At 46.0% G+C, this 120,000-nt stretch overlaps 5 protein-coding genes across 8 annotated transcripts in view; 3 read left to right on the top strand and 2 right to left on the bottom strand.

Moving 5' to 3' along the window:
• Positions 1-12,443: 12,443 nt before the first annotated feature.
• Positions 12,444-63,879, bottom strand: zgc:91944 (uncharacterized protein LOC436941 homolog). The gene is made up of 11 exons (XM_064979514.1): positions 63,641-63,879; positions 63,054-63,194; positions 60,369-60,807; positions 45,925-46,010; positions 44,903-45,013; positions 43,186-43,434; positions 42,472-42,628; positions 17,830-17,912; positions 17,549-17,644; positions 16,940-17,058; positions 12,444-16,819 (listed from the first exon to the last, which is right to left on the bottom strand). Exons 2-11 carry the CDS (start codon positions 63,130-63,132, stop codon positions 16,673-16,675), a joined length of 1,566 nt encoding a protein of 521 aa, XP_064835586.1. The 5' UTR covers positions 63,133-63,194; positions 63,641-63,879; the 3' UTR covers positions 12,444-16,672.
• Positions 63,880-74,526: 10,647 nt separating this feature from the next.
• Positions 74,527-75,716, top strand: LOC135549024 (gap junction beta-4 protein-like). The gene is made up of 2 exons (XM_064979094.1): positions 74,527-75,101; positions 75,357-75,716. Exons 1-2 carry the CDS (start codon positions 74,566-74,568, stop codon positions 75,658-75,660), a joined length of 840 nt encoding a protein of 279 aa, XP_064835166.1. The 5' UTR covers positions 74,527-74,565; the 3' UTR covers positions 75,661-75,716.
• A 3,152-nt stretch (positions 75,717-78,868) lies between these two features.
• Positions 78,869-79,808, top strand: LOC135549023 (gap junction beta-3 protein-like). The gene has a single exon (XM_064979093.1). It carries the CDS (start codon positions 78,900-78,902, stop codon positions 79,680-79,682), a length of 783 nt encoding a protein of 260 aa, XP_064835165.1. The 5' UTR covers positions 78,869-78,899; the 3' UTR covers positions 79,683-79,808.
• A 5,011-nt stretch (positions 79,809-84,819) lies between these two features.
• Positions 84,820-104,996, top strand: LOC135549499 (uncharacterized). 4 transcript variants are annotated; one of them, XM_064979511.1, is made up of 6 exons: positions 84,820-84,979; positions 90,382-90,578; positions 100,381-100,440; positions 102,122-102,313; positions 103,300-103,446; positions 103,613-104,983. In XM_064979511.1, the coding sequence occupies exons 1-6, from the start codon at positions 84,967-84,969 to the stop codon at positions 104,441-104,443; spliced, it is 1,440 nt and encodes a 479-aa protein (XP_064835583.1). In that variant the 5' UTR covers positions 84,820-84,966; the 3' UTR covers positions 104,444-104,983. The 4 variants fall into 4 exon arrangements, with proteins under 4 accessions (XP_064835583.1, XP_064835582.1, XP_064835584.1 ...); XM_064979510.1 differs by lacking the exon at positions 84,820-84,979 and adding an exon at positions 90,036-90,135 and having other exon boundaries at positions 103,613-104,985; XM_064979512.1 differs by lacking the exons at positions 84,820-84,979; positions 103,300-103,446 and adding an exon at positions 90,036-90,135 and having other exon boundaries at positions 103,613-104,996.
• A 12,366-nt stretch (positions 104,997-117,362) lies between these two features.
• Positions 117,363-120,000, bottom strand: part of LOC135549498 (hippocalcin-like protein 1) — a 98,240-nt gene continuing 95,602 nt past the window's right edge. The window contains exon 5 of the mRNA XM_064979509.1: positions 117,363-120,000. This exon is cut by the window's right edge and continues 1,649 nt beyond it. The gene's annotated coding sequence lies outside the window, so the exon portion shown is untranslated.

The raw sequence follows: 120,000 nt of genomic DNA, 5'->3' as shown, positions 1-120,000 counted from the left end.
ACAATGGAATGGTTCAAAAATAAACATATCCAGGTGTTAGAATGGCCAAGTCAAAGTCCAGACCTGAATCCAATCGAGAATCTGTGGAAAGAACTGAAAACTGCTGTTCACAAATGCTCTCCATCCAACCTAACTGAGGTCGAGCTGTTTTGCAAGGAGGAATGGGAAAACATTTCAGTCTCTCGATTTGCAAACTGATAGAGACATACCCCAAGCGACTTACAGCTGTAATCGCAGCAAAAGGTGGCGCTACAAAGTATTAACTTAAGGGGGCTGAATAATTTTGCACGCCCAATTTTTCAGTTTTTGATTTGTTAAAAAAGTTTGAAATATCCAATAAATGTCGTTCCACTTCATGATTGTGTCCCACTTGTTGTTGATTCTTCACAAAAAAATACAGTTTTATATCTTTATGTTTGAAGCCTGAAATGTGGCAAAAGGTCGCAAAGTTCTAGGGGGCCGAATACTTTCGTAAGGCACTGTATGTGTATATGTATATATGAATATGTATATATATGTGTATATATACATACATATGTATGTATGCGTGTATATATGTATGCAGGCCTGTATGTATGTATGTATGTATGTATGTATGTATGTATGTATGTATGTGTATATATATATATATATATATATATATATATATATATACACACACATACAGGCCTGCATACATATATATATACATACATACATACATACATACATACATACATACATATGTATGTGTATATATGTCTATGTATATATGAATGTATATGAATATGTATATATGTACATGTATATGTGTATATATATATGTGTGTATGTATATATGTACATGTATTTAAATGTGTATATGTGTATATGTATATATGTATACATGTATATTAGGGATGCACAATAGAACAGTGAACATATCGGAATCGGCCAATATTAGCTAAAGATGCAAGCATCGGAATCGGCCCGATGTCTAGTTATACGCCTATGTGCAAAACCGTTATCAAAGCTGACGTGCATACCTATATAACGTAGGTACATGACTTAGTGACGCAGCGGGAAACTTTGTTCTCGACGTGCAACACAGCATTCCTAACTTACCCCACGATGTCTGCTGTGTGGATCGAGCAAGTCAACAAGTCGAGTAGTCATTTGAAAGAGTAAGAACATTTCAGCGAGACGACTCAAAAGGTGATCCATTTACCCCAAGATAATGGAATTCATTGTTCTTGATAATTAACTGTTCTCTGTCGTGGGTGATGTTGGCGATCGCGACATGGTCAATGCAGCGGTACACGCTACCAAGTGCTCTATTTTTCAGAGGTTGCCCTACCAGAGTTACACATGTCATGACGGGGCCCTTTCAAGGTGTAGATCGTGGCTTCCCTCCGCCTCTCTCTCTCACTCTCTCAATATCTGAGTGGTCCGTTGAGTGTCCTCATAAAGGACAGGAAACACACATAAATAGATCTCTGAACGTGTACATTTCTCAATTATGGGGTTTGCATCTAATTATTGTATAAAATGAATGAGTAAAGATGAAACTATTTGTGAACTGACGTAATGTGATGTTAAACTTTAGGTGGCTCCACAATGTCTGTGTGCCAGTCACTGTCTCTCTGTGATCTTGTCCAGGGGGGTGTATTTGATATATGCCATTGGAAGAGGTAGTGTTTTTGGTTCTGAGTGGTACCAAGAGCGAGATAAGAACATGGTTTAGGAGACCAAAGCTGAACGATAATTTATAGCCAATGCTGTCTGGCTATGTGTGTCTTTGCTATAAAGGATCTCAGTTGCAATGTGTAAGCACTCTCAGAGAATTCATTTATAGACACTGAATTGATCTGAGAGTCACAGGGTTGTGATGGAGCTCATCATTAATTAATTAAAGATGGACTTTATATGATAACTCTGTCTTGTGCGTGGTTTTCTCTCTTGTTGTTTGGTAATACAGGAAATTTCCACTACACCAGCTACTTAACCCTGTTGCCCAAAGCTAACATTATAAGCAGCCAGCTAGCTTCATCTGGCTAGTGAGGGTCAACCGGACATGGTCATGTGTTGTGAAGCTAGCCACAATAAGGATTAGGCACAATAGTGGAATTTGCGGTTTGCCTTCAAAATAAAAGTACCTCTTTGAACGTGATGCAGAAGGTTAAAATTTGTGGAATAAACAAGGTTGGAATGTGAGTCAATGAAATGGGGTATTAGTCTACTTGGTGACACCCACAGAACACAACTGTAAAGCGTTTACGCAAATATTAGCGTTGTAGCTCTTATCACGAGACTGTGACTGAGTGAAATCACCTCCCCAGTCAGCCTACTGTGTGTATTGACATGCATATTGAACTGTAGAGCTTTACCTAATGATTGGGGATCAATGAAATGGAGTATCATTCTACTCAATACCCAATATATTTTTTCCTCAGAGTTAACAAGATGGTGCTGATAGAGATGGCAGTTTCGCTTCTCGTCCTTAGGAAACTGTGCAGTATTTTGTTTTTTAAATGTATTATTTCTTACATTGTTAGACCAGAAAACTTTAAGTGTTGCTACATACAGCCGGGAAGAACTTTGGATATCAGAGAGACGACAATTTACCAGCACTGCGACCAGGAATACGGCTTTTCCAAAGCGGATCCTATGTCTGCCTCTCCCAGGGCATTTGAAATGATTCCAGATGCCCACCAAAAACAACGCCGCCGGAGGAGAGGGAGCCTGAGCGGTCTTCTAGTGACGCTTTGGAGGCGTGCACACCACCAACCGCTTCCGAGTATATTACTCGCTAATGTCCTGTTTCTAGTTAAAACCTCTTGATACTCCCCATCCCGGATCCGGGATCGTGAATAAAGCCTCAGGCTCATTAGCATAACGCAACGTTAACGATTTCTGAAAATCGCAAATAAAATGAAAATAATGCGCCTGCTCTCAAGCTTAGCCTTTTCTTAACAACACTGTCATGTCAGATTTTCAAAATATGCTTTTGAACCATAGCAAATCACTAATTTGTGTAAGAGTATGCTAAGCTAGCTTAGCATTTTGAGTAGCATTTAGCACGCAACATTTTCACAAAAACCAGATAACCAAATAAATAAAATCATTTACCTTTGAAGAGCTTTGGATGTTTTCAATGAGGAGACTCTCAGTTACATAGCAAATGTTCAGTTTTTCCTGAAAGAATCTTTGTGTAGGAGAAATCGCTCCGTTTTGTACATCACATTTGGCTACCGAAACTAACCGAGAATTCAGTCACCAAAACGTCAAACTTTTTCAGAATTAACTCCATAATATCGACCGAAACATGGCAAACGTTGTTTGGAATCAATCCTCAAGGTGTTTTTTCACATATCTCTTCATTGATATGCAGTTCATGGAAGCCTGCTTTCCCCTCAGAATTGCATGGAAAAATACCAGCAGCTGAAAAAGACGCACCAATATCGACGTAGGACACCGGGCGGACACCTGGAAAATGTAGTCTCTTATGGTCAATCTTCCAATGATATGCCTACAAATACGTCACAATGCTGCAGACACCTTGGGGAAACGACAGAAAGGGCAGGCTCATTCCTCTCGCATTCACAGCCATATAAGGAGACAATGGAAAATGGAGCCTCAAAAATCCTGCTGGTTTCCTGGTTGCCGTTTCATCTTGGTTTTGCCTGTAGCTCCCGTTCTAGGGCACCCACAGACAAGATCTTTGCAGTTCTGGAAAATTCAGAGTGTTTTCTTTCCAAAGCTATCAATTATATGCATAGTCGAGCATCTTTTTGTGACAAAATATCTTGTTTAAAACGGGAACGTTTTTCATCCAAAAATGAAATTGCGCCCCTAGAGTTTCAAGAGGTTAACAAAGTCAACGAATTCAGGGCTAGAGTTGCTTTCCAAAGAGATATCCGGGATCGTAACATACTCTGTTTCACGGAAACATGGCTAGCTTGGGATATGCTGTTGGAGTCGGGACAGCCCACGGGATTTTCAGTGCATCACGCCGACAGGAATAAACATCTCTCCGGTAAGAAGAAGGGCGGGGTGTATTTTTCATGATTAACAACTCATGGTGTAATCGTAACAACATACAGGAACTCAAGACCTTTTGTTCACCCTGACCTAGAATTCCTCACAATCAAATGCCGAACGTATTATCTACCAAAAGAACTCTCCTCGTTATCGTCACAGCCGTGTACATCCCCCCTCAAGCCGATACCACGACGGCCCTCAAGGAACTTCACTGGACTTTATGCAAACTGGAAAGCATATATCCTGGTGCTGCATTTATTATAGCTGGAGATTTTAACAAAGCTAATTTGAGAACAAGGCTACCTAAATTCTATTCACTCGTGTACTGCATATCGAATGCAGTACACGGGCGAGTGACACGCTCGACCATTGCTACTCTAACTTCCGCAATGCATACAAGGCCCTTCCGCAATGCATACAAGGCCCTCCCCTGCCCTCTTTTTGGCAAATCTGACCATGACTCCATCTTGTTGCTCCCTTCCTGTAGGCAGAAACTAAAACAGGAAGCGCACGTCCTTAGGTCTATCCAACGCTGGTTTGACCAATCGGATTCCACGCTTCAAGATTGTTTCAATCACGTGAACTGACATATACGCTGACCCGTTGAGGACGTTTGTAAGGAAGTGTATGAGATTGTTGTACCCGCTGTTACTATTAAAACCTTCCCTAAGCAGAAACTGTGAATGGATGGCAGCATTCGCTCTAAACTGAAACCACGTTCCACCGCATTTAATCATGGTAAGGCGACTGGGAATATGGCCAAATACAAACAGTGTAGTTATTCCCTCCGTAAGGCAATCCAACAGGCAAAACGTCAGTATAGAGACAAAGTGGACTTGATATTCAATGGCTCAAACACGAGACTTATGTGGCAGGGTCTACAGACAATCACGGATTACAAACAGAAAACCAGCCCCTTCGTGGACATCAACGTCTTGGTTCCAGACAAACTAAACACCTTCTTCTTCCTGCTTTGAGGATAATATAGTGCCACCGACACGGCCTGCTACTAAAGACTGTGGGCTCTCCTTCTCTGTGGCCGATGTGAGTAAAATATTTGAAAGTGTTAACCTTCGTAAGGCTGCCAACCCAGACGGCCCCTCAGGGTCGGGATTACCACTATGAATATGTCCGTAAACACCTGAAATAAATGACTATCGCCCCGCCCCGTGGCACTCACTTCTGTCATCATAAAGTGCTTTGAGAGACTAGTCAAGGACCATATCACCTACACCCTACCTGTCACCCTAGACCCACTTCAATTTGCTTACCGGCCCAATAGGTCCACAGACGATGCAATCGCCATCACACTGCCCTATCCCATCTTGACAAGAGGAATACCTATGTAAGAATGCTGTTCATTGACTACAGCTCAGCATTCAACACCATAGTACCCTCCAGACTCATCATTAAGCTTGAGACCCTGGGTCTCGACCCTGCCCTGTGCAATTGGGTCATGGACTTCAAGACGGGTCGCCCCCAGGTGGTGAAGGTAGGAAACTATCTATTAAATTATGGCTATTTGTATTCATTTGCAACACTGTCAATGACATACTTTTATTTTGAGGGCTAGCCGCAAAGTCCACTATTGTGGCTAATCGTTATTGTGGCTAGCTTCACATAGATGGGTCGACCACCATTAATCAAATAACAACTGTCGTTTAAATTATTATTAATAATTATTTTAGATGATGACACCTAGCTTTATAGTTAGCTAGTTAACGATAGCTACTGAAACAGATGTAATTTTTCTATGTTTTTGGGGAAGAACATTGTTTGCATCCATGCGCTAGCTTTAAAATAAAAATGACCAGCACTGTAGGTGCGAGAGACAACTTTACCAGCATCATAGCATACAGCATCATAGCATATGTATCGATGAATCGTTGTGACATATGAAATACGAGTGATAGTGTAATCAATGTATTAAAACTACAAAAAACATTTATGAACGTGTTCAATTATTATGTGAGGTGCAGTCATATTCAGGTCCTGATTGGTCAACAAGCTTAATTGACACGTCAAATAGTATTAAATAGAATATCTTTTGACACGCAAAGACCCATACGTGGTTCCATAGCAACGACTCAAACGGCGTTCCATAGTAACAACCCAAACGGCGTTCCATAGTAACGATCCAAACGGCGTTCCATAGCAATGACCCAAACAGCGTTCCATAGCAACGACCCAAACGGCGTTCCATAGCAACAACCCAAACGGCGTTCCATAGTAACGATCCAAACGGCGTTCCATAGCATTGACCCAAACAGCGTTCCGTAGCAACAACCCAAACAGCGTTCCATAGAAATTCTGGTTGAGAATGAAACGACTGAACAAATGAACAAAGAAACATCACAGTAAGTAAGTGAAGGAAACCGGTTTTGATGTTTTAGTGGTAATGGGGACATAAGGCCAACACAATAACTGTTTAGTCAGTGTGGTGTGGTGGGTGTAACCTTTATTTAAATAGACATGTCAGTTAACATATTTCTTATTTATAATGACGGCCTACCCCGGCCACACCCGGGCGACGCTGGACCAATTGTGCGCCGCCCTATGGGACTCCCAATCACGGCCGGATGTGATACAGCCTGGAACGATTTAACTTTTACTAGAATGCTTAAAAGGCAGCTAAAATGTAAAATGCGTTTATCGGTATTGTTTTTTTTTGGGGGGGGGGGACAAGGAAAATATTGGATATCGGTATCGACCAGAAACATCATATCGGAACATCCCTGGTTAAAACATTTAATAACAGTCCTCTGAGTATATTAAGAAAAGGTTTAGTATACCTCCACTGTACCGCCATCCAGCCCTGGAGATTTCCCGGACTTAAAGGCTTTAATTGCATCCAGAAGTTCCTCCTATGTAGGTTGGCTTTCACTTGGGTCTTTATATACCACTGTTCATTTAACACAGTTCTCTTTGGTTAGAGGAGATGGAGGAGACTGAAACAAAAACATATCCTTAAAGCACTTTGCTTCCTCTTTTCAAAATATAATTTTGTGAATAATGGGTGACTCCGTCCTTTGTAAAAAAAAAGTTTCAGGAAATTAGTTTTGGTAGCATTTCTTACGTTGAAGAATAAAAAATAATTGAATGCATTTTTCTGTTAATTTTTTAACATGCTGTCCTTCTAGGCAGAGTTCCTCTGTCCAGTGTCTGTGTTCTTTTGCCCATCTTAATCTTTTCTTTTTCTGGGCCAGTCTGAGATATGGCTTTTTCTTTGCAACTCTGCCTAGAAGGTCAGCATCCATCTACAATTTGGCCTTCACGTGAGTCTATCTGTACGGCTGTTATTTTTCACCATATTCCATCCAGATTGCTTCATTTTTTTATAATATTTTACACCTGATCTTTCTTGAATAAATTCCTCCATTTCTTTCTGTTTTTCCTCCAACTTTCTCTGAGTCTTTATGGTAAAGTTTTTATTACCATCTATCTGTTCTGTTAGACCTTCTATTTCCTTTGTTAGAATGGACTCTTTTGTTAGTATGGACTCTTTTGTTAGTATGGATGGACTCTTTTGTTAATATGGACTCTTTTGTTAGTATGGACTTTTTTGTTAGTATGGACTCTTGTGTTAGTATGGATGGACTCTTTTGTTAGTATGGATGGACTCTTTTGTTAGTATGGACTCTTGTTAGTATGGACTCTTGTTAGTATGGACTCTTGTTAGCATGGACTTTTTTGTTAGTATGGACTCTTTTGTTAGTACGGACTCTTTTGTTAGTATGGACTCTTTTGTTAGTACGGACTCTTTTGTTAGTACGGACTCTTTTGTTAGTACGGACTCTTTTGACCTAAAGTGCTTTTGTTGTAGAGTTGAGTACAGAACTGCATGGCCTCTAAAGGCACATTTAAAAGCGTCCTATACAATAAGGGGATTTGCTGTACCCATGTTATTCCCCCCCAAAATGCAGTTGTAAATTCCTCTATCCCAGTTAAAAACAAGTTATCATCCAATAGGCTTTAGATTCAATTTCCAATATCCTCACCCATGTCAGGATTCAGTAGGAGTAATATATAAATATCTTATGGTCCGACTGCATTCTAACCCCTATCAACACTTTGTAAACGTTTGGTGCCAACAAGAATGACAAAAGAAAGTTGTCTAGACTAAACTCAGCAAAAAAATAAACATCCCTTTTTCAGAAGCCCGTCTTTCAAAGATAATTCGGCCTTTCCGCAATAGGCTGAGAGAGGCTGGTCTGAGGACTTGTAGGCCTGTTGTAAGTCAGGTCCTCACCAGACATCACCGGCAACAGCACAAACCAACTATGGGCACAAACCAACCGTCGCGGGACTGGCAAAAAGTGCTCATCACTGACAGTTTTGCCTCACCAGGGGTGATGGTCGGATTCGTGTTTATCGTCGAAGGAATGAGCGTTACACCGAGGCCTGTACTCTGGAGCGGGATCGATTTGGAGGTGGAGGGCCCATCATGGTCTGGGGCAGTGTGTCACAGCATCATCGGACTGAGATTGTTGTCATTGCAGGCAATCTCAATGCTGTGCGTTACAGGGAAGACATCCTCCTCCCTCATGTGGTACCCTGCCTGCAGGCTCATCATGACATGACCCTCCAGCATGACAATACCACCAGCCATACTGCTCAATACCACCAGCCATACTGCTCAATACCACCAGCCATACTGCTCAATACCACCAGCCATACTGCTCAATACCACCAGCCATACTGCTCAATACCACCAGCCATACTGCTCAAACCACCAGCCATACTGCTCAATACCACCAGCCATACTGCTCAATACCACCAGCCATACTGCTCAATGCCACCAGCCATACTGCTCAATACCACCAGCCATACTGCTCATTGCCTTAGATCTGGAGATGTCAGAATAACAAGGTAACTTTTAATGTCAGCCTACAATGGCCAACAATGAATGACTACACGTTACCCCCTTGTGGTGACAATGAGGAATCACAGGCTTGATGCGGTTTCATGAGTTATTACTGGCAGATAGATATACGAGAACTATGTAAACCTACAGTGGAATTGCACTGTACTGCATACATACTTTTGAAACGACTTTACGTGGTCAGACTGATGGAACCAAAACACTAAAGTTTGTTTACATGTTGTTTTCTTTTTATTTATTTATTTGTTGACAGGTAAAAAGCAGACAGAAAAGAAGAGCTTTAAGGGTCCGTCCATACAGAGAGCCCCTTAATACAGATCTATACTTAACTAGAATATAAACGCAACATGTGAAGTGTTGGTCCCATGTTTGAAGAGCTGAAATAAAATATCCCAGAAATGTTCCAGATGCTCAAAAAGCTTATTTCTCTCAGGTTTTCTGCACAAATTTGTTTACATCCCTGTTAGTGAGCATTTCTCCTTTGCCAAGATAATCGATCCATCTGACAGGTGTGACATATCAAGAAACGGATTAAACAGCATGATTATTACACAGGTACACCTTGTGCTGGGGACAATAAAAGGCCAATCTAAAATGTGTCATTTGGTCACAACACAATGCCACAGATGTCTCAAGTTTGAGGGAGCGTGGAATTGGCATGCTGACTGCAGGAATGTCCACCAGAGCTGTTGTCAGAGAATTGAAAGTTAATTTCTCTACCATAAGCTGCCTCCAACGTTGTTGTAGAGAATTTGGCAGTACGTCCAACCGGCCTCACAACCGCAGACCACATGTAACCATGTCAGGGGGGGGGGGGTACTCAGGAGTATTTCTGTAAAGCTCTTTTGTGGGAAAAAAAAACAAAAACAAATTCTGATTGGCTGACCCTCCCAGGCCCACCAGTGGCTGCTCCCCTGCCGAAATCCATAGATTAGGGCCTATTGAGAGATTTCCTTCTATAAACTGTATCTCAGTAAAAACATTTACAAATTGTTGCAAGTTGCGTTTATATTTTTAGTTCAGTATAGGATCAGACTACCTTCCATTGAACATTATGGCGGAGGGACACATAACTGACAGTGTCAGTGGGTAACTTGATCTAGGATCATCTTATTCTCCATTTAATCCTGGTCCTATAGCGGGGCCTTAGAATGTGTGTAGCGGCAACTCAACCCCCCTCGAACTGGGTCTGTAGTAGGTTAACAGTACCTTTTCAAACATTCCCTGGTTTTACAGAAAGGCCTGGTTGCAGAATTCTCGGATTTACAGCTTATGCTCTCCTACACTTTCAGAAATGTTCCCAAACCAGGATTACTGGAAAAACCTGAGGAGTCTGGGGGAAAGTTACCGTAGCAACCCTAATCTGTTGTTATTGCACTACTATAAACAACAGGATAACACTACTTTAAGCTCCTCTTATCATTCGGTCTACATAACGCTGTCGTAGCAATAACACATGAGGTGTCATAAAACAGTCATAACCACTAATGTTATGTACACGACCGCTGACGTTATAACCTCCCTAACCCAGAGGTCAGGCTACTTGGCTAAAGTTACTGGAGATATTGCAGTGACTTTAACCCGACACAGAACAACCTCATCAAGGGGTCATCGGGCTGTTTGGTTGACAGTCCCTGGACCCAATATCGAGTCCTGGTCGAGGCTACTCCCAAATCCCATACAATATACGAAATCAAGCTAATGAGGTAACCTACGCAGTGGTCTGTGTTATAACAGGGATAAGTCAGGGGACATAAAGTGCATTCAGAAAGTATTCAGACTCCCTTGACTTTTTCCACATTCTAAAATAAAATTTAAAAAAATGTAAAAAGTGTTTTATCATCTATCTATACACAATACCCCATGATAACAAAACAGGTTTAAACATTGTTTTTTGCTAATTTATTGCAAACAAACAAAACAGAAATACCTTATTTACATAAGTATTCAGACCTTTTGCTATGAGACTCAAAATGGAGCTCAGGTGCATCCTGTTTCCATTGATCATCCTTGAGATGTTTCTACAACTTGATTGGAGTCCACCTGTGGTAAAATCAATTGAATGGACATGATTTGGAAAGGCACACACCTGTCTACATAAGGTCCCACAGTTGACGGTGCGTGTCAGAGCAAACACCAAGCCATGAAGTTGAAGGTAATTGTCCTTAGAGCGTCGAGAAAGGATTGTGTCGAGGCACAGATCTGAGGAAAGGTAACAAAACATTTCTGCAGCATTGAAGGTCCCCAAGAAGAGTGGCCTCCATCATTCTTAAATGGAAGAAGTTTGGAACGACCAAGGCTTTTCCTAGAGCTGGCTGCAATCGGGAAGAAGGTCACTCTGACAGAAATCCAGAGTTCCTCTGTGGAGATGGGAGAAACTTCCAGAAGGACAACCAAAAATGACTTAAATGTAATGTAAATGTATCTCTGCAGCACTCCACCAAGCTGGCCTTAATGGTAGAGTGGCCAGACGGAAGACACTCCTAAATAAAAAGGCCCGCTTGGAGTTAAGGACTCTCAGAGCATTAGAAACTAGATGCTCTGGTCTGATGAAACCAAGATTGAACTCTTTGGCCTGAATGACAAGCGTCATGTCTGGAGAAAACCTGGCACCATCCCTGCTCCAGAGCGTTCAGGACCTCAGACTAGGGTGAAGGTTCACCTTTCAACAGGACAATGACCCTAAGCACATAGCCAAGACAATGCAAGGGTGGCTTTCTCTGAATGTCCTGAATGTCCTTCAGCCAGAGCCCGGACTTGAACCCTATCGAACATCTCTGGAGAGGCCTGAAAAAATAGCTGTGCATCAACCTCCCCGTCCCAGAGCTTGAGAGGATCTGCAGAGAAGAATGGGAGAAACTCCACAAATACAGGTGAATCAAGCTTGTAACGTCATATCCAAGAGGAATCGATGCTATAATCGCTGCCAAAGGTGCTTCAACAAAGGACTGAGTAAAGATACTTTCGTAAATGTGACATTTCATTATTTTCTTTAAATAAAATGTGTAAAAAAATGATGTGGTATTATGTGTAGATTAATGAGGGGATTTAAAAAAAAATCAATTTTAGAATAAGGCTGTAATGTAACAAAATGTGGAAAAAAAGTCAAGCGGTCTGAATACTTTCCAAATGTACATGTAGACTCATTTAGGAACCAGTAGACCTCACCACTCGTCTGTACCTGCATAGCTCTGGCAGCAGGAGATCAAATGTTAGCGGGCTTGTATAGGAGTGTGGGGGGGGGGGGTCTGAGCTTAAACTGCCTTTCAGGCTTATCTTTCCTATTCACTTAAATGTATAATTTATGGGGGGGGGTCACAGAGTGAAGGGTATGTCAGTAAAGTTAGGATTCAGGCCCTGTGATAACAGAAATGTCTTGGTGACCAATAGAGAATAACAACTATTAAGGCCTTGGGCCAGTGGCTAAGGGGGGAGAACTGCTAAATCCATATTGGAAACAAAGTGTTTCCTTAAACACTGTCTATATCGTTTTTGAAGAAGGGAAAACACATGCAGAGAATTAATGTTTCATATGCATAAATGCCATTTAGTTTCACCCCCCCCCCCCCCGAAAAAAAAAACCAAGCTCTCGACCAAGAGCAAAGAATTGACAGAAAATGAACTCGAAAGCACATTACTATAGTTGTTCCACTTCTTGGAAAATACGTGAAATAAAAGGAAGTGACCAGGAAGTGCAGCTTTCAGTCATACACACCACATGTAAAGAGTATGTATGTAAAGAGTAGCTTATACTACAATGAGCAGAGGTACTTATAGCACAGCAGACATTACAAGTCATGATTAACAAACACATTGTCGCCAAGAACACTTTTTTTTTTTTTGAAATCAAACCTGTAGACTACAGACTAGCTTATCTGGGTTTTCAGAGAATAGTAGACTTGAGTGGTTAATGTATGTTGAACAGAGAGGAAAAAAAAGGGACATAATTAACTAATTATAATTAGTTACTAATACATAATGTTCCTTTGATTAATAGAGACATTCATTGACAAAGAAAGACGAGTAGACGGAAGTATATAGAAGGGAACCCTGGGCTACCTTGGCTTACTGACATTAAAAATAAGACCTACAGTTGAAGTCGGAAGTTTACATCCACTTAGGTTGGAGTCATTAACTCGTTTTTTTCAACCACTCCACACATTTCTTGTTAACAAACTAGTTTTGGCAAGTCGGTTAGGACATCTACTTTGTGCATGACACAAGTAATCTTTCAAACAACTGTTTACAGACAGATTATTTCACTTAAAATTCACTGTATTCACAATTCCAGTGGGTCAGAAGTTTACATGCACTAAGTTGACAGCTTTAAACAGCTTGGAAAATTCCAGAAAATGATGTCATGGCTTTATAAGCTTCTGATAGGATGATTGACATCATTTGAGTCAATTGGAGGTGTACCTGTGGATGTATTTCAAGGCCTACCTTCAAACTCAGTGCTTTTGCTTGACATCATGGGAAAATCAAATGAAATCAGCCAAGACCTCCGAAAAACAATTGTAGACCTCCACAAGTCTGGTTCATTCTTGGGAGCAATTTCCAAATGCCTGAAGGTACCACTTTCATCTGTACAAACAATAGTACACAAGTATAAACACCATGGGACCACGTAGCCGTCATACCGCTCAGGAAGGAGACGCTTTCTGTCTCCTAGAGATGAATGTACTTTGGTGAGAAAAGTGCAAATCAAGCCCAGAACAACAGCAAAGGACCTTGTGAAGATGCTGGAGGAAACAGGTACAAAAGTATCTATATCCACAGTAAAATGAGGGAGGCTTGCATGGGAGGCATACATGCCGAAGAACACCATCCCAACCGTGAAGCACGGGGGTGGCAGTATCATGTTGTGGGGGAGCTTTGCTGCAGGAGGGACTGGTGCACTTCACAAAATAGATGGCATCATGTGGAAAGAAAATGAGATGTTGCTTCAATATATCCACAAGACATCAGTCAGGAAGTTAAAGCTTGGTCGCAAATGGGTCTTCCAAATGGACATTGACCCCAAGCATTCTTCCAAAGTTGTGGCAAAATGGCTTAAGGACAACAAAGTCAAGGTATTGGAGTGGCCATCACAAAGCCCTGACCTCAATCCTATAGAAAATGTGTGGGCAGAACTAAAAAAGCATGTGCGAGCAAGGAGGCCTACAAACCTGACTCAGTTACACCAGCTCTGTCAGGAGGAATGGGCCAAAATTCACCCAACTTATTGTGGGAACCTTGTGGAAGGCTACCCAAAACGTTTGACCCAAGTTAAACAATTTAAAGGCAATGCTACCAAATACTAATTGAGTATATGTAAACTTCTGACCCACTGGGAATGTGATGAAATAAATCATTCTCTCTACTATTATTCTGACATTTCACATTCTTAAAATAAAGTGGTGATCCTAACTGACCTAAAACAGGGAATTTTTATTAGGATTAAATGTCAGGAATTGTAAAAAAAAAAACAGAGTTTAAATGTATTTGGCTAAAGGCGTATGTAAACTTCCCACTTCAACTGTACATAATACATAGTAAATGCAGCGAGGAAAACAAGTTAAAAAAAGACGTCCTTTCAACCCATTTTTGCTCACTGGGTGTTCATGTTTTGGCAGAAAACAGTCAATATTATTATATGATATGAAACATTCCTTTGAACTTTACTACAGAGAAATATTGGACGATTCATCAGCCTCATCCACCATGTTTGGGTTTACCTGAGATTCCGTTTGTCCCTCAGGGTTGGACTCTTAACACTGACCAGACTCCTTGATCGATCACTTGACGGATCGACAGATTGAGCCCAAAGTCTAACAAAGGTTACTAAGATCAGGTCTGACATTCAAGCGAGCAGAGAAGGCGGATATTATCATGCTGATATTAACTTAAAACACTATCGTCACAACAAAAGATCAACCAAACTCAGCTTCGCTTGCTTCAACCAAACACACCGGACTCACCTTATCATCAAACACACCTGACCTGCAGGTTGAAAACGTTCCTTACTCCCTCCACTTAGCTCCAGTTCCATTTTACACAACCACTCGTCAATACCTTTTAAAAAGAAAAATCGCAAATACATTTTTTAAAGAAAGGCTTTTAGCTTATAGAAGGGACGATAGATCCGCTTACCGGTACAACCCTCTTCCTTCGAAGGAGTTGGTTTTTTTCCGTTTAAGACAGTCTTGGAATGCACTATATATATATACATATATATATATATATATATAGAGAGAGAGAGATAAATATTGCCATTACTATAAAGCATGATTACTGTATACATACAGTGGCCTCCCTACCACTAGAGGCACCAGAGCGACCTGTAGCACCCTTTCCACTATTAACTCTGACTGTCATAACCCCTGAAGACCTCTAGGAGGACAGACACTCAGAGCAGTCATAACCCCTGAAGACCTCTAGGAGGACAAACACTCAGAGCAGTCATAACCCCTGAAGACCTCTAGGAGGACAGACACTCAGAGCAGTCATAGCCCCTGAAGACCTCTAGGAGGACAGACTCAGAGCAGTCATAACCCCTGAAGACCTCTAGGAGGACAGACACTCAGAGCAGTCATAGCCCCTGAAGACCTCTGGGAGGACAGACACTCAGAGCAGTCATAACCCCTGAAGACCTCTAGGAGGACAAACACTCAGAGCAGTCATAACCCCGGAAGACCTCTGGGAGGACAGACGCTCAGAGCAGTCATAGCCCCTGAAGACCTCTAGGAGGACAGACACTCAGAGCAGTCATAACTCCTGAAGACCTCCAGGAGGACAAACACTCAGAGCAGTCATAGCCCCTGAAGACCTCTAGGAGGACAAACACTCAGAGCAGTCATAACCCCTGAAGACCTCTAGGAGGACAGACACTCAGAGCAGTCATAACCCCTGAAGACCTCTAGGAGGACAAACACTCAGAGCAGTCATAACCCCTGAAGACCTCTAGGACGACAGACGCTCAGAGCAGTCATAACCCCTGAAGACCTCTGGGAGGACAGACACTCAGAGCAGTCATAACCCCTGAAGACCTCTAGGAGGACAAACACTCAGAGCAGTCATAACCCCTGAAGACCTCTAGGACGACAGACGCTCAGAGCAGTCATAACCCCTGAAGACCTCTGGGAGGACAGACACTCAGAGCAGTCATAACCCCTGAAGACCTCTAGGAGGACAAACACTCAGAGCAGTCATAACCCCTGAAGACCTCTAGGACGACAGACGCTCAGAGCAGTCATAACCCCTGAAGACCTCTGGGAGGACAGACGCTCAGAGCAGTCATAGCCCCTGAAGACCTCTAGGAGGACAAACACTCAGAGCAGTCATAGCCCCTGAAGACCTCTAGGAGGACAAACACTCAGAGCAGTCATAACCCCTGAAGACCTCTGGGAGGACAGACACTCAGAGCAGTCATAGCCCCTGAAGACCTCTAGGAGGACAAACACTCAGAGCAGTCATAACCCCTGAAGACCTCTAGGAGGACAAACACTCAGAGCAGTCATAGCCCCTGAAGACCTCTAGGAGGACAAACACTCAGAGCAGTCATAACCCCTGAAGACCTCTGGGAGGACAGACACTCAGAGCAGTCATAGCCCCTGAAGACCTCTAGGAGGACAGACACTCAGAGCAGTCATAACCCCTGAAGACCTCTGGGAGGACAAACACTCAGAGCAGTCATAACCCCTGAAGACCTCTAGGAGGACAGACACTCAGAGCAGTCATTTTTCTTTTCTTTAAAAAAAATCCCTTATATATGTAAAAATCCACACTTTAGTGACGTTCTTCACCCATAGGTCACTCCTCATCCACAGTCTCCCTTTTCGATTCGTCAGCTTTGTGTTCCAGGACCTGAGGGGCGGGGCTAGGAGGGGGAAGGACATTGACGGCAGCCAATGAGGAGGGGTCTTGTTGATCAAGGTCCTTCCTGGATGAAATCTCTTCCTGTGAAGGAAATAGGTATAAATTTATTAAAACAGTTGACTCTCGATACATGCAATTCAGTTCATTGTTTCAGGGATAGTTTAACAAATCGCTGACTGAATCGTTGATTCACTGACTCACCTGCTCTGAGAATCGTTGATTCACTTGCTCTGCGTAGTCATGTGGCTCCAGCTCCTCCCCGTTGGAGTGACAGCTTGGGCTGCGAACCTCGATACCATGACTCTCCAAGATGGCCGCCTCTGAGGGAGCGAGGGAGGGGAGGAAGGAGTAAGGAAGGTAAATAACGAATGAGAGTTGGGGAAACTTCTTGCCATCTATTTCCCGTCTACAAATGATTTGCAATTATGTTCTGGTCCCCCAAACCATCCGCTTTCGAAAAAAAAACATACCGCGGCAGAATCTAATTGATGGTCCCTGATGCACGACTCGGTGTGGCGTGCGGGACTCGGTGTGGCGTGCGGGACTCGGTGTGGCGTGCGGGACTCGGTGTGGCGTGCGGTGTGGCGTGCGGGACTCGGTGTGGCGTGCGGTGTGGCGTGCGGGACTCGGTGTGGCGTGCGGTGTGGCGTGCGGGACTCGGTGTGGTGTGCGGGACTCGGTGTGGCGTGCGGGACTCGGTGTGGCGTGCGGCGTGGCGTGCGGGACTCGGCGTGGCGTGCGGGACTCGGCGTGGCGTGCGGGACTCGGCGTGGCGTGCGGGACTCGGTGTTGAGCATCAGAGATTCTCACCTATATTAGCCCGCCTCTTCATCTCCTTCCGGCGGTTGGCGAACCAATTGTACACCTTCAGAGCCGTGACACGCTCAAACTCAGACAGCTTGCCTCCTGGGTAATGACAACAGAAAAAAAAAAGAAGATGAACAAGTGAATATATTTAATTGGGTGAGCTGCTCTCTCTTCATGATAAAATGAGAGCCTTTTTAAACATGGGATTCGATTGACAAAGCAGACATTTGAGAGACCTAACAGATTGATTACAGGTGTGTTCTTGCCAAACAAACCAAACTGACCGGGTTTCTGGATGACTGAGTTGCAGGCGTTAGCGATCTCCTCTCTCTTTGCCTCGTCAGGGTACTGGTTCTCCATGAAGAAACTGATAGCCAATAAGAAAACAGAAAGATGAGTCCTTCCTGCCCATGACCATAACCAAATCTCAAACTCATCATAGTGTAGGCGGGAGAAAGACACCATCCAGCCAATGAGAGTGCAGCTACATCAGCCTAAATCAGGGCCATTAACCAGAGCAAACTAGACACTCATTGAAGGGGGACAGTAGATTAATGGACACATGAGGTGGTTTACTACCCGGTTCCGGGTTGGAGCGAGCGGTCGCATCTACACTTCGGTCCGCAGGTAGTATAACTTTTTATAACTTTTCATTACATTTCATTATAGTACAACGGTTTGATTTGTCTAATCTTAGCAATTTCTTCTTAGCTAGCTACATAGCCGTCTTTGTATCAAAGATAATTGCGTAATTATCGTATTTCGTCGTCCTAACGTATCTGCCCAGCAGCTAGCTAAGCAGCTAGCTAACATCCACTGTCCACCAGCACTGTAGAAACTATTACACTCAACTGAACGACTCGATTAGCGTAGTGTCAGCTAGCTACATAGTTGTCTTCGCTGTCTTCGTATCCAAGATAATTGTGTAGTTTAGAGTGTGTAGACTTAGAGTGATTATCTTAATTTACCGAGGTTAGCTAGCCAGCTATTTGTCGTCCTTAACGTAGGAGATGCTGCTAGCTAGCTAGCCAACAGCTAGCCAACCTCTACCGAATTGAACTTCAACTACCCGGTCAACATTCCGCGTCGCTCCACAGGTAGTATCACATTTTCATTTCACTTCATTACAGTACAACGGTTTGATTTGTTTGATCGTAGCTAGCCAGCTACATAGCCGTCTTTGTATCTAAGACAATTGTGTAGTCTAGAGCGATTTTCTAGGTTAGCTGGCCAGCTATTGTCGTTCTTTTAACGTAGCTAGCCAGCTAGCCCCCGAATAGCAGCACTGTAGAAACTATTACAGTACAACGGTTTGATTTGTTTGATCGTAGCTAGCTAGCTACATAGCCGTCTTTGTATCTAAGACAATTGTGTAGCCTAGAGCGATTTTCTAGGTTAGCTAGCCAGCTATTGTCGTTCTTTTAAGGTAACGTAACGCAATCAACCTGCTAGCTAGCCAGCTAGCCCCCGAATAGCAGCACTGTAGAAACTATTACACTCGACGGAACGACTTGATTAGTGTAGTGTCAACATCGCAGCCACTACCAGCTAGCCTACTCCAGCAGTACTGTATCATTTCAATCATTTTAGTCATAAGATTCTTGCTACGTAAGCTTAACTTTCTGAACATTCGAGACGTGTAGTCCACTTGTCATTCCAATCTCCTTTGCATTAGCGCAGCCTCTTCTGTAGCCTGTCAACTATGTGTCTATCTATCCCTGTTCTCTCCTCTCTGCACAGACCATACAAACGCTCCACACCGCGTGGCCGCGGCCACCCTAATCTGGTGGTCCCAGCGCGCACGACCCACGTGGAGTTCCAGGTCTCCGGTAGCCTCTGGAACTGCCGATCTGCGGCCAACAAGGCAGAGTTCATCTCAGCCTATGCCTCCCTCCAGTCCCTCGACTTCTTGGCACTGACGGAAACATGGATCACCACAGATAACACTGCTACTCCTACTGCTCTCTCTTCGTCCGCCCACGTGTTCTCGCACACCCCGAGAGCTTCTGGTCAGCGGGGTGGTGGCACCGGGATCCTCATCTCTCCCAAGTGGTCATTCTCTCTCTCTCCCCTTACCCATCTGTCTATCGCCTCCTTTGAATTCCATGCTGTCACAGTTACCAGCCCTTTCAAGCTTAACATCCTTATCATTTATCGCCCTCCAGGTTCCCTCGGAGAGTTCATCAATGAGCTTGATGCCTTGATAAGCTCCTTTCCTGAGGACGGCTCACCGCTCACAGTCCTGGGCGACTTTAACCTCCCCACGTCTACCTTTGACTCATTCCTCTCTGCCTCCTTCTTTCCACTCCTCTCCTCTTTTGACCTCACCCTCTCACCTTCCCCCCCTACTCACAAGGCAGGCAACACGCTCGACCTCATCTTTACTAGATGCTGTTCTTCCACTAACCTCATTGCAACTCCCCTCCAAGTCTCCGACCACTACCTTGTATCCTTTTCCCTCTCGCTCTCATCCAACACTTCCCACACGGCCCCTACTCGGATGGTATCGCGCCGTCCCAACCTTCGCTCTCTCTCCCCCGCTACTCTCTCCTCTTCCATCCTATCATCTCTTCCCTCTGCTCATACCTTCTCCAACCTATCTCCTGATTCCGCCTCCTCAACCCTCCTCTCTTCCCTTTCTGCATCCTTTGACTCTCTATGTCCCCTATCCTCCAGGCCGGCTCGGTCCTCCCCTCCCACTCCGTGGCTCGATGACTCATTGCGAGCTCACAGAACAGAGCTCCGGGCAGCCGAGCGGAAATGGAGGAAAACTCGCCTCCCTGCGGACCTGGCATCCTTTCACTCCCTCCTCTCTACATTTTCCTCCTCTGTCTCTGCTGCTAAAGCCACTTTCTACCACTCTAAATTCCAAGCATCTGCCTCTAACCCTAGGAAGCTCTTTGCCACCTTCTCCTCCCTCCTGAATCCTCCTCCCCCTCCCCCCCCTCCTCCCTCTCTGCAGATGACTTCGTCAACCATTTTGACTGCCCTACCCTGTGCTCTGACCTCTTTCTCCCCTCTCTCTCCAGATGAAATCTCGCTTCTTGTGATGGCCGGCCGCCCAACAACCTGCCCGCTTGACCCTATCCCCTCCTCTCTTCTCCAGACCATTTCCGGAGACCTTCTCCCTTACCTCACCTCGCTCATCAACTCATCCCTGACCGCTGGCTACGTCCCTTCCGTCTTCAAGAGAGCGAGAGTTGCACCCCTTCTGAAAAAACCTACACTCGATCCCTCCGATGTCAACAACTACAGACCAGTATCCCTTCTTTCTTTTCTCTCCAAAACTCTTGAACGTGCCGTCCTTGGCCAGCTCTCCCGCTATCTCTCTCAGAATGACCTTCTTGATCCAAATCAGTCAGGTTTCAAGACTAGTCATTCAACTGAGACTGCTCTTCTCTGTATCACGGAGGCGCTCCGCACTGCTAAAGCTAACTCTCTCTCCTCTGCTCTCATCCTTCTAGACCTATCGGCTGCCTTCGATACTGTGAACCATCAGATCCTCCTCTCCACCCTCTCCGAGTTGGGCATCTCCGGCGCGGCCCACGCTTGGATTGCGTCCTACCTGACAGGTCGCTCCTACCAGGTGGCGTGGCGAGAATCTGTCTCCTCGCCACGCGCTCTCACCACTGGTGTCCCCCAGGGCTCTGTTCTAGGCCCTCTCCTATTCTCGCTATACACCAAGTCACTTGGCTCTGTCATAACCTCACATGGTCTCTCCTATCATTGCTATGCAGACGTATCTGGAGTACTTCTCCTGTCCAATTCGGTGTCCTGTGTGAATCTAAGTGTGCGTTCTCTAATTCTCTCCTTCTCTCTCTCGGAGGACCTGAGCCCTAGGACCATGCCCCAGGACTACCTGACATGATGACTCCTTGCTGTCCCCAGTCCACCTGGCCGTGCTGCTGCTCCAGTTTCAACTGACCTGAGCCCTAGGACCATGCCCCAGGACTACTTGACATGATGACTCCTTGCTGTCCCCAGTCCACCTGGCCGTGCTGCTGCTCCAGTTTCAACTGTTCTGCCTTATTATTATTCGACCATGCTGGTCATTTATGAACATTTGAACATCTTGGCCATGTTCTGTTATAATCTCTACCCGGCACAGCCAGAAGAGGACTGGCCACCCCACATAGCCTGGTTCCTCTCTAGGTTTCTTCCTAGGTTTTGGCTTTTCTAGGGAGTTTTTCCTAGCCACCGTGCTTCTACACCTGCATTGCTTGCTGTTTGGGGTTTTAGGCTGGGTTTCTGTACAGCACTTTGAGATATCAGCTGATGTACGAAGGGCTATATAAATAAATTTGATTTGATTTGATTTGATTTGACACACAATTAATCTTCTCCTTTCCCCCTTCTGATGACCAGGTGGCGAATCGCATCTCTGCATGTCTGGCAGACATATCAGTGTGGATGACGGATCACCACCTCAAGCTGAACCTCGGCAAGACGGAGCGGCTCTTCCTCCCGGGGAAGGACTGCCCGTTCCATGATCTCGCCATCACGGTTGACAACTCCATTGTGTCCTCCTCCCAGAGCGCTAAGAACCTTGGCGTGATCCTGGACAACACCCTGTCGTTCTCAACCAACATCATGGCGGTGGCCCGTTCCTGTAGGTTCATGCTCTACAACATCCGCAGAGTACGACCCTGCCTCACACAGGAAGCGGCGCAGGTCCTAATCCAGGCACTTGTCATCTCCCGTCTGGATTACTGCAACTCGCTGTTGGCTGGGCTCCCTGCCTGTGCCATTAAACCCCTACAACTCATCCAGAACGCCGCAGCCTGTCTGGTGTTCAACCTTCCCAAGTTCTCTCACGTCACCCCGCTCCTCCGCTCTCTCCACTGGCTTCCAGTTGAAGCTCGCATCCGCTACAAGACCATGGTGCTTGCCTACGGAGCTGTGAGGGGAACGGCACCGCAGTACCTCCAGGCTCTGATCAGGCCCTACACCCAAACAAGGGCACTGCGTTCATCCACCTCTGGCCTGCTCGCCTCCCTACCACTGAGGAAGTACAGTTCCCGCTCAGCCCAGTCAAAACTGTTCGCTGCTCTGGCCCCCCAATGGTGGAACAAACTCCCTCACGACGCCAGGACAGCGGAGTCAATCACCACCTTCCGGAGACACCTGAAACCCCACCTCTTTAAGGAATACCTAGGATAGGATAAAGTAATCCTTCTCACCCCCCCTTAAATGATTTAGATTCACTATTGTAAAGTGGCTGTTCCACTGGATGTCATAAGGTGAATTCACCAATTTGTAAGTCGCTCTGGATAAGAGCGTCTGCCAAATGACTTAAATGTAAATGTAAGGTCAGCAGTGTGGTTTAGGTTAGATTCCAGAGTGGCAAAGCGGTCAAAAGGCCCTGCATCTCAGTGCTTGAGGCATTACAACAGGCACCCTGGTTTGAATCTAGGCTGTATCACAACCGGCCGTGATTGGGAGTCCCATAGGGAGGCACACAATTGGCCCAGCTTCGTCAGATTCTCTCCACGCCCCTCTCCTCTCCACGCCCCTATCCTCCTCTCCACGCCCCTCTCCTCTCCGCGCCCCTCTCCTCTCCACGCCCCTCTCCTCTCCACGCCCCTCTCCTCTCCACGCCCCTCTCCTCTCCTCTCCTCTCTCCTTTTCTCCCCCTCTCTCCTTTTCTCTCCATGCCCCTCCCTCCTTCACTCTCCATGCACCTCCCCTATCTCCTTTTCTCTTCCTGCCCCTCCACTCTCCCCTTTTCTCTCCATGCCCCTCCCCTCTCCATGCCCCTCCCCTATCTCCTTTTCTCTTCCTGCCCCTCCCCTCCTTTTCTCTCCTCTCCTCGCCCCTCTCCTCTCCACGCTCCTCTCCACGCCCCTCTCCTCTCCACGCCCCTCTCCTCTCCTCTCCACGCCCCTCTCCTCCCCACACCCCTCTCCACGCCCATCTCCTCTCCACGCCCCTATCCTCTCCACGCCCCTCTCCTCTCCACGCCCCTCTCCTCGCCCCTCTCCTCTCCAATCTCCTGTTCTCTTCCTGCCCCTCCACGCCCCTCTCCTCTCCACGCCCCTCTCCTCTCCACGCCCCTCTCCTCTCCACGCCCCTCTCCTCTCCACGCCCCTATCTCCTTTTCTCTCCATGCCCCTCCCCTTTTCTCTCCATGCCCCTCCCCTTTTCTCTCCATGGCCCTCCCCTATCTCCTTTTCTCTCCACGCCCCTCTCCTCTCCTCTCCACGCCCCTCCCCTATCTCCTGTTCTCTTCCTGCCCCTCCCCTCTCTCTCCTCTCCACGCCCCTCTCCTCTCCAATCTCCTGTTCTCTTCCTGCCTCTCCCCTTTTCTCTCCATGCCCCTCCCCTCTCCTCTCCATGCCCCTCCCCTTTTCTCTCCATGCCCCTCCCCTTTTCTCTCCATGCCCCTCCCCTTTTCTCTCCATGCCCCTCCCCTATCTCCTTTTCTCTCCACGCCCCTCTCCTCTCCACGCCCCTCCCCTATCTCCTGTTCTCTTCCTGCCCCTCCCCTCTCTCTCCTCTCCACGCCCCTCTCCTCCCCACACCCCTCTCCACGCCCCTATCCCCTTTTCTCTCCATGCCCCTCCCCTTTTCTCTCCATGCCCCTCCCCTTTTCTCTCCATGCCCCTCCCCTATCTCCTTTTCTCTCCATGCCCCTCCCCTATCTCCTTTTCTCTCCATGCCCCTCCCTCTCCTCTTTCTGCCCCTCCCCTTCTCTATTCCTGTCCTTCCCCTCTCTCCTTTTCTCTCCATGCCCCTCCCCTCTCCATGCCCCTTTTCTCTCCATGCCCCTCCCCTCTCCTCTTTCTGCCCCTCCCCTTCTCTATTCCTGTCCTTCCCCTCTCTCCTTTTCTCTCCATGCCCCTCCCTCTCCTTTTCTCTCCATGCCCCTCCCCTCTCCATGCCCCTCCCCCTCTCTCCTTTTCTCTCCATGCCCCTCCCCCTCTCTCCTTTTCTCTCCATGCCCCTCCCCTCTCCTTTTCTCTCCATGCCCCTCCCCTCTCCATGCCCCTCCCCCTCTCTCCTTTTCTCTCCATGCCCCTCCCCCTCTCTCCTTTTCTCTCCATGCCCCTCCCCCTCTCTCCTTTTCTCTCCATGCCCCTCCCCCTCTCTCCTTTTCTCTCCATGGATCTCCCCCTCTCTCCTTTTCTCTCCATGCCCCTCCCCCTCTCTCCTTTTCTCTCCATGCCCCTCCCCTATCTCCTTTTCTCTCCATGCCCCTCCCCTCTCCTCTTTCTGCCCCTCTCCTTTTCTCTCCATGCCCCTCCCCCTCTCTCCTTTTCTCTCCATGCCCCTCCCCCTCTCTCCTTTTCTCTCCATGCCCCTCCCCCTCTCTCCTTTTCTCTCCATGCCCCTCCCCCTCTCTCCTTTTCTCTCCATGCCCCTCCCCCTCTCTCCTTTTCTCTCCATGCCCCTCCCCCTCTCTCCTTTTCTCTCCATGCCCCTCCCCCTCTCTCCTTTTCTCTCCATGCCCCTCCCCCTCTCTCCTTTTCTCTCCATGCCCCTCCCCCTCTCTCCTTTTCTCTCCATGCCCCTCCCCCTCTCTCCTTTTCTCTCCATGCCCCTCCCCCTCTCTCCTTTTCTCTCCATGCCCCTCCCCCTCTCTCCTTTTCTCTCCATGCCCCTCCCCCTCTCTCCTTTTCTCTCCATGCCCCTCCCCCTATCTCCTTTTCTCTCCATGCCCCTCCCCTATCTCCTTTTCTCTCCATGCCCCTCCCCTATCTCCTTTTCTCTCCATGCCCCTCCCCTATCTCCTTTTCTCTCCATGCCCCTCCCCTATCTCCTTTTCTCTCCATGCCCCTCCCCTATCTCCTTTTCTCTCCATGCCCCTCCCCTCTCCTCTTTCTGCCCCTCCCCTCTCCCCTTCTCTATTCCTGTCCTTCCCCTCTCTCCTTTTCTCTCCATGCCCCTCCCCTCTCCATGCCCCTCCGCTCTCCTTTTCTCTCCATGCCCCTCCCCTCTCCTTTTCTCTCCATGCCCCTCCCCTCGCCTTTTCTCTCCATGCCCCTCCCCCTCTCTCCTTTTCTCTCCATGCCCCTCCCCCTCTCTCCTTTTCTCTCCATGCCCCTCCCCCTCTCTCCTTTTCTCTCCATGCCCCTCCCCCTCTCTCCTTTTCTCTCCATGCCCCTCCCCCTCTCTCCTTTTCTCTCCATGCCCCTCCCCCTCTCTCCTTTTCTCTCCATGCCCCCCCCTCTCTCCTTTTCTCTCCATGCCCCTCCCCCTCTCTCCTTTTCTCTCCATGCCCCTCCCCCTCTCTCCTTTTCTCTCCATGCCCCTCCCCCTCTCTCCTTTTCTCTCCATGCCCCTCCCCCTCTCTCCTTTTCTCTCCATGCCCCTCCCCCTCTCTCCTTTTCTCTCCATGCCCCTCCCCCTCTCTCCTTTTCTCTCCATGCCCCTCCCCCTCTCTCCTTTTCTCTCCATGCCCCTCCCCCTCTCTCCTTTTCTCTCCATGCCCCTCCCCCTCTCTCCTTTTCTCTCCATGCCCCTCCCCTATCTCCTTTTCTCTCCATGCCCCTCCCCTATCTCCTTTTCTCTCCATGCCCCTCCCCTCTCCTCTTTCTGCCCCTCCCCTCTCCCCTTCTCTATTCCTGTCCTCCCCCTCTCTCCTTTTCTCTCCATGCCCCTCCCCCTCTCTCCTTTTCTCTCCATGCCCCTCCCCCTCTCTCCTTTTCTCTCCATGCCCCTCCCCCTCTCTCCTTTTCTCTCCATGCCCCTCCCCCTCTCTCCTTTTCTCTCCATGCCCCTCCCCCTCTCTCCTTTTCTCTCCATGCCCCTCCCCCTCTCTCCTTTTCTCTCCATGCCCCTCCCCCTCTCTCCTTTTCTCTCCATGCCCCTCCCCCTCTCTCCTTTTCTCTCCATGCCCCTCCCCCTCTCTCCTTTTCTCTCCATGCCCCTCCCCCTCTCTCCTTTTCTCTCCATGCCCCTCCCCCTCTCTCCTTTTCTCTCCATGCCCCTCCCCCTCTCTCCTTTTCTCTCCATGCCCCTCCCCCTCTCTCCTTTTCTCTCCATGCCCCTCCCCCTCTCTCCTTTTCTCTCCATGCCCCTCCCCCTCTCTCCTTTTCTCTCCATGCCCCTCCCCCTATCTCCTTTTCTCTCCATGCCCCTCCCCCTATCTCCTTTTCTCTCCATGCCCCTCCCCTATCTCCTTTTCTCTCCATGCCCCTCCCCTATCTCCTTTTCTCTCCATGCCCCTCCCCTCTCCTTTTCTCTCCATGCCCCTCCCCTCTCCATGCCCCTCCCCCTCTCTCCTTTTCTCTCCATGCCCCTCCCCCTCTCTCCTTTTCTCTCCATGCCCCTCCCCCTCTCTCCTTTTCTCTCCATGCCCCTCCCCCTCTCTCCTTTTCTCTCCATGCCCCTCCCCCTCTCTCCTTTTCTCTCCATGCCCCTCCCCCTCTCTCCTTTTCTCTCCATGCCCCTCCCCCTCTCTCCTTTTCTCTCCATGCCCCTCCCCCTCTCTCCTTTTCTCTCCATGCCCCTCCCCCTCTCTCCTTTTCTCTCCATGCCCCTCCCCCTCTCTCCTTTTCTCTCCATGCCCCTCCCCCTCTCTCCTTTTCTCTCCATGCCCCTCCCCCTCTCTCCTTTTCTCTCCATGCCCCTCCCCTATCTCCTTTTCTCTCCATGCCCCTCCCCTATCTCCTTTTCTCTCCATGCCCCTCCCCTATCTCCTTTTCTCTCCATGCCCCTCCCCTATCTCCTTTTCTCTCCATGCCCCTCCCCTATCTCCTTTTCTCTCCATGCCCCTCCCCTATCTCCTTTTCTCTCCATGCCCCTCCCCTCTCCTCTTTCTGCCCCTCCCCTCTCCCCTTCTCTATTCCTGTCCTTCCCCTCTCTCCTTTTCTCTCCATGCCCCTCCGCTCTCCTTTTCTCTCCATGCCCCTCCCCTCTCATTTTCTCTCCATGCCCCTCCCCTCTCCTTTTCTCTCCATGCCCCTCCCCTCTCCTCTTTCTGCCCCTCCCCTCTCCCCTTCTCTATTCCTGTCCTTCCCCTCTCTCCTTTTCTCTCCATGCCCCTCCGCTCTCCTTTTCTCTCCATGCCCCTCCCCTCTCCTTTTCTCTCCATGCCCCTCCCCTCTCCTTTTCTCTCCATGCCCCTCCCCTCTCCTTTTCTCTCCATGCCCCCTCCCTCTCCTTTTCTCTCCATGCCCCTCCCCTCTCCTTTTCTCTCCATGCCCCTCCCCTCTCCTTTTCTCTCCATGCCCCTCCCCTCTCCTTTTCTCTCCATGCCCCTCCCCTCTCTCCTTTTCTCTCCATGCCCCTCCCCCTCTCTCCTTTTCTCTCCATGCCCCTCCCCCTCTCTCCTTTTCTCTCCATGCCCCTCCCCCTCTCTCCATGCCCCTCCCCCCTCTCTCCTTTTCTCTCCATGCCCCTCCCCCTCTCTCCTTTTCTCTCCATGCCCCTCCCTCTCTCCTTTTCTCTCCATGCCCCTCCCTCTCTCCTTTTCTCTCCATGCCCCTCCCCTCTCTCCTTTTCTCTCCATGCCCCTCCCCTCTCTCCTTTTCTCTCCATGCCCCTCCCCTCTCCTTTTCTCTCCATGCCCCTCCCCTCTCCATGCCCCTCCCCTCTCTCCTTTTCTCTCCATGCCCCTCCCCCTCTCTCCTTTTCTCTCCATGCCCCTCCCCTCTCCTTTTCTCTCCATGCCCCTCCCCTCTCCTTTTCTCTCCATGCCCCTCCTCTCCTTTTCTCTCCATGCCCCTCCCCTCCTTTTCTCTCCATGCCCCTCCCCTCTCCATGCCCCTCCCCTCTCCATGCCCCTCCCCCTCTCTCCTTTTCTCTCCATGCCCCTCCCCCTCTCTCCTTTTCTCTCCATGCCCCTCCCCCTCTCCTTTTCTCTCCATGCCCCTCCCCCTCTCTCCTTTTCTCTCCATGCCCCTCCCCCCTCTCTCTCCATGCCCCTCCCCCTCTCTCCATGCCCCTCCCCCTCTCTCCATGCCCCTCCCTCTCTCCTTTTCTCTCCATGCCCCTCCCCTCTCTCCTTTTCTCTCCAAGCCCCTCCTCTCTCTCTCTCTCTCACCCTCCAAGCCCCTCTCTCTCTCTCTCTCACCCTCCAAGCCCCTCTCTCTCTCACCCTCCAAGCCCCTCTCTCTCTCTCACCCTCCAAGCCCCTCTCTCTCTCTCACCCTCCAAGCCCCTCTCTCTCTCTCACCCTCCAAGCCCCCTCTCTCTCTCACCCTCCAAGCCCCTCTCTCTCTCTCTCTCACCCTCCAAGCCCCTCTCTCTCTCTCTCTCTCACCCTCCAAGCCCCTCTCTCTCTCTCTCTCTCACCCTCCAAGCCCCCCTCTCTCACCCTCCAAGCCCCTCCTCTCTCTCTCACCCTCCAAGCCCCTCCTCTCTCTCTCTCTCTCTCACCCTCCAAGCCCCCCCTCTCTCTCTCTCTCACCCTCCCAGCCCCTCCTCTCTCTCTCTCTCTCTCTCTCTCTCACCCTCCAAGCCCCTCCTCTCTCTCTCTCTCTCACCCTCCAAGCCCCTCCTCTCTCTCTCTCTCTCACCCTCCAAGCCCCTCCTCTCTCTCTCTCTCACCCTCCAAGCCCCTCCTCTCTCTCTCTCTCTCACCCTCCAAGCCCCTCCCCTCTCTCTCTCTCTCTCTCACCCTCCAAGCCCCTCCTCTCTCTCTCTCTCTCACCCTCCAAGCCCCTCCTCTCTCTCTCTCTCTCTGTCACCCTCCAAGCCCCTCCTCTCTCTCTCTCTCTCTGTCACCCTCCAAGCCCCTCCTCTCTCTCTCTCTCTCTCACCCACCAAGCCCCTCCTCTCTCTCTCTCTCACCCTCCAAGCCCCTCCTCTCTCTCTCTCTCACCCTCCAAGCCCCTCCTCTCTCTCTCTCTCACCCTCCAAGCCCCTCCTCTCTCTCTCTCTCACCCTCCAAGCCCCTCCTCCTCTCTCTCTCACCCTCCAAGCCCCTCCTCTCTCTCTCTCACCCTCCAAGCCCCTCCTCTCTCTCTCACACCCTCCAAGCCCCTCCTCTCTCTCTCTCACCCTCCAAGCCCCTCCTCTCTCTCTCTCACCCTCCAAGCCCCTCCTCTCTCTCTCTCACCCTCCAAGCCCCTCTCTCTCACCCTCCAAGCCCCTCCTCTCTCTCTCTCACCCTCCAAGCCCCTCCTCTCTCTCTCTCTCTCACCCTCCAAGCCCCTCCTCTCTCTCTCTCTCACCCTCCAAGCCCCTCCTCTCTCTCACCCTCCAAGCCCCTCCTCTCTCTCACCCTCCAAGCCCCTCATCTCTCTCTCTCTCTCTCTCTCTCTCACCCTCCAAGCCCCCCCTCTCTCTCTCTCTCTCTCTCTCTCACCCTCCAAGCCCCTCCTCTCTCTCTCTCTCTCTCTCTCTCTCACCCTCCAAGCCCCTCCTCTCTCGCTCTCTCTCTCACCCTCCAAGCCCCTCCTCTCTCTCTCTCTCTCACCCTCCAAGCCCCTCCTCTCTCTCTCTCACCCTCCAAGCCCCTCGTGTGTCTCTCTCTCTCTCTCTCACCCTCCTTTTCTCTCCATGCCCCTCCCCTCTCTCAATTCAATGGGCTTTATTGGCATGGGAAACATGTTAAACATTGCCAAAGCAAGTGAGGTAGATAATATACAAAAGTGAAATAAACAAAAATGAACAGTAAACGTTACATATACAGAAGTTTCAAAACAAAGACATTACAAATGTCATATTATATATATATATATACAGTGTTTTTGCAATGTACAAATGGTTAAAGTACACAAGGGGAAAATAAGCATAAATAAGGATTCTATTTACAATGGTGTTTGTTCCTCACTGGTTGCTCTTTTCTCGTGGCAACAGGTCACAAATGTTTCTGCTGTGATGTCACACTGTGGTATTTCACCCAGTAGATATGGGAGTTTATCAAAATTGGGTTTGTTTTCAAATTCTTTGTGGATCTGTGTAATCTGAGGGAAATATGTGTCTCTAATATGGTCATACATTGGGCAGGAGGTTAGGAAGTGCAGCTCAGTTTCCACCTCATTTTGTGGGCAGTGAGCACATAGCCTGTCTTCTCTTGAGAGCCATGTCTGCCTACGGCGGCCTTTCTCAATAGTAAGGCTATGCTCGCTGAGTCTGTACATAGTCAAAGCTTTCCTTAATTTTGGGTCAGTCACAGTGGTCAGATATTCTGACGCTGTGTACTCTCTGTGTAGGGCCAAATAGCATTCTAGTTTGCTCTGTTTTTTTGTTAATTACTTGACACAATGGAAAGAATTATCTTTTTGTTTTCTTATGATTTGGTTGGGTCTAATTGTGTTGCTGTCCTGGGGCTCTGTAGGGTGTGTTTGTGTTTGTGAACAGAGCCCCAGGACCAGCTTGCTTAGGGGACTCTTCTCCAGGTTCATCTCTCTGTAGGTGATGGCTTTGTTGTGGAAGGTTTGGGAATCGCCTCCTTTTAGGTGGTTGTAGAATTTAACGGCTCTTTTCTGGATTTTGATAATTAGTGGGTATCGACCTAATTCTGCTCTGCATGTATTATTTGGTGTTCTACGTTGTACACGGAGGATATTTTTGTAGAATTCTGCATGCAGAGTTTTAATTTGGTGTTTGTCCCATTTGTGAAATCTTGGTTGGTGAGCGACCCCAGACCTCACAACCATAAAGGGTAATGGGCTCTATGACTGATTCAAGTATTTTTAGCCAAATCCTAATTGGTATGTTGAAATTTATGTTCCTTTTGATGGTGTTGAAGGCCCTTCTTGCCTGGTCTCTCAGATCGTTCACAGCTTTGTGGAAGTTATCTGTGGCGCTGATGTTAAGGCCGAGGTATGTACAGTTTTTTGTGTGCTCTAGAGCAATGGTGTCCAGATGGAATTGGTATTTGTGGTCATGGCAACTGGACCTTTTTTGGAACACCATTATTTGTCTGAGATTTACTGTCAGGGCCCAGGTCTGGTCTCTCTCTCTCTCTCTCTCTCTCTCTCTCTCTCTCTCTCTCTCTCTCTCTCTCTCTCTCTCTCTCTCTCTCTCTCTCTCTCTCTCTCTCTCTCTCTCTCTCTCTCTCTCTCTCTCTCTCTCTCTCTCTCTCTCTCTCTCTCTCTCTCTCTCTCTCTCTCTCTCTCTCTCTCTCTCTCTCTCTCTCTCTCTCTCTCTCTCTCTCTCTCTCTCTCTCTCTCTCTCTCTCTCTCTCTCCTCCCCCTTTTCTCTCTCTCTCCCCCTTTTCTCTCTATGCCCCCCCTTTTCTCTCTATGCCCCCCCTTTTCTCTCTATGCCCCCCTTTTCTCTCTATGCCCCCCCTTTTCTCTCTATGCCCCCCCTTTTCTCTCTATGCCCCCCTTTTCTCTCTATGCCCCTGTCTGAAAAAGAATAACTTCACAAAATGTAGGAGCAGCATTTTTCTCCGTCTCCCTCCTTCTCCATGCCTCCCACCTCTCTCTCCTTCTCCATGCCTCCCACCTCTCTCTCCTTCTCCATGCCTCCCACCTCTCTCTCTCCTTCTCCATGCCTCCCACCTCTCTCTCCTTCTCCATGCCTCCCACCTCTCTCTCCTTCTCCATGCCTCCCACCTCTCTCTCCTTCTCCATGCCTCCCACCTCTCTCTCCTTCTCCATGCCTCCCACCTCTCTCTCCTTCTCCATGCCTCCCACCTCTCTCTCCTTCTCCATGCCTCCCACCTCTCTCTCTCCTTCTCCATGCCTCCCACCTCTCTCTCCTTCTCCATGCCTCCCACCTCTCTCTCCTTCTCCATGCCTCCCACCTCTCTCTCCTTCTCCATGCCTCCCACCTCTCTCTCCTTCTCCATGCCTCCCACCTCTCTCTCCTTCTCCATGCCTCCCACCTCTCTCTCCTTCTCCATGCCTCCCACCTCTCTCTCCTTCTCCATGCCTCCCACCTCTCTCTCCTTCTCCATGCCTCCCACCTCTCTCTCCTTCTCCATGCCTCCCACCTCTCTCTCCTTCTCCATGCCTCCCACCTCTCTCTCCTTCTCCATGCCTCCCCCTCTCTCTCCTTCTCCATGCCTCCCACCTCTCTCCTTCTCCATGCCTCCCACCTCTCTCCTTCTCCATGCCTCCCACCTCTCTCCTTCTCCATGCCTCCCACCTCTCTCCTTCTCCATGCCTCCCACCCTCTCTCTCCTTCTCCATGCCTCCCACCTCTCTCTCCTTCTCCATGCCTCCCACCTCCCTCTCCTTCTCCATGCCTCCCACCTCCCTCTCCATGCCTCCCACCTCTCTCTCCTTCTCCATGCCTCCCACCTCTCTCTCCTTCTCCATGCCTCCCACCTCTCTCTCCTTCTCCATGCCTCCCACCTCTCTCCTTCTCCATGCCTCCCACCTCTCTCCTTCTCCATGCCTCCCACCTCTCTCTCCTTCTCCATGCCTCCCACCTCTCTCTCCTTCTCCATGCCTCCCACCTCCCTCTCCTTCTCCATGCCTCCCACCTCCCTCTCCATGCCTCCCACCTCCCTCTCCATGCCTCCCACCTCCCTCTCCATGCCTCCCACCTCCCTCTCCATGCCTCCCACCTCCCTCTCCATGCCTCCCACCTCCCTCTCCATGCCTCCCACCTCCCTCTCCTTCTCCATGCCTCCCACCTCCCTCTCCTTCTCCATGCCTCCCACCTCCCTCTCCTTCTCCATGCCTCCCACCTCCCTCTCCTTCTCCATGTCTCCCACCTCCCTCTCCTTGCCTCCCACCTCCCTCTCCTTGCCTCCCACCTCCCTCTCCTTCTCCATGCCTCCCACCTCCCTCTCCTTGCCTCCCACCTCTCTCCCCTTCTCCATGCCTCCCACCTCTCTCTCCTTCTCCATGCCTCCCACCTCTCTCTCCTTCTCCATGCCTCCCACCTCCCTCTCCTTCTCCATGCCTCCCACCTCCCTCTCCATGCCTCCCACCTCCCTCTCCATGCCTCCCACCTCCCTCTCCTTCTCCATGCCTCCCACCTCCCTCTCCATGCCTCCCACCTTCCTCTCCATGCCTCCCACCTCCCTCTCCTTCTCCATGCCTCCCACCTCCCTCTCCTTCTCCATGCCTCCCACCTCCCTCTCCATGCCTCCCACCTCCCTCTCCTTCTCCCTGCCTCCCACCTCCCTCCTCCCTCTCCATGCCTCCCACCTCCCTCTCCTTCTCCATGCCTCCCACCTCCCTCTCCTTCTCCATGCCTCCCACCTCCCTCTCCTTGCCTCCCACCTCCCTCTCCTTCTCCATGCCTCCCACCTCCCTCTCCTTGCCTCCCACCTCCCTCTCCTTCTCCATGCCTCCCACCTCCCTCTCCATGCCTCCCACCCTCTCTCCTTCTCCATGCCTCCCACCTCCCTCTCCATGCCTCCCACCTCCCTCTCCTTCTCCATGCCTCCCACCTCCCTCTCCTTCTCCATGCCTCCCACCTCCCTCTCCTTCTCCATGCCTCCCACCTCTCCATGCCTCCCACCTCTCCCTCCTTCTCCATGCCTCCCACCTCCCTCTCCTTCTCCATGCCTCCCACCTCTCTCTCCTTCTCCATGCCTCCCACCTCTCTCTCCTTCTCCATGCCTCCCACCTCCCTCTCCTTCTCCATGCCTCCCACCTCCCTCTCCTTCTCCATGCCTCCCACCTCCCTCTCCTTCTCCATGCCTCCCACCTCCCTCTCCTTCTCCATGCCTCCCACCTCCCTCGCCTTCTCCATGCCTCCCACCTCCCTCTCCTTCTCCATGCCTCCCACCTCTCTCTCCTTCTCCATGCCTCCCACCTCCCTCTCCTTCTCCATGCCTCCCACCTCCCTCTCCTTCTCCATGCCTCCCACCTCCCTCTCCTTCTCCATGCCTCCCACCTCCCTCGCCTTCTCCATGCCTCCCACCTCCCTCTCCTTCTCCATGCCTCCCACCTCCCTCTCCTTCTCCATGCCTCCCACCTCCCTCTCCTTCTCCATGCCTCCCTCTCCTTCTCCATGCCTCCCGCCTCCCTCTCCTTCTCCATGCCTCCCGCCTCCCTCTCCTTCTCCATGCCTCCCGCCTCTCTCTCCTTCTCCATGCCTCCCACCTCCCTCTCCTTCTCCATGCCTCCCACCTCCCTCGCCTTCTCCATGCCTCCCACCTCCCTCGCCTTCTCCATGCCTCCCACCTCCCTCTCCTTCTCCATGCCTCCCACCTCCCTCTCCTTCTCCATGCCTCCCACCTCCCTCTCCTTCTCCATGCCTCCCACCTCCCTCTCCTTCTCCATGCCTCCCACCTCCCTCTCCTTCTCCATGCCTCCCACCTCTCTCTCCTTCTCCATGCCTCCCACCTCTCTCTCCTTCTCCATGCCTCCCACCTCTCTCTCCTTCTCCATGCCTCCCACCTCCCTCTCCTTCTCCATGCCTCCCACCTCCCTCTCCTTCTCCATGCCTCCCACCTCCCTCTCCTTCTCCATGCCTCCCACCTCCCTCTCCTTCTCCATGCCTCCCACCTCTCTCTCCTTCTCCATGCCTCCCACCTCTCTCTCCTTCTCCATGCCTCCCACCTCTCTCCTTCTCCATGCCTCCCACCTCTCTCCTTCTCCATGCCTCCCACCTCTCTCCTTCTCCATGCCTCCCACCTCTCTCCTTCTCCATGCCTCCCACCTCTCTCTCCTTCTCCATGCCTCCCACCTCTCTCTCCTTCTCCATGCCTCCCACCTCTCTCTCCTTCTCCATGCCTCCCACCTCTCCTCTCCATGCCTCCCACCTCTCTCTCCATGCCTCCCACCTCTCTCTCCTTCTCCATGCCTCCCACCTCTCTCTCCTTCTCCATGCCTCCCACCTCTCTCTCCTTCTCCATGCCTCCCACCTCTCTCTCCTTCTCCATGACACCCACCTCTCCCTCCTTCTCCATGACACCCACCTCTCCCTCCTTCTCCATGCCTCCCACCTCTCCCTCCTTCTCCATGCCTCCCACCTCTCCCTCCTTCTCCATGCCTCCCACCTCTCCCTCCTTCTCCATGCCTCCCACCTCTCTCTCCTTCTCCATGCCTCCCTACTCTCTCTCCTTCTCCATGCCTCCCACCTCTCTCTCCTTCTCCATGCCTCCCACCTCTCTCTCCTTCTCCATGCCTCCCACCTCTCTCTCCTTCTCCATGCCTCCCACCTCTCTCTCCTTCTCCATGCCTCCCACCTCTCTCTCCTTCTCCATGCCTCCCACCTCTCTCTCCTTCTCCATGCCTCCCACCTCTCTCTCCTTCTCCATGCCTCCCACCTCTCTCCATGCCTCCCACCCTCTCTCCTTCTCCATGCCTCCCACCTCTCTCTCCTTCTCCATGCCTCCCACCTCTCTCTCCTTCTCCATGCCTCCCACCTCTCTCTCCTTCTCCATGCCTCCCACCTCTCTCTCCTTCTCCATGCCTCCCACCTCTCTCTCCTTCTCCATGCCTCCCACCTCTCTCTCCTTCTCCATGCCTCCCACCTCTCTCTCCTTCTCCATGCCTCCCACCTCTCTCTCCTTCTCCATGCCTCCCACCTCTCTCTCCTTCTCCATGCCTCCCACCTCTCTCTCCTTCTCCATGCCTCCCACCTCTCTCTCCTTCTCCATGCCTCCCACCTCTCTCTCCTTCTCCATGCCTCCCACCTCTCTCCTTCTCCATGCCTCCCACCTCTCTCCTTCTCCATGCCTCCCACCTCTCTCCTTCTCCATGCCTCCCACCTCTCTCCTTCTCCATGCCTCCCACCTCTCTCTCCTTCTCCATGCCTCCCACCTCTCTCTCCTTCTCCATGCCTCCCACCTCCCTCTCCTTCTCCATGCCTCCCACCTCCCTCTCCATGCCTCCCACCTCTCTCTCCTTCTCCATGCCTCCCACCTCTCTCTCCTTCTCCATGCCTCCCACCTCTCTCTCCTTCTCCATGCCTCCCACCTCTCTCCTTCTCCATGCCTCCCACCTCTCTCCTTCTCCATGCCTCCCACCTCTCTCTCCTTCTCCATGCCTCCCACCTCCCTCTCCTTCTCCATGCCTCCCACCTCCCTCTCCATGCCTCCCACCTCCCTCTCCATGCCTCCCACCTCCCTCTCCATGCCTCCCACCTCCCTCTCCATGCCTCCCACCTCCCTCTCCATGCCTCCCACCTCCCTCTCCATGCCTCCCACCTCCCTCTCCTTCTCCATGCCTCCCTCCCTCCCTCTCCTTCTCCATGCCTCCCACCTCCCTCTCCTTCTCCATGCCTCCCACCTCCCTCTCCTTCTCCATGCCTCCCACCTCCCTCTCCTTCTCCATGTCTCCCACCTCCCTCTCCTTGCCTCCCACCTCCCTCTCCTTGCCTCCCACCTCCCTCTCCTTCTCCATGCCTCCCACCTCCCTCTCCTTGCCTCCCACCTCTCTCCCCTTCTCCATGCCTCCCACCTCTCTCTCCTTCTCCATGCCTCCCACCTCTCTCTCCTTCTCCATGCCTCCCACCTCCCTCTCCTTCTCCATGCCTCCCACCTCCCTCTCCATGCCTCCCACCTCCCTCTCCATGCCTCCCACCTCCCTCTCCTTCTCCATGCCTCCCACCTCCCTCTCCATGCCTCCCACCTCCCTCTCCATGCCTCCCACCTCCCTCTCCTTCTCCATGCCTCCCACCTCCCTCTCCTTCTCCATGCCTCCCACCTCCCTCTCCATGCCTCCCACCTCCCTCTCCTTCTCCATGCCTCCCACCTCCCTCCTCCCTCTCCATGCCTCCCACCTCCCTCTCCTTCTCCATGCCTCCCACCTCCCTCTCCTTCTCCATGCCTCCCACCTCCCTCTCCTTGCCTCCCACCTCCCTCTCCTTCTCCATGCCTCCCACCTCCCTCTCCTTGCCTCCCACCTCCCTCTCCTTCTCCATGCCTCCCACCTCCCTCTCCATGCCTCCCACCTCTCTCTCCTTCTCCATGCCTCCCACCTCCCTCTCCATGCCTCCCACCTCCCTCTCCTTCTCCATGCCTCCCACCTCCCTCTCCTTCTCCATGCCTCCCACCTCCCTCTCCTTCTCCATGCCTCCCACCTCTCCCTCCTTCTCCATGCCTCCCACCTCTCCCTCCTTCTCCATGCCTCCCACCTCCCTCTCCTTCTCCATGCCTCCCACCTCTCTCTCCTTCTCCATGCCTCCCACCTCTCTCTCCTTCTCCATGCCTCCCACCTCCCTCTCCTTCTCCATGCCTCCCACCTCCCTCTCCTTCTCCATGCCTCCCACCTCCCTCTCCTTCTCCATGCCTCCCACCTCCCTCTCCTTCTCCATGCCTCCCACCTCCCTCTCCTTCTCCATGCCTCCCACCTCCCTCGCCTTCTCCATGCCTCCCACCTCCCTCTCCTTCTCCATGCCTCCCACCTCTCTCTCCTTCTCCATGCCTCCCACCTCCCTCTCCTTCTCCATGCCTCCCACCTCCCTCTCCTTCTCCATGCCTCCCACCTCCCTCTCCTTCTCCATGCCTCCCACCTCCCTCGCCTTCTCCATGCCTCCCACCTCCCTCTCCTTCTCCATGCCTCCCACCTCCTTCTCCATGCCTCCCACCTCCCTCTCCTTCTCCATGCCTCCCTCTCCTTCTCCATGCCTCCCGCCTCCCTCTCCTTCTCCATGCCTCCCACCTCCCTCTCCTTCTCCATGCCTCCCACCTCTCTCTCCTTCTCCATGCCTCCCACCTCCCTCTCCTTCTCCATGCCTCCCACCTCCCTCGCCTTCTCCATGCCTCCCACCTCCCTCGCCTTCTCCATGCCTCCCACCTCCCTCTCCTTCTCCATGCCTCCCACCTCCCTCTCCTTCTCCATGCCTCCCACCTCCTCCCTCTCCTTCTCCATGCCTCCCACCTCCCTCTCCTTCTCCATGCCTCCCACCTCCCTCTCCTTCTCCATGCCTCCCACCTCTCTCCTTCTCCATGCCTCCCACCTCTCTCTCCTTCTCCATGCCTCCCACCTTCTCCATGCCTCCCACCTCCCTCTCCTTCTCCATGCCTCCCACCTCCCTCTCCTTCTCCATGCCTCCCACCTCCCTCTCCTTCTCCATGCCTCCCACCTCCCTCTCCTTCTCCATGCCTCCCACCTCTCTCCTTCTCCATGCCTCCCACCTCTCTCTCCTTCTCCATGCCTCCCACCTCTCTCCTTCTCCATGCCTCCCACCTCTCTCCTTCTCCATGCCTCCCACCTCTCTCCTTCTCCATGCCTCCCACCTCTCTCCTTCTCCATGCCTCCCACCTCTCTCTCCTTCTCCATGCCTCCCACCTCTCTCTCCTTCTCCATGCCTCCCACCTCTCTCTCCATGCCTCCCACCTCTCTCTCCATGCCTCCCACCTCTCTCTCCTTCTCCATGCCTCCCACCTCTCTCTCCTTCTCCATGCCTCCCACCTCTCTCTCCTTCTCCATGCCTCCCACCTCTCTCTCCTTCTCCATGACACCCACCTCTCCCTCCTTCTCCATGACACCCACCTCTCCCTCCTTCTCCATGCCTCCCACCTCTCCCTCCTTCTCCATGCCTCCCACCTCTCCCTCCTTCTCCATGCCTCCCACCTCTCCCTCCTTCTCCATGCCTCCCACCTCTCTCTCCTTCTCCATGCCTCCCACCTCTCTCTCCTTCTCCATGCCTCCCACCTCTCTCTCCTTCTCCATGCCTCCCACCTCTCTCTCCTTCTCCATGCCTCCCCCTCTCTCTCCTTCTCCATGCCTCCCACCTCTCCCTCCTTCTCCATGCCTCCCACCTCTCTCTCTCCTTCTCCATGCCTCCCACCTCTCTCTCTCCTTCTCCATGCCTCCCACCTCTCTCTCCTTCTCCATGCCTCCCACCTTCTCAATCACAATAACCTCTACAGTACCGTCCTTCAGTGACTCTAAACTAGCCCATAAAGGTGTTGCAGCACTGCAGTGGTATTGCGTAATCCATAGAGCTGTGGGATGGTGTGGCTTGTCTAAGTGCCTGTGTATTTCTCATTACTGAGAGTGCCCTCTGCTAAGAAATATCACAGAGGAGTTGATCGCTTATATTAGGATATGCCTTGTTTTTTTTTTAAACACAAAAAAAACAGAAAACCATAGACTGGTTATAAAGAATCTGTTAAGATACATAATGAGCTCTGAATTAAAACATTTAATTCACTTAAAAAAAAGTTAAGAGGAGCATCATAAAATTTAGGAGAAAATATATATATTTTTTTTACAATTTATTGAGATACTAACTATATGAATTCTAGCTACTGTCAAAGGACATGTTGTAACCTAGAAACGAAATACATTAGTCTATTACGAAAGCTAAAATGTTTATACAAAACACCAGTCGGTGAAATTACAGGAGTAGGTTTCAGTCTAAAAGCACTATTTTCCTATTGAGACGCAACACCTTGAAAATTGTACACTGTCTCTTTAAAAAAAAAATGGCGGGTTTGTGATGACAACGTGCAATGACAAGAGATCTGTCATACATTCATTGCTATCAAAGAAAGTGTGTTGCTATGATCATTGATCCCCTTTCTTTCCCGCGACCCCTCAGCTCGCCAACCGATGAGTTCACCATCCGTTTACATTTTGTTCAGTCACGTCAACGCGCGAGTCGTTTAAAAAAAAAACGGTGCACAACATGGTTTATGAACGGAAAATGCGATCCCGCTATAGGACGAGACAAAATGTCGCGCCGGTAATACACAGAGCATTCGGAAAGTATTCAGACCCCTTCCCCACATTTTGTTATGTTACAGCGTTATTCTAAAATGGATTAAATATAGATTTTTCCTCGTCAATCTACACACAATACCCAATAATGACACTGCAAAAACATCCACATGAACCTTAACCTGTTGAAACTCCCCATCCCGGATCCGGGATCGTGACTAAAGCCTCAGGCTCATTAGCATAACGCAACGTTAACGATTTCTGAAAATCGCAAATAAAATGAAAATAATGCGCCTACTCTCAAGCTTAGCCTTTTCTTAACAACACTGTCATCTCAGATTTTCAAAATATGCTTTTGAACCATAGCAATTCACTAATTTGTGTAAGAGTATGCTAAGCTAGCTTAGCATTTTGAGTAGCATTTAGCACGCAACATTTTCACAAAAACCAGTAACAAAATAAATAAAATCATTTACCTTTGAAGAGCTTCGGATGTTTTCAATGAGGAGACTCTCAGTTACATACCAAATGCGCAGTTTTTCCTGAAAGCGTCTGTGTGTAGGAGAAAAATCGCATTTGGCTACCGAAACGAACCGAAAATTCAGTCACCTACAACGTCAAACTTTTTCCGAATTAACTCCATAATATCGACCGAAACATGGCAAACGTTGTTTGGAATCAATCCTCAAGGTGTTTTTTCACATATCTCTTCATTGATATATCGTTCGTGGAAGCCTGTATTCTTCTCTAAATTCCATGGAAAAATACTTGCAGCTGACTTTTGCGCACCAATTTCAGCGCAGGACACCGGGCGGACACCTGGTAAATGTGGTCTCTTATGGTCAATCTTCCAATGATATGCCTACAAATACGTCACAATGCTGCAGACACCTTGGGGAAACGACAGAAAGGGCAGACTTACTCCTCTCGCATTCACAGCCATATAAGGACACAATGGAAAACAGAGCCTCAAAAATCCTACTCATTTCCTGGGTGCCGTCTCATCTTGGTTTTGCCTGAAGCTCACGTTCTAGGGCACGCACAGAAAATATCTTTGCAGTTCTGGACACGTCAGAGTGTTTTCTTTCGAAAGCTATCAATTATATGCATAGTCGAGCATCTTTTTGTGACAAAATATCTTGTTTAAAACGGGAACGTTTTTCATCCAAAAATGAAATTGCGCCCCTAGAGTTCCAAGAGGTTAATGTAACAAAGTTAATTCCACGTGGCCATGCTGCAAACAAACACCTGATGAGATCAAAGTGGTTGTTTGTTTTTGCAGTGAAAGAAACCCACAAAATGACTCACCTTGATAATGAAATGAATTAAATAGCAGTTTATTCTTCAGGTTGGCAGTAGTAGGTTGGGAGTGGTCAGTAAGCAGGGGTGAAAGTACAGTTTATCCACATTAAAATGACCCCTCCTAAATTATCTGATCACAGTCACGTCCGGCATGACTAAAAGCTCCATCAGCCTCAGCAGCAGGACTCGCAGCCGTCTAGTCTGGAGTGTCGGCTAAATGACTCAGATATACATGTACTGTAGGTCAGATCCTTTTTTGGACCTGGTTGAGCTAGATAAATGGTGCAACCGTGATGCTATCGATATTTTGTCGTATATGCGACCCAATTGTTTGGACTTCAGAGCCTTAACAGGCCCAGTGTGTCCTGGTTAGGGGAGGGTTTGGTCGGGGGGGGAAGGCTGTCATTGTAAAATGAGAATTTTTTCTTAACTGACTTGCCTAGTTAAATAAAGGTTCAATTTACAATAAAAAAAAGTCGACATGATTCAATTCTTGACTGTTTTATTTAACTAGGCAAGTCACCAAACCCTCCCCTAACCAGGACGACGCTGGGCCAATTGCGTGCCGCCCTATGGGACACCTGATCATGGACGGTTGTGATACAGCCCGGGGATCAAACCAGGCCTCTGGCACTGAGATGCAGTGTCTTAGACCGCTGTGCCACTCGGGAGTTAAATTAGAAGCCTTATCACACACTTCAATAGACTCAACCACTTTTATTGTTTAGTGCTGAGCTTGGACAAAGGCCTGGACAACCCATAGCTCTCCAGCCCAGACCAGGGCTGGGCACCACTGGCCCAAGTAGAGGAAAGCACTCATCAGAATCCAAAAACATGTCCACACAGCAGTGTTCTGGATTATTGGACAGTTGGCTTTCGTACTTTTTAGAATTCTCAGTGCGGCTCAAGCAATTTAAAATGGTCACACCCGTATTGATCAAGCCACACCTCATCAATCACAAAAAAGGGAGTAAACATACCTTAAATAGTGTATTTTTTTGGGGAAACGTTGTCATTCAATACAAACCGCCGCGCAACGTAGCAAACGTTGAAGCGAAATGAACGCACCCCTAAAAATGTTTTAGTGACAGAATCACTAACATGAATAGACTCAACCACCATTGGTTAGTGCTGGGTGGAGAATCTGTTTTGGATCTGTTGTCATGGAAACCTGACCCAAATCAGGGTCCGTGGTTGGCTCACCTCTCCATGATTGACTGGCACTCCTTCCTCCAGGTGAACCTGCTTCCCCTCCGCAGCCTCAGAGGACCGCCAACCATCCCGCCCCTCTCCCCGGGGCTGACCCCCGTCCTCCAATCAGGCTCCTCCTTCACCAGGGAGCGCATCGACAGGGTAGCACCTATAGCGGGTGCCAGGGAGGGAGGGATGACATTAAAAACCCACACATCAGGAGGGCATACAGCGCATTAGGAAAGTATTCAGACCCCTTGACTTTTTCAACATTTTGTTACGTTACAAAACCCTCCCCTAACCAGGACGACGCTGGCTGTGAGGAGCCTGGTTACCTGGCTGTGAGGAGCCTGGTTACCTGGCTGTGAGGAGCCTGGTTAACTGGCTGTGAGGAGCCTGGTTACCTGGCTGTGTGGAGGCTGGTTACCTGGCTGTGAGGAGGCTGGTTACCTGGCTGTGAGGAGGCTGGTTACCTGGCTGTGAGGAGGCTGGTTACCTGGCTGTGAGGAGGCTGGTTACCTGGCTGTGTGGAGGCTGGTTACCTGGCTGTGTGGAGGCTGGTTACCTGGCTGTGAGGAGGCTGGTTACCTGGCTGTGAGGAGGCTGGTTACCTGGCTGTGAGGAGGCTGGTTACCTGGCTGTGAGGAGGCTGGTTACCTGGCTGTGAGGAGGCTGGTTACCTGGCTGTGAGGAGCCTGGTTACCTGGCTGTGAGGAGGCTGGTTACCTGGCTGTGAGGAGGCTGCAGTGTACCATGGCAGCAGGTGCATCAGCAGCTCTCTCTGTCTGCCCCAGGTGGTGGAGGCGGTCGCGGCTGTAGTGCCCGTGGCGGCGTTGCCCGTCCCCGTGACGTCTCTGTCCCCTCCCCTGGCTGCCCTGGGTCCAGAGCCCAGGTTCTGGCCCAGCCCCTGGCCGAGACCACTGAGCCCCAGGCCCAGACCCGCCGGGCCATGCTGGCTTTCACTCCACCTCAGCCCTTCAGTCAGGACAAAACCAAACCAGTGGTCAGGCCAACGCCAGACATACGGAGACGTTCTGAGAGTTTTAGCAGAAGCCAAGTTGATACTTGCAGTCAATCAAAAATTACCTGTTTATATGGCTATCAACAGGAATATAGTTGATTAAAATGGCAGGCCAGACATAACTTGTTTTATCGCTGAATCATACTGAACGTTTGAGTTCTGTTCTGAACAGGTATTTAGCGCCAAAGCAGCAAATAATTGTAGAACTATTAAAGTGCCTAGAGAAATGCCAGGCAACACGTTAGCATTAGTATGCAGAATTAGCATCTCTGTTAGCGTTGCGATAAGAATTCTCATTGTTAGCCACGTCGGAATGAAAACCAGCACGTCCAGAAACACGACTGAGTAGCACAGAAAGATAGCAGCAGTGACACAGGAGAGGAGATGGTGTGAGGAGGCGTTTATTACATGCATGTGACTGACACAGGAGTAAAAATGACTTGTCTGGTGGGACGTTGCTTAAACAATCCATTATTTAGGCTACATCGTTTGCTGACGTAGAATTGAGCAAAACGTTTAGTGTCGTTTAGAAAACCCTCCTGGTGCATGTCTGTGGTCACGATGCTACTCTAGCTTGTCTTAAAAGGGATAGTTCAAGATTTTGGCAATTAACTACTTTTTTCTACTTTACCAGAGTCATATTATTATTTTATTTAACTAACAATTTGTTCTTAACTGATTTGGTTATTTACAATGACGGCCAAACGCGGACGACGCTGGTCCAAATTGTGTGCCGCCCTCTGGGACTCCAAATCAAGGCCAGTTGTGATACAGCCTGGATTCGAACCAGGGTCTGTAGTGATGCCTCAAGCACTGAGATGCAGTGCCTTAGACCGCACGCCACTCGGGAGCCCCACTCATAGATATCATTTGTATGTCTCTGTGTGTAGTTTGAAGGAAGTCCAAGGTAGTTTCTGGAGCCATTGCTAACTAGCGTTAGCGCAAAGACAGGAAGTCAACAGGAACAGCTAGTGTAATTGCCCGCCCCCCCCCCCAAAAAATAGGACATAAATTGCCAAAATCTAGAACTCTCTATTTAAGACACAGCTAGACAGAAACCACATTCATTCAAGCCAGATGACTTTGACATTATTGATTAGTATCTACAGTAACAGATCCATCTTTATCCTGTGTCTTTTCTTGTCATAAATATCTCTGTCTCCTGATTTCTGTCCTTCACTGAACTCTAGCCAGCCCTCCAGGACTCTGTGTGTGTGTGTGTGTGTGTGTGTGTGTGTGTGTGTGTGTGCGCGCTAGTCCGTCCGCGTCACAATCCTTGGTCACAGGGACGGGACATAAACTAAATGGACAAACAGCTCCTAAAAGAGCCCATAAACGTGTCATAGAGTCAACATGAACCCTTTCCTCCCTCCACGACAGACCAAGCAAACAGTAGCCTCCACCTCCTACCGTGGCTCTTACCTGGGTTGTTTTTCTCTAGCAGGTACCAGCGGTAGAAAGATCTGCGTTTTGAGTCGCTCATCTCCAAGCCCTGCTGCAGCAACCACTGGGAGATGTAACTCTGACTGATACCTAGAGAGGAGAAGAGAAAGAGGGGAGGAAGGGAGAAAGAGTGGAGGAGGAGAGGAGAGGAGGAGAGGAAAAAGAGGAGAGGAGAAAGAGTGGAGGAGAAGAGGGGAGGAGGAGAAGAGGGGAGGAGGAGAAGAGGGGAGGAGGAGAAGAGGGGAGGAGGAGAAGAGGGAGGAGGAGAAGAGGGAGGAGGAGAAGAGGGAGGAGGAGAAGAGGGAGGAGGAGAAGAGGGGAGGAGGAGAAGAGGGGAGGAGGAGAAGAGGAGGGAGGAGGAGGAGGAGAGAGGGCGGCGGAGGAGAGGAGGAGGAGGAGAGGAGGAGGAGGAGAGGAGGAGAGGAGAAGAGGGGAGGAGAGGAGAAGAGGGGAGGAGGAGAAGAGGGGAGGAGGGAGAAGAGGGGAGGAGGAGAAGAGGGGGGAGGAGGAGAAGAGGGGAGGAGGAGAAGAGGGGAGGAGGGAGAAGAGGGGTGGAGGAGAAGAGGGGAGGAGGAGAAGAGGGGAGGAGGAGAAGAGGAGGAGAGGAAGAGGGGCGGAGGAGAGGAGGAGGAGGAGAGGAGGAGGAGAGGAGAGGAGGAGAGGAGAGGAGGAGAGGAGGAGAGGGGAGGAGGAGAGGAGGAGAGGGGAGGAGAGGAGAAGAGGAGAGGAGGAGAAGAGGGGAGGAGGAGAAGAGGGGAGGAGGAGAAGAGGGGAGGAGGAGAAGAGGGGAGGAGGAGAAGAGGGGAGGAGGAGAAGAGGGGAGGAGGAGAAGAGGGGAGGAGAGGGGAGGAGAGGGGAGGAGAGGGGAGGAGAGGAAAAGAGAGCCAGGGTGAAAACATTAGAAAATATCCTAGACAGAAAGACAGTAATATCCAAGCAAAAATGATGTAAACCCCCCTACAGGTACACTGAAAGCTGTCTGAGCAGAAGAAAGGTATCACCTGTCACCTGTCCCACGATGGCCTGGGAGATCCTGCGGTTGTTGAGGAAGGTTTTAATCTCCTCCTTCACCAGGTTACTGTCCCTCCTAGAAGAACAGGCACCACAGAGTTAACAGACGACACCCATAGTAGGACTGATTACCAACAACGACCAGACGGCCTACAGGGAGGAGGTGAGGGCCCTGACGAAGTGGCACCTGACGAAATAACCTCTCCCTCAACAGATGCACCACTAAGAGCATCCTGTCGGGCTGTATCACCGCCTGGTACGGCAACTCCACCGCCCTGCAACTGTAAGGCTCTTCAGAGGGTGGTGGGGTCTGCACAACGCATCACCAGGTGCAAACTACCTGACCTCCAGGACACCTACAGCACACGACATCACAGGAAGGCCATAAAGATCATCAAGGACAACAACCACCCGAGCCACTGCCTGTTCACCCCACTACCATCCAGAGAGTGAAAAACAGCTTCTATCTCAGGGCCATCAGACTGTTAAATATCCATCACTAGCTGACTACCACCCGATTACTCAACCCTGCACCTTAGAGGCTGCTGCCCCAAATACAGAGACATGGAATCACTGGTCACTTTAATAATGTTTACATACTGCTTTACTCATCTCATATGTATATACTGTATTCTATTCTACTGTATTTACTAACTAGTCACCTTAATGTTTACATACTGCTTTACTCATCTCATATGTATATACTGTATTCTATTCTACTGTATTTACTAACTAGTCACCTTAATGTTTACATACTGCTGTACTCATCTCATATGTATATACTGTATTCTATTCTACTGTATTTACTAACTAGTCACCTTAATGTTTACATACTGCTTTACTCATCTCATATGTATATACTGTATTCTATTCTACTGTATTTACTAACTGGTCACTTTAATAATGTTTACATACTGCTGTACTCATCTCATATGTATATACTGTATTATATTCTACTGTAGTTTAGTCTATGCTTTACTCATCTCATATGTATATACCGTATTCTATTCTACTGTATTTACTAACTAGTCACCTTAATGTTTACATACTGCTGTACTCATCTCATATGTATATACTGTATTCTATTCTACTGTATTTACTAACTAGTCACTTTAATAATGTTTACATACTGCTGTACTCATCTCATATGTATATACTGTATTCTATTCTACTGTATTTACTAACTAGTCACTTTAATAATGTTTACATACTGCTGTACTCATCTCATATGTATATACTGTATTCTATTCTACTGTATTTACTAACTAGTCACTTTAATAATGTTTACATACTGCTGTACTCATCTCATATGTACATACTGTATTCTATTCTACTGTAGTTTAGTCTATGCCACTCTGACATTGCTCAATCTAATATTTATATATTTCTTAATTCCATTCTTGTACTTTTAGATGTGTGTATCGTTAGATAGTACTGCACTGTTGGAGTTAGGAACAGAAGCATTTAGCGACACCCGCGATAACATCTGATAAATATGTGTATGTGAACAATAACCTTTGATTTGAAGAACAAAACAGACCACACACACACATCCTGCCTCCTCACATCTACACTAATGTGAATCTACTAATGCCGTCAAATAAAAACGTGACTCACATTTTCAAACGGTCCATTTAGACTTTCCAAAGGGACATTTCGGTGAGGTTTCTCTCTCACCTGAATAGCTTCGTTTCACTGCCAAAAATAAAATTAAACCATTTTTAGGTGTTCAGCGAAATAACAACACAATGTCAAAATACAGGAAGCCTAGTCAAATAATTAACATCCAATCACATTAACTGATACTCTCTCGTGGGAATTCCACTAACAGTCCGTATGTATCCAAACATATAGATGTGCGTTGGTTACCAAGGGGCAAAGTACTGACAGGTTGTTGTGGGTTTTTTTTAATTGAGAGACCAGCTTAAAAAGTTCTTTACTGAACATAATGTTCACTTGTCTGACCGCTTGCATGATGACGAGTCTCTCACACGACTGGCTAATCTGGGTGGTGTTTTGTCTCGCCTGAATGGTCTGAATCTAGGATTACAGGGACTCTCAACTATATTCAATGAATTGAATCAGAAGCCACTGCCAGATTTCTGGATTGGGCTGCACTCAGAGTATCCTGACTTGGCAAATCACTCTGTTAAGACACTGATGCCCTTTGTAACCATGTACCTATGTGAGAGTGGATTCTCAAACCTCACTAGCATGACAACTAAATACAGGCACAGACTGTGTGTGGAAAATGTTTAAGACTGAGACTCTCTCCAATACAACATGTCAGACTGAGACTCTCTCCAATACAACCCAACATGTCAGACTGAGACTCTCTCCAATACAACATGTCAGACTGAGACTCTCTCCAACCCAACATGTCAGACTGAGACTCTCTCCAATACAACCCAACATGTCAGACTGAGACTCTCTCCAATACAACATGTCAGACTGAGACTCTCTCCAACCCAACATGTCAGACTGAGACTCTCTCCAATACAACATGTCAGACTGAGACTCTCTCCAATACAACCCAACATGTCAGACTGAGACTCTCTCCAATCCAACATGTCAGACTGAGACTCTCTCCAATACAACCCAACATGTCAGACTGAGACTCTCTCCACTACAACCCAACATGTCAGACTGAGACTCTCTCCAATACAACATGTCAGACTGAGACTCTCTCCAATACAACCCAACATGTCAGACTGAGACTCTCTCCAATACAACCCAACATGTCAGACTGAGACTCTCTCCAATACAACATGTCAGACTGAGACTCTCTCCAACCCAACATGTCAGACTGAGACTCTCTCCAATACAACATGTCAGACTGAGACTCTCTCCAATACAACCCAACATGTCAGACTGAGACTCTCTCCAATACAACATGTCAGACTGAGACTCTCTCCAATACAACCCAACATGTCAGACTGAGACTCTCTCCAATACAACATGTCAGACTGAGACTCTCTCCAATACAACATGTCAGACTGAGACTCTCTCCAATACAACATGTCAGACTGAGACTCTCTCCAATACAACCCAACATGTCAGACTGAGACTCTCTCCAATACAACCCAACATGTCAGACTGAGACTCTCTCCAATACAACATGTCAGACTGAGACTCTCTCCAATACAACATGTCAGACTGAGACTCTCTCCAATACAACATGTCAGACTGAGACTCTCTCCACTACAACCCAACATGTCAGACACTCTCTCCAATACAACATGTCAGACTGAGACTCTCTCCAATACAACATGTCAGACTGAGACTCTCCCCAATACAACGTGTCAGACTGAGACTCTCTCCAATACAACATGTCAGACTGAGACTCTCTCCAATACAACATGTCAGACTGAGACTCTCTCCAATACAACCCAACATGTCAGACTGAGACTCTCTCCAATACAACATGTCAGACTGAGACTCTCTCCAATACAACATGTCAGACTGAGACTCTCTCCAATACAACATGTCAGACTGAGACTCTCTCCAATACAACGTGTCAGACTGAGACTCTCTCCAATACAACATGTCAGACTGAGACTCTCTCCAATACAACGTGTCAGACTGAGACTCTCTCCAATACAACATGTCAGACTGAGACTCTCTCCAATACAACATGTCAGACTGAGACTCTCTCCAATACAACATGTCAGACTGAGACTCTCTCCAATACAACCCAACATGTCAGACTGAGACTCTCTCCAATACAACCCAACATGTCAGACTGAGACTCTCTCCAACCCAACATGTCAGACTGAGACTCTCTCCAATACAACATGTCAGACTGAGACTCTCTCCAACCCAACATGTCAGACTGAGACTCTCTCCAATACAACATGTCAGACTGAGACTCTCTCCAACCCAACGTGTCAGACTGAGACTCTCTCCAATACAACATGTCAGACTGAGACTCTCTCCAATACAACATGTCAGACTGAGACTCTCTCCAATACAACCCAACATGTCAGACTGAGACTCTCTCCAATACAACATGTCAGACTGAGACTCTCTCCAATACAACATGTCAGACTGAGACTCTCTCCAATACAACATGTCAGACTGAGACTCTCTCCAATACAACCCAACATGTCAGACTGAGACTCTCTCCAATACAACCCAACATGTCAGACTGAGACTCTCTCCAACCCAACATGTCAGACTGAGACTCTCTCCAATACAACATGTCAGACTGAGACTCTCTCCAATACAACCCAACATGTCAGAATGAGACTCTCTCCAATACAACCCAACATGTCAGACAGAGACTCTCTCCAATACAACCCAACATGTCAGACAGAGACTCTCTCCAATACAACCCAACATGTCAGACTGAGACTCTCTCCAATACAACATGTCAGACTGAGACTCTCTCCAATACAACCCAACATGTCAGACTGAGACTCTCTCCAATACAACATGTCAGACTGAGACTCTCCCCAATACAACATGTCAGACTGAGACTCTCTCCAATACAACCCAACATGTCAGACTGAGACTCTCTCCAACACAACATGTCAGACTGAGACTCTCTCCAACCCAACATGTCAGACTGAGACTCTCTCCAACCCAACATGTCAGACTGAGACTCTCTCCAATACAACCCAACATGTCAGACTGAGACTCTCTCCAACCCAACATGTCAGACTGAGACTCTCTCCAATAACACATGTCAGACTGAGACTCTCTCCAATACAACATGTCAGACTGAGACTCTCTCCAATACAACATGTCAGACTGAGACTCTCTCCAATAACACATGTCAGACTGAGACTCTCCCCAATACAACATGTCAGACTGAGACTCTCTCCAATACAACCCAACATGTCAGACTGAGACTCTCTCCAATACAACATGTCAGACTGAGACTCTCTCCAATACAACATGTCAGACTGAGACTCTCTCCAATACAACATGTCAGACTGAGACTCTCTCCAATACAACATGTCAGACTGAGACTCTCTCCAATACAACATGTCAGACTGAGACTCTCTCCAACCCAACATGTCAGACTGAGACTCTCTCCAACCCAACATGTCAGACTGAGACTCTCTCCAACCCAACATGTCAGACTGAGACTCTCTCCAACCCAACATGTCAGACTGAGACTCTCTCCAACCCAACATGTCAGACTGAGACTCTCTCCAACCCAACATGTCAGACTGAGACTCTCTCCAATACAACATGTCAGACTGAGACTCTCTCCAATACAACCCAACATGTCAGACTGAGACTCTCTCCAATACAACCCAACATGTCAGACTGAGACTCTCTCCAATACAACATGTCAGACTGAGACTCTCTCCAACCCAACATGTCAGACTGAGACTCTCTCCAATACAACATGTCAGACTGAGACTCTCTCCAATACAACATGTCAGACTGAGACTCTCTCCAACCCAACATGTCAGACTGAGACTCTCCCCAATACAACCCAACATGTCAGACTGAGACTCTCTCCAATACAACATGTCAGACTGAGACTCTCTCCAATACAACATGTCAGACTGAGACTCTCCAATACAACATGTCAGACTGAGACTCTCCCCAATACAACCCAACATGTCAGACTGAGACTCTCTCCAATACAACATGTCAGACTGAGACTCTCTCCAATACAACATGTCAGACTGAGACTCTCCCCAATACAACCCAACATGTCAGACTGAGACTCTCTCCAATACAACCCAACATGTCAGACTGAGACTCTCCCCAATACAACCCAACATGTCAGACTGAGACTCTCTCCAACCCAACATGTCAGACTGAGACTCTCCCCAATACAACATGTCAGACTGAGACTCTCTCCAATACAACATGTCAGACTGAGACTCTCCCCAATACAACATGTCAGACTGAGACTCTCTCCAACCCAACATGTCAGACTGAGACTCTCCCCAACCCAACATGTCAGACTGAGACTCTCCCCAATACAACCCAACATGTCAGACTGAGACTCTCTCCAATACAACCCAACATGTCAGACTGAGACTCTCTCCAATACAACCCAACATGTCAGACTGAGACTCTCTCCAATACAACATGTCAGACTGAGACTCTCTCCAATACAACCCAACATGTCAGACTGAGACTCTCTCCAATACAACCCAACATGTCAGACTGAGACTCTCTCCAATACAACCCAACATGTCAGACTGAGACTCTCTCCAATACAACCCAACATGTCAGACTGAGACATGTCTCTCCAATACAACCCAACATGTCAGACTGAGACTCTCAATACAACCCAACATGTCAGACTGAGACAATACAACATGTCAGACTGAGACTCTCTCCAACCCAACATGTCAGACTGAGACTCTCTCCAATACAACCCAACATGTCAGACTGAGACTCTCTCCAATACAACCCAACATGTCAGACTGAGACTCTCTCCAATACAACCCAACATGTCAGACTGAGACTCTCTCCAATACAACCCAACATGTCAGACTGAGACTCTCTCCAATACAACCCAACATGTCAGACTGAGACTCTCTCCAATACAATACAACATGTCAGACTGAGACTCTCCCCAATACAATACAACATGTCAGACTGAGACTCTCCCCAATACAATACAACATGTCAGACTGAGACTCTCTCCAATACAATACAACATGTCAGACTGAGACTCTCTCCAATACAATACAACATGTCAGACTGAGACTCTCTCCAATACAACCCAACATGTCAGACTGAGACTCTCTCCAACCCAACATGTCAGACTGAGACTCTCCCCAATACAACATGTCAGACTGAGACTCTCTCCAATACAACATGTCAGACTGAGACTCTCTCCAATAACACATGTCAGACTGAGACTCTCTCCAATACAACCCAACATGTCAGACTGAGACTCTCTCCAACCCAACATGTCAGACTGAGACTCTCTCCAACCCAACATGTCAGACTGAGACTCTCTCCAACCCAACATGTCAGACTGAGACTCTCTCCAATACAACATGTCAGACTGAGACTCTCTCCAATACAACATGTCAGACTGAGACTCTCTCCAATACAATACAACATGTCAGACTGAGACTCTCCCCAATACAACCCAACATGTCAGACTGAGACTCTCTCCAATACAACATGTCAGACTGAGACTCTCTCCAATACAACCCAACATGTCAGACTGAGACTCTCTCCAATACAACCCAACATGTCAGACTGAGACTCTCTCCAATACAACCCAACATGTCAGACTGAGACTCTCTCCAACCCAACATGTCAGACTGAGACTCTCTCCAATACAACATGTCAGACTGAGACTCTCTCCAATACAACCCAACATGTCAGACTGAGACTCTCTCCAATACAACATGTCAGACTGAGACTCTCTCCAATACAACCCAACATGTCAGACTGAGACTCTCTCCAATACAACATGTCAGACTGAGACTCTCTCCAACCCAACATGTCAGACTGAGACTCTCTCCAATACAACCCAACATGTCAGACTGAGACTCTCTCCAATACAACATGTCAGACTGAGACTCTCTCCAATACAACATGTCAGACTGAGACTCTCTCCAATACAACATGTCAGACTGAGACTCTCTCCAATACAACATGTCAGACTGAGACTCTCTCCAATACAACATGTCAGACTGAGACTCTCTCCAATACAACATGTCAGACTGAGACTCTCTCCAATACAACCCAACATGTCAGACTGAGACTCTCTCCAACCCAACATGTCAGACTGAGACTCTCTCCAATACAACATGTCAGACTGAGACTCTCTCCAATACAACCCAACATGTCAGACTGAGACTCTCCCCAATACAACCCAACATGTCAGACTGAGACTCTCTCCAATACAACATGTCAGACTGAGACTCTCTCCAATACAACCCAACATGTCAGACTGAGACTCTCTCCAATACAACCCAACATGTCAGACTGAGACTCTCTCCAATACAACATGTCAGACTGAGACTCTCTCCAATACAACCCAACATGTCAGACTGAGACTCTCTCCAACACAACATGTCAGACTGAGACTCTCTCCAACCCAACATGTCAGACTGAGACTCTCTCCAATACAACCCAACATGTCAGACTGAGACTCTCTCCAATACAACATGTCAGACTGAGACTCTCTCCAACCCAACATGTCAGACTGAGACTCTCTCCAACACAACCCAACATGTCAGACTGAGACTCTCTCCAATACAACCCAACATGTCAGACTGAGACTCTCTCCAATACAACCCAACATGTCAGACTGAGACTCTCTCCAATACAACATGTCAGACTGAGACTCTCTCCAATACAACATGTCAGACTGAGACTCTCTCCAATACAACATGTCAGACTGAGACTCTCTCCAATACAACATGTCAGACTGAGACTCTCTCCAATACAACATGTCAGACTGAGACTCTCTCCAATACAACATGTCAGACTGAGACTCTCTCCAACCCAACATGTCAGACTGAGACTCTCTCCAATACAACATGTCAGACAGACTCTCTCCAATACAACTCAACATTGCAGAGTTATGTGCAGCCTTCCAAACACACCCTTCTCATTAACCTGTGGCGAGTTATTCATCATTTTTGATGAACAAATAAGATTTGATATGTAAGATGGTTAAATAAAGAGCAAAGTGACTGATAATTATTATATTATTATTTGTGTCCTGGTCCTATAAGAGCTTTGTCACCTCCCACTTGCCGGGTTGGGACAGAAACTCACACTCATTCTTATGTTTAATAAATGTATCATATAGTGTGTGTGTGTGGCAGGCTTACAATGATGGCAAAAAAAACAACATTTGAGAGTGTGATGACCCTGGTGCTAGATGGGGTACAGCTGGAGGTTGAATGTTTGAGAAACACTGTAATGGTGGAAGTGAATACATTCTTCACCATTTGGGTTTTACCTCCCTGTATTTTTCACATAAACAAGATGCTGACTCAAGATTCAACATGTCTGGAAATCTACAATGTACACAAAATCAGAGCGACTCTGGTTTCTGGAATGTCTAAAACCTTGAGGGGGGGGGGAATAGAGAAAAAACACAGGGCTTAGATTGTTGACAAGATGTGAACTATATTTAGAATATTTATATTCTCCAATGTTCATTGAAAACATCAATACATTTTCACAAGGGGAGGACTTGTCTCTCTCAGAATACAGTGTTAATAGTTGTTGGTTAGTCAGCTAGCTGGCAAATGTTTAGCCATATTTACAGTGCCTTGCGAAAGTGTTCGGCCCCCTTGAACTTTGCGACCTTTTGCCACATTTCAGGCTTCAAACATAAAGATATAAAACTGTATTTGTTTGTGAAAAATCAACAACAAGTGGGACACAATCATGAAGTGGAACGACATTTATTGGATATTTCAAACTTTTTTAACAAATCAAAAACTGAAAAATTGGGCGTGCAAAATTATTCAGCCCCCTTAAGTTAATACTTTGTAGCGCCACCTTTTGCTGCGATTACAGCTGTAAGTCGCTTGGGGTATGTCTATCAGTTTTGCACATCGAGAGACTGAAATTTTTTCCCATTCCTCCTTGCAAAACAGCTCGAGCTCAGTGATTAGCCATATTTACATAGATGTCAAAACAGACCAGTCAAAACAAGACATGGTATCAAGAACAATGAGGCACCAATGATTCCCCGCAGCTTCCTGTCATCAGTTGGAAGATATCTGGCAGAATCACAACACTTGGACTTCTGCAGCATTGTTGTCTCCTATATTGTCAGAGACTTCTGGGAGTTTAGATTAAACTCACCCGGGTTCCCGTGTTGGTTTGTTTACAAGCGTTTCGCTACACACCTCAATAACATCTGCTACATATGTGTGTATTTGATTTGATTTTTTTTGCGGCGGTTGAAAGTTGATTGCATGTGATTTGGAACCTGGGCTGGAGGAAGGAGCCACGGTCTGGCAGGAAGCAAAGTCATCTCGAAACATATTTAAGCATCTGTAGTAATTAAAATGATTCTGTGTTTTCACATTTGCAAAAGGGATTGATTTTGGATTATTTTTCTTTCAGACAAACATTTCATCTGCCTACTGAAGGCATCACTTTTATTTTTATAAAAGAAACAATTAGTTGAAAATCCCCAAATTGTATGTTTAACATTTATTTTATGTTAAAAAGAGATGTATGTTTCTGGACGATGCGCCATGCTGTCTCAAGTTTTAATGTCACGTGCAGAGACACTCACTTCTTACTCCAAACACAACCATGGGGTAATAATCTATAATTAGAACTATTAATTACAACTAATAATCAATATCCATGTAGCACAAACAACTTTGGCAAGGAAGAACAAAAACACTATGTACAGGGTCAGTAGGAGGTAGATATGTACAGGGGTAAGGTTACTATATACAGGGTCAGTAGGAGGTAGATATGTATAGGGTCAGTAGGAGGTAGATATGTATAGGGGTAAGATGACTATGTACAGGGTCAGTAGGAGGTTACTATATACAGGGTCATTAGGAGGTAGATATGTATAGGGGGTAAGGTGACTATATACAGGGTCAGTAGGGGGTAGATATGTATAGGGGGAAGGTGACTATATACAGGGTCAGTGGGAGGTAGATATGTATAGGGGGAAGGTGACTATATACAGGGTCAGTAGGAGGTGACTATATACAGGGTCATTAGGAGGTAGATATGTACAGGGTCATTAGGGGGTAGATATGTACAGGGTCAGTAGGAGGTAGATATGTATGGGGGTAAGGTTACTATATACAGGGTCATTAGGAGGTAGATATGTATAGGGGGTAAGGTGACTATATACAGGGTCAGTAGGAGGTAGATATGTATAGGGGTAAGGTGACTATATACAGGGTCATTAGGAGGTAGATATGTATAGGGGGTAAGGTGACTATATACAGGGTCATTAGGAGGTAGATATGTATAGGGGTAAGGTTACTATATACAGGGTCAGTAGGAGGTAAATATGTATAGGGGGTAAGGTGACTATATACAGGGTCATTAGGGGGTAGATATGTATAGGGGTAAGGTTACTATATACAGGGTCAGTAGGAGGTAGATATGTACAGGGTCAGTAGGAGGTAGATATGTATAGGGTCAGTAGGAGGTAGATATGTATAGGGGTAAGGTTACTATATACAGGGTCAGTAGGAGGTAGATATGTACAGGGTCAGTAGGAGGTGACTATATACAGGGTCAGTAGGAGGTGACTATATACAGGGTCAGTAGGAGGTAGATATGTACAGGGATGCTGGAGTGATGGAGGTAGATATGTACAGGGATACTGGAGTGATGGAGGTAGATATGTACAGGGATGCTGGAGTGATGGAGGTAGATATGTACAGGGATACTGGAGTGATGGAGGTAGATATGTACAGGGTTACTGGAGTGATGGAGGTAGATATGTACAGGGTTACTGGAGTGATGGAGGTAGATATGTACAGGGATACTGGAGTGATGGAGGTAGATATGTACAGGGATACTGGAGTGATGGAGGTAGATATGTACAGGGATACTGGAGTGATGGAGGTAGATATGTGTAGGGATACTGGAGTGATGGAGGTAGATATGTGTAGGGATACTGGAGTGATGGAGGTAGATATGTACAGGGATACTGGAGTGATGGAGGTAGATATGTGTAGGGATACTGGAGTGATGGAGGTAGATATGTACAGGGATACTGGAGTGATGGAGGTAGATATGTACAGGGATACTGGAGTGATGGAGGTAGATATGTGTAGGGATGCTGGAGTGATGGAGTTAGATATGTACAGGGATAGTGGAGTGATGGAGGTAGATATGTACAGGGATAGTGGAGTGATGGAGGTAGATATGTACAGGGATACTGGAGTGATGGAGGTAGATATGTACAGGGATACTGGAGTGATGGAGGTAGATATGTACAGGGATACTGGAGTGATGGAGGTAGATATGTGTAGGGATGCTGGAGTGATGGAGTTAGATATGTACAGGGATAGTGGAGTGATGGAGGTAGATATGTACAGGGATAGTGGAGTGATGGAGGTAGATATGTACAGGGATAGTGGAGTGATGGAGGTAGATATGTACAGGGTTACTGGAGTGATGGAGGTAGATATGTACAGGGATAGTGGAGTGATGGAGGTAGATATGTACAGGGATAGTGGAGTGATGGAGGTAGATATGTACAGGGATACTGGAGTGATGGAGGTAGATATGTACAGGGATAGTGGAGTGATGGAGGTAGATATGTACAGGGATAGTGGAGTGATGGAGGTAGATATGTACAGGGATAGTGGAGTGATGGAGGTAGATATGTACAGGGATACTGGAGTGATGGAGGTAGATATGTACAGGGATACTGGAGTGATGGAGGTAGATATGTGTAGGGATACTGGAGTGATGGAGGTAGATATGTGTAGGGATGCTGGAGTGATGGAGGTAGATATGTACAGGGATGCTGGAGTGATGGAGGTAGATATGTACAGGGATGCTGGAGTGATGGAGGTAGATATGTACAGGGATGCTGGAGTGATGGAGGTAGATATGTACAGGGATGCTGGAGTGATGGAGGTAGATATGTACAGGGATGCTGGAGTGATGGAGGTAGATATGTACAGGGATACTGGAGTGATGGAGGTAGATATGTACAGGGATGCTGGAGTGATGGAGGTAGATATGTACAGGGATGCTGGAGTGATGGAGGTAGATATGTACAGGGATGCTGGAGTGATGGAGTTAGATATGTACAGGGATGCTGGAGTGATGGAGGTAGATATGTACAGGGATACTGGAGTGATGGAGGTAGATATGTACAGGGATGCTGGAGTGATGGAGGTAGATATGTACAGGGATGCTGGAGTGATGGAGGTAGATATGTACAGGGATGCTGGAGTGATGGAGGTAGATATGTACAGGGATACTGGAGTGATGGAGGTAGATATGTACAGGGATACTGGAGTGATGGAGGTAGATATGTACAGGGATGCTGGAGTGATGGAGGTAGATATGTACAGGGATACTGGAGTGATGGAGGTAGATATGTACAGGGTTACTGGAGTGATGGAGGTAGATATGTACAGGGATACTGGAGTGATGGAGGTAGATATGTACAGGGATGCTGGAGTGATGGAGGTAGATATGTACAGGGATGCTGGAGTGATGGAGGTAGATATGTACAGGGATGCTGGAGTGATGGAGGTAGATATGTGTAGGGATACTGGAGTGATGGAGGTAGATATGTGTAGGGATGCTGGAGTGATGGAGGTAGATATGTACAGGGATGCTGGAGTGATGGAGGTAGATATGTACAGGGATACTGGAGTGATGGAGGTAGATATGTACAGGGTTACTGGAGTGATGGAGGTAGATATGTACAGGGTTACTGGAGTGATGGAGGTAGATATGTACAGGGATACTGGAGTGATGGAGGTAGATATGTACAGGGTTACTGGAGTGATGGAGGTAGATATGTACAGGGATACTGGAGTGATGGAGGTAGATATGTACAGGGATAGTGGAGTGATGGAGGTAGATATGTATGATTGCCTGGATGCAATCATCTCTTTCCCTCCCTACACACCTGACCCAAATAAGCCAGACTAAAAGCTAACAGCAGGAGAATAAGTCATCGTCACCAGGTCCTCAGGCCGTTGTCTGATAATGATATAATCACCCTCTTCTCCAGACGCAAGACCCCCCCCCCTCTCTTACGGCGTTCACCTAAAATAACCATCCTTTCTCTTTTTCATGATTCACCGGTCGCTCCAAATCTTCTTCTACCATCTCTTTAAGCAGTAGGCCCACATCTCTCAGTCCTCATTACAGTCCTATAGGCCTCTACCTCATTACTGTCCTATAGGCCCACACCTCTCGTCATTACTGTCCTATAGGCCCATACCTCATTACTGTCCTATAGGCCTCTACCTCATTACTGTCCTATAGGCCTCTACCTCATTACTGTCCTATAGGCCTCTACCTCATTACTGTCCTATAGGCCTCTACCTCATTACTGTCCTATAGGCCTTCTACCTCATTACAGTCCTATAGGCCCATACCTCATTACAGTCCTATAGGCCCATACCTCATTACAGTCCTATAGGCCCATACCTCATTACAGTCCTATAGGCCCATACCTCTCCTCATTACAGTCCTATAGGCCCACACCTCATTACTGTCCTATAGGCCCACACCTCTCCTCATTACTGTCCTATAGGCCCATACCTCATTACTGTCCTATAGGCCCACACCTCATTACTGTCCTATAGGCCCATACCTCATTACAGTCCTATAGGCCTCTACCTCATTACTGTCCTATAGGCCTTCTACCTCATTACTGTCCTATAGGCCCATACCTCATTACAGTCCTAGAGGCCCACACCTCTCCTCATTACATTCTTATAGGCCCACATCTCTTTTCCTGTCTCCATAAATGAAACCCACTCTCTCATCAGCCCTCTTGCCCCCTCCTCACCTCATGTACTCCTCTACCTTCTCCTCCAGGTCCCAGTCCTCCTCCGCCATGATGTCATAGCTGAATGACCTCTGAACTCCGACTGCCGGGGGGTACAGCGGCGGGGGCGAGGTTTCGTAGCTGTTGCTAGGCGACAGGGAGGCACCATCCAGCCCGGGTGTCTGCGTGGTGACGGAGGCCAAGGAGAGGGAGGAAGAGGAGGAGGATGAGGAGGAGGGGGCTGGGGCGGAGGCTGTGGTAGGGGTAGTGTTGGTTGTGGGGTTGGCGGCGTGGGTGTCGTTGCAGTACGGGGGGCGATGGTCGGGATCTAACCGCTCCAGGGATGCTAAAGCCTGGATGATCTGTGGCTTGGTCATCCCTGAGAGACGGAGACGCTGAAGGAGGTCGATCTGCTCGATGGTATAGCGTGGCTCCACCTCACAACACTCCATCCTGGCATCTAACGGGTTAAAACAGACATGAATAGTTAGACACTTTCAAAAAAAAAGGTCTCTAAAAATACTGTATCAGAGACACGTTATCAATTTGATTTAAAAATTCTCTATGGGGTAATGAATCTGGCTAAGGGAATCTGGCTTCCCTTGTCCCACAACTAGGCATCTATATTATCATTTAACATCTCTGACTTACTTTCACTGAGGCTTCAGTAAAAATAAAAAGTCAGAACTGTTAATATAAATGTCTAGTTGCGGGCTGAACCTTGGCACAGTCACATCTCTTACATATTTGTCCTGAGCATAAGACAGTGCTGATTCACAGCCCTATTACTCATTAAGTTATAATAAGATTGTGCATTTGGAAAGTATCGAGACCCCCTTCCTCTTTTACACATGTTGTTACATCACAGCCTTGTTCTAAAAACAGATTAAGTAAGTACAATTCCTTATCAATCTACACACAATAACCCCATAATGACAAAGCGAAAACAGGTTAAGAAATGTTTGCACAATTATTAAAAATATAAATACTTTATTTACATAAGTATTCAGACCCTTTGCTATGAGACTCGAAATTGAGCTCAGGTGCATCCTGTTTCCATTGATAATGTTTCTACAACTTGATTGGAGTCCAACTGTGGTAAATTCAATTGATTGGACATGATTTAGACAGGGACACAACCTGTCTATATAAAAAGGTCCCACAGTTGACAGTGCATGTCAGAGCAAAAACAAAGCAATGAGGTCGAAGGAATTGTCCGTAGAGCTCCGAGACAGGATTGTGTCGAGGCACAGATCTGGGGAAGGATATTCAGCATTGAAGGGCCCCCAAGAAAACAGTGGCCTCCATCATTCTTTAATGGAAGAAGTTTGGAACCACCAAGACTCTTCCTAGAGCTGGCCGCCTGGCCAAACTGAGCAAATGGGGGAGAAGGGCTGTGGTCGGGGAAGTGACCAAGAACCCGATGGTCACTCTGACAGAGTTCCTCTGTGGAGATGGGAGAACCTTCCCGAAGGACAACAATCTCTGCAGCACTCCACCAAACAGGCCTTTATGGTAGTGGCAAGATGGAAGCCACTTGTCATTAGAAAGGCACATGACCGACTGCTTGGAGTTTGCCATAATGCACCTAAAGGACTCAGACTGTGAGAAACAAGAATATCTGGTGTAATAAAGCCAAGATTTAACTCTGTCCTGAATGACAAACGGCACATCTGGAGGAAACTTGGCACCATCCCTACGGTGAAGCATGGTGGTGGCACCATCCCTACGGTGAAGCATGGTGGTGGCACCATCCCTACGGTGAAGCATGGTGGTGGCACCATCCCTACGGTGAAGCATGGTGGTGGCAGCATCATGCTGTGGGGATGTTTTTCAGCGGCAGGGACTAGGTGACAAGTCAGGATCGAGGAAAAGATGAACAGAGCAAAGTACAGAGAGAGATACTTGATGAAAACCTGCTCCAGAGTGCTCAGGACCTCAGGCTGGGTTGAAGGTTCACCTTCCAACAGGACAATGACCCTAAGTACAGAGCCAAGACAACGCAGGAGTGGCTTCAGGACAAGTCTCTGAATGTCCTTGTGGCCCAGCCAGACTCAAACATCTATAGAGAGACCTGAAAATAGCTGTGCAGCAACGCTCCCCATCCAACCTGACAGAGCTTGAGAGGATCTACAGAGAAGAATGCGAGAAACTCCACAAATACAGGTGTGCCAAGCTTGTAGCATCATACCCAAGAAGACTGGAGGCTGTAATCTCTGCCAAAAGGTGCTTACTGAGTAAAGGGTCTGAATACTTATGTCAATATCATATTTCCTTTTATTTGTTCTAAAAACCAGTTTTTACTTTGTCATTATGGGGTTTATGGGTCTATTGAATCTATTTTAGAATAAGGCTGTAACAACGTTTTGAATACAGGGTAGCCTAGTGGTTAGAGCGTTGGACTAGTAACCGGAAGGTTGCAAGTTCAAACCCCTGAGCTGACAAGGTACAAATCTGTCGTTCTGCCCCTGAACAGTTAACCCACTGTTCCTAGGCCGTCATTGAAAATAAGAATGTGTTCTTAACTGACTTGCCTAGTTAAATAAAGGTCAAATAAAACTTTCCCGAAATAACCTATGTATGTATTGCCATGATGTTTAACGTTAGCTATATACTGACACGAATAAATACATCTGTGCATTGATTGTAAAATAATGTGTGTCATTGCCCCTGCCCATAGCATGACAGTGCCCGACTGCAGCCTACCTGACAGCGGGGATGAGAGGCGCCCTGTGGGCAGAGGCTCGGTTCGCGGTGCCGCAGCCGGGAGGCACCACTGTCGCATGGCTCGATGGAGCTGCCGGGGAGGGGGAGAGGTAGGCGGCACTTGACGATGCGGTGTAGGGACTAGGAAAGAAATGCCACCGGGGTCAACTAGCTAGAAACTTCACTTCAAATATGATTAAAGTTTTGTAGTTAAATTAGATGTGGCCTAACGAGCTATCAAGTTGGCTTGTTGTTTGCCAGGTGAGAAGCGCCAGTCACTTTCACTGACGCGCTGCAGCCTGGTTCGGCTATATGGTTAGCTTATCACGCTAGCTAATTATTAGCTTGCTAGCTCTCTCTTATCTGTTGACAGTAACTTGCAAGCTATTAAAAGTAGCAAACTTGAGCTAAGTTGTAAAGCTAGCTAACTCATTGCATCCACCTTGCACCAATAACTAGCGCACGCTAATTAGGTCATAAACCAGAGCACTTTGCACCAAATGGTATCTTGATTTAGCCGAGGTGGGAGATAATGGCATGCTAATGCAGACACATGATGCTAACCGGCAGCGCCCCTTTTATCTTACCTCCCGCTGCTGTGGCAAGCCGCAGCCGTCTAAATGGGTAGCTGTAACGCAGCAGGGGACGCTATGTGGGCACTTCTCTTGAAACGCTCAACCGTGCACGTCGACCGAACAAAACTTTCGTAACGGTTTCCAACTAGCTAATGAAGGTGATCCGTACAGGGTCACATTGTCCCGGGATGCAACAGCAGAACCGTAAAGAAACGGTAAACGGGGAGTCGGTCTCAGTTTCTGACCTCTAACCCCACCACACTGTCCCGGGATGATATAGGAAGTTATTCATCTGGGAGGGAAAATCAAAACGTTTTTTATTTTTTATTATTCATTAATACATTCAGTTCTCCAAAAAAAAGTGAATAGTGCAAACCTTACTTTGAGGCAAAGCATTTTGTGACAAAAAAAAGCTTTGTTCATCCGTTTGATTGATACATTGATTGATTGATAAAAACTATTAGGCAACATTCTATTCCTTCTGTAGCCTGTTGATATTTCTATATCTTATCTGTTTATAAAGTAGGCCGAATGACAGTCCAGGAACAACTACACTATGGGCTCTTGCCCTCAGAACAGCCTCAATTTGCCTGGGCATGGACACAATAAGGTGTCATTCCATAGGGATACCGGCCCTTGTTGACTCCGATGCTTCCCACAGTTGTGTCACGTTGGCTGGATGTCCCTTGAGTGGTGGACCAGTCTTGATACACACGCAGGAAACTGTTGAGCGTGGGGGGAAAAATCCAGCAGCGTTGCAGTTCTTGATGCAAACCGGTGCACCTGGCACCTTACTATCCTACCTCGTTAAAAGGCAATTCAATATTTTGTCAAGCCCATTCACTCTCTGAATAGCACACACGTCTCGAGGCTTAAAAACCCTTCTTTAAACCCGTCTCCTCCCCTTCATCCACACTGATTTTTGAAGTGGATGTAACACGTGACATCAATAAGGGATTCATAGCTTTCACCTGGATTCACCCTGTCAGTCAATGTCATAGTATAATTTTAGACCGTCCCCTCGCCCATACCCGGGACCCTCTGCACACATCAACAACTGACACCCACGAAGCATCGTTAACCCATCGCTCCACAAAAGCCGCGGCCCTTGCAGAGCAAGGGGGAACTACTACTTCAAGGTCTCGGAGCAAGTGACGTCACCGATTGAAACGCTGTTTAGCGCGCACCGCTAACTAAGCTAGCCGTTTCACATCCGTTACAGAAAGAGCCGGTGTCCTTAATGTGTTTCATTGTCAGTGTATATGTCTCTTTATGTATTTCATTCCCATATCATGCAGACGTATAAATGGCATCGAGTGAAAGATACAGAAGCCTTCAGAAAGTACCACTTGACTTATTACACATTTGGTTGTGTTACAGCCTGAAAATAAAAGGATTACATTTATTCTTTCTCTCACACATCTACACACAAAGTGTGTAGTCAAAGGTGGTCAAAGGTTTGGATAATACCTACTCATTTTTCACAATTTTCTACATTGTAGAATAATAGTGAAGATATCAAAACTATGAAATAACACATGGAATCATGATATAGTAACCCAAAAAAGTGTTAAACATATTAAAATATATTTTAGATTTTAGACACTTAAAAGTAGCTAACCTTTGCCTTGATGATGGCTTTGCACACTCTTGGCATTCTCTCAACCAGCTTCATGAGGTAGTCACCTGGAATGCTTTTCCAACAGTCTTGGACGAGCTCCCACATATGCTGAACACTTATTGGCTGCTTTTCCTTCACTCTGTGGTCCAAATCATCCTAAACCATCTCACTGACAGTGTCACCAGCAAAACACCATTGCACCTCATCCTCCATGCTTCACGGTGGAAATTGCACATGCAGAGATCATCCGTTCGCTTACTCTGTCTCACAAAGACACGACAGTTGGAACCAAAAATTTAAAATGTGGACTCATTAATCAATCAAATTTATTTGTCAGCAGATATCGCAAAGTGCTATACAGAAACCCAGCCTAAAACCCCAAACAGCAAGCAATGCAGATGTAGAAGTTACCATTTTGGGGCGGCAGGTAGCCTAGTTACTGGATCGAATCCCCGAGCTGACAAGGTAAAAATCTGTCGTTCTGCCCCTTGAACAAGGCAGTTAACCCACTGTTCCTAGGCCGTCATTGTAAATAAGAATTTGTTCTTAACTGACTTGCCTCGTTAAATAAAAAAAGTAGCTTGACCAAAGGACCAAATCAGACCTAAGGACAGATTTCCACCAGTCCATTACTCATGTTTATTGGCTCAAGCAAATCTCTTCTTATTATTGGTGTCCTTTAGTAGTGGTTTCTTTGCAGCAATTCAACCATGAAGGCCTGATACACACACAGTCTCCTCTGAACAGTTGATGTTGAGATATGTCTTATTTGAACACTGTGAAGCATTTTTGGGGGGCTGCAATCTGAGGTGCAGTTAACACTAATGAAATCCTCTGCAGAAGAGGTAATTCTGAGTCTTCCTTTCCTGTGGAGGTCCTCATGAGATCCAGTTTCATCATATTATATTACTATTATATTACTTGATGGTTTTTCTGACTGCCCTTGAAGAAACATTCAAAGTTCTTGACGTGTTCCAGATTGACTGACCTTCATGTCTTAAAGTAATAATGGCTTGTCGTTTCTCTTTGCTTATTTGAGCTGTTCTTGACTTAATATGGACTTGGTCTTTTTACCAAATAGGGCTGTATATTCTGTATACCCATCCGTACCTTGTCACAACACAACTGACTGGCTCAAACGCATTAAGAAGCAAACAAACAAACAAACAAACCTGTTATTTAAAATGCATTCCAGGTGTCTGTGTCCAAACTTTTGACTGATACTGTAAGTATTCACACCCATGAGTCAATACAGTAGAAGCACCTTTTAGCAGTGATTACAGCTGTGAGTCTTTCTGGGTAAGTCTCTAAGAGCTTTCCACACCTAGATTGTGCAACATTTGCCCATTATTCTTTATAAAATTCTTCAAGCTCTGTCAAATTGGTTGCTGATCATTGCTAGTAAACCATTCTCAGGTCTTGCCAAAGCTTTTCAGGTAGATTTAAGTCCAAGCTTTAACTCGGCCGCTCAGGAACATTCAATGTCTTCTAGGTAAGCAACTCAAGCATAGATTTGACCTTGTGTTTTAGGTTATTGTCCTGCTGAAAGGTGAATTCATCTCCCAGTGTCTGGTGGAAAGCAAACTGAACCAGATTTTCCTCTAGGATTTTGCCTGAATTTTCCTGAATTTATTTAGGCTTGTCATAACAAAGGGGTTGACTTATTGACTCAAGACATTTAAGCTTTTCATTTTTTTTTTCATTTGTAAAAATATATAACAAAACATATTTCCAATTTGACATTATGGGTTATTGTGTGGAGGCCATAGACACCAAATCTCAGTTTAATCCATTTTAAATTCAGGCTGTATCACAACAAAATGTGGAAAAAGTCAACGGATGCAAATGCTTTTTGAAGGCCTTCCCCTCATCGTACACACACACACACACACACACACACACACACACACACACACACACACACACACACACACACACACACACACACACACACACACACACACACACACACACACACACACACACACACACACACATTGAAATGAACATGCCCTTGCTGAAGTTGTATTCTTCTTGATCTCCAACCCAACAAATCTCTCTCTCACTTCCTCTCTCTCAATTCAAATGGCCTTTATTGGCATGAGAAACGCTTCCCATGCCATGGGAAACGCGTTCACAAACAACAACAAATAAACATCAAAGCAAATTAAACAAAAACAATCAGACATTACCAGTATCAATCAAATTTCAATCACATTTGTTTATAAAATCCCTTTTTACATCAGCAGATATCACAAAGTGCTGTACAGAAACCCAGCCTAAAACCCCAAGCACGGTGTAGAAGCACGGTGGCTAGGAAAAACTCCCTAGAAAGGCCAAAACCGAGGAAGAAACCTAGAGAGGAACCAGGCTCTGAGGGGTGACCAGTCCTCTTCTGGCTGTGACGGGTAGAGATTATAACAGAGCATGGCCATTAAGGCCAGATTGTTCTTACATGTTTTTTTTATTGAACCTTTATTTAGGCAAGTCAGTTAAGAACAAATTCTTATTTACAATGTCGGCCTACCCCGGCCAAAACCCGGACGACGCTGGGCCAACTGTGCACCGCCCTATGGGACTTTCAATCACGGTCGGATGTGATACAGCCTGGATTCAAACCAGGGACTGTAGTGATGCTTCTTGCACTGAGATGCAGTGCCTTAGACCGCTGCGCCACTCGGGAGCAAGATAGCAAACAAGTTAGCAGGTAGAGAAACTGCTGACCAGGTAGACTGGGGACAGCCAGGAGCCATCAGGCTCTTTAGTCCTGAGGCATGGACCTAGGGCTCAGGTCCTCCGGGAGGGGAAGGCGATAGGGAGAATTCGAGGGAGCATACTTAAATTCACACAGGACTCCAGATAAGAGAGGAGAATTACACCAGATATAACAGACTGACCCTAGCCCCCCGGCACATAGACAATAGCAGCATAAATACTGGAGGCTTAGACGGGGGTGGGTCGAGGGACATGGTGGCCCCGTTCGATGATACCCAGAGACAGGGCCAACCAGGCAGTATATAACCCCATCCACTTTGCCAAATCACCCACACCACCAGAGGGATATCAACAGACCACCATCTTACTACCATGAGACAAGGCTGAGTATAGCGCCCGGATGTCTTCTCCACAGCACGAGCCCGAGGGGGGACTCCAAACTGGACAGGAAGATCACGTCTGACTCAACCCACTCAAGTGACGCACCGCCCCTAGGGACGGCATGGGAGAGGACCAGTAAGCCAGTGACTCAGCCCCCGTAATAGGGTCAGAGGCTGAGAATCCCAGTGGAGAGAGGGGGGCCGGCCAGGCAGAGACAGCAAGGACCAGTGCCTTGTCGCTCACCTTCGCACCCCTGGGCCAGACTACACTCAATCATAGGATCCACTGAAGAGATGAGTCTTCAGTAGAGACTTAAAGGTTGAGACCGAGTCTGTGTTTTTCACATAGATAGTGTGATGTTAACACATGTTTCCCATGCCAATAAAGCCCTTGAATTGAATTGAATAGTGTTTAGCAGCTGATGTTACTGTTCAATAACACAGACCCCAAAGCAAATCAGGGGGGGGATACATATATTCAAAGAGAACGTATCATAGATGTTATGCTGGAAAGTAGATGGTAGATGTTTATTCTTCCCTGTCCTCAGTGTCTTCTCCACTGAACAAAGAGGCAGGATGTGGTTTATACCCAAGCTTAGCCTGTGGTTGACCAATTAGAATTCCTTGCAATAAAATTGGGCCAATCGCCAAATACCAAGTATCAGGCTCAATGTATACTGTAGACAATTTGGACCAATGAGAACTTGCCACGTGTAGCTTTGAGTCCCAGACTGGAATTCCTACAAAGATCCTAAACCGATGTTGACCTGAAAAACACTAGTTCCAATGCTCTCTAGCCCTCTAGCCCTCTAGCCCTCTAGCCCTCTAGCCCTCTAGCCCTCTAGCCCTCTAGCTCTCTAGCCCTCTAGCCCTCTAGCTCTCTAGCTCTCTAGCTCTCTAGCCCTCTAGCCCTCTAGCCCTCTAGTCCTCTGCGTTGTGTATTTAGAGTATATTATAATATTCCTACAATAGGCAGACCATTCCATAAAACTTGATCTCTAGTCCTCTGCGTTGTGTATTTACAGTATCTTATAATATTCCTACAATAGGTAGACCATTCCATAAAACTTGACCTCTAGTCCTCTGCGTTGTGTATTTACAGTATCTTATAATATTCCTACAATAGGCAGACCATTCCATAAAAATTGAGCTCTATTGGAGGAGGCCCTGCCTCCAGCTGTTTGCTTAGAAATTCTAGGGACAATTAGGCGACCCGTGTCTTGTAAACCTTGCCTGTCCTGACCCCGAGCCCGCCTGCCTGACCACTCTGCCTTACCCTGACCCTGAGCCTGCACCTGTCTCAACGTCAACAGTGAAGAGGCAACACAGTGGCTGTGTTCATTTTGCCCATCTTAATCTTTTCTTTTTATTGGTCAGTCTGAGATATGGCTTTTTCTTTGCAATTCCAAGAAGTCCAGCATCCTGGAGTTGATTCACCTCTTCACTGTTGACGTTGAGACTGGTGTTTTGCAGGTACTATTTAATGAAGTTGTCAGTTTAGGACTAGTGAGGCATCTGTTTCTCAAACTAGACACTCTAATGTGCTTGTCCTCTTGCTCAGTTGTGCACCGGGGCCTCCCACTCCTCTTTCTATTCTGGACTCTAGCCAGTCGTAAATGTTAGCAACATCTCTGCCTTTGCGGGATGAGTGGGGGATATGGTCACAAGTGTAACCAGGAAGAGAGGCCTAATTTAACACAATAAATGAATCGGTCTTGAGCCATGTTTCAGCCAATCACATCAAGATTATGATCAGTGGCTATGACTGCCTTGGAAATGAGGCATCTAACATAAAGTAGCCCTATATTGAGATATGAGATATGTTAGTGTTCATATACTGGAGAGGGAGACCAAATCAACGACGCTGGACAGAATGGAATCAAGTGTAGCAAAAAGGCAGTTTATTAAGTCAGAGATATCTTGTCCTGCAGTTAAGCACGGACCTAATCATATGACTCAGTAAGGAGTCAGCTGAGAAGGCTGCTTAGACAGAGTTTGCAGCGGAATATGTACACAGAATAATGTAGGTGGATTCTCGTTGTGTCGTCTTCTGACTGGTCCCGAAGAGTTGGAGGCGGGCCTGCTCTTAGCCAAAGCAGGAGCCCCATTGGTGCACAGCAGATTCCTCTGCTCTAGGCACCCGACCAGTAGAGGGGGGTAGAGTGTGAGTGTTCGTGCTCATGAAATGATGGCAGTATCAGTGTTAGGCTAAGGTGTTTCCTGTTTATGCAGGAGTGCATGCAGGGTTCAATGTCAGTTAAATAGTTTGGCACTCTAAGCTCGTTAGTGTTCCAGGATGTTCTTTGTAGTTTGCAGGGGAGTATATTTTGTGTGATGGCAGCCATGTGTCCTTGCATGAAGGCTCTAAGCTTGGCTGAGGACACCTGGGCAAGAGTTGTCTGAGGACCACTGGCTCAACCAGAGTATTGACTAACTAGTAATGCTTGGTTACATGATTATTATATTTATATAACAGATATCACAATACGGTCTCAAAGGGGATAGGTGGCTGGGTAGCCTAGTGGTTAGAGCGTTGGACTAGTTACCGAAAGGTTGCAAGTTCAAATCCCCGAGCTGACAATGTACAAATCTATCGCTTTGCCCCTGAACAGGCAGTTAACCTACTAGGCCGTCATTGAAAATAAGAATTTGTTCTTTAACTGACTTGCCTAGTAAAATAAAGGTACAAAAAAAAATAATAGCTGAGTTGACTGTGCTAAGTGGCAGACTCACCCTAAGCTAACAGGGTGCAGGCCAGGCAGCAGGCTATCTCATTGTGGAGCGAGAGGAATTCCAGCCCTGTCTATGTTGATAGATAAGAAGAGAGCTAGCAGGCCAGGCTTGGTCCTGTTTGTGGGTGAGGGCCAATTATCTACAAATTATATATTTTCGTAAGGGCAGAAAACAGTTTTAAACCAGCGATTGAGTTGTGAGACTGCTATAGAGCTCTCTGGGGACCAGAGACAATTACTCGATGCTGACAGACGTCTGACTATTTAATCCTAACGTCGTTGGTGCTGACATTGATTACAATATCCCTATATAACAATATCTAAGCTCGCCAGTTTTAGCCTTAGCCAGCACCCTCTTCAGATTTAGCCTTACAGACAATTACTCGATGCCGCTACATTTTTCTAGCTAATTTACACGTTGAAAATTGACCTCTGACTATTTCATCCAAACATCATTGGTGCCGACGTGGATAACAATATCCCTATACCATCTACACTTGCCAGTTCTGGCCTTAGCCAGCACCCTCTTCAGATTAGCTTTACAGCGGTAGACCTGCTCCCTGGTAAACAGGGAATAATCGGCGGTTGATTATTTTTTAAGTCTAATATTGCGGGTAATGGAGTCGCCAATGACTAGGGTTTTCAATTTGTCAGAGCTAATGGTGGGAGGCTTTGGCGTCTCAGACCCCGTAACGGGAGGAGAGACCAGAGAAGGCTCGGCCTCTGACTCCGACTCGCTGCTTAACGGGGAAAACCGGTTGAAAGTTTCTGTTGGCTGAATGAGCGACACCAGTTGAGCGTTCCTACAGCATTTCCTTCCAGAAGCCATGAGAAAGTTGTCCGGCTGCGGGGACTGTGCCAGGGGAATTATACTAAACTCTGTACTTACTGGTGGCACAGACGCTGTTTCATCCTTTCCTACACTTAAATTACCCTTGCCTAATGATTGCATCTGAAGCTGGGCTTGTGACACGGCTATCCTCACCATAAGGCGATAGTCCTCCAGTATATTATGAGTACAGCGACTACAATAAGAAGGCGTAGTGTTAATGTGTTAATGTAGTGTTAATGCACAGCAGCACGGAGACAATGCGTAAGTGTGTTCCGCATTACTGTGAAGAAGGAGACCTCAAAGCGTCCGGAGTGAAAAAGTTTAATGAAAAAACTAAGTAGCAAGGGAATGGCTGACAACTTATATTTCAACTTTTACCATAGAGTATAGCGCCCGAATGTCTTCTCCACAGCACGAGCCCGAGGGGGGACTCCAAACTGGACAGGAAGATCACGTCTGACTCAACCCACTCAAGTGGTGACCCCAGACCTCACAACCACTGAGGGCAATTGGTTTATAAATGATTCAAGTATTTTTAGCCAGATCCTGATTGGTACGTCAAATTTTATATTCCTTTTGATGCCATAGAAGGCCCTTCTTGCCTTGTCTCTCAGATCGTTCACAGCCTTGTGGAAGTTAACTGTGGCGCTGAAGTTTAGGGCAAAGGTATGTATAGTTTTTTGTGTGCTCTAGGCAAATGGTGTCTAGATGGAATTTATTATTTGTGGTCCTGGCAACGGGACCTTTTTTAGAACACCATTATTTTTGTCTTACTGGGAATTACTTGGCCCAGGTCTGACAGAATCTGTGTAGAATATCTAGGTGCTGCTGTAGACCCTCCTTGGTTGGTGACAGAAGCACCAGATCATCAGCAAACAGTAGACATTTAACTTCAGATTCTAGTACGGTGAGGCTGGGGGCTACAGACTTTTCTAGTGCCATAGCCAATTTATTGATGCAAATGTTGAAGAGAGTGGGGCTCATGCTGTTTCCCTGCCTCACCCACCCGGCCCTGATGGATAAAAAATCTGTGTGTTTATTGCCAATTTTGACCGCACACTTGTTTGTGAACATTGATTTTATAATTTCCCTCTAACACTGCTTTTCATTTTGGGATTCAACAAAGCATGAGAAGACTTTGCTTTTGTTTTGTTTGTTTGTCAGTTAAAGTATGCAGGATTTACACGTATTTTAACTAAAAGTCAATTTGACATTTGCTCAGGACATCATTTTCACTGAGGAAATGTTGGAGTCTGCCATTTTTTTATTTTATTCTTTTATTTATTTATTTCACCTTTATTTAACCAGGTAGGCAAGTTGAGAACAAGTTCTCATTTACAATTGCGACCTGGCCAAGATAAAGCAAAGCAGTTCGACACATACAACGAAACAGAGTTACACATGGAGCAAAACAAACACACAGTCAATAATACAGTATAAACAAGTCTATATACGATGTGAGCAAATGAGGTGAGATAAGGGAGGTAAAGGCAAAAAAAGGCCATGGTGGCAAAGTAAATACAATATAGCAAGTAAAACACTGGAATGGTAGATTTGCAGTGGAAGAATGTGCAAAGTAGAAATAAAAATAATGGGGTGCAAAGGAGAAAAATAAATAAATTTATTAAATACAGTAGGGAAAGAGGTAGTTGTTTGGGCTAAAATATAGGTGGGCTATGTACAGGTGCAGTAATCTGTGAGCTGCTCTGACAGTTGGTGCTTAAAGCTAGTGAGGGAGATAAGTGTTTTGATGAGGTTACTGTTGACATAGGTTCCGTGGTAAATTATGGGGGTCAAATTTGTCTCCACTTTGTGGATTGGGGTGATCAGACCTTGGTTCCAAATATTGGGGAAGATGTCAGAGCCGAGGATAATAATGAAGAGTTTGAGTGTAGCCAACTTGAATTTGTTGTCTGTTTTATTTTATCATTTCAATTGTTCTTATTTCTTAGTGTATTTCTGCACTGTTTTAGTGTTTCCCCATAGTATTTTTTATTTATTAGGGCAGCAGCTACTCTCCAAACACATTAAGGCACTTACATTACATCGTGAAGGTGTATGTTCTAGTTTTGTGGGTCTGTGTGTTTGGTCGGGTCGGTTTCAATTTATTATTATTATTTTTTGGTTTGGGGGGGGGGGTTGTTTACGCTCTTCATCAAACCACTTTTTTTTGCTGTTCATTTTTCTAGGTTTCTGCTTGATTTTTTCTTTTTTCTTACAGTTTGATGTTAGCTGTTAAATATATACTGTTCAGACTTTATTTTGCTAAGTTTACACCTTCACTATCGCAAGGAAAATATTTCTCTCTCTCCTTTTTGTTGTTTGAATCACAGTCTCCTTCTCTCTATGGTAAAAGTTGAATAATACGCTGTCAGCCACTCCCTAATCTACTCAAACACCGAGCTGAGGGTGTTGCTGCTATGTCTACCTCGCTAGTACACTCAGTATCGGCATGCAGTACACCCTCCCCTCTTGTGCCAAGCTGAGTAGGTCTTATTAAAGACCCACCTTTCCTGAGTGCAGTTGAGTATTTTTTTTTTACCAAAGGGTAGAAGCCCACTGGGAACGAGAGGCGGTTGTGGCAAGAGCCAGTGGCCTGTTGGAGGTTGAACTGAACTTATACTACGAATTCTAATTCTACAACTTGTACCTCCACTATGAACTGGGCGTTTTTGCAGGGCCTGCTTAGCGGGGTCAATAAGTACTCCACGGCGTTCGGTCGTATCTGGCTCTCTGTCGTCTTCATCTTCAGACTCATGGTCTTCGTCGTGGCCGCGGAGAAAGTGTGGGGTGACGAGCAGAAAGACTTTGACTGCAACACACGGCAACCTGGCTGCCACAACGTCTGTTACGACCACTTCTTCCCTGTCTCCCACAGCCGGCTCTGGGCACTCCAGCTCATCTTCGTCACCTGTCCCTCGCTCCTGGTCGTCCTCCATGTCGCCTACAGAGATGAACGAGAGAGGAAACACTGTCTGAAGCACGGCGAGGGATGCACCCGTCTCTATGACAATACGGGGAAGAAGCGCGGCGGCCTGTGGTGGACCTACCTCTTCAGTCTGCTCTTCAAGATGGCGGTAGACGGCGTGTTCATCTTTCTGTTGTTTTACATCTACGATGCGTACTTCTTCCCACTGGTGGTGAAGTGCTCAGAGGACCCCTGTCCCAACGAGGTGGACTGCTTTATTGCCAGGTAATTATTGTTACTATTATTACAAACCGGGCACACTTTGCACTGATCATTGTCATGGCCCTGCGGTTCACCTGATCATGTGACCTCACCATCAGGAGAATATCTAGAGCACTAAGTTTCACAAATGCTGCACTTGTTGACGGTGATGAACAGCTGATGAGCTAAACCAGTATGTGATTACAATGCTTTGTTGTATTGAACGACCAAAGACCTGTACTATTTAACAAAGCTCATCTTTAACTGTCTGCTCCCCAGGCCAACAGAGAAACGAGTGTTCACGGTCTTCATGGTGGTGATAAGCTTGGTGTGTATACTCTTGACCCTGTGTGAGATCCTCTACCTGCTGGGGAAGAAGTGCGGGGAGTGTATTGTCGGTGGAGGACCCCGTGCCATCAGGGAGAGCCCCCTGTTCACCACGCCAGCCACCATACCCCTGACAGAGAGAGATACATCCGTGTTCAAGCAGTCTGAACTGAAGAAGATGAATATGGGTGATGGGGATGGTGGACTGGATAAGAGAGGGAGCCCTGCTCCGGGTTACAGTGTGACTGTCTCTTAAGACTGTTATCTTTCATTCTGGTCCTGGAGACGCCATAACTTGTGAAGGCTTTCCGTTCAAGCCCAGTATTAATACGTGATTACATGGATCTATGTGGATGATTAGTTGATCAGTTGTGTTTTAGTAAGTCTAGTAGTAGTTAGTAGATAGTACTGGTCTGGACGAAAAGCCTATGGAAAGACTACAACATTCTGTCATATCCGTGTCAAGGCAAGGGCCACATATACTGTTCAGTATGAGTATATGGGATACTCCAAAATGCTGTTTACAAAGTCACTGCCAAAATGGGAAAATATTTAGTCGTGACTAATTAGAGAATGACATGCCATCTGTTTTTTTTGTAAGAAGTTTTCATTCCATGAAATGTACATTATTTCTTGTATCGTCTAGTTATTGACATGTGTAATATAATTTCAAGCCTGATGATTGTAGTCTGCTTGTAATTTGAAATAAAACATATTTTATTATGATCTATTATATTTTTGTTGTTGTTGTATTTTCTATAAATATAAATGGTTCTTTAATTTCAACTAAAATATCATGATGTTTTTTCAAAGTAAAGTCCATTGAGCACAAAACTGATTGGATCCAAAGCCTCTTATTCATTCCAGCAACCATTTCTAGGCCATTTTACAGTACAACAGGAGATGCAACAGTGTTCCACTAGAAGGTAATGAATTGAGTAGTACGCTTTCAACGCTTTGCACAATGTCATTAAATCACACATCACATATTTCACCTTAGTTTAACTCGCCGAGTCAGTTAAGAACAAATTCTTATTTACAATGACGGCCTAGGAACAGTTGGTTAACTGCCTTGTTCAGGGGCAGAACAACAGATTTTTACCTTGTCAGCTCGCGGATTCATTCGAGCAACCTTTCAGTTACTGGCCCAACGCTCTAACCGCTAGGCAACCCCAACAATCTCACAGATAAATGATCATATGTAATGTATTCATTTTGAATGAAGTTTGTTCAAGAGTCCCTCTTAAAACATCCACATGAACCTTAATGTAATAAAGTTAATTCCACGTGGCCATGCTGCAAACAAACACCTGATGAGATCAAAGTGGTTGTTTTTGCAGTGAAAGAAACCCACAAAATGACTCACCTTGATAATGAAATGAATTAAATAGCAGTTTATTCTTCAGGTTGGCAGTAGTAGGTTGGGAGTGGTCAGTTAGCAGGGATGAAAGTACAGTTTATCCACATTAAAATGACCCCTCCTAAATTATCTGATCACAGTCACGTCCGGCATGACTAAAAGCTCCATCAGCTTCAGCAGCAGGACTCGCAGCCGTCTAGTCTGGAGTGTCGGCTAAATGACTCAAGATATACATGTACATTTGCTGAATGGGCATGAACACCAAATGTTCAGTGTTTGAGTATCTGGAAATATGAATCAACAACAAATACTACAAACACTTATGGTCCCCGTATCAGCTCCCTGTGAGACTGGAACCCTCTTTATGTCCACATCCCGATATCTCTGCTCTCCTGGCAAATAAAGGATCAGCGTTTATCTCGGAATCTGTGGCAGTGCCGGATAAATGAGGGTGACGAGGCAGACATGGAGTGGTACCAATCCAATACTCATCCGTGTGGGCCTGGGGTGTTACCGATACCAGACTCACCTGGTGGGAACACTTAGTCACCATGACAACTCCACTGTTGATTTTAACAAGGGTGTTGTGTCACTAACTGGTCAGCGTGGGAGAAAAAGAAACCCAGCACTGATTCCAAAGCTTGACCACACCTCCAGAGAGTGGCTAAATCATCATGTCCAGACTTACAGTAGTCCAGCCATTTTGTTCAGCCCTGCCATTCAATAGTCAAATCAGACTGAGGCAAAGTTGAACAGAGATATGGACAAGCTTTGAACAGAGACGGACAAGCTTTGAACAGAGACGGACACGCTTTGAACAGAGACGGACATGCTTTGAACAGAGAGACGGACAAGCTTTGAACAGAGAGACGGACAAGCTTTGAACAGAGACGGACAAGCTTTGAACAGAGAGACGGACAAGCTTTGAACAGAGACGGACAAGCTTTGAACAGAGACGGACAAGCTTTGAACAGAGAGACGGACAAGCTTTGAACAGAGAGACGGACAAGCTTTAAACAGAGAGACGGACAAGCTTTGAACAGAGAGACGGACAAGCTTTGAACAGAGAGACGGACAAGCTTTGAACAGAGAGACGGACAAGCTTTGAACAGAGAGACGGACAAGCTAAAATGAATTGAGCATCAATCAGCCTAGTAATCTGAAACAACTGTAAGTACGACTTGACTTTTAATCCATCTGTAATAGTGATACGAATGACTTTTGCCTCAAAATGATGTGTATTCAACAACAAGTAAACTATCATATACTCCACCTGTTTTTGAACACGATTCCACTGTTTCATAAGAAATGACTTTGCTCAAGATGTTCTCCTACGAAATCCCGCAACAACAACAAAATGTGGTTTTGTGAGCATTAGACTCTTGAGGGAAGGCAAACAGTGTTTTCATCAAATATTAAAGCCGCCTTTCTTCAAAGAACCCCACTCCTTTAAGCAAACAGCTTCAGAAGGCGAAGAGAGAGTCGCAGGGAGATTTGGATGAAAAGTTTGATCGGAGTCTAAATAAAAGGCTGTGAACAGATCATTCAAAAGAAAACTACTTTAACACCCAGAAGAAAAGTATTTCTATATAAATTGAAGAGTTGTATTATATGTTGTTCAGCTGGTAGATGATTCCTGTTGTTTGTGGCTTTATTACCTCTCATTCTGTAGCCTTCCAGTAGGGCAGGCGATGGCAAAGACAGTGTTAGGCGATGGCAAAGGCAGTGTTAGGCGATGGCAAAGGCAGTGTTAGGCGATGGCTAAGGCAGTGTTAGGCGATGCCAAAGGCAGTGTTAGGCGATGGCTAAGGCAGTGTTAGGCGATGGCTAAGGCAGTGTTAGGCGATGGCAAAGGCAGTGTTAGGCGATGGCTAAGGCAGTGTTAGGCGATGCCAAAGGCAGTGTTAGGCGATGCCAAAGGCAGTGTTAGGCGATGCCAAGGGGTCTGGAACTTGATTTTTAAGTAGTTCCCTTTCCCTGAAATGGAGGTTGGCGAGGCTCAATACACACCCTGGTTGTTCAACCGTTATTCATACACTTGTTAATGAATCCCTTTCTCTTCTTCCTCCAGCTTCAAGTCCACAGCCGGGTAAAAGTTCAACGGTGAAAGAAGGCGATCCCACTACGACCTCACCATGGACTGGAAGACGTTCGAGGCGCTGCTTAGCGGGGTCAATAAATACTCTACCGCGTTTGGACGTATCTGGCTCGCGGTAGTCTTCGTGTTTCGCGTCATGGTCTTTGTCGTGGCCGCGGAACGCGTCTTTAGTGAGGACCAGAAAGACTTTGACTGCAACACCCGCCAACCCGGCTGCGCCAACGCCTGTTACGACCACTTCTTTCCTGTCTCCCACACCAGGATCTGGGCGCTCCAGCTCATCTTCGTCACCTGTCCCACCTTCATGGTCGTGATGCACGTGGCATACCGCGAGGAACGCGAACGCAAGTACCGCATCGCGCACGGCGAAAACGCCCGTCTCTACGACAACACAGGACAGAAGCACGGAGGACTCTGGTGGACGTATCTCCTCAGCCTCTTCTTCAAGACGGCCATCGAGGTGGCGTTCCTTTACCTCCTGCATCTCATCTACAACAACTTTGACCTGCCGCGACGCGTCATGTGCGACCTCTGGCCTTGTCCTAACCAGGTGGATTGCTACATCGGCCGGCCCACAGAGAAGAGGGTGTTTACCTACTTCATGGTAGGGGCGTCGGCTGTGTGCATAGTGCTCAACGTGTGCGAGATCTTTTACCTGATAGCCATCCGGGTGCTGAGGATCAGTCATCGGGGAAGCCTCCATACCTCCCCCAACATTAGGTGCTCTGAGCTGGACTGTGATGGGTGTCAGACAGCAGAGTACCACGAGTGCAACGAGGCCAACTTAGCCATGGAGAAGAAAAGTACATCTATATTTTGAGTCAGACATGAAACTTTTTACAATTTAACTTTTATTAGATGACAAATCTTTATTGACTAAATGTTGTTAACCAAAACCTGAGTTTTATCAATACATTTATTTTTTTTAAATGTAATTTTTATGGCCACCACCTCCTCACCCTCCCTTACGGACACACCTCTGTGAGGGTGAAAGACTAACCAAGGTTAAGAGTTCTTGAAAGTGATTTGACAGGTCAGACGTTGCTGAGACGTTGCTGACGAATACAAGAGTTTACAACACAACTGTCGGTATTTTACATGTCAGCTAACCGCATCTTATGATAATCTGGTGCCCGACTGCACAGTCGGTGTTGTCGCATCCAATCATTGGTTGATGCATGTAATGTCTCAGCAAGGAAATGCAACACCCCCTGCTCATCTGATCTAGCCCCCTGCTCATCTGATCTGGCCCCCCGCTCATCTGATCTGGCCCCCGCTCATCTGATCTGGCCCCCCGCTCATCTGATCTGGCCCCCTGCTCATCTGATCTGGCCCCCCGCTCATCTGATCTGGCCCCCTGCTCATCTGATCTGGCCCCATGCTCATCTGATCTGGCCCCTTGCTCATCTGATCTGGCCCCCTGCTCATCTGATCTGGCCCCCTGCTCATCTGATCTGGCCCCCTGCTCATCTGATCTGGCCCCTTGCTCATCTGATCTGGTCCCCTGCTCATCTGATCTGGCCCCCTGCTCATCTGATCTGGTCCCCTGCTCATCTGATCTGGCCCCCTGCTCATCTGGTCTGGCCCCCTGCTCATCTGGTCTGGCCCCCTGCTCATCTGATTTGGCCCCCTGCTCATCTGATCTGGCCCCCTGCTCATCTGATCTGGTCCCCTGCTCATCTGATCTGGCCCCCTGCTCATCTGATCTGGTCCCCTGCTCATCTGATCTGGCCCCCTGCTCATCTGATCTGGCCCCCTGCTCATCTGATCTGGCCCTCTGCTCATCTGATCTGGCCCCCTGCTAATCTGATCTGGCCCTCTGCTCATCTTATCTGGCCCACTGCTTTTTTCTGTATTGTTTTACCTTTTTAGATTTATGGTTCATATATTATTATCTTAATTCGTAATTTGTTTTTATTTTTTCCTTAGTAATTTCAAGTTTTCTTGACAGTGAAATGCAGGGCAGTGTACAGACCTTTCAGGGAGCAGGTGCTCAAAATGAAAAAAGGGTACCCCCCCCTTTGAAAAATATAAATGGACTATCATTCATGTCTTGAACTTCTTAACATCGACTACGAGCTGCCTCTGTAGCGAACATTTTAAATGTTTTCAGGCCTGTTTATTTCTGCAACAACACACTCACTCGTCACAAACTGTAAGCTAGTTACAGTGCCTCCAAAAGACTGACATCTGAAAAAGGAGATGATTTTTAGTTAAGGAAACGTAACATTTATTTAACTAGGCAAGTCAGTTTAAGAACCAATTCTTATTTACAACGACGAAGCTGGGCCAATTGTGCACCGCCCCGTGGGACTCCCAATCACGGTTGGTTGTGATACAGCCTGGATTCGAACCACGGTGTCTGTATTGACGGCTCTAGCACTGAGACGCAGTTCCTTAGACCGCTGCGCCACTCGGGAGCTGATTGATGTTGATGATTGATGCAAATCTGCTATTTAGCTAGATAGATCTTTTTTTTTTTTTACCGATTGTGATTTATTTTCAATACTATTAAATAATAACTTTAGAATATAGCCTGATATTTATAATCTTCAAACTAATAATATATGGCTGGCTGGCCAGAGGCTTGTGTGGATATTGTAGTGCAAGGTGGTTAGCTAGAGTCTACACTACCTGTGTTCAGTGCTTCATTTGTGAATCGGAAGGTGCCGGAAACAAAAAGTGAGTGAGGTGGGGGGAGGGGGGGGGAGGGGAGTTCTAAGATACCGGAACACATAAAAAAGTCCCCATTATAATAAAGTATTCCATATCATCATCATAATAATATAGTATTCCATATCATATCCATATCATCATCATTATAATAAAGTATTCCATATCATATCCATATCATCATCATTATAATAAAGTATTCCATATCATATCATTATAATAAAGTATTCCATATCATATCCATATCATCATCATTATAATAAAGTATTCCATATCATATCCATATCATCATCATTATAATAAAGTATTCCATATCATATCCATATCATCATCATTATAATAAAGTATTCCATATCATATCATTATAATAAAGTATTCCATATCATATCCATATCATATCATTATAATAAAGTATTCCATATCATATCCATATCATCATCATTATAATAAAGTATTCCATATCATATCCATATCATATCATTATAATAAAGTATTCCATATCATATCATTATAATAAAGCATTCCATATCATATCCATATCATCATCATTATAATAAAGTATTCCATATCATATCCATATCATCATCATTATAATAAAGTATTCCATATCATATCCATATCATCATCATTATAATAAAGTATTCCATATCATATCCATATCATCATCATTATAATAAAGTATTCCATATCATATCCATATCATCATCATTATAATAAAGCATTCCATATCATATCCATATCATCATCATTATAATAAAGCATTCCATATCATATCCATATCATATCATTATAATAAAGCATTCCATATCACATCCATATCATCATAATTATAATAAAGTATTCCATATCATATCCATATCATCATCATTATAATAAAGCATTCCATATCATATCCATATCATCATCATTATAATAAAGTATTCCATATCATATCCATAGCATATCATAATAATAAAGTATTCCATATCATATCCATATCATCATCATTATAATAAAGTATTCCATATCATCATCATTATAATAAAGTATTCCATATCATATCCATATCATCATAATTATAATAAAGCATTCCATATCATATCCATATCATCATCATTATAATAAAGTATTCCATATCATATCATTATAATAAAGCATTCCATATCATATCCATATCATCATCATTATAATAAAGTATTCCATATCATATCCATATCATCATCATTATAATAAAGTATTCCATATCATATCCATAGCATATCATTATAATAAAGTATTCCATATCATATCCATATCATCATCATTATAATAAAGCATTCCATATCACATCCATATCATCATCATAATAATATAGTATTCCATATCATATCCATATCATCATCATTATAATAAAGCATTCCATATCATATCCATATCATCATCATTATAATAAAGTATTCCATATCATATCCATATCATATCATTATAATAAAGCATTCCATATCATATCCATATCATCATCATTATAATAAAGTATTCCATATCATATCCATAGCATATCATTATAATAAAGTATTCCATATCATATCCATATCATCATCATTATAATAAAGTATTCCATATCATATCCATAGCATATCATTATAATAAAGTATTCCATATCATATCCATATCATCATCATTATAATAAAGCATTCCATATCACATCCATATCATCATCATAATAATATAGTATTCCATATCATATCCATATCATCATCATTATAATAAAGCATTCCATATCATATCCATATCATCATCATTATAATAAAGTATTCCATATCATATCCATATCATATCATTATAATAAAGCATTCCATATCATATCCATATCATCATCATTATAATAAAGTATTCCATATCATATCCATAGCATATCATTATAATAAAGTATTCCATATCATATCCATATCATCATCATTATAATAAAGTATTCCATATCATCATCATTATAATAAAGTATTCCATATCATATCCATATCATCATAATTATAATAAAGCATTCCATATCATATCCATATCATCATCATTATAATACTGTATTCCGTATCATCACATTTGCATAGTGGCTTAGAGCAGTAGAAAGGTGCTTACAGAAGTTGCACACACGTCTTATATTTTTTATTTTTTTTATTTAACCTTTATTTAAATATGGAGAACACATGGGGAACATTTTTAGTAACCTTGGGTCTGGTAAAAATGTGGCCTTTTTAAAGCCCATTTCATACAATTATACGTCATTTTACATAACTTGAGACTTTATAGAGGAATATTTTTTAATACCGCACAAATTTTCGACACTGACCCAACTCAGAATCTAAGATGAATAGAAACGTGCTAACTTTGAATACATCAATAGCCCTAGACCAGGGGTGGGCAAACTTTTTGGCTCGAGGGCCACATCGGGATTCTGAAATTCAACGGAGGGACGCAAGTCCATATTAGGGCAAGAACAGCTCAAATAAGCAAAGAGAAATGACAGTACATCATTATTTTTAAACAACATTTCTCTTTGCTTATTTGAGCTGTTCTTGCCCTAATATGGACTTGGTCTTCTCTATACCCCCCCCCCACCTTGTTTCAACACAACTGGTTGGCTCAAACTCATTAAGAAGGATATAAATTACACAAATTATTATTTTAGAGGCACACCTTTTAATTTAAATCCATTACAGGTGATGCTTATGAAGCTGGTTGAGAGAATGTCAAGAGTGTGCAAAGCTGTCATCAAGGTAACGGGTGGCTACTTTGAAAAATATAAAATATAAAATATATTTTGATTTGTTTAAAACTTTTTTGGGTTACTACATGATTCCATATGTGTTATTTCATAGTTTTGATGTTTTCACTATTTTTCCACAATGTAGAAAATAGTAAAAAAAAGAAAAACCTTGAATAAGTAGGTATTCTAAAACGTTTGACCAGTAGCGTATATACGTATATATATATATTCACGTAGGCCTGGATATGTGTTATATTTGCTTATTTGATTGGTCTATCTCTCCACCTAGTGGCGACAAAGTACCATCATATCATTTCCTTTGAATAACATTTTTTTTTTTTTACATTTTAACATTCTTTATTTGAAATATTTATAAACTGCATTTTGACTATAGTTTGTGTTATTTGTTTCTGTATGTATTATGATTGAATTCATGTTGTTTTAAAAAAAATAGAAAATCACAACAAGTCACGCGTGTGTGTGTGTGTTTAAATTCCAGGGGGACCCTCCTATTTTTTGGTTGATTTTTTTTATATATATATATTTACTTGTGCGGTCGCTTCGGGGACGGACTGACGGGGAACGTTCACCAGGAGAAGGGAAAGAGAAAACACATACAATCATCATATAAAATCTATTAGATTGTCAAAATAACACAACATCTGGACAGATGATGACTTAAACCAAGGGGGGGGGATTCAAATCACCAACAATGGCCAATACAGGTGAATATTGGACTTTAGTTCATAATCCTGTTTAACCTTTAACCTTTGACAATGAGTGCTACGGTATTCTGATAGACAGGATACATCATAAAGTGAGTTCTTCAGTTCAGCCATCTTGTTTCTGTTGGAGCTGTTTTGACTGAAGGAATGGGCTGCAGTCGGGTTAAAGTCACTGTTTGATTGGTCTTTACAAACCCATCTGAGCCTGGTGGCCCAGCTGTTGCATTGGAAACGCGTCCTCTGACACATTGTGGTAAACTGAACGAAAATAGACATTACACTGTGAATGTTTCGTGGTTACAATTCCCTCAGTCAACACATGTTTTATGACCAACATCTAATATGTCATACTGACTGAAGGGCTTTTTTTTAAGGACCAGACCAGTACATCCGTTCTAGTCTATGTATCCATCACCTGACAGGTCAGGAGGTCAAGATTTTACAATTAGAACCTTGGTCGGTGGACTGTACCAACATATGTGGAGGAATGGGGAGAATGTGGATGTGGTGAAACAACTTTGTGGTTGTGTGAAGGGGTGGACACCCCTATGGTATAGAGAGGTGATGGAGATGCCTGAAGTTAAATGTATGAACATCTAAACTTCAATAAGTACCCTGTTAAAGAAATTGGCAAAATGGGTTGGTTAATTTTCAATTAATTTTCATTAAAAAAAAGACAGACAGTGAAAACTGAGTAGAACATGTCTAAGACTCTGTACCTGTAATAATACATAAAATAAAGCACAGTACATATCCTAAATACAACATCGTGCTGTCACTAAGCTTACATTATGATCGCTAAGCTTACATTATGATCACTAAGCTTACATTATGATCACTAAGATTACATTATGATCACTAAGCTTACATTATGATCACTAAGCTTACATTATGATCACTAAGATTACATTATGATCACTAAGCTTACATTATGATCACTAAGCTTACATTATGATCACTAAGCTTACATTATGATCACTAAGCTTACATTATGATCACTAAGCTTACATTATGATCACGAAGCTTACATTATGATCACTAAGCTTACATTATGATCACTAAGCTTAAATTATGATCACTAAGCTTACATTATGATCACTAAGCTTACATTATGATCACTAAGCTTACATTATGATCACTAAGCTTACATTATGATCACTAAGCTTACATTATGATCACTAAGCTTACATTATGATCACTAAGCTTAAATTATGATCACTAAGCTTACATTATGATCACTAAGCTTACATTATGATCACTAAGCTTACATTATGATCACTAAGCTTACATTATGATCACTAAGCTTACATTATGATCACCAAGCTTACATTATGATCACTAAGCTTACATTATGATCGCTAAGCTTACATTATGATCGCTAAGCTTACATTATGATCACTAAGCTTACATTATGATCGCTAAGCTTACATTATGATCGCTAAGCTTACATTATGATCACTAAGCTTACATTATGATCACTAAGCTGACATTATGATCACTAAGCTTACATTATGATCACTCAGCTTACATTATGATTGCTAAGCTCACATTATGATCACTAAGCTCACATTATGATCACTAAGCTTACATTATGATCACTAAGCTCATATTATGATCACTAACCTTACATTATGATCACTAAGCTTACATTATGATCGCTAAGCTTACATTATGATCGCTAAGCTTACATTATGATCACTAAGCTGACATTATGATCACTAAGCTTACATTATGATCACTCAGCTTACATTATGATTGCTAGGCTCACATTATGATCACTAAGCTTACATTATGATCACTAAGCTTACATTATTATCACTAAGCTTACATTATGATCACTAAGCTGACATTATGATCACTAAGCTTACATTATGATCACTCAGCTTACATTATGATCGCTCGGCTCACATTATGATCACTAAGCTTACATTATGATCACTAAGCTTACATTATGATCACTAAGCTCACATTATGATCACTAAGCTGACATTATGATCACTAAGCTCACATTATGATCACTCAGCTTACATTATTATCACTAAGCTCACATTATGATCACTAAGCTCACATTATGATCACTAAGCTCACATTATGATCACTCAGCTTACATTATGATAACTAAGCTCACATTATGATCACTAAGCTGACATTATGATCACTAAGCTCACATTATGATCACTCAGCTTACATTATGATCACTAAGCTCACATTATGATCACTAAGCTCACATTATGATCACTAAGCTGACATTATGATCACTAAGCTCACATTATGATCACTCAGCTTACATTATGATCACTAAGGTCACATTATGATCGCTAAGCTTACATTATGATCACTAAGCTTACATTATGATCACTAAGATTACATTATGATCACTAAGCTTACATTATGATCACTAAGCTTACATTATGATCACTAAGCTTACATTATGATCACTAAGCTTACATTATGATCACTAAGCTTACATTATGATCACTAAGCTTACATTATGATCACTAAGCTTACATTATGATCACTAAGCTTACATTATGATCACGAAGCTTACATTATGATCACTAAGCTTACATTATGATCACTAAGCTTAAATTATGATCACTAAGCTTACATTATGATCACTAAGCTTACATTATGATCACTAAGCTTACATTATGATCACTAAGCTTACATTATGATCACTAAGCTTACATTATGATCACTAAGCTTACATTATGATCACTAAGCTTAAATTATGATCACTAAGCTTACATTATGATCACTAAGCTTACATTATGATCACTAAGCTTACATTATGATCACTAAGCTTACATTATGATCACTAAGCTTACATTATGATCACCAAGCTTACATTATGATCACTAAGCTTACATTATGATCGCTAAGCTTACATTATGATCGCTAAGCTTACATTATGATCACTAAGCTTACATTATGATCGCTAAGCTTACATTATGATCGCTAAGCTTACATTATGATCACTAAGCTTACATTATGATCACTAAGCTGACATTATGATCACTAAGCTTACATTATGATCACTCAGCTTACATTATGATTGCTAAGCTCACATTATGATCACTAAGCTCACATTATGATCACTAAGCTTACATTATGATCACTAAGCTCATATTATGATCACTAACCTTACATTATGATCACTAAGCTTACATTATGATCGCTAAGCTTACATTATGATCGCTAAGCTTACATTATGATCACTAAGCTGACATTATGATCACTAAGCTTACATTATGATCACTCAGCTTACATTATGATTGCTAGGCTCACATTATGATCACTAAGCTTACATTATGATCACTAAGCTTACATTATTATCACTAAGCTCACATTATGATCACTAAGCTGATATTATGATCACTAAGCTCACATTATGATCACTCAGCTTACATTATGATCACTCAGCTTACATTATGATCACTAAGCTCACATTATGATCACTAAGCTCACATTATGATCACTCAGCTTATATTATGATCACTAAGCTCACATTATGATCACTAAGCTCACATTATGATCACTAAGCTCACATTATGATCACTCAGCTTACATTATGATCACTAAGCTTACATTATGATCGCTAAGCTTACATTATGATCACTAAGCTGACATTATGATCACTAAGCTTACATTATGATCACTCAGCTTACATTATGATCGCTCGGCTCACATTATGATCACTAAGCTTACATTATGATCACTAAGCTTACATTATGATCACTAAGCTCACATTATGATCACTAAGCTGACATTATGATCACTAAGCTCACATTATGATCACTCAGCTTACATTATTATCACTAAGCTCACATTATGATCACTAAGCTCACATTATGATCACTAAGCTCACATTATGATCACTCAGCTTACATTATGATAACTAAGCTCACATTATGATCACTAAGCTGACATTATGATCACTAAGCTCACATTATGATCACTCAGCTTACATTATGATCACTAAGCTCACATTATGATCACTAAGCTCACATTATGATCACTCAGCTTACATTATGATCGCTAAGCTTACATTATGATCACTAAGCTTACATTATGATCACCAAGCTTACATTATGATCGCTAAGCTTACATTATGATCACTAAGCTTACATTATGATCGCTAAGCTTACATTATGATCACTAAGCTTACATTATGATCACTAAGCTTACATTATGATCCCTAAGCTTACATTATGATCACTAAGCTTACATTATGATCACTGAGCTTACATTATGATCGCTAAGCTTACATTATGATCACTAAGCTTACATTATGATCACTCAGCTTACATTATGATCACTCAGCTTACATTATGATTGCTAAGCTCACATTATGATCACTAAGCTTATATTATGATCACTAAGCTTACATTATGATCACTAAGATTACATTATGTTTGCTAAGCTCACATTATGATCACTAAGCTTACATTATGATGCATCAGTTTCGCAGTGTGGAGATCAGTGTTGAGCCTATCATTATACCACACTGTCTAGATGTTGTGTAATTTTAGATGTCTGTTAATCCACACTGTCTGGATGTGGTCTGATTTTAGATGGCATGTCTCTGTTATACCACAATGTTTACCCAACATCATACATGAACTGGGTTCAAATAATATTTGACATCTTTCAAATAATTTAAGTGTTTGCTTTAGAATGGAAAGGCCTGTCGGCTAAGTTTGCACTTTTGGGACTGTTCTATTAGTCCATTGCAAATCGTCTAAACGTCAATAAGTACCCTGTTAAAGAAAGAGGTGAAATGGGTTGGTTAATTTTCAATTAAACTTCTGAAATGTTTTCATTGCAAATGGCAAGCTCATTCAAGCATATCTTAAATATTTGAAATGATTTAAAATAGTATTTAAACCCAGGTCAGCTTTTCATACATGTGAAGCTCCTTGATGCAAAATAATGTACTGTGGAGAGGCTCTGTTTGGATAGAACCAGAGACAGTACTAGACCTTAGAGATGTGTGTGTGTTCAGCAGGTAATCATTAATGCCTGTGACATATCCAGTGTGGTTTTAACCCTGGGACTGTGTGGAGCAAATCAATTGTAAAGGGACCCTGAACATGGACTTGATGATACTGTCTCTCACTTCTCTCTCTTCCTCCTTATGACGTTTACATTCTCCGGTATCTATGTCCTCTCTCTCTCTCTCTCTCTCTCTCTCTCTCTCTCTCTCTCTCTTTCTCTCTTGCACTCTCTCTCTCTCTCTCTCTCTCTCTCTCTCTCTCTCTCTCTCTCGCACTCTCTCTTTCTTTCTCTCACTCTCTCTGTTTCTCTCTCTGTCTCTGTCTCTATGTGTATCTCTCTCTCTGTCTCTCAATCTCTCTTTCTCTTTCTTTCTCTCTCCTCTTCCTCCCCCTCCCTCTCTATAGGTAGGTGCTGCGCCAGTCTGGAGCAGCCCAAGGCCCTGATGAAGATGGGCCTGAGTATGGTGCTTGTAGGACACGTCAACTTCCTACTGGGGGCGCTAGTCCACGGGGCTGTGCTGCGACACATCAACCTGAACACACGAGCCCACACCGTGGCGTACTCCATATCTAATATAATGGCACTCACTACTGGACTAGTGGTGAGACTGATATCTAATGCGGTACTACTAGACTAGTGGTGAGACTGATATCTAATGTGGTACTACTAGACTAGTGGTGAGACTGATATCTAATGTGGTACTACTGGACTAGTGGTGAGACTGATATCTAATGTGGTACTACTAGACTAGTGGTGAGACTGATATCTAATGTGGTACTACTGGACTAGTGGTGAGACTGATATCTAATGTGGTACTACTAGACTAGTGGTGAGACTGATATCTAATGTGGTACTACTAGACTAGTGGTGAGACTGATATCTAATGTGGTACTACTGGACTAGTGGTGAGACTGATATCTAATGTGGTACTACTAGACTAGTGGTGAGACTGATATCTAATGTGGTACTACTAGACTAGTAGTGAGACTGATATCTAATGTGGTACTACTGGACTAGTGGTGAGACTGATATCTAATGTGGTACTACTGGACTAGTGGTGAGACTGATATCTAATGTAGTGGAGAAGTTATCACAGTCTCTCCTTAACAATGAACTTACATTGGGTGATTTTCTGTGTGTGTTGTCTCATCCAGCTGAATTATGTCCCTGCAGGGTGTAGTTGTAGGAACGCTGGCATCCTCCGGTCTAATAACTATCTCTGTAATATATCCCTGTAGGGTGTTGTTGTAGGAATGCTGGCATCCTCCTGTCTAATAACTATCTCTGTAATATATCCCTGTAGGGTGTTATAGGAATGCTGGCCATCCTCCGGTCTAATAACTATCTCTGTAATATATCCCTGTAGGGTGTTGTTGTAGGAATGCTGACCATCCTCCGGTCTAATAACTATCTCTGTAATATATCCCTGTAGGGTGTTGTTGTAGGAATGCTGACCATCCTCCGGTCTAATAACTATCTCTGTAATATATCCCTGTAGGGTGTTGTTGTAGGAATGCTGGCATCCTCCTGTCTAATAACTATCTCTGTAATATATCCCTGTAGGGTGTTATAGGAATGCTGGCCATCCTCCGGTCTAATAACTATCTCTGTAATATATCCCTGTAGGGTGTTGTTGTAGGAATGCTGACCATCCTCCGGTCTAATAACTATCTCTGTAATATATCCCTGTAGGAATGCTGGCATCCTCCTGTCTAATAACTATCTCTGTAATATATCCCTGTAGGGTGTTGTTGTAGGAATGCTGACCATCCTCCGGTCTAATAACTATCTCTGTAATATATCCCTGTAGGGTGTTGTTGTAGGAATGCTGGCATCCTCCTGTCTAATAACTATCTCTGTAATATATCCCTGTAGGGTGTTGTTGTAGGAATGCTGACCATCCTCCGGTCTAATAACTATCTCTGTAATATATCCCTGTAGGGTGTTGTTGTAGGAATGCTGGCCATCCTCCGGTCTAATAACTATCTCTGTAATATATCCCTGTAGGGTGTTGTTGTAGGAATGCTGACCATCCTCCGGTCTAATAACTATCTCTGTAATATATCCCTGTAGGGTGTTGTTGTAGGAATGCTGGCATCCTCCTGTCTAATAACTATCTCTGTAATATATCCCTGTAGGGTGTTGTGGGAATGCTGACCATCCTCCGGTCTAATAACTATCTCTGTAATATATCCCTGTAGGGTGTAGTTGTAGGAATGCTGACCATCCTCCGGTCTAATAACTATCTCTGTAATATATCCCTGTAGGGTGTTGTTGTAGGAATGCTGACCATCCTCCGGTCTAATAACTATCTCTGTAATATATCCCTGTAGGGTGTTGTTGTAGGAATGCTGGCATCATCCTGTCTAATAACTATCTCTGTAATATATCCCTGTAGGGTGTAGTTGTAGGAATGCTGGCCATCCTCCTGTCTAATAACTATCTCTGTAATATATCCCTGTAGGGTGTAGTTGTAGGAATGCTGGCCATCCTCCTGTCTAATAACTATCTCTGTAATATTTCCCTGTAGGGTGTTATAGGAATGCTGGCCATCCTCCTGTCTAATAACTATCTCTGTAATATATCCCTGTAGGGTGTTGTAGGAATGCTGGCATCCTCCTGTCTAATAACTATCTCTGTAATATATCACTGTAGGGTGTTGTTGTAGGAATGCTGGCATCCTCCTGTCTAATAACTATCTCTGTAATATATCCCTGTAGGGTGTTGTTGTAGGAATGCTGGCCATCCTCCTGTCTAATAACTATCTCTGTAATATATCCCTGTAGGAATGCTGGCATCATCCTGTCTAATAACTATCTCTGTAATATATGCCTGTAGGGTGTAGTTGTAGGAATGCTGGCATCCTCCTGTCTAATAACTATCTCTGTAATATATCCCTGTAGGGTGTAGTTGTAGGAATGCTGGCCATCCTCCTGTCTAATAACTATCTCTGTAATATATCCCTGTAGGGTGTTGTTGTAGGAATGCTGGCCATCATCCTGTCTAATAACTATCTCTGTAATATATCCCTGTAGGGTGTTGTTGTAGGAATGCTGACCATCCTCCGGTCTAATAACTATCTCTGTAATATATCCCTGTAGGGTGTAGTTGTAGGAATGCTGACCATCCTCCGGTCTAATAACTATCTCTGTAATATATCCCTGTAGGGTGTTGTTGTAGGAATGCTGGCCATCATCCTGTCTAATAACTATCTCTGTAATATATCCCTGTAGGGTGTTGTTGTAGGAATGCTGACCATCCTCCGGTCTAATAACTATCTCTGTAATATATCCCTGTAGGGTGTAGTTGTAGGAATGCTGGCCATCCTCCGGTCTAATAACTATCTCTGTAATATATCCCTGTAGGGTGTAGTTGTAGGAATGCTGGCCATCTTCCGGTCTAATAACTATCTCTGTAATATATCCCTGTAGGGTGTTGTTGTAGGAATGCTGACCATCCTCCGGTCTAATAACTATCTCTGTAATATATCCCTGTAGGGTATTGTTGTAGGAATGCTGGCATCCTCCTGTCTAATAACTATCTCTGTAATATATCCCTGTAGGGTGTTGTTGTAGGAATGCTGGCCATCATCCTGTCTAATAACTATCACTGTAATATATCCCTGTAGGGTGTTGTTGTAGGAATGCTGACCATCCTCCGGTCTAATAACTATCTCTGTAATATATCCCTGTAGGGTGTTGTTGTAGGAATGCTGGCCATCCTACGGTCTAATAACTATCTCTGTAATATATCCCTGTAGGGTGTTGTTGTAGGAATGCTGGCATCCTCCGGTCTAATAACTATCTCTGTAATATATCCCTGTAGGGTGTAGTTGTAGGAATGCTGGCCATCTTCCGGTCTAATAACTATCTCTGTAATATATCCCTGTAGGGTGTTGTTGTAGGAATGCTGACCATCCTCCGGTCTAATAACTATCTCTGTAATATATCCCTGTAGGGTATTGTTGTAGGAATGCTGGCCATCATCCTGTCTAATAACTATCACTGTAATATATCCCTGTAGGGTGTTGTTGTAGGAATGCTGACCATCCTCCGGTCTAATAACTATCTCTGTAATATATCCCTGTAGGGTGTTGTTGTAGGAATGCTGGCCATCCTCCGGTCTAATAACTATCTCTGTAATATATCCCTGTAGGGTGTTGTTGTAGGAATGCTGGCCATCATCCTGTCTAATAACTATCTCTGTAATATATCCCTGTAGGGTGTTGTTGTAGGAATGCTGACCATCCTCCGGTCTAATAACTATCTCTGTAATATATCCCTGTAGGGTGTAGTTGTAGGAATGCTGGCCATCCTCCGGTCTAATAACTATCTCTGTAATATATCCCTGTAGGGTGTAGTTGTAGGAATGCTGGCCATCTTCCGGTCTAATAACTATCTCTGTAATATATCCCTGTAGGGTGTTGTTGTAGGAATGCTGACCATCCTCCGGTCTAATAACTATCTCTGTAATATATCCCTGTAGGGTATTGTTGTAGGAATGCTGGCATCCTCCTGTCTAATAACTATCTCTGTAATATATCCCTGTAGGGTGTTGTTGTAGGAATGCTGGCCATCATCCTGTCTAATAACTATCACTGTAATATATCCCTGTAGGGTGTTGTTGTAGGAATGCTGACCATCCTCCGGTCTAATAACTATCTCTGTAATATATCCCTGTAGGGTGTTGTTGTAGGAATGCTGGCCATCCTCCGGTCTAATAACTATCTCTGTAATATATCCCTGTAGGGTGTTGTTGTAGGAATGCTGGCCATCCTCCGGTCTAATAACTATCTCTGTAATATATCCCTGTAGGGTGTAGTTGTAGGAATGCTGACCATCCACCTGTCTAATAACTATCTCTGTATAATATCCCTGTAGGGTGTTGTTGTAGGAATGCTGGCATCCTCCTGTCTAATAACTATCTCTGTAATATATCCCTGTAGGAATGCTGGCATCATCCTGTCTAATAACTATCTCTGTAATATATCCCTGTAGGGTGTTGTTGTAGGAATGCTGGCATCCTCCTGTCTAATAACTATCTCTGTAATATATCCCTGTAGGGTGTTGTTGTAGGAATGCTGGCATCCTCCTGTCTAATAACTATCTCTGTAATATATCCCTGTAGGGTGTTGTTGTAGGAATGCTGGCATCCTCCTGTCTAATAACTATCTCTGTAATATATCCCTGTAGGGTGTTGTTGTAGGAATGCTGGCATCCTCCTGTCTAATAACTATCTCTGTAATATATCCTTGTAGGGTGTTGTTGTAGGAATGCTGGCCATCCTCCGGTCTAATAACTATCTCTGTAATATATCCCTGTAGGGTGTTGTTGTAGGAATGCTGGCATCATCCTGTCTAATAACTATCTCTGTAATATATCCTTGTAGGGTGTTGTTGTAGGAATGCTGGCCATCCTCCTGTCTAATAACTATCTCTGTAATATATCCCTGTAGGAATGCTGGCATCATCCTGTCTAATAACTATCTCTGTAATATATCCCTGTAGGGTGTTATAGGAATGCTGACCATCCTCCTGTCTAATAACTATCTCTGTAATATATCCCTGTAGGGTGTTGTTGTAGGAATGCTGGCCATCCTCCGGTCTAATAACTATCTCTGTAATATATCCCTGTAGGGTGTTGTTGTAGGAATGCTGGCCATCCTCCGGTCTAATAACTATCTCTGTAATATATCCCTGTAGGGTGTAGTTGTAGGAATGCTGACCATCCACCTGTCTAATAACTATCTCTGTATAATATCCCTGTAGGGTGTTGTTGTAGGAATGCTGGCATCCTCCTGTCTAATAACTATCTCTGTAATATATCCCTGTAGGAATGCTGGCATCATCCTGTCTAATAACTATCTCTGTAATATATCCCTGTAGGGTGTAGTTGTAGGAATGCTGACCATCCTCCGGTCTAATAACTATCTCTGTAATATATCCCTGTAGGGTGTTGTTGTAGGAATGCTGGCCATCCTCCTGTCTAATAACTATCTCTGTAATATATCCCTGTAGGGTGTTGTTGTAGGAATGCTGGCATCCTCCTGTCTAATAACTATCTCTGTAATATATCCCTGTAGGGTGTTGTTGTAGGAATGCTGGCATCCTCCTGTCTAATAACTATCTCTGTAATATATCCCTGTAGGGTGTTGTTGTAGGAATGCTGGCATCCTCCTGTCTAATAACTATCTCTGTAATATATCCCTGTAGGGTGTTATAGGAATGCTGGCATCCTCCTGTCTAATAACTATCTCTGTAATATATCCCTGTAGGGTGTTGTTGTAGGAATGCTGGCCATCCTCCGGTCTAATAACTATCTCTGTAATATATCCCTGTAGGGTGTTGTTGTAGGAATGCTGGCCATCCTCCGGTCTAATAACTATCTCTGTAATATATCCCTGTAGGGTGTAGTTGTAGGAATGCTGACCATCCACCTGTCTAATAACTATCTCTGTATAATATCCCTGTAGGGTGTTGTTGTAGGAATGCTGGCATCCTCCTGTCTAATAACTATCTCTGTAATATATCCCTGTAGGAATGCTGGCATCATCCTGTCTAATAACTATCTCTGTAATATATCCCTGTAGGGTGTAGTTGTAGGAATGCTGACCATCCTCCGGTCTAATAACTATCTCTGTAATATATCCCTGTAGGGTGTTGTTGTAGGAATGCTGGCCATCCTCCTGTCTAATAACTATCTCTGTAATATATCCCTGTAGGGTGTTGTTGTAGGAATGCTGGCATCCTCCTGTCTAATAACTATCTCTGTAATATATCCCTGTAGGGTGTTGTTGTAGGAATGCTGGCATCCTCCTGTCTAATAACTATCTCTGTAATATATCCCTGTAGGGTGTTGTTGTAGGAATGCTGGCATCCTCCTGTCTAATAACTATCTCTGTAATATATCCCTGTAGGGTGTTGTTGTAGGAATGCTGGCATCCTCCTGTCTAATAACTATCTCTGTAATATATCCCTGTAGGGTGTAGTTGTAGGAATGCTGGCCATCCTCCGGTCTAATAACTATCTCTGTAATATATCCCTGTAGGGTGTTGTTGTAGGAATGCTGACCATCCTCCGGTCTAATAACTATCTCTGTAATATATCCCTGTAGGGTGTTGTTGTAGGAATGCTGGCCATCCTCCGGTCTAATAACTATCTCTGTAATATATCCCTGTAGGGTGTTGTTGTAGGAATGCTGGCCATCATCCTGTCTAATAACTATCTCTGTAATATATCCCTGTAGGGTGTTGTTGTAGGAATGCTGACCATCCTCCGGTCTAATAACTATCTCTGTAATATATCCCTGTAGGGTGTAGTTGTAGGAATGCTGGCCATCCTCCGGTCTAATAACTATCTCTGTAATATATCCCTGTAGGGTGTAGTTGTAGGAATGCTGGCCATCTTCCGGTCTAATAACTATCTCTGTAATATATCCCTGTAGGGTGTTGTTGTAGGAATGCTGACCATCCTCCGGTCTAATAACTATCTCTGTAATATATCCCTGTAGGGTATTGTTGTAGGAATGCTGGCATCCTCCTGTCTAATAACTATCTCTGTAATATATCCCTGTAGGGTGTTGTTGTAGGAATGCTGGCCATCATCCTGTCTAATAACTATCACTGTAATATATCCCTGTAGGGTGTTGTTGTAGGAATGCTGACCATCCTCCGGTCTAATAACTATCTCTGTAATATATCCCTGTAGGGTGTTGTTGTAGGAATGCTGGCCATCCTCCGGTCTAATAACTATCTCTGTAATATATCCCTGTAGGGTGTTGTTGTAGGAATGCTGGCCATCCTCCGGTCTAATAACTATCTCTGTAATATATCCCTGTAGGGTGTAGTTGTAGGAATGCTGACCATCCACCTGTCTAATAACTATCTCTGTATAATATCCCTGTAGGGTGTTGTTGTAGGAATGCTGGCATCCTCCTGTCTAATAACTATCTCTGTAATATATCCCTGTAGGAATGCTGGCATCATCCTGTCTAATAACTATCTCTGTAATATATCCCTGTAGGGTGTTGTTGTAGGAATGCTGGCATCCTCCTGTCTAATAACTATCTCTGTAATATATCCCTGTAGGGTGTTGTTGTAGGAATGCTGGCATCCTCCTGTCTAATAACTATCTCTGTAATATATCCCTGTAGGGTGTTGTTGTAGGAATGCTGGCATCCTCCTGTCTAATAACTATCTCTGTAATATATCCCTGTAGGGTGTTGTTGTAGGAATGCTGGCATCCTCCTGTCTAATAACTATCTCTGTAATATATCCTTGTAGGGTGTTGTTGTAGGAATGCTGGCCATCCTCCGGTCTAATAACTATCTCTGTAATATATCCCTGTAGGGTGTTGTTGTAGGAATGCTGGCATCATCCTGTCTAATAACTATCTCTGTAATATATCCTTGTAGGGTGTTGTTGTAGGAATGCTGGCCATCCTCCTGTCTAATAACTATCTCTGTAATATATCCCTGTAGGAATGCTGGCATCATCCTGTCTAATAACTATCTCTGTAATATATCCCTGTAGGGTGTTATAGGAATGCTGACCATCCTCCTGTCTAATAACTATCTCTGTAATATATCCCTGTAGGGTGTTGTTGTAGGAATGCTGGCCATCCTCCGGTCTAATAACTATCTCTGTAATATATCCCTGTAGGGTGTTGTTGTAGGAATGCTGGCCATCCTCCGGTCTAATAACTATCTCTGTAATATATCCCTGTAGGGTGTAGTTGTAGGAATGCTGACCATCCACCTGTCTAATAACTATCTCTGTATAATATCCCTGTAGGGTGTTGTTGTAGGAATGCTGGCATCCTCCTGTCTAATAACTATCTCTGTAATATATCCCTGTAGGAATGCTGGCATCATCCTGTCTAATAACTATCTCTGTAATATATCCCTGTAGGGTGTAGTTGTAGGAATGCTGACCATCCTCCGGTCTAATAACTATCTCTGTAATATATCCCTGTAGGGTGTTGTTGTAGGAATGCTGGCCATCCTCCTGTCTAATAACTATCTCTGTAATATATCCCTGTAGGGTGTTGTTGTAGGAATGCTGGCATCCTCCTGTCTAATAACTATCTCTGTAATATATCCCTGTAGGGTGTTGTTGTAGGAATGCTGGCATCCTCCTGTCTAATAACTATCTCTGTAATATATCCCTGTAGGGTGTTGTTGTAGGAATGCTGGCATCCTCCTGTCTAATAACTATCTCTGTAATATATCCCTGTAGGGTGTTGTTGTAGGAATGCTGGCATCCTCCTGTCTAATAACTATCTCTGTAATATATCCCTGTAGGGTGTAGTTGTAGGAATGCTGGCCATCCTCCGGTCTAATAACTATCTCTGTAATATATCCCTGTAGGGTGTTGTTGTAGGAATGCTGACCATCCTCCGGTCTAATAACTATCTCTGTAATATATCCCTGTAGGGTGTAGTTGTAGGAATGCTGACCATCCACCTGTCTAATAACTATCTCTGTATAATATCCCTGTAGGGTGTTGTTGTAGGAATGCTGGCATCCTCCTGTCTAATAACTATCTCTGTAATATATCCCTGTAGGAATGCTGGCATCATCCTGTCTAATAACTATCTCTGTAATATATCCCTGTAGGGTGTAGTTGTAGGAATGCTGACCATCCTCCGGTCTAATAACTATCTCTGTAATATATCCCTGTAGGGTGTTGTTGTAGGAATGCTGGCCATCCTCCTGTCTAATAACTATCTCTGTTATATATCCCTGTAGGGTGTTGTTGTAGGAATGCTGACCATCCTCCGGTCTAATAACTATCTCTGTAATATATCCCTGTAGGGTGTTGTTGTAGGAATGCTGGCCATCCTCCGGTCTAATAACTATCTCTGTAATATATCCCTGTAGGGTGTTGTTGTAGGATTGCTGGCCATCCTCCGGTCTAATAACTATCTCTGTAATATATCCCTGTAGGGTGTTGTTGTAGGAATGCTGGCCATCCTCCGGTCTAATAACTATCTCTGTAATATATCCCTGTAGGGTGTAGTTGTAGGAATGCTGGCCATCCTCCGGTCTAATAACTATCTCTGTAATATATCCCTGTAGGGTGTAGTTGTAGGAATGCTGGCATCCTCCTGTCTAATAACTATCTCTGTAATATATCCCTGTAGGGTGTTGTTGTAGGAATGCTGGCATCCTCCTGTCTAATAACTATCTCTGTAATATATCCCTGTAGGGTGTTGTTGAAGGAATGCTGGCCATCCTCCTGTCTAATAACTATCTCTGTAATATATCCCTGTAGGGTGTTGTTGTAGGAATGCTGGCCATCCTCCTGTCTAATAACTATCTCTGTAATATATCCCTGTAGGGTGTAGTTATAGGAATGCTGGCATCCTCCTGTCTAATAACTATCTCTGTAATATATCCCTGTAGGGTGTTGTTGTAGGAACGCTGACCATCCTCCGGTCTAATAACAAGAAGAGCAGAGTGCTGGTGAGTTACTGATGTTTCTTTCTGTGTCCTTCTACTCACTGTCCGGTGATGTTACTGATGTTTACTCAATATAATACAGTTGAAGTCGGAAGTTTACATACACCTTAGCCAACTACATTTAATCTCAGTTTTTCTCAAATTCTGACATTTATAATCCTGGTAAAAATTCCCTGTGTTAGGTCAGTTAGGATCACCACTTTATTTTAAGAATGTGAAATGTCAGAATAATAGTAGAGAGAATGATTTATCTCAGCTTTTATTTCTTTTGTCACATTCCCAGTGGGTCAGAAGTTTACATACACTCAATTAGTATTACAAGTTCAAACCCCAGAGCTGACAAGGTACAAATCTGTCGTTCTGCCCCTGAACAGACAGTTAACCCACTGTTCCTAGGCCGTCATTGAAAATAAGAATTTGTTCTTAACTGACTTGCCTAGTTAAATAAAGGTAAAAAAAAATAAAAAAATAAAAAAATAATAATTTGGTAGCATTGCCTTTAAATTGTTTAACTTGGGTCAAACGTTTCGGGTAGCCTTCCACAAGCTTCCCACAGTAAGTTGGGTGAATTTTGGCCCATTTCTCCTGACAGAGCTGGTGTAACTGAGTCAGGTTTGTAGGCCTCATTCCTCCTGACAGAGCTGGTGTAACTGAGTCAGGTTTGTAGGCCTCATTTCTCCTGACAGAGCTGGTGTAACTGAGTCAGGTTTGTAGGCCTCATTTCTCCTGACAGAGCTGGTGTAACTGAGTCAGGTTTATAGGCCTCATTCCTCCTGACAGAGCTGGTGTAACTGAGTCAGGTTTGTAGGCCTCCTTTTTCAGTTCTGCCCACATATTTTCTATAGGATCGAGGTCAGGGCTTCGTGATGGTCACTCCAATACCTTGACTTTGTCTCCTTCCTGAGGGGTATGATGCTGTGTGGTCCCATGGTGTTTATACCTGCGTACTATTGTTTGTACAGATGAACGTGGTACCTTCAGGCGTTTAACAATGGCTCCCAAGGATGAACCAGACTTTTATTTTAGGTCTTGGCTGATTTCTTTTGATTGTACCATGATGCCAAGCAAAGAGGCACTGAGTTTGAAGGTAGACCTTGAAATACATCCACAGGGAAACCTCCAATTGACTCAAATGATGTCAATTATCCTATCAGAAGCTTCTAAAGCCATGACATCATTTTCTGGAATTTCCCAAACTGTTTAAAGGCACAGTCAAGTGTATGTCAACTTCTAACCCACTGAAATTGTGATACAGTGAATTATAAGTGAAATAATCTTGTCTGTAAACAATTGTTGGAAAATTTACTTGTGTCATGTACAAAGTAGATGTCCTCTCACACACACATTCTGTCTCTCTCTCTCTCTCTGTCTCTGTCTCTCACACACACACACTCTGTCTCTCACACTCTCTCACACACACACATTCTGTCTCTCTCTCTCTCTGTCTCTGTCTCTCACACACACACACTCTGTCTCTCTCTCACACTCTCTCACACACACACTCTGTCTCTCTCTCTCTCTCTCTCTCTCTCTCTCTCTCTCTCTCTCTGTCTCTCACACACACACTCTGTATTTCTGTCTTTCTGTCTCTCTGTCTCTGTCTCTGTCTCTGTCTCTGTCTCTGTCTCTGTCTCTGTCTCTCTCTCTCTCTCTCTCTCTCTCTCTCTCTCTCTCTCTCTCTCAGACATGGTCGTTGTTCGTGGTCAGCCTGTTTGGTAGTCTCCTGGCCACAGCGTCTGTGATTGGCCTCACCGTTTCTGTGGTGAGGGTCACAGTTAATGGTGGGCGGAGCCTCCTGACTCACTGCCGGTTCCCCAACGCTATTGGCTACGCCAGCATCACTAACGAGTGCCCTTTCGACCACACACGCGTTTATGTAAGTCACATATGGAGTCAGTGGGTCATGTGGTCTGGTCAGTGGGTCATGTGGTCTGGTCAGTGGGTCATGTGGTCTAGTCAGTGGGTCATGTGGTCTGGTCAGTGGGTCATGTGGTCTAGTCAGTGGGTCATGTGGTCTGGTCAGTGGGTCATGTGGTCTGGTCAGTGGGTCATGTGGTCTAGTCAGTGGGTCATGTGGTCTGGTCAGTGGGTCATGTGGTCTAGTCAGTGGGTCATGTGGTCTGGTCAGTGGGTCATGTGGTCTGGTCAGTGGGTCACGTGGTCTGGTCAGTGGGTCATGTGGAGGGGTGGTCTGGTCAGTGTGTCATGTGGTCTGGTCAGTGTGTCATGTGGTCTGGTCAGTGGGTCATGTGGTCTGGTCAGTGGGTCATGTGGTCTGGTCAGTGGGTCATGTGGTCTGGTCACTGGGTCATGTGGTCTGGTCACTGGGTCATGTGGAGGGGTGGTCTGGTCAGTGGGTCATGTGGTCTGGTCACTGGGTCATGTGGAGGGGTGGTCAAGAGGTCAGCAGGAAGTGGTCAGTGTCACCATCAAATCAAATTGTATTAGTCACATACACATGGTTAGCAGATGTTAATGTGAGTGTAGCGAAATGCTTGTGCTTCTAGTTTTGACCATGCAGCAATATCTAAGTAATCTAACCTAACAATTTCACCTGGTGGTATCCGATTTTAAGTACCTTGGCATCATACTTGAGAGAGAGAGAGAGAGACACACACAGAGAGAGAACACAGAGAGAGAGACAGAGACAGAGAGAGAGACAGATGCACTCAGAGAGAGAGACAGATGCACACACACACACACACAGAGAGAGAGAAAGAGAGAGAGAGAGAGAGAGAGAGAGACAGATGCGCACACACAGAGAGAGAGAGAGAGAGAGAGAGAGAGAGAGACACACACAGAGAGAGACAGATACACAGAGAGAGAGAGAGATAAACTGATCTGTCTCTCTCCTCTTTCCAGAGCATGACACTGATCCTGTGGGTTCCTCTGATCGTGATCTGCATTGTCCAGCTGGTTTTGTCAGTGCGGTGTTTCTCTGTGTGTGTTTCTTTCCTGGGTCTACCCTGCTTCCCTCGCAAGATCAGGCTCAGGGACCACGGTAGAACGGTGAGGTTTGGCACTTCTCAGTCACCGTACTGGCTCCTTCTGAACTGTGCCCCCAAACACAAATTACTGCTCAAATCGCTCATGAAAAAATGTATTTATTTCAGCCTCCCACCCAGTGTTGGGGGCTTTGTGTTTTAAACTATCTGCGTGTTTTTGTGTGTTTCAGATGAATACAGTAGCACCCGCAGAGCCGCCCTCTCTCACAAGCTCAGTACCCGGTCATCCCCTTCATCTACACCTTCTTCAGCCAGACTCGCCTCATCTCAAGTCCCAGCGGCAGCCTCTTCCTCCTCCTCCTCTTCATCACTCGGACCCGCCTCATCTCAAGTCCCAGCGGCAGCCTCTTCCTCCTCCTCCTCCTCTTCATCACTCGGACCCGTCTCATCTCAAGTCCCAGCGGCAGCCTCTTCTTCCTCCTCCTCCTCTTCATCACTCGGACCCGTCTCATCTCAAGTCCCAGCGGCAGCCTCTTCCTCCTCCTCCTCTTCATCACTCGGACCCGCCTCATCTCAAGTCCCAGCGGCAGCCTCTTCCTCCTCCTCCTCTTCATCACTCGGACCCGTCTCATCTCAAGTCCCAGCGGCAGCCTCTTCGTCCTCCTCCTCCTCTTCATCACTCGAACCCGTCTCATCTCAAGTCCCAGCGGCAGCCTCTTCCTCCTCCTCCTCTTCATCACTCGGACCCGTCTCATCTCAAGTCCCAGCGGCAGCCTCTTCCTCCTCCTCCTCTTCATCACTCGAACCCGTCTCATCTCAAGTCCCAGCGGCAGCCTCTTCCTCCTCCTCTTCATCACTCGAACCCGTCTCATCTCAAGTTCCAGCGGCAGCCTCTTCCTCCTCCTCTTCATCACTCGAACCCGTCTCATCTCAAGTCCCAGCGGCAGCCTCTTTGTCCTCAGCATCAGAATCAGAGAGGAAGTTCAGACAGGTGGTCTGACGAGGGGCAGCTGGTTCCCCCAGAGGAACATGAGCTGCTGGAACAAGGTTTCTGGATATAATGACGATGACGATGAACACCCAGATACTGCTCCATACCCCGTCTATATAATCCCGAACCCAGATACTGCTCCATACCCCGTCTATAAAATCCCTAACCCAGATACTGCTCCATACCTGTCTATATAATCCCTAACCCAGATACTGCTCCATACCCCGCCTATATAATCCTTAACCCAGATACTGCTCCATACCCCATCTATATAATCCCTAACCCAGATACTGCTCCATACCCGTCTATATAATCCCTAACCCAGACACTGCTCCATACCTGTCTATATAATCCCTAACCCAGATACTGCTCCATATCTCGTCTATATAATCCCTAACCCAGATACTGCTCCATACCCCGACTATATAATCCCTAACCCTGATACTGCTCCATACCCCATCTATATAATCCCTAACCCAGATACTGCTCCATACCCCGTCTATATAATCCCTAACCCAGATACTGCTCCATACCCCGTCTATATAATCCCTAACCCAGATACGGCTCCATACCCCGTCTATATAATCCCTAACCCAGATACTGCTCCATACCCCGTCTATATAATCCCTAACCCAGATAATGCTTCATACCCCGTCTATATAATCCCTAACCCAGATACTGCTCCATACCCCGTCTATATAATCCCTAACCCAGATACTGCTCCATACCCCGTCTATATAATCGCTAACCCAGATACTGCTCCAAACCCCGTCTATATAATCCCTAACCCAGATACTGCTCCATACCCCGTCTATATAATCCCTAACCCAGATACTGCTTCATACCCCGTCTATATAATCCCTAACCCAGATACTGCTCCATACCCCGTCTATATAATCCCTAACCCAGATACGGCTCCATACCCCGTCTATATAATCGCTAAACCAGATACTGCTCCATACCCCGTCTATATAATCCCTAACCCAGATACGGCTCCATACCCCGTCTATATAATCCCTAACCCAGATACTGCTCCATACCCCGTCTATATAATCCCTAACCCAGATACTGCTCCATACCCCGTCTATATAATCCCTAACCCAGATACGGCTCCATACCCCGTCTATATAATCCCTAACCCAGATACTGCTCCATACCCCGTCTATATAATCCCTAACCCAGATACTGCTTCATACCCCATCTATATAATCCCTAACCCAGATACTGCTCCATACCCCGTCTATATAATCCCTAACCCAGATACTGCTCCATACCCCGTCTATATAATCCCTAACCCAGATACTGCTCCATACCCTGTCTATATAATCCCTAACCCAGATAATGCTCCATACCCCGTCTATATAATCCCTAACCCAGATACTGCTCCATACCCCGTCTATATAATCCCTAACCCAGATACAGCTCCATACCCCGTCTATATAATCCCTAACCCAGATACTGCTCCATACCCCGTCTATATAATCCCTAACCCAGATACGGCTCCATACCCCGTCTATATAATCGCTAAGCCAGTTACTGCTCCATACCCCGTCTATATAATCCCTAACCCAGATACGGCTCCATACCCCGTCTATATAATCGCTAAGCCAGTTACTGCTCCATACCCCGTCTATATAATCCCTAACCCAGATACGGCTCCATACCCCGTCTATGTTCCCTGACCCAGATACTGCTCCATACCCCGTCTATATAATCCCTAACCCAGATACGTCTCCATACCCCGTCTATATAGTCCCTAACACAGATACTGCTCCATACCCCGTCTATATAATCCCTAACCCAGATACGGCTCTATACCCAGTCTATATAATCCCTAACCCAGATACTGCTCCATGCCCCGTCTATATAATCCCTAACCCAGATACTGCTCCATACCCGTCTATATAATCCCTAACCCAGATACTGCTCCATACCCCATCTATATAATCCCTAACCCAGATACTGCTCCATACCCCGTCTATATAATCCATACCCCGTCTATATAATCCCTAACCCAGATATGGCTCTATCCCCAGTCTATATAATCGCTAAGGCAGATACTGCTCCATACCCCGTCTATATAATCCCTAACCCAGATACGGCTCCATACCCCGTCTATATAATCCCTAACCCAGATACTGCTCCATACCCCGTCTATATAATCCGTAACCCAGATACTGCTTCATACCCCGTCTATATAATCCCTAACCCAGATACTGCTCCATACCCCGTCTATATAATCCCTAACCCAGATACGGCTCCATAACCCCGTCTATATAATCGCTAAACCAGATACTGCTCCATACCCCGTCTATATAATCCCTAACCCAGATACTGCTCCATACCCCGTCTATATAATCCCTAACCCAGATACGGCTCCAAACCCCGTCTATATAATCCCTAACCCAGATACTGCTCCATCCCCTGTCTATATAATCCCTAACCCAGATACTGCTTCATACCCCGTCTATATAATCCCTAACCCAGATACTGCTCCATACCCCGTCTATATAATCCCTAACCCAGATACGGCTCCATACCCCGTCTATATAATCCCTAACCCAGATACTGCTCCATACCCGTCTATATAATCCCTAAAGCAGATACTGCTCCATACCCCATCTATATAATCCCTAACCCAGATACTGCTCCATACCCCGTCTATATAATCCATACCCCGTCTATATAATCCCTAACCCAGATATGGCTCTATCCCCAGTCTATATAATCGCTAAGCCAGATACTGCTCCATACCCCGTCTATATAATCCCTAACCCAGATACGGCTCCATACCCCGTCTATATAATCCCTAACCCAGATACTGCTCCATACCCCGTCTATATAATCCCTAACCCAGATACTGCTTCATACCCCGTCTATATAATCCCTAACCCAGATACTGCTCCATACCCCGTCTATATAATCCCTAACCCAGATACGGCTCCATACCCCGTCTATATAATCGCTAAACCAGATACTGCTCCATACCCCGTCTATATAATCCCTAACCCAGATACGGCTCCATACCCCGTCTATATAATCCCTAACCCAGATACTGCTCCATAATCCCTAACCCAGATACTGCACCATATAATCCCTAACCCAGATACTGCTCCATACCCCGTCTATATAATCCCTAACCCAGATACTGCTCCATACCCCGTCTATATAATCCCTAACCCAGATACTGCTCCATACCCCGTCTATATAATCCCTAACCCAGATACTGCTTCATACCCCGTCTATATAATCCCTAACCCAGATACTGCTCCATACCCCGTCTATATAATCCCTAACCCAGATAAGGTTCCATACCCCGTCTATATAATCCCTAACCCAGATACTGCTCCATACCCCGTCTATATAATCCCTAACCCAGATACGGCTCCATACCCCGTCTATATAATCCCTAACACAGATACTGCTCCATACCCCGTCTATATAATCCCTAACCCAGATACGGCTATATAATCCCTAACACAGATACTGCCCAGTCTATAATCCCTAACCCAGATACGGCTCTATACCCAGTCTATATAATTCCTAACCCAGATACTGCTCCATGCCCCGTCTATATAATCCCTAACCCAGATACTGCTCCATACCCGTCTATATAATCCCTAACCCAGATACTGCTCCATACCCCATCTATATAATCCCTAACCCAGATACTGCTCCATACCCCGTCTATATAATCCATACCCCGTCTATATAATCCCTAACCCAGATATGGCTCTATCCCCAGTCTATATAATCCCTAACCCAGATACTTCTCCATACCCCGTCTATATAATCCGTAACCCAGATGCTGCTCCATACCCCGTCTATATAATCCCTAACCCAGATACTGCACCATACCCCGTCTATATAATCCCTAACCCAGATACGGCTCCATACCCCGTCTATATAATCCCTAACCCAGATACGGCTCCATACCCCGTCTATATAATCCCTAACACAGATACTGCTCCATACCCCGTCTATATAATCCCTAACCCAGATACTGCTTCATACCCCGTCTATATAATCCCTAACCCAGATACTGCTCCATACCCCGTCTATATAATCCCTAACCCAGATAAGGCTCCATACCCCGTCTATATAATCGCTAAGCCAGATACTGCTCCATACCCCGTCTATATAATCCCTAACCCAGATACGGCTCCATACCCCGTCTATATAATCCCTAACCCAGATACTGCTCCATACCCCGTCTATATAATCCCTAACCCAGATACGGCTCCATACCCCGTCTATATAATCCCTAACACAGATACTGCTCCATACCCCGTCTATATAATCCCTAACCCAGATACGGCTCTATACCCAGTCTATATAATCCCTAACCCAGATACTGCTCCATGCCCCGTCTATATAATCCCTAACCCAGATACTGCTCCATACCCGTCTATATAATCCCTAACCCAGATACTGCTCCATACCCCATCTATATAATCCCTAACCCAGATACTGCTCCATACCCCGTCTATATAATCCATACCCCGTCTATATAATCCCTAACCCAGATATGGCTCTATCCCCAGTCTATATAATCCCTAACCCAGATACTTCTCCATACCCCGTCTATATAATCCGTAACCCAGATACTGCTCCATACCCCGTCTATATAATCCCTAACCCAGATGCTGCTCCATACCCCGTCTATATAATCCCTAACCCAGATACTGCTCCATACCCCATCTATATAATCCCTAACCCAGATACTGCTCCATACCCCATCTATATAATCCCTAACCAAGACACGGCTGAGGAATTCAACTACAAAATACTAGTCTTCTCCCATTTTTCAAACCATTGGCCCAACCCACAAGGTCTATAAACAACAATAAATAAGAATAAAACAAGATAGATACAAAACAAACGTGAAGAACATAATGTGGCTTGTGAAAGTATTCACCCCCATTGGTATTTTTCCTATTTTGTTGCCTTACAACCTGGAATTAAAATCTATTTTGTGGGGTATGTCTCATTTGATTTCCACAACATGCCTACCACTTCGAAGATGCAAAATATTTTAATGGAAAACTTGAGCGTGCGTAACTATTCACCTCCTCCCCCAAAGTCAATACTTTCTACGTCTCTATAAGCTTGGCAGATCTAGTCACTAGGATTTTGCCCATTTTTCAAGGTACAACTGCTCCAGCTCCTTCAATTTGGATGGGTTCCGCTGGTGTACAGCAATCTCATACCACAGACTCTCAATTGGATTGAGGTCTGGGCTTTGACTAGGCCATTCCAAGACATTTAAATGTTTCCCATTAAACCACTCAAGTGTTTCTTTAGCAGTATGCTTAGTGTCATTGTCCTGCTGGAAGGTGAACCTCCGTCCCAGTTTCAACTCTCCGTCCCAGTTCCCTTTATTTAGCGTCATCCATAATTCCCTCCATTCTGACCAGTTCCCCAGTCCCTGGGATTCTCAGGGTGATGAGAGGTGTTGGGTTTGCGCCAGACATAGCGTTTTTCCTTTATGACGAAAATGCTCAATTTTAGTCTCATCTGACCAGAGTACCTTCTTCCATATGTTTGGGGATGTCACGTTCGTTATAGCAATGAGACCAAGGTGCAGCGTGATGTGAATACATCTTCTATTTTAATGAAATGAAGAACACTTCAACAAACTTACAAAAACGAACGTGAATCTATATAGAATAAGTGCAAACAGGCAACTAATACATAGACAATCACCCACGAATTACCCAAGAAATATGGCTGCCTAAATATGAGACAACGATAAACAGCTGCCTCTAATTGAGAACCAATTTAGACAACCATAGACATACAAAACACCTAGACTAGTAAAACAACCCCATAAACATACAAAAACCCTAGACAGGTGCAAACACAACAAACCACCCCTTGTCACACCCTGACCTAACCAAACTAATAAAGAAAACAAAGATAACTAAGGTCAGGGCGTGACAGGGGAGTCTCCCACTAACCGTTTGGCTAACACCAAACGTGTTTACTTATTTTTTTCTTTAAGCAATGTTTATTTTCTGGCCACTCTTCCGTAAAGCCCAGCTCTGTGGAGTGTACGGCTTATAGTGGTCCTATGGACAGATACTCCAATCTCCATTGTGGAGCTTTGAAGCTCTTTCAGGGTTATCTCTGGGCTCTTTGTTGCCTCTCTGATTAATGCCCTCCTTGCCTGGTCCGTGAGTTTTGGTGGGCGGCCCTCTCTTAGCAGGTTTGTTGTGGTACCACATTCTTTCCATTTTTTAATAATGGATTTAATTAATGGTGCTCCGTGGGATGTTCAAAGTTTCTGATATTTTTTTATAACCCAATCCTGATCTGTACTTCTCCACAACTTTGTCCCTGACCTGTTTGGAGAGCTCCTTGGTCTTCATGGTGTTGCTTGCTTGGTGGTGCCCCTTCCTTAGTGGTGTTGCAGACTCTGGGGCCTTTCAGAACTGGTGTACATACAGTTGAAGTCTGAAGTTTACATACACTTAGGTTGGAGTCATTAAGACTCATTATTTCAACCACTTCACACATTTCTTGTTAACAAATTATAATTTTGGCAAGTCGGTTAGGACATCTACTTTGAGCATGACACAAGTCATTTTTCCAGCAATTGTTTACAGACAGATTATTTCACATATAATTTACTGTATCACAATTCCAGTGGGTCAGAAGTTTACATACACTAAGTTGACTGTGCCTTTAAACAGCTTGGAAAATTCCAGAACATTATGTCATGGCTTTAGAAGCTTCTGATAGGCTGATTGACATCATTTGAGTCAATTGGAGGTGTACCTGTGGATGTATTTCAAGGCCTACCTTCAAACTCAGTGCCTCGTTGCTTGACATCATGGGAAAATCAAAAGAAATCAGCCAAGACCTCAGAAAAAAATGGTAGACCTTCACAAGCCTGGTTCATCCTTGGGAGCAAATTCCAAACGCCTGAAGGTACCACGTTCATCTGTACAAACAATAGTACGCAAGTATAAACACCATGGGACCACGTAGACGTCATACCACTCAGGAAGGAGACGTGTTCTGTCTCCTGGTGATGAACATACTTTGGTGTGAAAAGTGCAAATCAATCTCAGAACAACAGCAGAGGACCTTGTGAAGATGCTGGAGGAAACACATGCAAAAGTGTCTATATCTACACGAAAACGAGTCCTATATCGACATAACCTGAAAGGCCGCTCAGCAAGGAAGAAGCCACTGCTCCAAAACCTCCATAAAAAAGTTAAGACTGCGGTTTGCAACTGCACATGGGGACAAAGTTCGTACTTTTTGGAGAAATGTTCTCCAGTCTGATGAAACAAAAAAAATAACTGCTTGGCGATAATGATCAGCATTATGTTTGGAGGGGGAGCTCAGGCTTGTTCTTTCTAACTATGCCAACCATGGTGATCTTCCGTTCAATCAGTAGCACATAATCTCAATTACTCATTGTGTTTCTGTGTCTTTGTGGTTTTTGTGGTGTGCAAATGATTGTATAACTGCCGGGTCAAAAATGACCCTAAAGACAAACTTTGTACCCTGATGGTGTACAGCTATCATGGAAATATGCACCAAGGCGATCTTTCACTTTTTCTTTAGGAAAAGTTATAAATATCATTTAGGGGGTTTTCTCGGCTGTTAAGCATAGTTGCGGGTCATTTGAAACAACACAAGGGTGAAACAAAGTTATACGACACCCAATGTGTGAAAAAGTAATTGCCCCTTTACACTCAATAAGTGGTTGTGTCACCTTTAGCTGCAGTGACTCCAACCAACCACTTCCTGTAGTTGTTGATCAGACCACCTTTAGCTGCAGTGACTCCAACCAACCACTTCCTGTAGTTGTTGATCAGTCCACCTTTAGCTGCAGTGACTCCAACCACTTCCTGTAGTTGTTGATCAGTCCACCTTTAGCTGCAATGACTCCAACCAACCACTTCCTGTAGTTGTTGATCAGTCCACCTTTACCTGCAATGACTCCAACCAACCACTTCCTGTAGTTGTTGATCAGTCTCTCATGTCACTGTGGAGGAATTCTGGTTCCTCTTCCATGCATAACTGTTTTAACTCAGTGACATTTGTGGGTTTTCAAGTATGAACTACTCATTTCAAGTAGGGCCACAACATCTCAATTGGGATTTGGTCTGGACATTGACAATTTACCTTTATTTTACTAGGCAAGTCAGTTAAGAACAAATTCTTATTTTCAATGACGGCCTAGGAACAGTGGGTTAACTGCCTGTTCAGGGGCAGAACGACAGATTTTGTACCTTGTCAGCTCGGGGATTTGAACTTGCAACCTTTCGGTTACTAGTCCAATGCTCTAACCACTAGGCTACACTGCCGCCCCACATTCCAAATGTGTTGCTTTTTAGCCATTTTCATGTAGACCTGATTGTGTGTTTTGGATCATTGTCTTACTGCATGACCCAGCTGTGCTTCAGCTCACAAACAGAAGGCCTGACATTCTCCTGTAGAATTCTCTGATACAGAGCAGAATTCATGGTTCCTTCTATTAAGGCAAGTCGTCCAGGTCCTGAGGCAGCAAAGTATCTCCAAACCACCACACTACCACCACCATGCTGGACCCCAAACCATCACACTACCACCACCATGCTGACCCCAAACCGTCACACTACCACCACCATGCTGGACCCCAAACCGTCACACTACCACCACCATGCTGGACCCCAAACCGTCACACTACCACCACCATGCTGGACCCCAAACCATCACACCACCACCACCATGCTGGACCCCAAACCATCACACCACCACCACCATGCTGACCCCAAACCGTCACACTACCACCACCATGCTGGACCCCAAACCGTCACACTACCACCACCATGCTGACCCCAAACCGTCACACTACCACCACCATGCTGACCCCAAACCGTCACACTACCACCAACATGCTGGACCCCAAACCGTCACACTACCACCACCACCATGCTGGACCCCAAACCATCACACTACCACCACCATGCTGACCCCAAATCATCACACTACCACCACCATGCTGGACCCCAAACCATCACACTACCACCACCATGCTGGACCCCAAACCGTCACACTACCACCACCATGCTGGACCCCAAACCATCACACCACCACCACCATGCTGGACCCCAAACCATCACACCACCACCACCATGCTGACCCCAAACCGTCACACTACCACCACCATGCTGGACCCCAAACCGTCACACTACCACCACCATGCTGACCCCAAACCGTCACACTACCACCACCATGCTGACCCCAAACCGTCACACTACCACCAACATGCTGGACCCCAAACCGTCACACTACCACCACCATGCTGGACCCCAAACCATCACACTACCACCACCATGCTGACCCCAAATCATCACACTACCACCACCATGCTGGACCCCAAACCATCACACTACCACCACCATGCTGGACCCCAAACCGTCACACTACCACCACCATGCTGGACCCCAAACCATCACACTACCACCACCATGCTGACCCCAAATCATCACACTACCACCACCATGCTGGACCCCAAACCATCACACTACCACCACCATGCTGACCCCAAATCATCACACTACCACCACCATGCTGGACCCCAAACCATCACACTATCACCACCATGCTGGACCCCAAACCGTCACACTACCACCACCACCATGCTGGACCCCAAACCATCACACTACCACCACCATGCTGGACCCCAAACCATCACACTACCACCACCATGCTGGACCCCAAACCGTCACACTACCACCACCACGCTGGACCCCAAACTGTCACACTACCACCACCATACTGGACCCCAAACCATCACACTACCACCACCATGCTGGACCCCAAATCATCACACTACCACCACCATGCTGACCCCAAACCGTCACACTACCACCACCATGCTGGACCCCAAACCGTCACACTACCACCACCATGCTGGACCCCAAACCATCACACCACCACCACCATGCTGGACCCCAAACCATCACACCACCACCACCATGCTGACCCCAAACCGTCACACTACCACCACCATGCTGGACCCCAAACCGTCACACTACCACCACCATGCTGACCCCAAACCGTCACACTACCACCACCATGCTGACCCCAAACCGTCACACTACCACCAACATGCTGGACCCCAAACCGTCACACTACCACCACCATGCTGGACCCAAAACCATCACACTACCACCACCATGCTGACCCCAAATCATCACACTACCACCACCATGCTGGACCCCAAACCATCACACTACCACCACCATGCTGGACCCCAAACCGTCACACTACCACCACCATGCTGGACCCCAAACCATCACACTACCACCACCATGCTGACCCCAAATCAACACACTACCACCACCATGCTGGACCCCAAACCATCACACTACCACCACCATGCTGACCCCAAATCATCACACTACCACCACCATGCTGGACCCCAAACCATCACACTATCACCACCATGCTGGACCCCAAACCGTCACACTACCACCACCACCATGCTGGACCCCAAACCATCACACTACCACCACCATGCTGGACCCCAAACCATCACACTACCACCACCATGCTGGACCCCAAACCATCACACTACCACCACCATGCTGGACCCCAAACCATCACACTACCACCACCATGCTTGACCCCAAACCATCACACTACCACCACCATGCTGGACCCCAAACCATCACACTACCACCACCATGCTGGACCCCAAACCATCACACCACCACCACCATGCTGGACCCCAAACCATCACACCACCACCACCATACTGGACCCCAAACCATCACACCACCACCACCATGCTGGACCCCAAACCATCACACTACCACCACCATGCTGGACCCCAAACCATCACACTACCACCACCATGCTGGACCCCAAACCATCACACTACCACCACCATGCTGGACCCCAAACCATCACACTACCACCACCATGCTGACCCCAAACCATCACACTACCACCACCATGCTGACCCCAAACCATCACACTACCACCACCATACTGGACCCCAAACCATCACACTACCACCACCATGCTGACCCCAAACCATCACACTACCACCACCATGCTGACCCCAAACCATCACACTACCACCACCATACTGGACCCCAAACCATCACACTACCACCACCATGCTGGTCCCCAAACCATCACACTACCACCACCATGCTGGACCCCAAACCATCACACTACCACCACCATGCTGGACCCCAAACCATCACACTACCACCACCATGCTGGACCCCAAACCATCACACTACCACCACCATGCTGACCCCAAACCATCACACTACCACCACCACACTGGTCCCCAAACCATCACACTACCACCACCATGCTGGACCCCAAACCGTCACACTACCACCTCCATGCTGACCCCAAACCATCCCACTACCACCACCATGCTGACCCCAAACCATCACACTACCACCACCACACTGGTCCCCAAACCATCACACTACCACCACCATGCTGGTCCCCAAACCATCACACTACCACCACCATGCTGGACCCCAAACCGTCACACTACCACCACCATGCTGGACCCCAAACCGTCACACTACCACCACCATGCTGGACCCCAAACCGTCACACTACCACCACCATGCTGGACCCCAAACCATCACACTACCACCACCACGCTGGACCCCAAACCATCACACTACCACCACCATGCTGGACCCCAAACCGTCACACTACCACCACCATGCTGGACCCCAAACCATCACACTACCACCACCATGCTGGACCCCAAACCATCACACTACCACCACCATGCTTGACCGTTGGTATGAGGTTCTTACTGTGTTTTGGTCTTCATCAGACATTATGGGACCCATGTCATTAAATGAATAAGTATATTGTTGTTTTTCGTTCACTCAGGTTCCCTTTTATCTAATATTAGGTTTTGGTTGATGATTTGATTTACATTCAGTCTCAAAAATATGCAAAAATTGAGAAAATCATAAAACTTGGGGGGCAAATATATTTCCTTGTAGGTTTTCAGGGTGTCATTTTGGGATGGATGCTGTCTGTGGCGCAGGGTTCTTCATGTTCTATTCTTTAACACGGCTCTGAGGTTCTTGTGTAAACTACATGGAGATTTTGTGTGTGTTGTTCAAACGGCTATGTGTCATCCAGCAATGGGAGTCCCCCCCCACCCCATTGGAGTCCCCTCCCACCCCATTGGAGTCCCCTCCCACCCCATTGGAGTCCCCCCCACCCCACTGGATTCCCCTCCCCCCATTGGAGTCCCCTCCCCCCATTGGAGTCCCCTCCCCCATTGGATTCCCCTCCACCCCATTGGAGTCCCCTCCCCCATTGGTGTGCCCCCCCAATTGGAGTCCCTCCCACCCCATTGGAGTCCCCTCCCACCCCATTGGAGTCCCCTCCCACCCCATTGGAGTCCCCTCCCACCCCATTGGAGTCCCCCCCACATTGGAGTCCCCTCCCACCCCATTGGAGTCCCCCAACCCCATTCCCCACCCCATTGGAGTCCCCCCCCACATTGGAGTCCCCTCCCCCCAAAGAAAGTGTTTGTATCTGAATATCGTATTTATTTTTCCTAAATAAAATTCCTGAATCGTTTCACTAAATGTTATCTTACTTACATTAATTAGGATTTCGGGAAGATTTCAACATCAATTGTGTGTGTCACAGTAAACATCATTTTTGTGTCACACTTCGAAAGGACTTTAAAATATCCCAGTGTAATGCCTGATGTTAGCACACTAAGGTCTGACAGGACCAGAGTTACCACACACACAGCAGTCACTCTCCTGTATAGTAATAACAGTGTACGACATGTCAGAGCACAAGATAACTAAATGTTCAGAGAGAAATGGAGTCAAACTAAAAATAATTTTCTTGTCATAAGGAACAGTAAATGTGGTCTATAATTTGATATTTTGCATTTTTACTCTAATTAAACTCAACCAGAATCACAAATCTTAAAATGAACCCAAAGGAGAAAAAAAACCCAGACACGCACATGTTTGAAATACACAAGGTATATTTGTCATTGATTCGGGTCAAAACAGGAAGAAACATCACAATCTTTGCTGGAGGTTTTCATGCAACAGAAAAAAGAATAATAATATTGATCCAACTGAAGGTACCAGTTTTAGAGGCAGTGGGAATTGAAGAGGGGTAGGTAGGACGGTATAGAAGAGGGGTAGGTAGGACGGTATAGAAGAGGGGTAGGTAGGACGGTATAGAAGAGGGGTAGGTAGGACGGTATAGAAGAGGGGTAGGTAGAACGGTATAGAAGAGGGGTAGGTAGGACGGTATAGAAGAGGGGTAGGTAGGACGGTATAGAAGAGGGGTAGGTAGGACGGTATAGAAGAGGGGTAGGTAGGACGGTATAGAAGAGGGGTAGGTAGGACGGTATAGAAGAGGGGTAGGTAGGACGGTATAGAAGAGGGGTAGGTAGGACGGTATAGAAGAGGGGTAGGTAGGACGGTATAGAAGAGGGGTAGGTAGGACGGTATAGAAGAGGGGTAGGTAGGACGGTATAGAAGAGGGGTAGGTAGGACGGTATAGAAGAGGGGTAGGTAGGACGGTATAGAAGAGGGGTAGGTAGGACGGTATAGAAGAGGGGTAGGTGGTACGGTATAGAAGAGGGGTAGGTGGTACGGTATAGAAGAGGGGTAGGTGGTACGGTATAGAAGAGGGGTAGGTAGGACGGAATAGAAGAGGGGTAGGTAGGACGGTATAGAAGAGGGGTAGGTAGAACGGTATAGAAGAGGGGTAGGTAGGACGGAATAGGGTTGCAAAATCCTGGCAACTTTTCCAAAATGTCCAGCTTTTTCCAGAAATCCCAGTTGGAAAAATCCCTGATTCCAGGAAAACTGAGAATCTTCCGACTGAGATTTCTGGAAAACCTGTCAAATAATTTAGCAGCAGTGTAGCAGCGACTGTTCCTCATCCAACCAGCAGGGGGCAGTGACACTGGGAGACCATTAGCAGAGGTGCAGTGCAGTATACATTCTGAAGTATGCACTCGTCCAGAGCCCTATGGGGCCTTGGTCAAAACGTAGTGCACTATATAGGGAATAGGGTGTCATTTGGGACACATTTTTCTTTGTGATCAGTGTCTTAAAACAACTCTACCTACTGCCTGTTGGCTAAGTACACATAGGAAGATAACACAAACGCATTGGGATTGAGAATGATAATGAAGCCCTTAGTGTATTCTCTATGTCTAGGAGACGAGGGAGGGAGGGAAGGAGGGATGGAGGGAAGGGGTCTGTCTCAAAGTGGCACACACGGACACACACACACACACACACGGACACACACACACACGGACACACACACACACGAGTGCGCAAAGACGGGACATGCATCTTCTGTGTGTGGTCTGGTAGACTACAGTAAGAGTGGTCTGGTAGACTACAGTAAGAGTGGTCTGGTAGGCTACAGTATGAGTGGTCTGGTAGGCTACAGTAAGAGTGGTCTGGTAGGCTACAGTATGAGTGGTCTGGTAGACTACAGTAAGAGTGGTCTGGTAGGCTACAGTAAGAGTGGTCTGGTAGACTACAGTATGAGTGGTCTGGTAGACTACAGTATGAGTGGTCTGGTAGACTACAGAATGAGTGGTCTGGTAGACTACAGTAAGAGTGGTCTGGTAGACTACAGTAAGAGTGGTCTGGTAGACTACAGTAAGAGTGGTCTGGTAGGCTACAGTAAGAGTGGTCTGGTAGGCTACAGTAAGAGTGGTCTGGTAGGCTACAGTATGAGTGGTCTGGTAGACTACAGTAAGAGTGGTCTGGTAGGCTACAGTAAGAGTGGTCTGGTAGACTACAGTATGAGTGGTCTGGTAGACTACAGTATGAGTGGTCTGGTAGACTACAGAATGAGTGGTCTGGTAGACTACAGTAAGAGTGGTCTGGTAGACTACAGTAAGAGTGGTCTGGTAGACTACAGTAAGAGTGGTCTGGTAGGCTACAGTAAGAGTGGTCTGGTAGGCTACAGTAAGAGTGGTCTGGTAGGCTACAGTAAGAGTGGTCTGGTAGGCTACAGTATGAGTGGTCTGGTAGACTACAGTAAGAGTGGTCTGGTAGGCTACAGTAAGAGTGGTCTGGTAGGCTACAGTAAGAGTGGTCTGGTAGAGTACAGTAAGAGTGGTCTGGTAGACTACAGTAAGAGTGGTCCGGTAGGCTACAGTAAGAGTGGTCTGGTAGGCTACAGTAAGAGTGGTCTGGTAGACTACAGTAAGAGTGGTCTGGTAGGCTACAGTATGAGTGGTCTGGTAGGCTACAGTATGAGTGGTCTGGTAGGCTACAGTATGAGTGGTCTGGTAGGACTACAGTAAGAGTGGTCTGGTAGACTACAGTAAGAGTGGTCTGGTAGACTACAGTAAGAGTGGTCTGGTAGACTACAGTAAGAGTGGTCTGGTAGGCTACAGTAAGAGTGGTCAGGTAGACTACAGTAAGAGTGGTCTGGTAGGCTACAGTAAGAGTGGTCTGGTAGACTACAGTAAGATTGGTCTGGTAGGCTACAGTAAGAGTGGTCTGGTAGACTACAGTAAGATTGGTCTGGTAGGCTACAGTAAGAGTGGTCTGGTAGACTACAGTAAGAGTGGTCTGGTAGACTACAGTAAGAGTACTGCTGAAGAGAGAAAAGCTA

This window comes from Oncorhynchus masou, chromosome 12 (genome assembly GCF_036934945.1).
Source record: "Oncorhynchus masou masou isolate Uvic2021 chromosome 12, UVic_Omas_1.1, whole genome shotgun sequence".
NCBI classification, from domain to species: domain Eukaryota; kingdom Metazoa; phylum Chordata; class Actinopteri; order Salmoniformes; family Salmonidae; genus Oncorhynchus; species Oncorhynchus masou.
This window is presented reverse-complemented; position numbering and strand designations above follow the sequence as displayed.

Excerpts from the sequence above, each read along its gene's own strand:
- zgc:91944 (XM_064979514.1), bottom strand. The coding sequence starts at position 63,132 with ATGCGACAGTGGTGCCTCCCGGCTGCGGCACCGCGAACCGAGCCTCTG. Across the intron at positions 60,808-63,053 it reads CCTCTCATCCCCGCTGTCAG|ATGCCAGGATGGAGTGTTGT; the intron begins GTAGGCTGCAGT and ends TTAACCCGTTAG. Across the intron at positions 43,435-44,902 it reads GCTAGAGAAAAACAACCCAG|GGCTGAGGTGGAGTGAAAGC; the intron begins GTAAGAGCCACG and ends TCCTGACTGAAG.
- LOC135549024 (XM_064979094.1), top strand. The coding sequence starts at position 74,566 with ATGAACTGGGCGTTTTTGCAGGGCCTGCTTAGCGGGGTCAATAAGTAC. Across the intron at positions 75,102-75,356 it reads GTGGACTGCTTTATTGCCAG|GCCAACAGAGAAACGAGTGT; the intron begins GTAATTATTGTT and ends TCTGCTCCCCAG.
- LOC135549023 (XM_064979093.1), top strand. The coding sequence starts at position 78,900 with ATGGACTGGAAGACGTTCGAGGCGCTGCTTAGCGGGGTCAATAAATAC.
- LOC135549499 (XM_064979510.1), top strand. Across the intron at positions 100,441-102,121 it reads ACAAGAAGAGCAGAGTGCTG|ACATGGTCGTTGTTCGTGGT; the intron begins GTGAGTTACTGA and ends TCTCTCTCTCAG. Across the intron at positions 102,314-103,299 it reads TCGACCACACACGCGTTTAT|AGCATGACACTGATCCTGTG; the intron begins GTAAGTCACATA and ends TCCTCTTTCCAG.